This window comes from Fundulus heteroclitus, chromosome 6, assembly GCF_011125445.2.
Source record: "Fundulus heteroclitus isolate FHET01 chromosome 6, MU-UCD_Fhet_4.1, whole genome shotgun sequence".
Lineage (NCBI taxonomy): Eukaryota > Metazoa > Chordata > Actinopteri > Cyprinodontiformes > Fundulidae > Fundulus > Fundulus heteroclitus.
This window is the reverse complement of record NC_046366.1, coordinates 25500714-25603526: the sequence shown is the minus strand read 5'-3', so window position 1 is coordinate 25603526 and position 102813 is coordinate 25500714. Positions and strand designations below refer to the sequence as shown.

General features: G+C 41.4%; 3 protein-coding genes across 6 annotated transcripts; 1 reads left to right on the top strand and 2 right to left on the bottom strand.

Annotated features, from left to right (window-relative positions):
• Positions 1-1058: 1058 nt before the first annotated feature.
• Positions 1059-10867, bottom strand: LOC105931035 (ras-related protein Rab-8A). The gene is made up of 8 exons (XM_012869523.3): positions 10686-10867; positions 10129-10189; positions 8052-8112; positions 7891-7968; positions 7712-7801; positions 7521-7586; positions 5257-5307; positions 1059-3449 (listed from the first exon to the last, which is right to left on the bottom strand). The coding sequence occupies exons 1-8, from the start codon at positions 10807-10809 to the stop codon at positions 3360-3362; spliced, it is 621 nt and encodes a 206-aa protein (XP_012724977.2). The 5' UTR covers positions 10810-10867; the 3' UTR covers positions 1059-3359.
• A 4093-nt stretch (positions 10868-14960) lies between these two features.
• LOC105931019 (tropomyosin alpha-3 chain) lies at positions 14961-39430 on the bottom strand. Of its 4 annotated transcripts, none has more exons than XM_012869498.3 (9): positions 39123-39425; positions 35956-36081; positions 20308-20441; positions 18425-18542; positions 18251-18321; positions 17949-18024; positions 16239-16301; positions 16082-16151; positions 14961-15568 (listed from the first exon to the last, which is right to left on the bottom strand). In XM_012869498.3, exons 1-9 carry the CDS (start codon positions 39234-39236, stop codon positions 15486-15488), a joined length of 855 nt encoding a protein of 284 aa, XP_012724952.1. In that variant the 5' UTR covers positions 39237-39425; the 3' UTR covers positions 14961-15485. The 4 variants fall into 4 exon arrangements, with proteins under 4 accessions (XP_012724952.1, XP_012724954.1, XP_012724953.1 ...); XM_012869499.3 differs by lacking the exon at positions 14961-15568 and adding an exon at positions 15685-15899 and having other exon boundaries at positions 39123-39430; XM_012869500.3 differs by lacking the exons at positions 35956-36081; positions 39123-39425 and adding an exon at positions 25844-26180.
• An 8504-nt stretch (positions 39431-47934) lies between these two features.
• Positions 47935-68486, top strand: ap1m1 (adaptor related protein complex 1 subunit mu 1). The gene is made up of 12 exons (XM_012869518.3): positions 47935-48146; positions 50589-50745; positions 50894-50961; positions 51070-51200; positions 53637-53784; positions 53981-54107; positions 54767-54909; positions 57378-57449; positions 57729-57887; positions 58155-58280; positions 67186-67261; positions 67666-68486. Exons 1-12 carry the CDS (start codon positions 48105-48107, stop codon positions 67686-67688), a joined length of 1272 nt encoding a protein of 423 aa, XP_012724972.1. The 5' UTR covers positions 47935-48104; the 3' UTR covers positions 67689-68486.
• Positions 68487-102813: the final 34327 nt, after the last annotated feature.

Below are 102813 nucleotides of genomic sequence, written 5' to 3'. Positions count from 1 at the left end.
CCAAATCTCTCTTTCTTTGATCCGAAAAGAAACCGCTAAGATGCCTTTCTAAACACCGAGGATGCGGGAACAGAGTTTCCAGAGAAGAAACTAACATAGGAATGCAAACATGAGGTAAGAAAGAAAAAGGCTTAGACTCGAGTGTATATATTAAAAGTAACAGATTTTAATTAACTCAGACCCACTTCCCCCTTTGATTTAACTAAATACTGACTCAAATTTGTGTTTCGGTGGTTTAGCTAAGAGGCGTACTGTTCCTATAACGCCAGCTAGCCATCGAACGTGAGGGCCACGACGAAACAACATGGAAAATCCCCGAAATGAGCTTAACTGGAGCCTGCTTTGACGTGAGCAGAGCGCAAACATTATGAATTTATAGACGATACTGGCAGGCGTTAGCTTAAAACTCCTCTATTCTACACCTGCATACTGGGTTTACATCCGTTTACATAGGTTACAAGAAAGCAAACGCTTGAGAGTGAAAGATTACAGTACGGGGACGGTGGATCACTTGGTGCTGTAAAACTCTGGTACTACACGGCCTTTATAATACAAGGACTGGACAGATCAACACTGTGTTGTTATATAGCGAAGCTATCACTTGGCACGCACTACACGGACAACACGATTTAATGGTGAAGTGTTGGGAGAGCTCTACGGGGAAATGGGGTGACCTTAACGTGAACCTACCATCTAATAACCGTAACTGTCGTCGTTTTGATTGCTATCTAGAGACAACCCAGAGAAAGATGTGTAAGATAGTGGAATAGTTTCACTGAACAGCCCAGAGATATCCAACCATTAACGTCAGCACGTTTATAGAGCGGCTGAGGGGATCGGCATGTTTTGGTCTCCACACAAACCCATCTTCAGGCCAATGCAAATGTTTCCCCCCCTCCTCCGACTGTCCGTCGTTATCCAGACCTGGAAAAAATACTACAAGGAATTTAAATGAAAAACTTTTCCCTGTGTGGAACAAAAGAAAATGTTGAAAAGCACCTCTTGCCCACTGTTAAGCGTGTGGGAACGTTCCTCTTCCACAGACTTCGGGAACCTCATTTTTTTTTTTTTTTTTGGAAAACTAAGGCGTGAATGTTTGACACCTCTCTCGAATTACGTCTCCAGATATTTGCCTTTGCAGATTATAATCCAAGTTTTGATATCTGAAGACGAACACAAAAGATGTGCTTGCTGCACTGTTAGCAGAAAACAATACAGAACTTGGTAATAAAAATAAAATTAAAAAAATAAACCGCCAGCAACGCAGTCCCTAACAATTTGTTCACAGGAAGCAACAGAAAGCAAAAACGTCTGTCCAAACAGGAAGGGAATAAAGCACTGGAATTTTCACCACCTAAAAAAAAAACTACATAATGAATAAATATTCTATGTATTTTATAAAATAAAGTTTTTTTCTACAAATTTATATTTCTAATTTTTAATGTGTTTATGCTCAGTGACTCACAGTAATCTGTCCACTGAAGGAAAAACATCAAGCTCATCTTCAACCAGCTGCTCTTGTATGCCCCAAACCAACAGGGAGAAGCATTTAAAGGAGCTTTGAGTAAGATATTTACTGTAAAATCAACCTAAAGTCATTCTCATTTATCACCTGGGATGGAAGTAACATTCCCCATAAATAATCTGTCCTCTCCATCAATGATGTCTTAGTCACGTTTTTTCTCCTGGAGGTACGGTAAGAAACTACTTCGGGTTCAGAGTGTAGCCTGGGTTTACTTCCTGGTTCCTCAGCCAATCGTATGAGACATCCCAGGGTTTCCAAACCAGAGCGCAGCATTTGGTATTTTATCTTGACAGAAGCAGCCTGCCAACATGGAAGCCAGGAAGAGAAGCGGACCAGAAATAGAGCCGAACATCATAAACCTGTCCTGTGGAAGTAAACATTCAGCCGAACATTTCACCGCCGGAGGACCGTTGGGCAAATGACGGGTCTCAGTGAAAGGCATTGTGTGTGTGTGTGTGTTGTTCCGATTGTAACCACTAGGTGTCACTACTACTTATTGCTCCTTTAATACAAGCAGATTTAACCTAGGGAGGTGAAAAGTTTTTTTTTTTTACCTGTATTCTCTTCAACATCAGAAGAAGTCTGTTCTGTTAGATTATAATAGATCAATCTTAATGATTTAACTCAGGTATTAAAGCAGGAATATATAACAGTTTATTACTTTAAGTAAATAACATCCATATAGGCCCCATCCTGTTATCCCAACTGTTTTTTTTTTTTTTACTTGAAGTGTCTCTGGCAGGAAAGGAGACTTAAATGGTTAACAACACAATTTCTACACAATGCACCCTACCCCCATGGCTATTGATTAACTGAATTAAACAAACAACACCCAACGTTTTCATACAATATTCAAAGAGCATGTGCTTTGGTCCAATTGTTTGGAGCTTAAAAATCAGACTCAGCATGGAGGTGTGCGCCTTGATGCGTAAATGGGGACGATCTTGTAATTTCCTTCATTTTTTGTTGGACTCAAAACCGCAACCTCTATCAAGGAGCCTGCGTCAAGGAATATTTTTTTGTCTTTTAGACATCATAGTTGCCATCATGTTGCCAGGAAAAGCCCGGTTGGTGCATCTCCACTACAGAAACGTCTCACCGCTGAACTTTGGGCAGCAGGGCTGAGAAAACACGGACCGCATTTTGCCTGCACTTCGACGAGAGTGCAAACGTTAGCTGGGAGGCAGTGATGAGGGCATGAGGAAAACCCACGTTTTAGTCACATCAGATGATTGTCGAGACCAACAGACAAATTAAAGAGATAAAATGAGAAAGCTTCCAACTGATTTTAAAAGCACTTTATACCTCCCCCGATATGACTTCAGCTGCTGATATGTAGAAAGTGCAACTCCTGTTTCACGGAAGCTCAGGACCATCGGCCGCTGCTCGGCGACATGTAACACCAAAACACAAATCAAAGCGTCACTTTTGCAATCCGATGTAAAAATATTGTTGGGATGTAAGCGTCTTCTGTCACTGGTTTTGCTACAGACTGAAAATTACAAGGAGCCCGGGGTTTCGTAACAAAGAAGATGCGGATCGTGTTCGGGGTTGAGTCCTTTTGTCGGTTTAAAAACTCTGCAAAGTGACGACAAGTTATCCTCTAGAAATAGAAGCGACGCACCTCTGGAAGCCGTCAGAAAAGGAAGAGAGGAGGGGAAGTCATCCACTTACTGACAATAGTGGATTTTTGCAGACCGGGAGACCCGGGAGAGGCCATGGTTGGGAAGAACACGGAGAAAAAAATAAAATAAAAAAGAGGAGGAAGTGCTGAGAGCAAGCACAGTCAAGTTGTGTCCGGCCGGCCTGTAGCCAGCATGGAAGGCTTGGGTCCTCAGAGCAAGCTGCAGCGGAAGAAACTGGACTTTTTCTGTGGCTCTGAGATCTTGACTCCGTGACTGCCGCCCTGAGGGGTGTTGCCTTCCTGCAGCAAATCACAAAACGGTCCGTTAAAAAAAAACAACAACACAAAGCGCTTCCATGCATGTAACAAGAAACCCAGAAATACATCCTAAAATACATAAGAGTTGCTGTTGCACTTATAGTTTCACATCCGTGCAGAGAGAAGTATTCACACCCGGACCTTTTTCACATTTCAGAACTTCACAGATGTTTATGTATTTTAGTGGGCTTTTCTAAATAAAATCCAACACCACTAATTTGCTTCAGAGCTCTTCCGACTACCAAACAGGAGTCAACGTGTGTGTCAGTATAAATCCACCTGTTCTGAGAAAGCCATTGTTAAGAAAAGCCATGCAGAGCACTGCAAAAAAGGGAACCAAAAGTCAAATTTCCTTGAAATCAGTATATTTTTCCTTGATTTGAACAGCTAAATAAGACTATTTACCAATGGGATTAGTATATTTACACCCCTAAAATAAGATAATTAGCTATTCTGCACTTGAAATAAGATGATGGAGATGAATTGTTCTTATTTTAAGTGCAAAAATCTTATTTCATTGGCAAATAGTCTTATTTACCTGCTCAAATCAAGTAAAAAGGTACATTTCAAGAAAATTGTACTTACTTTTAGTTCCCTTTTTGCAGTGAGGACATGTGGAAGAAGCTGCTCTGGTCAGCTAAGACCAAACCGGCACTTTTTTTTTTTTTGGTCCCGATGAAAAAAATGCTATGTTTGGAGGAAAGCTAACACTGCAAATCACAGTGAAGACACCATCTAGGGCTGGGCGATATGGATTAAAAAATAAATCTCAGATTTTATCATATCAAATCCGATTAATCGATTTTTTCCTCCTTTTTGTTTCATAAAAAGAAATTAAAGAAATTATTTGAAAAACCTTGCTTTTATGTCAAGCATTTCGTCAGGAACTTGAATTCAAAGAGCAACTAATAACAAGCTGTGAAACATGCTTGTAAAACAAGATGGCAGCCGTGCCATTATAAACAATGAAAATATAACAAAACATTTGCTGCTCGTGGTATTACACATTGAGCTAAGAACAGGCTTCACTGCACTTGTGAACTTCAAACTAAGTTAAAAAAAAGTAAATAAGTAAATAAAGTACTTTGTATTATGGTAAAAAAAGTTTCCACTTAACAATATTTTGACAATATATTTGCCTAAACATATATTCAGCATCACATGCTGTTCTCTTCATGGAAACCCAATGAGTGTATCGGCAAAATAAAATCCAGATTTTCCAAAAATGAAATCTTAAAGAATTATAAATTAGAATTAATCGATTAAATCGATTTATCGCCCAGCCCTAACACCATCCACACGCTAACACATGTTGCTGGGTGGATGGTCTTCTTGAGGAGGCGCAGGGTGGCTGGTGAGCTGGTGGAAAGGTGGACAGAGCTAAATCCAGGTCAATCAAAGACCAGACCTAAACGTAATTGAGAATCTCAGGTAAGAATGGAAAACTAGCGTTAACAAATGCCCTCCATCAAATTTGACTGAGCGTGAAGAATGTTTGGTAGATGAACTCCAAAAGACTCGCAGCTGTAATCACAGCTAAAGGTGATTCCACAAAATGTAGACTGAAGAGAACGAAGCACAAATGCACACCACATTTTCCAGATTAAATTTTTTTTTTTTTCATAAATTGAAACCGTTCATACTTTTACGTCACAATTATTTGTGTAAGAAATACAATGTTTAGGCCAATCACATTAAACATCAATAAAACGCGGCCGTAATTTGACAAAAATGTGAAAAGCCTTCAGAGGTATAAAGGCCTGTGTTAATAAAATGGTTTCCCCCTTACCATTTTCGAGTCCATCTTTGATTTGATGTCTCTGGCAAGAGTCAAAAACGCCTGTGGATCCAAACAAATGCAAATGTGAATGAATGGTGCCTTTGTATACATCAATCTAAAGCATTTTGCTAGAGAGTGGGGGAGTAAAGAAGCCCAGACATTACCCATCACAATTGTATAAAATGAGTTCAAGCAGACAGTCGCCATGAGGAGACTACTAGACAATATTTAAAATAAAGAGGGGGGAAATTATTAAAACCGCATAAAACAATAAAAAATATTGAAATGGCTATTTACGGCTTTCTTTGCAGTGCTGTAAGACTCCGACTTTCTTGTCAGTGTCAATATTTCTCCAGTTTTACTAGATGTTCTGGATATTTGCTGCTGTCTTTGTAATTCTCTTTCTTCTAATGATTATTTTCTAGAGCAGGGGTCGGTGACCTTTACAACCCGCAGAGCCATTTTTACCCTCGGTCCGGCTATAAAAATGTTGTTTAGAGCCACAAAAGTTACACCTCTCTTTGAAACAAGAGCTTGTTTTTATAGTACACTGTAGGAAGTTGGTTTACATTTTTTTTTTAAATTAAAGATCAACAGTCTTTATTATTTAAACCAACAGTATTTTTATGTGTAGGTTTAATGCATTTTCTTCAATTGGAATGTTTTTAGCAAATGGCATCAAAATTATGAAAAAGCAAATAGCTCGTGACATATTGACAAAACAATACTTCATTTATCTATATCTATATTCTACACACCATTAGTTTCTTTCTTTCTGGAAATTTTATGCATTTTTGCAGAACCAAATGCATCCTAAAGCCAATCATTTTAAATTGCCTTTACATTTATAGAAACATTGACCAATCGCCCCCACCCCCCCCTCCTGCATTTTTGGTCCAAATTTTTAAGAGCCGAAGCTGAAGGTGTAAAGGAGCCACAGGTTGCAGACCCCTGTTCTAGACAAACTAAAGATCGAACCTCTCGCTGTCGTTGAGTGAACAGTAACGATAGGGCCTCTGATTTCTGATTTCTCACTTTTGAAGCTGTGGCTGTTATCTACTGTGAGAATATTTAGGAACAGCAAACAAAGGCTGAAAACGAACACTGAGTGTTGTGTACGTAATGCGTGTGAAGAAGAACGACGAGGTCAGACTCAGAATAGCCACGCTTGCACGCCTCAGTCTGATCGGCGTGGAATCAGGAGGAAGCTGCGGCCTCAGTGTTAAAGGCGTCTCCAGAATTAGCGTATAAAGAGAAACACCGGTCACGAGCCCAACTTATGATCCCCACATTTTGACTGCCTTATATTTGCAGTTAATTTTAGCTGATTTAGATTTCTGTTTAAAAGCCATAAGATACGAAAACATGTTTAAATCCTCCAAGCCAGAAGCGGTTGCTATTTATCCTCGAGGGAGACGGCGATGAATGTGAGAGGAAGCGGTCAGTGTGAAACGCCGCTTTATGGATAATTTAAACCAGGGGTGTCTAAACTTTTCGCTCCGTGGGCCAAAATTATGAAATGCACACGAGGGCCAAAAAACAACAACAAAGAAACAAAACAATTAGAAGTAGTTGGACAGATTTAGTCCCATTTAATATGAAATTAAATGTAAAATGTGGGGTTATTAAAAGACAAATGTTTTATGTTCTACCTAATTTTCAATTGTAAGATTTTAACTTGTCTGGGATAATTTTGCCCTAATTAAAAAGTTTCTATGTGCTGGTCGGCCCCTGGGCCGCACTTTGGACACGTGCGGATAGAGAAAAAAGACAACGGTGACATTTAAAACTGTCTTTAGCATCTTCAATGTGGGTGTAGACTCTTAGTCATCCAGGACACGACAGTCTTACCACTTACTGGGTTGGGGGTTATTTTCCACCAATGTTCAGAACTGAAGATTTTGGATAAGAGGTGAAACGTCTTCAAGAAACAAAAGAACAAGTCCAGTTGCCTTCTGTTTTAGCACTTAGGTTTAGCGTCTTAAATTAGTGATTAGAGTGTAAATGATAATGTAGTGTACCCAATAGCATTTCCTAGGCGCAGACGGCCTTCATGTTTTAGTTATTTCCCTGGTTCAAAACACAAGTTTCTGGTCATCGCCGATCAAACCGAAAAATTGATTCTCCGACCAATTTCCTGCAATATCTCACAATTAACGTGTTTCTGACATATTCAGATTTTACAGCAGGGTAACCGTACAGGCAGGAAGCCAGACTGCTATGAAATTAGATGCGAACCAGTTTATATGTGAAAAAGTTTTTAGATAATTTACGTTTTCCACATTGATGTTGGCCTTTGCACTGGTCTCCATGAACTTGATCCCATACTCTAGTGCAAGCTGAAAGAAAAAAAAAAAAAAAAGAACAATCCCAGATATTATTTCAGTGAACCTGCACACACACATGTTGCTCTCGTTCTAGAGCCAACAACAGCCTTGTCTTATGTTCAACTGAGATTCCTCACCTTCTCTCCCCTATCTTTGGACACCTGCCTCTTGTCGTTGATGTCGCATTTATTGCCGAGGACCATCTTCTCAACATCAGACGACGCGTGCTACATTAAAACAAGAGAAAAATAAATCCTCCGTTCGGCTTTTTAGAAACGCAAGCAGCACGCGTTTGGTATTTTGGAGTTGCACGTACCTCCTCTATGTTCCTTATCCAGTTCTTGATATTATCAAAAGATTTCTCGTTTGTGATGTCATAGACAAGCATGATGCCCTGCAAAGACACGTTGCAATAAATACAACTGAAAGAGCCGTCGAACCCTCACAGAGAAACGAATAGCACGTGAAGCTACCCACCATTGCTCCTCTGTAGTAGGCTGTTGTGATCGTTCTGAAACGTTCCTGACCAGCTGTATCCCTGTAAGAGTCAAACGTGTTAAATAAAGAGACAGATTCCATCCTGGGGATAATCTGATTCAAAAAAAAAAACTTTTACGTTTTCCTCGTATATATAGAAGTAGAGACTAGGGCTGAACAATTAATCGCATTTTCAATATAATCGTGATTTAAAAAAACCCAATTTCCAAATCGCAGAGGTCTGCAATTTTTAGCTATGTAACAATTAGGGAATTAGACATGTCCATTAGGTGTTGGTAAAATGTTTAAAGTGGGTTTGCCTCCACATGGAAGGGAAGACAGTTGCAGCAGTGAGATAATCTAACTTTATTACTTGTTTTAGAGTTTGTATAATCATACAAAGCATTAAGTACTGGTCAATCAGTTTAATACATAGACTTGCTTGTTGGTTGGACTTTGCACTTTATGTTCAACGAGGATTGATGTCTAATTAAATTAAAAGCTGTTCTCTTGAATAATATTCTGATCAATATAAACATTAAAAGTTTATATTTAAAATAGTCCTTGTTTACAAACATCTTTATTTAGAGGCCATTTTTGTTGCTTGTGGTTAATGCGGAGAAAAGTCAAAATTGCAATTTTGATTAAAATATATCGTAGGCAGAACACAATCATTTCTGCTCCGAGTTTAGATACTGTGGGTCTTTTACCAACTAATCTGCACGGCGAGCAAACAAACTGATTTGTTGTTTGTATATATTTTGAAACACATGATAAATTAAACTGGAGGAAAAAAAAAAAATCGCATTAAATCACAATGTTAAGAAAAAAAATCCCAATTAGATTATTTTACAAAATCGTTCAGCCCTAGTAGAGACTATCTAGAAGAACTGGAAAGTGGAGCATAAGATGCCACTTCCATGTAATCCCAAAAATCTATTCTGTGTGGCTGGCTCCGTGCATGGCTGAACACACATTACCCATGATGCTTCCTGGTTTCCCACGGATGTAATTATTAACACCCAACATTGTGTTTAATAATCCACAAATGCTGACCTTATATATTATTTTTTATGTGTTTTCTTTCTGTATCTCAATGGTGATTTTTGTTTATTTACTAATGTTGTGATTTAGTTTGCAGAAGTCGTAGCTAAAGTACAACATAGAACAAATGCTTTGTGAGGCGAAGCCGTGACTTTAACGAGTAGAGGGTTTGTCAACATGACCTCTGCCATAAGCTTCCATGTATTATTAGGACAGCAGCATGTACATAGCACTGCATGCGTGTTAACCGGAGCGCGGCGGTGCCTTCCCACCATTGGTGGATGCAGGCTGGTGAATGATAGGAGGATGACGCTGCACCCTTCATCCCAGCCAGCCACAGGTCCCATTGTCATTTGTAAATAATCTAAGGGGTTTGTAGGGCTGGTCTGCCCTTGTTTTTGCCTTTGTTTATTAGTTAAGGAGGTACGATTTTGTGTTTTAGTTAAGTTTACTTAGAACTACCCTTGTGCTGTGGATCTCTGCAGCTCACCCAGAGTTATCATCAGCTATTTTTTGGTTGCCTTTTCAGATTAATGCTCTTATTACCTCGATTACATGTACCTGGTTTTCATAGTTTGTTGTTTTATTTTAACCATGCCACTTTTGTGTATCTGTTTGTTGCTGCCCCTTAACCAGGACACCCTTGAAAAAGAGTTTTTCTTTTATTATCTCTGTGGGACTATGTCCTGGTTTCTACACACTCTATTTAGCAATTAGCTGACATTTAAGTGCAATCGGTTGCAGTGGATTTTATTTTGGAGCGCCAGAGTTGAACAGAAAAGTACAAAACATTTTTAAGATTTCTTTTTTTCTTTTTTTATAATTTTTCAAAACTATTTATCATTATCGTTCAACTTTATTTATCCACTACCTTGTGTTTTTCTAGCAATCAAAATCCCAACAAAATACACTGAAGTTGTGGTTGCAAATGTGAAAAAAAAAGAAAAAAGAAAACCTCACATCTTTCTGCAAGGCACTGTATTAAGAAAAAATGTCAACCATTTTTCTTTTTTTTGAAAAAAAGTACTCTTACCATATCTGTAACTTTATCTTCTTGCCGTCAAGCTCTATTGTCCTAATCTTGAAATCAATACCTGTAGGAAAGCAAACGGAAACTAACGTTGCCATCATAACGTTAACTTTTAAGATGCAATGACCCCCAACAAACACATTTAAGCAAACGAATATACAACATAAAAACCGTGGGGCCCATTAAAAGCTAAAAACATTCTATATTTAAAGTATTTAACATGTAACACATCAGGTTTTCCGGTGTCTTTCCAGAACATAGACGGGTCTAACGGCTGACATTAGGGCTTATATACCGGTATGAGTGTAGAAATAGTGTCAAATTAGTTAGAAATAACGCATAAATATATTATCAACAGCTTTTCCATATCCAGCTAAATTAAAGCGGTCACTTCCCCCAAACCTGCACAGGAAATAACATTTGCTGACGAAGAAAACCAGTTATTTCGCCTCCTACATGCATAGCATAACCAGCATTCCAGCAAATAGACGCCTCCGCAGAGCCAGTCCCTCTGCGTAGTGTGAACACACAATCCACCAAAATAGCCCCGAAAAACGCACCTATTGTTGAAATAAACGTTGAGTTGAAGGCGTCTTCTGAAAACCTGAAGAGGACGCATGTCTTCCCGACACCGGAGTCCCCGATTAGGAGTAATTTAAACAAATAGTCGTATGTTTTCGCCATACTTGATATTATTGCGGAAATCCCGCCCGGCGAAGATGGGAGGCATCATCATGCGCACAGAAACGACACGACGCCCCCTGCTGGCCCGGAATCAACTCACAGGTGTCAGGGCGCGAGTGGACGAGTAGTTTTAGCAATGTATATTTGCATGTATTTAACCACGTCTTATTTGTTTTAAAAATAATTAAAAGTTTATTTTTTTCCCGTATACAGTTCTTCCTTCTAACACATATGCATTGCATGTATATAATGATGCACGTAAATCAACTCTTAACAGATAATTCAGGAGTAAAATTCCATATTCCTTGATCTTTTTCATATTTTATCTTAGGGGACAAAAATACAGAATATACAAAAATATGATCACAGACAGGTCAAACAAAATGAAAGCATCCACAGTTTGGATTCGGCAGTTTCAGTATTCAGTGATAGGTCAGCTCAAGGTTATTGTTTTCATCTTTCAAGGCATGGTCAGATCTACGAGGTTTGACATAACCTAGTCAAACCATAAATAAAATTCTTCCACTTTATTAATAACAAAACCTGCTTTCTGTTTCATTTTACAAATGTTAAATGTTAAATCAATCTATGTATCCAGGGTTGGTTTGTCCTGATAACCAGTATTTGGTAATGTTCTTTTTGCTTTCTGTCAGTAAAATATTCATTAGATATTTATTTTAGAAAAAAAACAATATTTGAGTATACTGCCCAAACACATAGTTTTGATCTCTAAAGAGATTTTTGTCATGTAAATATCTTGTAGAGCTTACCCTTTTCCAGTTCTCTTGAACATTCCAAAAATATGTGATAAAAATTGGCGTTCTGATTTAATTATTTACTACACGTCTTTGATATCTCCACCATATCCGTTCCACCATAGTAATGATTATTCCACCTTTTCCTACATTTTTCTTTATAATGAAGGTTTGCATAGCTTTGAAGACTACACAGACTATTTTCTGTTTTATTTTCCTATATTTTAATCATGTAAAGCACTTTGCATTGTCTCTGTACTGAATTGTGCTATACAAATACATTTGCCTTGCCTTGCCTTTTATGTATGTGTAACAAGACTTTGTCCTTATTTTCTGAATTATATGCTTATTCAGTTATTTCAGTCAAGTGTTTTTTTTTTTGGTCAGACACTGATTTAATTTGTTGATTATATATTTTTTTTATTTTCAAGTATTATTGAAACCCTGAAGTTTTTCCCTTTTGAATGTCAAACGAAGTCCTTTCTTTTACTGTTGTGCAAAAGGCTAGTCTCTTGACTACTATTGGGATTAACTGTTGTACGTTTTCTGCTAACTTTACACATTACTGTTTTGCTTCTCTTTACGCCATCTTTTCAATTATCAAACTATTAACTGAATTTTTTATGCTGTTGTATGTCCCAGAGGAATGCTCCTTTTTTTTTGCATGCTACATGTGATAAGATGAAACAACAACATATAGATTTATATTTGCTAAAACTGATGCAACTTGTTTAGTTTAAGATAGCAATTATGTCTTGATGTCTTAAACTAGTCTTTATTGTTTCCAATTTTCACAGATTTCTCTTTATCACAATGGTTAATAAAAAAGTCTGTAAATGAAACTCAGCAATTCTTAGTAATTCAGGTAATTTGTTTGTACGAAAAATATAATACAATAGAAATACCTTTATTCCCCCACAACGGGGAAATGTGGGTATACCAGTGGCATGAACACATAGACAGAGTTACACACTACATGAATATAAAGCTAACTTAATAAAAAGTAATAAAATATACTTGTACCTTGTCAATTTACTTATGTTTTTAACATATCTTTATCTATCTATCTATCTATCTATCTATCTATCTATCTATCTATCTATCTATCTATCTATCTATCTATCTATGTATATGTATATATATATATATATATATATATATATATATATATACATATATATATATTCATTTAAGATATCTTTAAGATATCTTAATATTCATTTAGGATATATTGATATTTCCTTTTCATATATGTATGCCAAAAATGTGTTTATTGAAAGCAAAGTGGAACCAAAGTCAAATTCCTTGTTTGTGTACAAAAGTTCGACGATTAAAGCTGATAGCGAACAAGTGAAAGACAATTGTGTGGTGCTCTAAATTAGATGTTTCTAACATTTAGTGCTTGCAATGTACCAGAGCCAATAATTTGAATCTGGGTATCACCGTAATCTTCAGCAAGAAGGATGAAGCTTCAGTTCTGACACCAGGAAGTCAGGACATTTCCCACCTGTATATGCTGTGCCGATTTCGTTTTTGCAGCACTTTTCGTGGCCAAATCACACGTGGAGGCTTGTCTTTTGAAAATATTCCCTCACTTTACCGGAATTTTATGACTGCACACACTTAAGACATTTAAGACACTAAATCAGTATTTAAAAAGTCCTTGGGTACCTTCCCCTCCACGATGTTAAATAAGTTTGATGGTGGTGTAATCGGATTACTTTGTTCACTGCCAATGACACGGTGTTCACCCCCATGATAAGATCAGAGTTTGATGCTTCTACAGATATGGATAATTATGGGAGGACAAATTCACTGCTTTCATGGAGCAAGAAGAAAACACAGCACGTTTGCACACGTAAGCTCTCTGCTGGCTCTTTTTCAATACACCTCATGAGTGTGTGGAAATTGCCTCCAGGTCACAGAACAGCAGCACACTCTCCAAGGGGATACCAACACTTAGAGCAATCTCCACGGCCAAGCTGCTAATTTTGTTGTATGACCCCCTTTTGCAAACAACTGCTAATAATCGTTTCCTTTAGCATTTCTCAAGGTCGGAGCAGGCAGAGAGAAGGATCTTTGATCCTTCACCTGTTGTACGTTCTCTGCAGATCATCCAGAGTCCCGTGTTCTCTACTCTCCTATCTTCATCGTATGATTTAGCCTTTATATCTGTTGAACAATTTTTGCATTGATTTGGCCAAACAATTTGTATAGTTATCCCCCGTTGATCCAATGACGAGTCATTTTCAGTTTTTTGGTAGAAACCAACAGATTCTTATTCAAAGCAGAGGAAAAAAAAACATGGTTCCCATTGCCTTGGGAGGAGAACCCTACAAATGCATAGCAAGGATTCCTGGATCAATGTGTGCTTCTGTGCTTTTTTGTGTCTCTGCTCTGTCTTCTCTAACCCCCAGTCGGTCGAGGCAGATGACCGTTCACACTGAACCTGGTTCTGCTGGACGTTTTTCCTCTCCACTGTAGCTTCATGCTTGCTCTTTATGAGGGATTGCTGCAAAGCCATGGACAACGCAGACGACTGTCCCTGTGGCTCTACCCTCTTTCATGAAAACTGAATGCTGCTTGTCAAGATTTGATGCAATCTGCTGGGTTTCCTTGGATAGGAAACTTGGATAGAAATCTGTATGATTTGATTGATTTTGACTTTGTTAAGTGCCTTGAGATGACATGTGTTGTAAATTGGCACAATAGAAATAAAATTGAATTGTAAATCCCACACTCCTTGCCGTCCTGAAACATTTAGTTTTGCTGGTAGAAAACGGGGTGCTTTGTCCTGGCATTCCTCCTAAAACAACCAGTTGCCATGTAGATAGCTAGCTAGATCTAGATAATGATTGCTATGGAGACTTGGTGAGCTGCTGGTATCTAACACTGAGCTTTTGAGACTGTTTACATCCTTTACCATTCTCCTTACCCTGCACCACTCTTCTGACTTTAGACATAAGCTAGTTTAGGTGAGAACTTACCTGTTTGTGCTGAAGAGATGCCCCCCCCCCCCCCCACAGCATCATGCCGCCACCTGCATGTTTTACTACAATAGGGATGGTGTCATCAGGATGAAACACCTAAATGACCTGACCCTGTTTCAAAGTTCTCCACAACTCTCCCTGGGAGTTGACGCTGTTCCTTCACTAATACTCTCTTTACTAGTATTACAAATTTATTTATTTTTTACTTTAGAAATGGGCAATTTTAGGCCAGTAGCTGTTTTATAGAAAATCAAAAAAACAACAACTGTCTTTTCCATTTTCAAGAGTGGCAAACAGGACTCCTCGTCGTGTCTTATTTATACCCCAGGGAAAAAGAAAGCCGCAGGTTGCTAATTAAAAGTTACCAGATGCTGATCAACTTGAAAAAGTGAATTGTAAGTCAAACATGTTTCCAGTTGTATTTATTTAATAGGGATTGTTATGGCTGCCAATAAAAGAGGAAATGGGGGATTTTTTTCCCCCACAGTGAAGAAATGTAAAATTTAAATGTTCCTTTTTTTTTCAGTTTTACAGAGTGAGATTAATCAGCAGCAATAGAAAATTGGATATATTCGAAGAATTTTTTACACATCTTTACCAGACGGGCCAAAAAGAGCAGCGGGCACGGTATCATCGGGAGCTGCATTAGACGGACATCATCACAAGCTTTATTTGTTCTCAGAGTTTGGTCCAGACGAATTTCTAGCACCAATACTGACATTGCGTGGACCCAAAACCATTCGTTTTAAAAAAGTAAAAGAAACAAAAAGGAACCATAAATACATAAGTGGGCTACATGTGTTAAAAAGTCACAGATTAGGACACGTGAAATGACAAAGAAGGGATGGCATATAGAAAATATTCCTTTACAAAAAAGGCGTGTTTTTTTTTTTTTTTCCATTGTGCTTTGTTCTTCTTGCTTTTTATTTTTTTACAAGCTATTCAGCTCCTGCAGTGTTTGGTCCAGAACCTGTTGCATTCCTAGGTTTTCCTCTTTTGCCTGCGACAGGCTCTCTGCAACAGAAATAGTAGCAGCAATGAATGGCATGATCACAGAGGCTCCGTCCAGGCCTCTGAGGAACATAATTATGTCATGTGGAAAACATGAGTGAGAAAGGAAGAAGGCAGAGGAAGAGGAAAAAACGTCTTTATTGTGTTTCAGTTCGGTGCGAACTGTGAAAGCAGCGGAGTGGGTAGAGGGAGAGGAGAGAAAGTGCTTCTAAGAAGGCCGAAAGAGAAAGAGGAAACGCCAAGTGGGAGCTTCACAAGGTGTTCATATCATTGAGGGCATGGTCCAGCTCCTCGCTGATAGCCTTGTATTTCAGCTTCTGAGTGTACAACTCGTCTGCAGGTGGGAAACGGCAGAGCAGAAAGCAGGGTGAGGCGGTTCAGAGCCCAACGCAGGTCAGGGGCGGAGAAGAAGGAGAGAAACGGAAGACACCAGCTTAAACATTAACCCGACTAAAGATTTACAAGAGCGTTTAGTAAAGAGGAAAAAGGAAAGATCAGAATGGGGACATAATGTACCTTCTAGGTCGTCTATGGTCTTTTCGAGCTTCGACACCGTCCTTTCGGCAAATTCTGCTCGGGTTTCCGCCTTTTTGGAACAAAACGAACAAAATATTAACCATCCTGATACAGCCAACAAATAAACGGACAGCTCGAAGAAAGAAGGGAAACATACCTCCTTGAGTCTGTCGTTCAGGACTTTAATCTCCTCTTCGTATTTGTCTTCTTTCTCAGAGTACTGCGCAGAAGAGGAGAAGCTTAATCAGTTTACTGTTAAAAAAGGTAGCTGTGGTAGTTTATTTCACCCTCAGCCTTTACAAGGCCTTGTAAAAAGTTTTCATACTCATTGGACTTCTCCCGTCGTCATGTTACAACAAACTTCAGTGTGCTTTATTGGGCTATATTTTGTAGCCTCTATCTGGTTTTATTACGAGATTGTCTCGTATTCAGCTCATCAGTAAGTAACTTAAAGCTTTGGGCACCAGCAATGGATCACTGACCCTGAGCACTGATTTGTGAGCAGAGCTGAAAAGATGTGTACGCGATTTATGTGTACGCTTAGGGTCCTTGTCCGTCCATCTTCCCATCAACTTTGGCCAGCTGCCCTGTCCCGTGTGAAGAACATCGACATTTATTTCACCCTGGGGATGGTGTGTTCTGGGAATTACTTTTCCTCCATTTTACATGAGGGCCAAAACGTTTAATGTTGGTCTCCACTGAGCTGAGCACCTTTCTTCCCACAAGTTGGCTGTGACCCCAACAGGGTTTGTGGTGAGCAGCAAGTGAGACTTCCTGCTTTCTTTCAGCAACGGCTTTCTTTGTGTCACTCTTCCATAAAGGCAACATCTTTCCTATCAGCTTCTCTGTTCATTAATAAATAAATAAATAAACAGCCCAACAGCATGTTGCTCCCACTGCCATGTTTCAAAGAAGGGGCGAAGTGTGTCCAGGGTGATGTACAATGTTCGCTTTCCAGCACAGAGATGTGCCTTTATTATCTAATCCTGCTGTAAACCTTGACTATCGTCATAAACTATCTGCTTCGCACCTTGGTCTCCTTGATGCCGTCACAGAAGAGCTGAATTACACACAGGGGGGTCTGTTTACTAGCCTCGTGAGACCATCCTGATCTCGCGAGCTTTCAAGGTTTCACTCGCAGATCAGTCTGGCTACTCTCCGTTAAAGAAAATTTGGAGCCGTTCACCAAACGAACGTCCAATCAGCGTTGGCTTTGAGGCGGGTTGAGGTGTGACGCAACCGGAAGCGCGGCAGTTCAGTCTAAAGAACATGGCGGCTTCAGCCGATGAAACTAGCGTTAGCGTGGCTATCGAGCAAGTTTTATCGGAATTACAGAGTATTTCTTTGCTGATCTAACGAGCCTTTACCTGCAGCAGCAAGAGTAGCTTGGCTTGTGGTTGTGTTTTCGTCGTCGCTCATAACAGAGCGACGACAAAGCATGTTGACGAGTACGTCATATGCTTCGTTGATCTGATTGGTTTATTTGGCCCGTCTATCACCAACATAGGCCAATCAGCTAACCAGTATTTTCGCCCCTTCCCAAAATTACTTCAACGGAAGGTTTCCAGATGGATATGCGGAGCAAATCTATCTGGCGGCGTCAGGTTATCTGTTTACTAAGCATGCCCCCTTTCTGACGGCAAACGGTTGCACTGCATTTTATTTAGAAGTGTCAGTATCAGAGTAAATGTTTGTGTTGGTCTACCAAATAAATTCCCGACGGCATCGAAGTTGAAGTTTGCGTTTATAAAGTGGAAAAAAAAACGTAGGAAAAGTTCAAGTCGGTGAGAATACTTTTGCGAGGCCATGTAAGCTTCTTTTAAAACAAGTAGAAATGAGTAGGCGTATGTGTAGTCTGGACTGTTACCTTATCAGACTGCGCCTCTAGAGACTTAAGGTTGTTGGTGACGTTTTTAAGCTCTTCCTCCAACTCGCTGCACTTTCTGTAGAGGTAAAACATTTAGGTTATTTATTCATTTTTATGCAAAACCTCATTAGCTTTAACAAACAGGCCCAAAACAAAAGACAACCGGACTTTCGCTCAGTTTTTTTCTGAAAACATTTCGACACCTATCCAGGCGTCTTTGTCAACTCTGGTGGCTGTCCATTGAGCATCCACACTCATTAGCACACTAATCTGACCATTTTATACGTTCTACTCGCGCTTACAGTTCAGCGATTTCTGCCCTCTCTTCTGCTCTCTCCAGGTCACCCTCTAGGATCACCAGTTTGCGAGCAACCTGGGGTTACAAAGAAGAAAGAGGAGACAGAAAAATCAGCGCAAAGCAAGAATCTGATCTGCTAGTAAAAACTGGGGCGAAGCGCTCAGGTTCGAACACGCACCTCCTCATATTTGCGGTCAGCCTCCTCCGCGATGTGTTTGGCCTCTTTGAGCTGCAGCTCCTGGATCTCCATCTTCTCCTCGTCTTTCATGGCTCTGTTCTCAATCACCTTCATGCCTCTGTAGGTGAGAAAGAAGCAAAGCGTTAACACAGACAGAGAGACAGACAGATCTCACTAAAGTGATGATTTTAAATGAACCAAACACTGATTCATATCCTGTAAAGAAAACAATCATGCAAGCCTTGCAGCTAAGCCCAAAACTATCCATACCAAAGCAGATTTAAATGCAAAAGGATTTTAACTCAACCATTGAGTTTGTTTCTGAAAGAAAAAGAAAACCTTATGTTGAAGATTATTTATTCCCTTTCCAATAATTAATGGAAAAACCTTTATTGGCTTAACAGCAATCAGACTCTTCTAATAATATCTGAGCTGCTTTCTGCAGGTTTCAGCTGTTATTTTTGACGATTCATCTTTTTTGCAATGAGCTCCATATCCGGAACCGCTCATTGCCATCACCCTAATCTTTAGCTCCCTCCACAGATCTAAGTCAGGACTCTGGCTGGGCCTGTCATGATTTGCGCCCGTCTGTCTTCTGCCACGCCCGCCCGCTCCTCTGCAATCAGCTTCATGCATTGCACCTGGCCCCTGCGCCACACAGTCAGGGCCAGATTGTTTAAAGCTATTGCTAGTAGATGAGCTCCATGGTTACGACTTTGTTTCTGTTTGCTTGGATTTCCCTGCCTCTCCTCGCTTTTGTCTGATATCTACTGAGCATCTGTGCCTTGACCTACGAGCCTGCGTAACGTTTGGTTTCCCTGACAGGCCCACTCCGAAACGTTAATATTACTTCCAGCCAGAAGAAACATCTCAGCTAAATTAAAAGATTACTTTAAATCCAAAATCTGCCATGGGTTTTAAAAATGCTTAGGCTTACATGAAAGTAAAACTTATTAGGTTTTAATAAAGAAAAAAAAAACATTTATTACCATTACTCAGTTGTGGCAGTTGTGTTCATATGTAGCTTTAAAAGTTTTTTTTTTTTAATCCCACATTTCAAGGAAGTGCAAGAACACGTCCAACTCATGAGAGGTAATACTGATGGTGTTAGTGACTCAGAGGAAATGAACTCAGATGAGGCAGAGACAAACACAATTGTGACCTATTTAACTGTGCCAAAAGAGTCTCCTTTGTAGAGCCGGAAATAGACGATAAGAAAGATGTTATTTCCTCCCTGAGTAGCTCAAGATCAAATTAGAATAAGAAAAGATACAGATTTCTGCCGTAAATGTAACCTTTACTACTAGAAAACCCGTCCCTCTCCATTAGTTTTCATCGGTTCTTCGTTCCTGACTTTCTCACATTATAAAAAAGGACAAAGCAGGCAAAATAAATAGCAGGGATACCTATCAGCCAATAACCTTAGCCAGTACTTTATCCAAGGTCTTAGAAACATCGTGTTGAACAGAATGGGACGTTTTGTCTCAACGTCTGACAACCAGTTTGGTTTTAAATCTAAACATGGTGCAGATATGTGTATTTTTGCCTTTACAATGAGATTTTAGATTTGTATAACATATATAACTCCTCAATTTGTATTTTTTATCCATACCTCTAAAGCTTTTGATCGTGTTCGATCAGGTTTTATAACACAAGCATTCCTGAATCTTAGCCTCACGAGTCTATACGCATAAAATAGGGTAACAGTGTCTGGATCTTTTCCTGTTCGTAACTGGGTTAGATGAGAAAGATTTTTTTCCCCCCCTTCTCTTTTGTTTTGACCAATCAAAGCTGTTACATGATTGGGGTAGTTTTAGTTTTCTGAAACCTGCTTCCTGCTAACACAGACTTCTCAATAGTTCAGCAACGCGTCGGGCCGTCACCTTTCGCTCTCGTCCGCAGCCTTCTCGGCCTCCTCCAGCTTCTGCAGGGCCGTGGCCAGTCTCTCCTGAGCTCGGTCCAGCTCCTCCTCCACCAGCTGGATGCGTCGGTTCAGAGAGGCCACTTCGCCCTCGGCCTGCAGCCACACACACACACACACACACACACACACACACACACACACACACACACACACAGATTGGCAGAGAAATGTTAGCGGTTTGAAGGTCTGACAGGAAACACGATGCTGACAAAATGGTAGGAAGTGTGGGATCAACAATCCTGCGCAGGATATTTGTGATGCAGCTGCACAGAAATGTTGTATTTTTATCGATTATTAGGCTCTGTGCCTGGAAATCCTCCACGTTTCTTGCTTCACTGGGGCACCTTGTCACGTTAAGGCCTTATATTAAGTTTAATGAACAAAACAAGGTATGTCAAATATAGCACAAAACTATGAATTTACTTTTACTTTTAGCCTTTTCATTGCAATATTCTGTTTTAGAAATTCATCAAGGCTTTAAGACTTTGACTTTCATTCAATACCACATTTTGACATTTTGCCAAGCACCCAAGGCTGTTTTGACGTAAATACTCAAATTTCACATACCAGAGTTCAGACCTGAAGACATCCACATGTTTAACTTGATTCATTCCCGCAGTGTCAAATACTTGGGAGCAGGAGGTTTGACATAAACGACAAACCATGTAGACGTAAAATACTCAGGCTGGGTTTTCAAAATATGTATCTAAATACTATGAGTAACACGAGTTTCACCTCGTAATTCGCATTATGTGGCGGAAAAGTGAAACTCGTCTTGATTTGTGCAACATCTGATAAGATTCCAACCATGAAGACATTTCCATTCCAGCAAATCCAAGCCTGGCTGCCTTCTGCCCCGACTTGCATGGAGGTGTGAGAGGCCCGAACTCCTCAGCGTTAAGATTACATCACATGCATTCAGCAGAAATCCAAAATGAGGAACAAACTGGGACATGATTGGGCTAGCCACCAGTTTGGAAGCATTACCACGGTTTTAAAGGTTACAGTTTCAAAACTTCAAAACAGTTCCAACCAATCGTTCCTGCAAGGGACGGTCTTTGAAAACGGGCGGCGTCTGACCAAGGACCGAGGACCTGAGTTATTGTTGTTGTTTTTTTCCTGATAGCTTATATAATGAAAGTATTTTTTTCAGAGCAGTGTTCTCATTGTGGAACGGGTTCCTTGATTTTTAAGTACTTTTAATGAGAGGCCAGAGAACACGCCTCAGTAACTTCATTTTTTTTTTTTTTTTTGGCCTGTATGCTGAGCAATGCAGCAATGCCCCTTCCCCAGCTGTGCACTGCTGGTAAGCTGGCTGCTCTACTTCTTTCCTTCTCTTACAGGAGAGATACCAACTTGGTCAATCATTGTGTGGTAACTAAAAGGAGAGGCCCCTAAATAAATCTTAATTGGGTAGTGCTGTTTTAAACTAGGAGTACTACAAAATGTTAATCTTTTAGCTTATGTTGTTTTACGTTACCTTAAATGGTCATGTTATGTATGTTTCTTTAACTATTGTGTTAAATCAATGACGTAATGTATTTTTTTGACAAAAGCTTCTACCTTGACAGCCTTCCAGATCAGCCACCCCAGTGTTTCAATATGAATGATCTGTGTTCTGCTCTTTGTGACAAGCGGCGGACTTTGCAGCCTGAGCAGGCACTTTAAACAAAAAGTGCTGACGTCGGGAAAAACAGAACAGCTTAACCCTAACAAATCTGAAATGCCTCAGCTGGGCTGCTTCTTCGCAGCCTGTTTCCTGTCCTCCTGATATCTCAGATAACCGTGTCTGTTCCCTTCTTCCTGTGTAAAAGGCAGAGGAGGAGGAGAAAGGATTACAAGCTCCTCATTTTCAGAGAGGCTTTGTGTCAAATGGTATTTAGTCCAAAAAAAAAAAAAAGAAAAAAGTCAAAGGAAGAGAAGGGAACAAAGGCTTGTAGGATGTTGGACAAAGCGGGAGTAAAACTGTTTCCTGATGTCTTAAACCACTGGTCCATGCACCGCCATGCTGTGAAGACATGTTGAAACGGTACTAACACAGGGAAGGAGCCTTTTCCAGCTGATGAGCTTTGTCTTAGAAGACAACACAGATCAAGCATTCTTTTTCCATTACTGTAAAGACCCAACATCAAAATCCAACATGGCTGCTGCGTCTTTAAAGTGTGGTAACAGCTGTAGTAAACAAACAAACAACCCTCCTGGCAGCCTGTATCTGATTAAATCTTTCACACACATACCTGCACATGCCACCACTATCTGCAGTGTTTGAAAGTGTTAAATCGCATTGCTAAAAGCTGCAACGGTCAACTTTTATGTGTTTATGTGGCTGTGTGTCATGAAGTCAGATTTTCCACTTCTGTAAAACAACTGGAGCCGGGTTCTGAATGAGAAAGTCGGAAGTCTTATTAACAAAACCAGTGACTTTGCTCCAAAGGACTTTACAACAGTAAGATGGGAAAGAGACGAGAGATTAAAAACAAGACATAAAACCGATATTAGAGCAGAGAGTTAAAAACAGCATGTCAGCTCACACCGGACCAAATGCTATTTATAAAAGATAATTAAAAACAGGAAGTGATGATGCCCGTCTAAAAATTAAAAGCATGGAGTAGCATCATACATGGCAGCCATTTTCAAACATATGTACAGTTCTATGTATAACTTATTTGCACGTCTACCAGTTTTTATCTAAAACCTTTAACAGACATAAGTAAGTATTTGAACACATTAAAAGGAGATACATACATTATAGAGCTTGTATTACTAATAGCAGTGAAGGCCTGTTTTCTTAATACTCAGAAGTCAGGTTTTCAGAGTTTATAGCAATGTTTTTGGCACAAGAAGTCTGTGGCACACACGACACTGTACAATCTCTATTCCTATAAAAAATGTGTTCCCAAATTGTTTCGATAGAAGGAATTTAGAGATATATATACTATCGATTTGCAAACATTACTTATCACTGCAATGATTTGGAATTCCAGCTGGTTTTCCAACTTGCAGCTGGAATGTGCTTGACTCGGCTACGAATCAAACACATCATTAGTACGGTCACTCGGTACAAAAATAGGCAAGTCCTGCTGGTTTTCACACTTGTAACAAGAACATGGTTAAATCAATGCTACTGCCACGACCAGCTACTTTAGAAGTAAAATGTAACGCAGCATAAACAGTCTGTGGCACTTATTGGTTCCCTGTGGACTGTTTCAGTTCCAACTAGGGGCTTAGCCAACTTTAGGGGTGGAATGAGATCTTCTGACCTTAAAATGCCAACCCATGTGACTTTGTCTGGAGAAATGAGCCTAAGCTGTTTTTATGAACCCAGGTTACAGAGGCGAGTGCTTTAAGCTTGACACCCTGTATCTATGTTTGAGACTTGGCTATAAAGGGATGTAGTTCTTAAGCTTGTTCTTGTGTTATTCTCTGTTCCCATTTACTCTGGTTCAGATCCCCATTTGGGACCAGTTGATTCATGTGAAATATGACAGATTATGACTCCTGATCGCACCAAATTAACTCTGAGACACCACCTGCAAGTAGTAATGATTTATCTTAAAACCCAATGTCCATATAATGGACTTATGGAAGGTTAATCACATTTATCGGTTATTAAAACAACACCAATGGACACAGGGTAGGTACACACAATAGACCTGTGGACCTGTTAAAAAAAAAAAGAACACTGCACATGCAGGAAATGGCAAGAGTGCACAGTGACCAGCACCTCCCCACTGGTTGGAAATTGTTTGTGTGAAGATATATTCAGTAAAAAAAACAAAAAACCTGACAGAGTTTGTGAGACTTACTGCAACTGGCTAACCTTTAGCTGCTAACCAGGTTAGCATCTGCTTCTCTGCTGTCTGTTGCTGGTAAGCTGCAGGGACTTTTACTGAGTCTCGACTGCACTTGATCATCTCTAAAAATAAATATAAAAATATTTCCACACACCTTTTCTACCTCAGTTAAAACAAAATAACGGAGACTTTTAGCATTCCTGAAAATACAGCTAAAAATGTTGCTTCGCTCTCCTGATTGAATATTAGGTGTGACTTTAACTGAGGGGTCTGCAGCCATTAAAATCCGAAGAGATATTGTTGCCCTCAGTCCAGCTAAATAAAACTAATTTAGAGCCACAGATGTTACATGGCCTTTTGAAAACTAAACAAAAAAATACCTTTTTGATAAATATCTACTATAGGAATCCCTTTGTAGGTTTTAAAAGTAATGAAAAACAACAAGCTTCAGTAAAAATTAGTTTTGGATACATTTCCTTAAGGAATTCCTTACGAAAATGTAAGAAAAGCACACTTTCCAACCTAATAAAAATAGATCTAATAGATGAGATATTAATACCTTTAGAGTCAATCTGTTGTGGAAATTCAATGCAATTATTACACGAAGTAACTGCTAAAACCTGCATTTACTATTTTATCAATATTACGAAAAACATTAGTTGGTTCATTATAATTTTTTAGCCAGAAATATTTGAGAGCCATTGTGGAAGGTCCAAAGAGCCACAGGTTGCAAACCCCTGGCGTAGCCTAACCCACAGACTGGATGTCTGTAGCTACGCCCCTATTAGCTATGCAATTATAGCTAATTTGCTTCATGTTAACCCTGTAAACAGCTCATAACCATAATTTTCTCTTTGTACCAGAGGCAACTAACTGGAGTACTTCTACCCCTCTTTGAGAACTGTAGTATTAAAGTGTGGCTGGGATGTAAATCACAGCAGAATAGAGGTGCACCAATCAATCGGCCTAAGATCTGAAATGGCCATTTTCCCCTTGATCTGATAGGATCCGGACTGCCAGGGCAAATACAGGAAAAGCAGATTTTTTATTTCTTAAATTAATCTCTAGAAACGCATCATCCAACAGCAAGTACTTTGACGCACTATCCTGGGTTTATTAACAAATCCGATCTTTAGAAGGAGCATGTGCTTTGATGCACAAATTGCGTTCTTATTGTAATTTCTTCATTTACAGTCTGAAAACCACTCCCTCTATAGAGAACCCTCTTCTCTGTTATAGTCCTTAAAAATAAAGTTGGCCAGACCTCAAGGAGAACTGAAAATCGGCATCGGTTGGAAAAGCCCGATCAGTGCATCTCCAGTTAATAACCATGTAAGAAAAAAAAAAGAAAAAAAAAATCTGCCTCACTGGGGAAGGCATTCAGCGTGTTTCGGTGGATATGGGGCGGGTGGGAAGTTAGGTAACAAAGCCTTACAGAAGTTTGCAAAGAAAGCCTTCAAACAACGACTCATCTGAATTCAAACAACACAAAGCAGAGAGGAAAATGAAAGAAATTTATATTTGGACACGTTTTACTACTTTTGTGCGCTTTGTGTGCCTATCTTTGTCGCTATTTCTTGTCTGACAGAGTACACACGTTCTTTACCTCTCCGGAAAGACAAGAAGAGTTTTACAGAAGCAGAAGTTTAAGGAACAAGACAGCGCGTCTTAAATCCGTTGTAAATTATTGGAAGATCTTACATTTTCGCGCAGTTCCCGTTCTGTTTCCAACTCCCTTTGTACCGTCAGTGCGCGATCTTCTGCCTCATCAACTTGCTGCTGGAGCGTTTGGATTTTCTTCTTTACCATTTCCATGATTGCGATTATTCACTGTTATCTCAAACGCGACCAAAAAAAAAAAAACGACTTTAAAAAAGAAAGACTAAAAGAGAGAGATGGCAAGCCGAAGTTTCCAGCTTTTTTTTCTCCTTGGGCAGGAAATCAGGGACGATGGGATGGGAGTTTTCAGGAAATTTATGACGAGATCCTCCAATCCCAGTGTAGAAATCTGGCTGGGATGACATCAGAGCTTTCAGGAGGGGAAGGGACGGAGCTTTTTCCTCCTCCTCCCTAGAAAAAGAGGAGTGGAAGTTTGGCTTTTCTATTATGGACTTATATGGCAAACAAGGTGTATTTTCCTGCTCTGATCACTGGGAGCGTGAGATAAGGATAAGACCTCGTGTAAGGCGTGGTTAAAAGTGGTTGCCTCATAAAGAAGCTGACTGGTGTAAAAAAAAAAAAAAAGTGAGAAGAATAACTGTGGACTTTAGTGCAAACAAAGATTTTACTGAGGGATGAAGGAGGGGGGTCGGCAGTGGGGTGGGTTGGCTGGGTGGGGCCGCGATGATCCCATTCAACTGGGGTTGTTGACCTGTGCTTTGGAATGTAAATTGATTTGTTTGCAGACATGACCCGCAGCCATGTTGGGGGCCAAGACATTCCTTCAACACCCTTCCGCCTATGGAAGCCTATGGAAGCCTTGGAATGCCCGAAAGTAAAAAAAAAAAAAAGAAAAAAAAAAAAGTCCCAAGACAAATATAGAAATACAATTATATAGAGTTGTGATATGAAAAATGTGTCTTACAATTAGATTTCTGTAATGACATTTCCTTAAAAAATAAAATCAAATCATGACCATCTTTATTTACAGCACTGTGGATAAAGAAAAAAAATATTTATCAACCCGTCAGGTATTTTTCTCTGTTTTGGCTCTTTTGTAACCTAAATGTTGCAGATCAACAACAAAGAGCCAGTAAAAGACAAAACAAACAAACAAACAAAAAAATACAAAACAATTATTATTGCAATGATTGTTTTTCATAGTATTTTTCGGAGAGTCCCGCACGGAAAAACATGGCGGACGAGCAAGCGCTCCATCTGGCGGAGGTTCGTAAATATAGATATCTTTATGATTTGGCCCAAAAAGATATCATTAGTTCTTATAATTAATCATATTTATGAATTACTATCACTTCTGACACTATGACACGGGGTTCCTACAGCATTAGGCAAGTTAAATTAAAGACTTTTTAAGGCTTTTTAATGCCACTTTAACTAAAAAGTTAAGACCAACTTCACGATAAACAAGATAAACCTGGTTGCGACATAAACATAAACCATTACTTTCTGGCCCAGTAAACATTCCATATAGGAAGAAAGCTAAAAACACACAAATTACAGATATATTTTTAACAACTACTGAACTGAATTCACAAACTTTGTTTTGTTCCTTACTAAAATAAACTATAAATCAGTTTTAAAAACTACAACATAACCAGTGCCAACTCTTTTACGCAGCTATGGTCCGGCCGCAACAGTTTTTATTGGTTCCGCTATCGGGACGGAACCAATAATGGTTACATTGAGTCATTTGGTAAATTAAAAAAAAATTATAATTGTGTCAATTATTTTACTGTTTGGTAAGGATTACAAAAATAAAATCCTATTTATGACCTGGTAACAATTTTAAGACATAAGAAAGATTGATTTAAGACATTTTAATGCCAATTAAGGCCTTAGTTTTATATTACAGAATTCAATGCCTTTTAAGACTTTTTAAGGATCCGCGGGAACCCTGATGACAATTGATCATGTCAAAAACAATCAGGGACTGTTTTAACTGTGGTATTGTTAGAGAGCAGGGTGCTTGCATCCTAGAGAGGCTGCAAGGTTCTGGGTTTGAAACCTACAGACGGGCGGCTCTGTGTTCCTGAGCAAGACCCTTAGCCCCAGAATGCTCTCCAGGGCAGCCCACTACTCCCTAAGGAATGGGTTAAATGTATATAAATGTATGTTAGGATGACAAATAAAAATAAATCTTAAAAACAGAAAAGTTTTCAAATGGTAATTTTATTTATTAAGGAAAATCAACCTGGCCCATGTTCAGTGATAAATTAGATGTGATTACAAACATTTTTGGATAATTTTACAAATTCCAGAAACGATAGAAACAAAGTCAGCGATGTCTCCCAGTCTGGAAAGCCATTTCTAAGGCTTTGGGACTGTGACAAATCACGTCGAGAGCCGTTAGCCACAAATGAAAAAAAAAAATGGAACAGTGGTGAACCTTCACAGGAGTGGTCAACCTACTGAGATCCCTCCAAGAGGGCATTGAAAAAAAACATAGAACAACATAAAGCACTGCAGGCCTCACTTGCCTCAGTCAAGTTCATGATTTAACAATACAAACGAGACTGAGTAAAACTGGCGTCTGTCAGGATGCAGCTTATTGGCTGCATGCTGAGCCTCTCTCCCTCTCTCTTGTTCCTGTGCAGCCTGATCAGTTTCACCTGGCAGGCTGCAATTAACCCACAACTGCTTCCACCTGTTCCCACCGCTTTATCAGACTCACCTCTTTCTGTTCCCGTCGCCGGTCCATAGCGTTCACTCCCGCTCAGTCCCTGCCAGTTTTTCTTGTCAGCTCCGTTCGTACCCGTCAGCCTGAAGACTCCGTTCACCTGGTCATGTTACAGTCAGCCCATAGACTTTCCGACAGTTTTGTTTCCTCCAGTATTCAGCTCAGACGTTCAGACCTCCACCGCTCGGCTCGGACGTTCAGCCCTCCACTGCACGGCTCAGACGTTCAGACCTCCACCGCTCGGCTCAGACGTTCAGACCTCCACCGCTCGGCTCGGACGTTCAGCCCTCCACTGCACGGCTCGGACGTCCTGTGCTCCACTACTCGGCTCTGAGGTTCTGCTCGCCTCTGCTCAGCTCTGATGCTCTGCTCGCCACTGCTCGGCTCTGACGTTCTGCTCGCCTCTACTCGGCTCTGATGATCTGCTCGGCTCTGCTCGGCTCTGATGCTCTGCTCGGCTCCGATGCTCTGCTCGCCTCTGCTCGGTTCTGATGATCTGCTCGCCACTGCTCGACTCTGACGTTCTGCTCGCCTCTGCTCGGCTCTGATGCTCGGCTCCGATGCTCTGCTCGGCTCTGACGTTCTGCTCGCCACTGCTCTGCTCGGCTCTGATGCTCTGCGCTCCACGGCTCTGCTCAAATGTCCTGCTCTCCAGTGCTCGGCTCCAGAGTTCCTCCCGGTCAGTCTCTCCACACTCCTCGTGCCAGCCAGCTTCTACACCCTTCACCTCCGTCCGTTGTAAGACTCTGGTCTCATCCTCCATCTTCCAAACTATTCAATAAAACTCACTCATAAGAACTGACTCTGTGTGTGCGTGCTGTGTCCGGGTTCATCCCAGAAAAATATATCATAACATTATGGACCGGCCACGGGATGAACCCGAGCACGCACAGAGCCTGGTGTAGAAGCTGGTAGGATCTGCCTCGCCTCCGGTTCGTCTCGCCTGGGTCGCAAAGTTGCGACGCCACGCTTCCGTCTCGCCTCGCCTGGGTCGCCGTGCGGCGACGCCTTGCCTCTGTTTCGCCATGGTCGCTGGATTGCGACGTTACGCTTCTGGTTCGTCTGCCGAGGTCGCATCCGCGACGCCCCGCTTCTGACTCTGTTTCCTGGTTCGTCTTTTGCAAGTTCCGCCTCCTACGCTGCGCAGCCGTTAAAGACGGCGCTCCTCGTCGTCGCTGCCCAGCGTTAACTTTTGCTGCTGCCCAGCAGATTCAGACTTTGCTGCCCAGCGCCTTCTGGTTTTTGTTTGGAGTTATTTTTTGGTGTTGTGTTCTAGATCTGCTTTAGTTTCTAGTCTTTTTGTATATTTTTTATTGTTTTAGAAGATTTATTTCCGCCTTCTGTTCTTTGTTTTGGCTCAACCTTAGTTTTTGCTTTACTTAGGATTTTTTGAGATTTATGTTGCTTTTGAGTATTGTGTTTTATTTTGTTGGTTTTGTCCGGGTTTTTGTGTCCCAGGTTTACTCTAGTCGTTCGGGTTTTTTTTTAGTAGTCTAGTTTTTGGTTTTCTTAGTCAGCTAGTTCGGGTTTTGTTCTCCGTCTTCTTGTTTTAGCCATAGCCCTGATTTAGTGTTCTAGGTTCGCCTTAGTCTTCTGAGTTTTGTTTTTGAGTTCCAGTTTTTTATTTTAGACTTCTTGCTTGCTTCTGTACAGATTTCTAGCTTTAGTTATCTAGTTTTTCATTAATTTAGTCGTACTTGCCCTCATCTCCCTGTTCTGTTTCGTTTCATAGTTTTGCTTTAGCTTTTGGTTCATTTCCTAGTTTACCAGTCTTGTTTTGATTTTTCAGTTTCAGCCCTGTAGTTTCGTTAGCTCTGTAGTCCCTGTCTTGACCCTGTAGTCCCTGTCTAGCCCCCGTAGTTTCAGTCTAGCCCCTGTAATTCCAGTCTAGCCTCTGTAGTTTCTGTCCTAGCCCTGTAGTTCTAGTCTTGTTCTGTATTTGTTTTTTTTTTTTTTCTTATTTTTAGTTTTGTTTTGTCCTTATTTTTCCCCCCTTTAGTATTTAGGTGTCAGGGTTCCTGCGCCATCTGGGTTCCTGCGCTGTATGGGTTCCTGCGTTGGATGGAGTCCAGCGCTCTTAAAGGTCCCTGCGTTCTCTAGGTCCCTGCGCTTTCTAGGTCCCTACACCCTTCTCCTGTTTTCGTTGTATGTTTTGCCCTGTTTAGGTTAGTTTAGTTCCCTTCCGTAGTTGTTTTGTTCTGTCTTGCCCTAGTGTATCTGTGTTGTTCCCCTGTTTAGGCGCGTGCAGGTCGCTGCCAGAGCCCTCCGGCGCACCCATGTCGCCGGCTGAGCCCTCTGGTGCGCCAGCCTGTCGCTACCCAGTGCACGCAGGTCGCCGCCAGAGCCCTCCGGTGCTTAAGTCGCTGTCTGTGCCCTCTGGCGCGCCTGGCCTGTTACTGCCTAGCTCACCCTCTTGTTGTTGTTCCCTTGTTTAGGCGCTGCCAGAGCCCTCCGGCGCCCCTATGTCGCCGGCTGAGCCCTCTGGTGCGCCAACCTGTCGCTGCCCAGCGCACGCAGGTCGCTGCCAGAGCCCTCCGGTGCTTAAGTCGCTGTCTGTGCCCTCTGGCGCGCTTGGCCTGTTGCTGCCTAGCTCACCCTCTAGTTCCCTGGTGTTTAGGTCCTGTTTTCCTGGCGTTTAGATTTAGTGTTCCCCGGCGTGTTAGGACGCCTTCTGATTCTCGGTTCCCCAGCGTGCTAGGACGTCCTCTGATTCTCGGTTTCCCGGCGTGTTAGGACGCCCTCTAATTCGTGGTTCCCCGGCGTGTTAGGACGCCCTCTTTTCTCGGTTCCTCGGCGTGTTAGTACGCCCTCCGTTCTTGTTCCCTGGTGTTTTAGATATTCCTGTTTCCCTTGTGCCCCGGCGTTCCCTTTGCGCCCCGGCATTCTTCTTCCTCGCGCCCCGGCGTTCTCCCCACGCCCCGGCGTTCTCTTCCCCAAGCCCCGGTGTTTCCCTCACGCCCCGGCGGGTTTTCCCCTGGCGTTTCTGTACACCAGTCGTGTTCCAGCAGGAGTTGTTGAGCCTTGGTGTTTTCGTACGCCTGTTCTTCCCTCTGGCGTTGTCGTACGCTTGCTCTTCCCTCTGGCGTTGTCGTACGCTTGCTCTTCCCTCTGGCGTTGTCGTACGCTTGTTCTTCCCTCTGGCGTTGTCGTACGCTTGTTCTTCCCTCTGGCGTTGTCGTACGCTTGCTCTTCCCTCTGGCGTTGTCGTACGCCTGTTCTTCCCTCTGGCGTTGTCGTACGCCTGTTCTTCCCTCTGGCGTTTTCGTACGCCTGTTCTTCCCTCTGGCGTTGTCGTACGCCTGTTCTTCCCTCTGGCGTTGTCGTACGCCTGTTCTTCCCTCTGGCGATGTCGTACGCTTGTTCTTCCCTCTGGCGTTGTCGTACGCTTATTCTTCCCTCTGGCGTTGTCGTACGCCTATCCTTCCCTTTGGCGTTAAGTACGCCTGTTCCTTCCCTTTGGCGTTAAGTACGCCCGTTCCTTCCCTTTGGCGTTAAGTACGCCCGTTCCTTCCCTTTGGCGTTAAGTACGCCCGTTCCTTCCCTTTGGCGTTAAGTACGCCCGTTCCTTCCCTTTGGCGTTAAGTACGCCCGTTCCTTCCCTTTGGCGTTAAGTACGCCCGTTCCTTCCCTTTGGCGTTAAGTACGCCCGTTCCTTCCCCTTGGCGTTAAGTACGCCCGTACCTTCCCTTTGGCGTTAAGTACGCCCGTACCTTCCCTTTGGCGTTAAGTACGCCCGTTCCTTCCCTTTGGCGTTAAGTACGCCCGTTCCTTCCCTTTGGCGTTAAGTACGCCCGTTCCTTCCCTTTGGCGTTAAGTACGCCCGTTCTTTCCCCTTGGCGTTTTGTACGCCCGTTCTTTTCCTTTGGCGTTAAGTACGTCCGTTCTTCCCTCTTGGCGTTTTCGTACGCCTATATTTTCCCCTTGACGCTGTCATGCGTCCGTTTCGCCTCGGCGTTTCCCTCACGCCCCGGCGATCTCGCTCCTTGGGCCCCAGCGCTCCTCTCACGCTTCGGCGTTGTTTCTCCTTGGCGTTTCCACACGCCCGTTCCTTGCCCTTGGCGTTTCCATACGCCCGTTCCTTCCCCTTGGCGTTTCCATACGCCCGTTCCTTCCCTTTTGGCGTTTCCATACGCCCGATCCTTCCCTTTTTGGTGTTTCCATACGCCCGATCCTTCCCTTTTTGGCGTTTCCTTACGCCCGATCCTTTCCTTTTGGCGTTGTGTACGCCCGTTCTTTCCCTTTTGGCGCTGTGTTGCGCCCGTTCCTTCCCTTTGGCGCTGTGTTGCGCCCGTTCCTTCCCTTTGGCGCTGTGTTGCGCTCGCTCTTTCCCCAGCGCTGCCAAGCACTCGCTTTTTCCCCCGGCGCAGTCAAGCGTTCGTGCCTTTCCCTGATGTGCCGCCCCCTGATTGTGCTTTGGCACATCAGTGTTCTCTGGCCCCTTTGGTTCCCCGTATTCTCTGGCCCCTTTTGTGTTTGCAGGCTCTTTGGTCCCTCAGAGTTCGGTTTCGACTCTTGCCCGCCTTCCTGGGCCCCCTCCACCCGCCCGGCGTGGGGATTCTGGGCCGTCCGGTGTCCGGCCTTGGGGGGGGGGTACTGTCAGGATGCAGCTTATTGGCTGCATGCTGAGCCTCTCTCCCTCTCTCTTGTTCCTGTGCAGCCTGATCAGTTTCACCTGGCAGGCTGCAATTAACCCACAACTGCTTCCACCTGTTCCCACCGCTTTATCAGACTCACCTCTTTCTGTTCCCGTCGCCGGTCCATAGCGTTCACTCCCGCTCAGTCCCTGCCAGTTTTTCTTGTCAGCTCCGTTCGTACCCGTCAGCCTGAAGACTCCGTTCACCTGGTCATGTTACAGTCAGCCCATAGACTTTCCGACAGTTTTGTTTCCTCCAGTATTCAGCTCAGAAGTTCAGACCTCCACCGCTCGGCTCAGACGTTCAGACCTCCACCGCTCGGCTCAGACGTTCAGACCTCCACCGCTCGGCTCGGACGTTCAGACCTCCACCGCTCGGCTCGGACGTTCAGACCTCCACCGCTCGGCTCGGACGTTCAGCCCTCCACTACTCGGCTCTGAGGTTCTGCTCGCCTCTGCTCAGCTCTGATGCTCTGCTCGCCACTGCTCGGCTCTGACGTTCTGCTCGCCTCTACTCGGCTCTGATGATCTGCTCGGCTCTGCTCGGCTCTGATGCTCTGCTCGGCTCCGATGCTCTGCTCGCCTCTGCTCGGCTCTGATGATCTGCTCGCCACTGCTCGACTCTGACGTTCTGCTCGCCTCTGCTCGGCTCTGATGCTCGGCTCCGATGCTCTGCTCGGCTCTGACGTTCTGCTCGCCACTGCTCTGCTCGGCTCTGATGCTCTGCGCTCCACGGCTCTGCTCAAATGTCCTGCTCTCCAGTGCTCGGCTCCAGAGTTCCTCCCGGTCAGTCTCTCCACACTCCTCGTGTCAGCCAGCTTCTACACCCTTCACCTCCGTCCGTTGTAAGACTCTGGTCTCATCCTCCATCTTCCAAACTATTCAATAAAACTCACTCATAAGAACTGACTCTGTGTGTGCGTGCTGTGTCCGGGTTCATCCCAGAAAAATATATCATAACAGCGTCCAAAGTGAAAAACTATGTTGACATTAAAGAACAGAAAAGTCTGTCTCATATTTACAAAAAAAATAAAATAAAAAGCATCTTGAGGATCCCCAAGACTTTTGGGAAGATATTCTGTGGACTGATGAGACAAAAGTGGACCTTTCTGGAATGTGTGTAGAAGCAACGTGGCATTTCACAGGCAGAGCATCATACTGGCAGTCAAACATGATGGCGGTGATGTGATGGTGTTTAGCTACTGATAGTCCGTGGGCCAAAATCTATAGGACGTCTCCTTAAGAACTTTCGTATGATCTGTCAGGGGGCAACTTTCTTCCACCGGGATAAGTTGCTACACATAGCAGTGGTCTCAAAACACCAATGTTCCCACGTTTTCACTTGCACAATAATAAGTTATAGCTGATAAAAAATCTAAACTGTGGCGTTCCGGTCCAAGAGGTCATGTGATTCGATTTTTGCTGCTCAGCCAATCAGATCGCTGTATTGTCAGCCGAGCGAGTTCAACCACTTCATCGTGGCTGCGCCCGTAAAAGGTTGTATGCATTTTTTTTCCAGACGAAGAAAGCCCAATATATATATATATATATATATATATATATATATATATATATATATATCGTTTTTTGTGTGTGTTGCATTTAGAATTTCACTGGCTTGTCTGAAATAATTTCATTCATTCATTCATTCATTCATTCTTTCAGAAGATTGTGGCTTCCCCATGCCAAGTGTTGGTGACCCCCTGGGCAAGGCATTAAAGCCCATATTTCCTATTGATCTGTGCACTGTTGAATGTGTGCGTGTTAGTGAGTGCAATTGGGTGAATGTGGCTTTTCAGTGTAAAGTGCTTTAAGTGGTCAGTGGGGGGGGGGACGCATTATATAAATTACACCCATTTACAGATACTTTCAGATTCCAGGTTGATTTAATTTTGTTAATTACGGCTGTTCTCTCATTTTTTTTCTATATATCTAATGTTATATCAGTATTTTCTCTTTTATTAGGCATAGTAAAGCAGGTTTGCTTCTCATTTTTTTTTGTAACGCTTCTGTTTTTGTTTAAAGATTTCCCTTAATTGTTTCTCATCTTCTTATCCAGCCTGAGATGCTACACGACAACACATGGAAGAGAAAAACACTGTTGCCCTTTTAAAATCCAGCTGCCGTTAACTGCTGTGCATTGTTAAGGCTGGACCCAGCATCAAATCCCCACCCCTAAAAAGGCCAAAGCATTGATTTCATTAGACTCTGCAGCATGAGGTTGTCTGTTTGCTTAAGCTGCATTCCTGAGATTCCTGCTCGGCTACAGGCCGGCCAAGTTTTGTCTGTGCTTGAGGAACAGCTCAGTTAGCGGCCTCGGCGAGCCGGCAGTCACTTCTCAGAAATGTAATGGCTAGACGATAGCTGTTTGCCATTTAATGATTAAGTTGGGGAGTTTTTTGCTCACCACATGAGTTCAAAGTGGCTCAAAATAAGGAGTTTTAGATTCTTGTGGCAAGTCATTTGAAAAGAAGTCGCCATAATTGTTCTTATTTTTCTTTTTTGATCTCCTTACTTGTACTTTTGTAACAAAATGTCATTGCTTTAATCATGTTTTACTTTTGTTTATGTCACTTTAACCTATTACACATTATCTTTTTGGGTTGGGTAGGCAAAAAAAGCAACGCTCCAAACAGGAAACGTCAAGAATTTCAGCCTCTCCTCTTTTTTTTTGTAGCAATCAAGGACTGCTGTTTGGTTAAGTCCATCTGTGAGAGTGGATATTGATACTGTACAGGGAGGAAACCCAGAGTTTGTGGTGGTAGTGTTATGTGATTAATGCGTTTCAGATGGCGAGCGGTGGAGCGCTGTGGTTAAACTCACATCTGCGGCCTTCTTCTCAGACAGTTCCAGCTTCTCCTGAGCATCCTTCAGGGCCTCGGAGAACTTGTCCAGCTCATCCTCCGTACCTTTCAGTTTCTTCTGCAGAGCGAGCAGCTCGTCCTCCAGCTGAGACACAACAAAGATTTCATGAAGTTACAGAGAAAACACGTGTTTTGCTCCGTTGATGCAATAAAATAACGTAGCAAAACCACTGTTGGAGGGTTATTGATTACTTCTTTGTGTATTACAGAGGTGATGGTCATGTATTACAACCAGACACCGTTATTTATTTGGTTGATTTGTTACATTATTGGACAGAGTAGTAGCACGTAACTGAAAATGGAAGGAAAGCAATCGTTTTGTACACTTAAAATCTTAAATGTGTGGCATGCATTTGTTTTCCAGCACTTTCACTCTGTTGACCGAACCAAATCCAGTGCAACCAATTGGAAAGTTCAGTAAACATATCAAACAATTGGAAGAAGATGTTCTGGTCAGATAAAACCAGACTGTAACTCCCTGGGCTAGTTGCAAAAACACAATGTTAGGCAGAAAACTAACACTGCACACAACCCCAAAGACATGCATCGCTGAAATATGGTGGTGGCAGCATGATGCTTTGGGGATGCACGGACAGGGAAGCTGGACAGACTTGAATGGAAGATGGGTAAAGTTAAGCACAAGGAAATCCTTGAAGAAAACTTGGCTTGAAGACTTTCATCTGGGTTGGAAATGTACTTTCCCACAGAGCAATGACACAGAAAACATACCCAGATCTCAAATGGGATGGATAGGATTAGAGCATATTAATGAGTTAGAATGGTCTAGTCAAAATTCAGACCTAAATCTAACTAAGAATGTTTGGCAAATTTTGAAAATTTTCTTTTTATGATGCGCTCTACTTCACAAAGAAGAAAAACTTTGCAGTTGTTGCACTTTTGTTTAGGAGCATCCGTGTATAGTGAGGTGAGTACAAATGTATGCCACACTTTTCAGAATGTTATTCACAAAATGTATACAACTTTTATTTTAATTCCTTTCTTTTATTTCAATTCACAAACGTGAAACGCTTTAATTCCTCCCGTTAAATTCCAGTAAAATACTTTGAAATGGTTGTAACATGACAAAATGTTAAACAGGTCCAAGAGGAATGAACACTTTAGCAAGTCACTCCACTTAAGTATGATCCTTTGTCGTAATTTTTTATAAATAACCAAAACTTTTATTCTGGATCCTTACAGCAGAATAAAATCTGAATAAATCTCTTGTTGGATCAGAATGGAAAACGCCAGTATATTATTACGGTGCATCCTCTAAAAACCAAAACAAAGAGAGTTCACTGCAAAAAGAGAACTAAAAATAAGTAGAATTTTCTTGAAATGAATGTATTTGCCCTTGATTTGAGCAGGTAAATAAGATTATCTGCCAATGGAGTGAATGTTTTTACCCCTAAAATAAGATAATTAGATATACACCACTTGAAATAAGATGATGGAGATGAATTGTCCCTATTTTAAGTGCAAAAATCATATTCCATTGGCAAATAATCTTATTTACATGCTCAAATCAAGGAAAAATAGTCTCATTTCAAGAAGATTTTTGTTATTTTTAGTTCTATTTTTGCAGTGTGTAGTTTAAACAGTGCATTGCATGGGTGGGAATCAAAGCTACACCTAGTGCTGCTGCTGCAGATTTACTCTGCTGTCAACGGGTTTTTCACCAATGCTCTGAATTATAAGCAGGAACTGGGGCATTTCTAATGAAGAGTCTCAGAGCCCCTGAAATATTCCGAATTCCTCTGTAATTTGGGCGACCCGCTCCTCTAATTACCGCTGGAGCCCGCTCCTCTGTGTGGTGGATGTTGACAGTGCATGTTAGTCTCTGTATATTTTCAGTTGCTTTCCGTCAGCCAGACTGCACCCTGGCGTTCATCTCGCCCTGCCAAGAATAGCAAAGAAAGTGTCTCTATGCACCGCTCGCATCCCGGCTATGCTAAACAAACCAAAGAGCTCCGCCTGATCTTCTTGGATTTCATGCAGACCGTTCACTGGTGTTTAAGACATGTCGAGGGCCCATATGTGCGGTGCCAGTGATAACTGTCACCGCTCTTTGAGGTTACGATGAGGGGCAGTAGCCTCCAGAGGGATGGAGGGATTCTTTCCACTTGCTTTAATGCAGATCCTTTAGCTTCGTGAACCTCTTCCCTGCGGCATTCCTCCCGTTGGACCGCAGAGACAACGCCATCTCCGACTGTGTAATAATTGGCTCCATTTAGAATCCCCTAAATGCTCTATTACATGTCCAGATTCTGCTCTGTTTATATCAAGGGGGATAAGTGCGCCGTCATTAGGTTTAGAGGCTAGGAGACATCGAGCTCTCCGAGGCTCGGGTGATGCAGGACCAAATAAGGACATCTGGGATCTGCGATGTTTTCTCTTCAGAGCTTGGTTCAGATGGGGATGCTGAGCAAGTCGGATGAAAAAGGAGAACGCATTTTCTGCTGGCGAGGATTGCTTCCAGCAGCACAAGCTCTCATTTAGCTGCTTGTAATCCTGTGGGTTCAAGGTGGATCCCAGTTAGATCTGCTGCTTCATTTGTGCTCGCCTGAAGACTTCTTCCACCATCTACTCCACGCAGCGTGCCAAACGGGGCTCAGTATCAGCTGGTCTCTAAAGGAAAGCTCTTTGGTTTTTCTGTTATTTACTTTCAGAGCTTTATATTATTCCACTCAAGCTTGGTAGTTTCATGAAACAATTAAGTTAAATAAATCAAAGAGTACTCACAATTAAAATACTTAAATTAGGATTTAAGTTGTCAAGAAAAAATTTAGAATTTAAATAGAGTTTTAAGCTAATTAACTTATTACTCTTTATATGTCTTATACATGTCTTAAATTTACCCCTTAAAATAAAATTATCTGAATATGAATCTGAATAAAAAATACACCTCCCTGATTTCATGATATTGCTCCAGTAAAGCTGAACAGGTTCTAAATGCCGTAAATACATAAAAACACAAGTGTCTGCAAAGCTGTCAACCTTTTCCAGTTTTGCAGTCTAAAAATTATTTAAATCCTTTTTTACAAAATCCATTATTCACTTTATAGAAAGTTAACACGAAAAATAATCTCAGTGTTTTGGTTCATAAAAGGGAATCCTTCCCCTCACCTGCTTGGATTTATCTTCTGCCTCCTTCTTGTCGGACTCGGCCTGCTCCGCCCTGTCGATGGCGTTCTCCTTGTCCAGCTTAAGCATCTGCATCTTCTTCTTGATGGCCTCCATGGTGGCTGTCGGCTGCTGGTGTCCTGCAGGGCTCAGAAAAGGGGGAAAGGTGTTACTTTTTCTCCTTCGGAGGACAGCGTCTCACAGGAGCTCCAGCGAGGTCGATGGCGGAGAGCGGTTTGCCGATGGAGAGCGGAGAAACGGGGGGGAGATGCAAAGCGAGAGTCAGAGGAGCTCTGTGTGATTTAAACCTGGCTGGAGGTCTGGAGGCAGGCCCAGTCCCCAGTGACGGCCCTTTCCCACCCGTTCACCCCTTCTGCCACTCCCCGACTTGACTCCTGCAGAATTTACTGTGCACCCCTCCACCCCCCTCTCCTTCCCTAATCTAAACTTCACCTCACAAGTAATCTTTGCAGTAAAAAAGAGAAGCAAATGTGCAGGCAATGTCCTTATTTGGAGAAAACTAGCAGACAAGAAATGGGGGGAAAATCTTGTGCTAATCCACATAAAGGTTATTCCTATTTGTATTGAATTGTTTTTTTTTCTTTCTGCCCCAGCCACTTTAGACCATCTATACGCCTGTGCTCTAACTTAGGAATGCTCAAATTGATGTTAATACCAGAGTTGGTTAGAATACGACATAGTTTTCATTCTGCTGCTGAATAAAAAAGAGCTGGATGGAAACTGATCCAGCCAAAACAAATCTGGGGGCGAATAGCAGTCTGAACGCGACCGACGGCAGACAGGCGGCGTGTTACAGTCGTGCTGCAGAGACACAAAACCCAGATTCACTGCCATTAGGATCCTGCTAATTACCAGCTGTGGGACAGGCTTTTGTTTAGATTTATGGTCTGTGATTTCTGATGCAAAAAAGCATGGAAAGTATTGCAAGCCTCTGAGGAAGATTCTTGGAAGTAGAATTTTTATACTTTTTTTTTTAAAGCTGAACTTGTGGTCTCTAATGACAGTTTATTGTGCCAGACCAGAGGAGAAATGGAAGGAAAAGCAAAGAATTAAAAGGGGAAACTACAGCGCCTTGGAAAAGTATTCACACCTCTTTAAATTTTTTCTAATATTATTGTCCTGTCACAAACACAAACTTCATTTAATTGTGGATTTTATGTGAGACGACAACATAAAGTGGTCAATTCTTGTGTCAATGATAATTGGGTAAAAGTGGCCCTATAGTGAGTCAACACTTAATAGATTGCGGGTCTTTTTCAGTCTGTCTCTATTGGAAACAGACATTTTGCTCTTTTCTCTTTGCAAAACAGCTCAAGTTAAGTCAGACTGCAAACATTCATTTTCTATTTTGTTTTGTATTTATGGTTGGACTTTGAATGGGCCATTCTAACACATCAGTATGCTTTGATCTAAACCGACCCATTGTTCATCCAGATAAATTTATGTTGTTTGTTTATCTTCCCATCAACTCTGACCAGTTCTCTTTCAAAAAATAATCCCCACAGCATGATACTGCCACCACCATGTTTTACAGTGGGATGGTCTCTTCAGGGTTATGCGTAGTGTTACATTTCCACCATATGTAGCATCTTGCGTAGCCTCATCTGACCAGAGCGTGTGGTTCCCCATGTTTGCTGGGACCGCTACATGCCTTGTGATAAACTGATAACAGGGCCGTTTCTTGCTTTCTTTCAGCAATGTTTTTTTCTGTCTTGTTTTTAAAGCTTTTTAATTTGTGGCAAGCATGTTAATTATTTCCCCTTTCGACTGGTTCTCCTCACCTAAGCGGTGGATCTCTGCAGCTCCTCCAGAGTTAACCGCTGGGCTCTTGGCTAGCTCTCTGACTAACGCTCTGACTGGCAACTTTTGTTTCAGCTAGACTGGTTTGCAGTTCTACCATACGTCCTCCATTTTCCCGTCAGTAATTGAACACTGCTCTGTGAGATGCTCAAAGCTTGGGTTATTGTGATATTTTTTATTTAACCCTATTTTGAAATTTTCCACAATGTTATTCTTGAGCTGTTTAGGTTTGCATGAAACAGTTTGTTTATTCCTTTTCTTTAACAAGCTCACACATTTGGTTGTACTGTTGGTTGTATTTTGGGGTGTCCAAGTGAAGTGAGCTAAAGGCAAACATGCGCCACATTTTTCATATTCTTTAAAAAATTAGAGCCATGTGTCCTTTTTTTCTCAGTTCACAGTTAAGCACTAATTTATTTATCTCATTCTATTACATAAAATCCAAATAAAACACATTGCAGTTTGTGGTTGCGTGATGAAAACTTTCACCATACACAATAAATGTTTTTGCTGATTTTCTTTACAGCCAGTATGAGTTTGATTCTGTCTTATTCAGTCTTATTTCAAAATCAACAGTTTGTTGTGTGCAGGGATGACACCAGTCTCCATAAACTTGCCATCAGCTCTCCTGTGCCAGCTGCCATGGCTAAATATAAAGATGACCAGGAAAAGAGAACAGCCAAGGAGTCATCCAGTAGTCATTCCAAGTTATATTTGAAGAAAATCTACGACAGATTGATCTCTCATTAGCCATATGGCACTGTTATTCTTCGAGGGGCATTGGTGCAGAAGACGCTTTGCAAAAATAAGCTTCTTCTTGTTGTCGGCCGATGGAAAACAGTAAAAGTTAGAGCCATTAAGTTGAATTTAAAGCACATCAAAAAACAAGAAAAAAAACAAAGAAGAAGCATTCATGGTCAGAAACATTTACTCTTTTCAAAGCAAAGAGCGTTGTTTGACATTTTCATATAATTAAAAGCAAGGCTTGTTGCCTTCTTGGTTTGGTCTTACTTATAGCTGCAAAAAATCCGATGGAAAACATTTGTTCAGATTAATTAGGGCCTCTTTCACCTCCCTTCCCAAATATTAAAAGGCGGAGCCTTTTATTATTTGGGAAGGGAGGTGGTTATTATGAGCTTTGTCACACGAACCCTCTGAAAAATGCTTTGTGTTTTGAGTTTTGTTTCCAAGAAACCTAAAGTTAAAGCTGAAGAAGAATGTCAATGTGCAAACTTTTCTTTCCTCTAAAACAGCCTGCTTTATGGAGTGCCAAAAGCGCCACTAACAATGAATAAGTAAACCTTTAAATTGTTCTTATCTGTGTGATTGGTAAACATTTAAGGGATATTAATGTATTTAAATTGTTTTAATGTTGCACAAGTAACAGTAAGATTGACATTAACTTGCATCCTGAATGGGTTTTCTGTTGCTTTTATGCATGTGCAGTTAACGGCAATGGGTCACTGGTGCTGCTGTGGACTGAGGAAGGGTGGTCATATTGCTGTTAGGGAGATCCGAGTGTGGAAATTATTATTTGGCATCGCCTAGAGTGCCTTGCTGCTACCTTTAGACAGGTATGACCAAGAAATTTGAGAAACTGTGTTTTCACAAACTAAGGCCATTTGTGTGGATGAATCATGAAAGCAGCCACAAAGGTTGAGAAAAAAGGTAGTAGGTGTCATAGCCAGAAGAAGCAGGGGCTTGCCCAGGAAGCTTTTTGTGCAAAAACCAGCTAGTCTAGTTTCGACCCATTGTAATGGGTCTAGATGATTAAAATAGTTTATTTATTCATGTCTTTGCACACGAAACATGATTACTAAAATCTACAAATGCTTTTTAGAAATTAGATATGTTTATATTATTATCATTTTAACTCTCAAATTAAAACATTACTTAAATAATCCTTTGATTATTTATTTTGTTATTGAATTGTGACACTTTTAGAGCTCTATAGTCATTCCATAAAAGTTGAATATAACAGTTCTCATTGACAGAGAGAAACAATTTTCACTTTTTCTGAAAGGACATTACGAGAGTGCTAGCAGCTTGATGACCTTAATATTGCACTCTTAAAGCACACATTTTCGGAGAGTTTTACACCAATGAGTAAATGGGCTGGGAGTATAAACAGGGGAAGAGAACACAGGGCAAGTATGAGAAACAAATAGAGACAGAGTGAATCAGAAGCGGGGTGAGAGACATCAGAACCCTCCCACAGGAAATCATTGCTAAACCCCTCGTCTCCTTCTATGGTAAAAACTCCCCCAAACGCCACAGTATCGCCTTGGGAGTAGACTCACAGTCCTGCTAAGTATAAATCACAACGCGTCGGGGAAGGTGGACCGGAGCAGAGTTCCTCCGTGAAGAGAACAACATCCAGAGACCCAGTTTTGCTCACGCGAACGGTAGAACTCAGTCCTTGTCAGGAGACAATCATACTTGTCTAATTTTCACAGCATACCGTGGCAATCCCCACATGTGTGACTAACCCAGTGTAACACCTGTGTGATATCACAAGACTTGCATATTTGTCAATCAGAGTTGGCATGCCGACTTTTTCCTCAGCCTTAAGGTTACTGCACAAACACGTCCATGAAGAATCTACAAGACAAATGATGTCTAACTTTAGCGATGAAGCACTTCCCATTATGGCATGCTTCACCACCACAGTAGTCACTAAAGTAGCTTGGAGAGTTATAATACTCCAACCTGTTAATTGCTGTTATATTTTGAGAAACATTTGGCAAAAATAAATAAATAAAAAAAATCTGCTTGAGTTTCGGAAGTCATTTTCAACCTGCTTCTCATGACATCAGTTTTTGCTGTGGAGCTGCCAGTTCGGTTTTTAGGAGTGACAGCTGGACGATAAACTTGTTTGGCTTCAACAGATGGTTAAGCAAATCAGAGTTTATGGGCAAACAAAACTGCAGGTTTAAAACATTTGCATGCAAAGTTCAGCTTTAAACGGGCTCATGTGAGTGCTTGCCATAGAGCGCGTTCATAGAGCGCCCGGCAAAAGCATTCTCGCCCTTTGAACCGCTCCACATTTTTATCACATGACAAACATCAAAGTCTTATAGGGGTTTTATGAGATCGAGTAAAGTAGCATATATACAGTTTTCAGCATTTCCTATAAACAAAAAACTGGAGTGTAGCATACATTTGAATGTCAGCCTCTTTAATCTGATACCATTAAAGTAAACCCACCACATATCTATTAAACCCAAGGGATTAATTAGTAAACAGGATCCAGCTCGGTGGAAATTAATCTCAGTTCAACTGCAGCTGTCCTGTGAAGGTCCTGCATGTTTGTTAGAGAACATTAGCAAACAAACAAGCTCAACGGGGAAGCAGGGTTAGCCCAATAAAACTCTATACTATGTACGATCTTCCTTCCACTCACGATGTACCACTTTGTTGGTGTGTGCAGATCACATATTTACGATACCTTCAGGCTTGTGTCTGTAAAATAAGAAATGTGAAAAATATCTGGGAGTATGAACACTTCTGAGATGCAATGTAATTGTGTAATCGTGATCCAGCACGGCAGATTTGTCAGAAAGGAATTTCATCTAGTCAAATGGCGCTATTTCATGGTAATCATTATGTGATTGGAACAGCAATTGAAATATTATTCTACTGTAACTCAGAGCTTGCATGACTCCATGACAAGGATCCGCAAAATGAAAGCTACAATTACCAAAAGCCAAAACTTAATATTGCTTTCTTAAATTCTCTCAAGATTAAGAAGACATTATGTTGTTTTTCCTGCATTGAACAAAATAAAAAGATCCCTTTGCTACATGAGTATTCTTGGACTGTGTGTATGCTGAGTCTAAATACACACTGACACGCACGCGGTTACATTCACAACCTGGAGCTGAAGCTCCACTCCACCCTCCACCACCTTCCTATCCTGATGAACAGATTGCGCAATATTGATGATGCAATAGTCATGGTCGCTACCTGAACAGTGGTTACTTACACTGTAACTTATCGCATGTAGCATTTGTTATGTGTGTTAGTGTTTGTGTTGCTTCAGCCTGCTTTGTTTTTATATTTTTGCATTATTTTTATACTGTTACTATAGTTATTTGCCATCAAAATATAATTCTATCAATGGAATGACACATAAACATGCTTATGCTCATTTTGTCATTATCATGTGTAGGTTTTGTTTGATACTGTAGATCCAAATTTATTACTTCCAAACTTAGGGAGGAGGTGAGATTAAATGTAGGGTTCCCCAAAGTTCACTACTAGGACCTAAACATTTTAATGTATTAAAAACATTTATGAGATATCTACAAAACAATTTATTTCATTTGCTAATGCATCACAAATTATATATTTCGGAAATTAAAAATAAGTTGCCATAAGAAATATGGGTTAGAGACAGAATCAAAGTTAGGAAGTGTTTTAATGATTACAGTTACTGTTAAACAGGAGTAGACAAAACTGGTACCAGAAAAAGCGGCAATAATAGATGTAATTTCATTAGAAACTGTATTTGAAGTTAAGTTTTTAAGCATAAGTTTTGATCATAAACGTATTTAAAAAAATTCCTAGTTTTCAAAATATGTATAAAGCTATACAATTTTGAATCCATCCATCCATCCATTTTCTAATACGTTTATCCCTCATGGGGTTGCGAGGGTCGCTGGTGCCTATCTCCACGGCACGGCACGGCACGGCACGGCAAATTTATTTATATAGCACAATTCAGTACAAAGACAATGCAAAGTGCTTCAGTGTTCCAGTGTTCAATGGGCGAGAGGCGGGGTACACCCTGGACAGGTCGCCAGTCTGTCGCAGGGCACAACTTTGAATAATTATTTTAATTAATTCTTTTGCATTACTTTTTGACCATTCACCTATTCTTCCATTTTTAAGTTATTATATAGATGCTGGGGTATTATGTGCATTACACCACCTATGTGTATTACACGAGATCACTAGATCACCAACACGGTGTCCCCCAGGACTTCATGTGGTGCCCTCAAGCTTGTTCAAAGAAATAGCACAACCCTCCAGTGAGCTGCAATTAAAATGCTATTTTATTCAGTTACTCTTCCTTTTTAATCACACTTGCATTTATATAGCTTTAAAAATGACAAAAGTATTAAAAACATATTTATGTTACATAATGTCAAGGTTTGCTTGGACTAATTCAAAGGTCAGTACTGGCAGCCCTTCATATGACACAGTATCGATGAAGTAGCTCTCAGTTTCAAAAAGGTTTGTGATCCCTGCTCTATACGTTTGTTTATTTGACAAAAATAAATTTTAGGAACATACAGTCTGTTTATGAAGTCGCAGAGTTTGAAATATCAAAGATTTATTTTTATTTTTATTTATTTATTATTATTTCATTAGTCATGTAATGATCTCTAATGATTAATAAGGATGTAGCAGTTCTGAACAAACACTGTGCAATACACAAAAAAACAACAACACATGACCCGCATCTGCTTTGCACATGTATGTATGTCTACATGTCAAATACGTGCACTTTTGTTCATGTCAAAAATTGCACAATCCTTCTGCCCCCTTCACATTAGCTACTGCTGTTGGCTCCCCTCAGGTCTGCGTCCTGAGCCCCCTGCTGTTCACCCTGATGACACGACTGCGTCCCCAGGTTCACCACCAATCACATCGTGAAGTTTGCAGACGACACAACGGTGGTGGGCCTGATCAGAGACGACAACGACCAGGACTACAGAGGGGAGGTGGAGCAGCTGGTGGGCTGGTGCAGAGACAACAGCCTGATCCTGAACGTGGAGAAGACGAAGGAGATCATCGTCGACTTCAGGAAAAACCGGCCTCACCATGCTCCACTGCTCATCAACAACTCAGCTGTGGAGGTGGTCAGCAGCACCAAGTTCCTGGGGGTGCACATCACGGACAACCTCACCTGGACTGTGAACACCATGTCACTGGTGAAGAGGGCACAGAAGCGACTGTACTTTCTGCGGAGGATGAGGAGAGCCCGCCTGCCCCCGCCCATCCTCACGACCTTCTACAGAAGCACCATAGAGAGTATTCTGACCAGCTGTCTCTCTGTGTGGTGTGGAGGCTGCAGTGCCTCCGACTGGAAGAACGTGAGGAGAGTGGTGAGGACAGCAGAAGGGATCATCGGGGCTCCTCTTCCCTCCATTAAAGACATTTCATCGCAGCGCTGTGTGTCTCGAGCCCGTAACATCATCAGGGACCCCTCACACCCCCACCATAGACTATTCTCCCTGCTGCCCTCTGGAAAGAGGTTCCGCAGCATCCGCTGCAGGTCCACTAGGTTCTGCAAAAGCTTTTTCCCTGCTGCCATCAGACTGTTGAACCGCTGAAGTACAAAAGTGTACCACACTAGATTCGCTGATTTGCACATTTGCACATTTGCACATTGTATTGTATCCTGCAAAATTGATGCTGCACCTTAACCGGAAACGTACTGCAAAACTGTGTACAATGCAACTGTCTACTTTTAAATCACTGCTGCACCCTACTGCATATTTGTCTACATTTGGTTTACATTGTTTACATTTCAACTGCCTACTGTTCACTGCTGCACTTTATCCGGAAGTAAATTGAAATTTATCCTGTAAGTGACTGCGATTGATCACTGCACCTTATCCTGTACTGTAATTCACTGCAAGGTATCCTGTAGAGTTACTGCAATATTTCTGAGCTGTGTGAAAACGAAATTTCGTTCTGTATGCACTCTGTGTATACAAAATGACAATAAAGAAAGTCTAAGTCTAAGTCTAAGTCTAAGTTACACTGTTACACGGTTAAAAAAAAACCCACAAAAACAATTGCACAGCATGTTATTGCTAAAACTACTCCAGATGTTTTAAATTAGCTAAATAACTGTTAAATTGCGAAGCTGATTGAACAAATGTCGTTTTATTGTAACTGTATGCTCTCTCAACGCAGTGATTGTGTTCAAGGCATGTATCTTTGGTCATTGCGCTTCTTGCGCTATAGGGGGCGCTCGCTAGCAAAGATGTAATGCGGATGTGCGAAGAAGGGGAAGGAACGTCTTCTTCTGAGTATTATGAATGAAAAGACTGATTTTTTAATGTTTCTTATAAAAGAGTAATATATCACTTTTTGATCATTGAGGATCATACAGCGAGCTAATCTGGGCTCGTGTAAAACCGGTTCAGGATGTCGGCCAGTGCGGTGTATGTGTTGGACCTGAAGGGGAAGGTAAGCCCTGTTGTAGCCGAGCTCCTGTTGCTAAGCTAGCTGTAGCCTAGCTAGCAGGCTACATTTCCGTTGACGGATCACAATGTGGCTCAGAACAGGTCGGACAAAAATGTCTGCCTGTGGCCATAATAAAGAGTTGTGTTTTACACCAGAATAAAATGCCCAAAGGTAAAAAGGTGATACAATAAATAAATAACGATTTGGAGGCAGTTTAGTTATGACGAAAAGCCGATTAAATTCTCGTTGACAACAAATCAGGTGACCAGCTGTTAGCCGCGGTGGAAAATAAATCACACAGCTGGTTCTATCTCTGCTTCCTGATGCTCAGGTGAAGGTTTGTCGTTTGGATGCAAATGATTTATGCCCTTATTTAAAGTCAGGTTTGCCATCTAATAGAGAACAACGGCTCAAGCCGTAAAAAAACGTTTACTCGCAGAAGGGCTTCAAGTACTAACATTACAAGTTATTCTTTTATCCATATGTAATTACCTTGACACAAGAGGGATATGCTCTATGGTAGGCTATGTGTAATACACGAAGACACGTTTAAATGTCAAGATTTAGCGTTTACAAGTTCGCGATAAAGCCTTTCGACAGAACCTAATCAACTTAGTGTTAATATTTATCTTCTCAATCCTTTTATTATTATGAAACCTATTTACAACAGTCACGATTGACAGATAAGTAAATAAAACACATATACATATAACTTAGTCATGTTATTATAGCATGTGACATAAGATATTAACAACGAAACTACTCACCTGTACACTGTGACTTCGGCATTGTCTACATTTAAATTGTTTACTTTTAAATCACTGCTGCACCTTATACTGTAATTTAATTTTTTACTGCAATTTACAAGCTGTATGCAACGAAATTTTGTTCTGTACGCACCCTGTGCATACAAAGTGACAAATAAAGTTGTCTAAGTCTAACTGAAGTTAATAGTGCAGCGGAACAGATATGTATGTATAATAAGGGCAAAAAATGGCATTTATCATCTCTTGTGTGATTTTGAGAGATTGTTCCTGTATCAGCATGATTTTTATCCACAAAACTGTTTTTCCCCCGTCCTCTTAGTTCAGACCAATCTCTATTAACTTTAAAGATGTTTTTGGCTCAGTAGCTTTTGAAAGAGCTCAGCTGGTCATGGCCGGCATGGAGTCATTGCATCAACTCTCTTCTCCATTCTGGTGCTTTGAGCTGTTATACGGTAAAATGGTGAATAACTCGAAACATATCCTGAGGTCGAGAAAGGACTCTGCTGTCTTCGTAGGGCACCATGAAGGGGTGATCACAGGACAGAGACAGCTGGTCTCTGCCCTGTGATTTGTTTTCCTGCTTTGCTAATTAAGCGGTGTTTCAAAATCTGCAGCATCTTGCACATAAGCAGGTCTGAGATCTCTGTGTTGTAGACGGCTTCAGCGATGGTGCTGCGTTCCAGCCGTAGCCTATACTCAGGTACCTGTAACTCCCAACAACCTTCAGCATCCTCTCCCATGTTACTATTGGCCTGGACTATTTAACACAAAGCAACAAGGTCCTGCATAAATTAGGTTACATGCAATCCATCTCAGTCGGACTGATTCAGTTAATTTTCAAATCGAAAAGTCTATTTCAACATTCGCCAACATATTCAATGCTTTATAAAGTATTGGTTTCCTTCCCGTTAAAGGGGAGTTTTTCTTTCCACTGTCGCTTCATGCTTGCCTCAGTATGAGGGATTGCTGCAAAGCCATGGACAATGCAGACGACTCTCCCTGTAGCTCTACACTTCTTGAGGAGGAGTGTATGCTGCTTGTGATGATGCAATCTGATGGGTTTCCAATCTGTATTATCTGATTAAATTTGACTTTGTAAAGTGCCTTGAGATGACATGTTTCATGAATTGGCGCTATATGAATAAAATTGAATTGAAATGAATGAAACTCTCTATAAGAAAGCCTGCCCATTGCTGGATAGTACACTTTCATCCCCCCATCCTGAAGATGGGCCAGTAGGTAGTTGACAGAGTTTAGCAACAAATTTTTAATGTTTTTAAAAACATATTAATAAAACGTTGACGATTAATTACGCAAGCACAATTTCAGTCCGCCGAGGGTAAAAATTGACCAATTTAACTTTTATCCACCGATGAAGCACCGAAGTAATTTGAACTGGGCAAAATCAAAGTTGGCAGGTCAGACCTCAAAGAAAACAAGGAATCAATAACACTCCGGGAAAGCTTGATTAATTAATGCAGTACTGTGTCGTTTGTTTGGTTGAAGAGAACAGCCAACAGCACGTCGTGTTGAGCTGCCCAGGTTAAAGACAGATAAAAAACATACAAAGAAAAAGCTTAACATGTCAATAACTTCATTTAATTCCTTGTTAGTGGGGTAGTCAGAGTGTTGCTTATGTCGTGTAAGACCGGATGCTTCAGCTGATCCTTCCTTTCAGGTCCTGGTGTGTCGAAATTACCGAGGAGATGTGGACATGTCTGAGATCGAGCACTTCATGACCCTGCTGATGGACAAAGAGGAGGAGGGGACGCTCTCTCCCATCCTGGCTCACGGAGGCGTCCGTTTCATGTGGATCAAACACAACAATCTCTACCGTATCCTAACTCTTCACACTCCTATATCTGGGTTCAAACATGTATGATGTAATTTCTTTTTAGATTGACGTACTTACACACAAGCGACACGTGATTTTACACAGTTCGTGTTGCATGGGTTTTACGTCCTTAACTCGCTTGTCATCAGTGGTAGCGACGTCCAAGAAAAATGCCAGCGTGTCTCTGGTTTTCTCCTTCCTGTACAAAATTGTCCAGGTATGAACGAAGCCCTGCTGGGTTTGGTGTAAAGTAGCACCTAGATCCACATTACAGTATAAACATGAACGTTACGCGGCTTTGTAAAGCTCCATTTCTGCTTTTCAGGTGTTTTCAGAGTACTTCAAAGAGTTGGAGGAGGAGAGCATTAGAGATAACTTTGTCATCATATATGAGCTGATGGACGAGCTGATGGACTTTGGTTATCCCCAGACCACTGACAGCAAGATTCTGCAGGAGTAAGTGTCCTCTGTGGGTCCTTGTAAAGTATGCCTCTAGTCGGGTTGTCAGAATAATCGATACCCCGATATAGGGCTGAACAATTAATCGCATTTTCAATATAATCGCGATTATATTCTGATTAATAGAAACATTAAAAGTTCTTGTTTTAAATAGTCCTTGTTTACAAACATCTTTATCTAGAGGCCATTTTTGTTGCTTGTGGTTAATGCAGAGAAAAGTCAAAATTGCAATTTTGGTTGAAATATTTCGTAGGCAGAACACAATCATTACTGCTCTGAGTTTAGATGCTGCAAGTCTTTTAGCAACTAATCTGCACAGCAAGGAAACAGGTTGATTTGTTGTTTGTATATGTTTAAAAAGACATGATAAATTAAACTGGGGAAAAAATCACATTAAATCGCAATATTAAGAAAAAAATCGCAATTAGATTATTTTCCAAAATCGTTCAGCCCTACCCCGATATAATCGATACTGAAAAAAATGTAAATATTTAAAGGTACTGATTTGCGTCGTATCAGATCCCGAACTGACCCGTTAACTTCTCTTTAAGTCGTGGCACTTCTTCCAGCCGCAGCTGCGACAGCAGAGGCTGCCGCCGGAAGTTTTAAACTCTTAACATGTCGAGTTCTGCCAGAAAAAACACTCGAGACCCTCTACAGCGACAAGACAACACAAAGGTGTTGTTCTGTGGAGCTTTCCTTAAAGAGGGCAGGGGGTCAGGAAAAAAACAACAATACGCTTAACGGTGCTACATGCTAAGCTAACAATGCGAAATGGATGTTTGAGAGCAGCATAAAATGGTCAGTGAGCTCCTGTCTCTGCAGCAGGGAATAAACCTCCTGAACAACAAGCTAATGCTAGCTGATATTAGCTTGACTGACAGTCCAGAGGCAACGCAACGCTCCTGCTGCGGTATAAGGCAGTGCAGTAAAATATCAACCAGCTGACGACTAAGTTGGCTGATAAACAGTCAAGTAACGTAACAAACTAGCGCACCTCCCTCCATTACTCCTCCGTTCAGCTGTAAAGACATTGGAGGCGAAGGTGGCTGATTACACTAGTTACTGCTGAGCCAGACTGAAACTGATCATCAGAGCAGAAAAAGTAGATATTTGCCAATACTGAGCTCTCAGTCTGATGCTACATTCATCTGACCACTGTCGATCCAAACGCTGCGTTTTTTTTGCTGGTGAAGATTCTCAGTCATCCAGGTCATGGTCATTCCAAAAAAGTTAAAAAACAAAACAACTGGACTTTTTTCCGATGTTTGAAGACATTTTGCTTCCTATCCAGAAAGTTTTCTCAATTCGGCTGCAGTTTTTTTACACCAGCACCACCAATTCTTGGAAGTTGTCTGCATTTTCCTGCTTGTGGATAAATCACCAGGTTGCAAATTAAATTGAACTGAAATGGTTAAAAAGTGGGCAAATTATTAAAAGCTCCATTTAACTCAAATCATGTTATTTATCAGGTGATCAAAAGTTTAGGACATCAAACTTTATAAAATCAGAATCTAGCCTTTATGTCTTTTTTTTGGTTTTATGCACAAATTTTAATATTTTTATTCCTCATGATTTTTAACCAAATGACATTTTATTTATTCAGTCCTTCACAAAGATATGTAAAGCAAGCAAAAATATACACAAAAACTAAAAACATGAAGGATTGACATTGATTTATAACGATAAAACCTTAAATAAGGAAAGTTACTGATTCATTTATACAGATAATATAACACTTTATAAAATTGTGACATACTAAAAAAAATAAAAAAAATAATTAAAAATATGATTACATCATTAAAACAAATAAACTAGAAGTTAAACGTCTTTTATTGATTAGAAAACTCTCAAACAGTAATACTGTTTTTACAACATGGTGAAAATAGCCAAGATGTCTCTTTAAAAAAAAAACTCATCATACATTTAAAATCATGTTAAATCCTCTTTTTGTGAATCAGTACCACATATAACACAAAATTAGTTTCTTTTAAACGTGTCTTATTATTTTTCCGTATTCAGAAATATAGTATTATACCCATAGTTACATGTTTAATACGTTTCTGCAACAGTAAATACAGCTGGGTGGGCAGTTCACTGCAACCATGCAGATTTGCCACTAGATGTCACTAAAACCACACTAATCTTCAAAGTTAGCCACTTTTCCCTCTTGCTGCTTTCCTGTAATTTTCCTTGTTTCATTATTAGGAGATGTGGATTTTTAAACCTTACAGGGTTTATGAATGCAGTATATATGTAGCACCCCCCCCTCTATTTAGCCTGAGTAATAAGTAATAAGTCACACAATCCTTCTTTGTAGCCAGGGGAGTCTCTGTTATCCTTTGATGATTTCTGGGAACTCTCCACTACAGACTATTAATTTCCTCTTTTTTTTTTTTGCCCTGGTGCTTAAACTCTTTACTTGCCTCTCAGATACATAACCCAGGAGGGACACAAGCTAGACACCGGCGCACCGCGACCCCCCGCCACCGTCACCAACGCCGTCTCCTGGAGGTCAGAGGGCATCAAGTACAGGAAGAACGAAGTCTTCCTGGACGTCATTGAGTCAGTCAACCTCCTGGTAGGAGCTCCTCGTCTGAAAGGCCTGGGTTGCTGAATCAGTAACCCTGATTGTGTATTTTCTCCCTGTGTGTGTGTCGTAACGCTGAGTGTCAGGCTAGCTGGCTCTGCGTCTGTATATGAATTCTTTAAGTGGGTAGCACTTTCTATAATCATTTCTTTCTCTCTCTGGCTTCTTGAATCTCCACGTTCTTCAGGTTAGCGCCAATGGGAACGTGTTGCGCAGTGAGATCGTCGGTTCCATTAAGATGCGCGTTTTCCTGTCCGGGATGCCCGAGTTGCGGCTCGGTCTGAACGACAAGGTTCTGTTTGAAAACACCGGACGTAAGTTCTTTACTGCAGGGTCTCCTTCTACTGAGGCATCTCCACAAAAGTAAAACCTCATCAAAAAGTACATTTATTTCACTAATTCAGGTTTAAATGCATGTATATTATAGTGCACTGCAAAAACGGAACTAGAAATAAGTAAAATATTCTTTAAAATGAATGTATTTGTCCTGGATTTGAGCAGGTAAATAAGATGATTTGCCAGTGGAATAAGATGTTTGTACTTAAAATAGGAACAATTCATCTTCATCATGTTATTCCAAGTGCAGGATGTCTGAATATCTTATTTTAGGGGTCAAAATACTCATTCCATTGGCAGATAATATTATTTACCTGCTCAAATCAAGGATAAATACACTAATTGTAAGAACATTTTACTTATTTTTAGATCCGTTTTTGCAGTGTGATACAGAATTATATGTTTCAGCTGGTTTGTTTCTTTTGATTTTGATGATTATGGCTTACCGCCAATGAAAATCCAAGGTTCTGTGTCTCAGAACATGACAATCCTGAGTGCTTAAGTAGAAGGCAGCTGGACTTCTTCTCTTGTTTCTTGAGCACTAAATTAGATATGAGGCTTCTGTGAGGTAGCATAAAAGTTTGAAAGTACAGTTAAGCATGACATGATTGTTTTGAATGAACGTTTTTTAATGCAGGAGGGAAGAGTAAATCGGTCGAGCTGGAGGACGTCAAGTTTCACCAGTGTGTCCGTCTTTCTCGCTTCGAGAATGACCGCACCATCTCCTTCATTCCGCCAGACGGAGAGTTTGAGCTCATGTCGTACCGCTTGAACACTCATGTGAGTAAAGTCTCAAAAGCGTTTTTTCACTGGACCTCGTGGAGAACCGTGAAGTTGGAGTAATGATGTTTCAGTAAAATAGTTTAACTACAACAGTCGAAGGTAATCCTAAACAAATGTGTTTTTAATCTTGATTTAAAGGAACTCAGGCTTTCAGCACTTTTACAGTTTTCTGGAAGTTTGTCCCAGAAAAGTGGAGCATAGGAACTAAATGCTGCTTCTCCATGTTTGGTTCTGGTTCTGGAGTCAGAAGACCTTAGTGGAGTGGAGGGTTGATGCACTGATAACAAGTCTGTGATGTATTTAGGTGCTAAGCCATTCAGGGATTTATAGACTAACAGAAGTATTTTAAAGTCTATTCTCTGAGATACAGGGAGCCAGTGTAAGGACTTTAGAACTGGGGTGATGTGCTCTACTTTCTTAGTCTTAGTGAGAACGCGGGCAGCAGAGTTCTGGATCAGCTGCAGCTGTCTGATCCACTTTTTAAGCAGACCTGTGAAAACACCGTTGCAGTAATCAATTAGACTAAAAATAAACACATGGATTAGTTACATGATATTTATAGTCTTTATCTCTGACTTATACATCTAAAGGTTTGCAGGAGGTTATCTCTCTGTACAACAGGTTTTTTTTTTGTCCTCTCTCTGGATCAGAGGTGACAATCTGCCCTGCAGCCCAAAAGAAATCACTGCACAGGAAACTTAGAGATTTCTTGAATGTCGCAATATAAAGGATTTCTCGTAAAAGAAGATGACAAAGACGAATTAAAACTCCCCGTTTGTCCTTTACTGTGACGACATGTGATTCAGACTTTTATGATATAAACAGTGTTGCTTTTGATAAAGAATGGCCACATAAGTGTAAAGCAGAGTGATTCTTCTTTTAACGTGGTGGGTACATAACTAGTTGATCTTTTCACTAATCACATCCTCCTTTTCTCTCATATTGGTTCAACAAACGTTTGTTAAACTGTATAGAACCGGCGTAGCATATCAGACGCATTTTATTGCCGTTAAACCCGGTAGTGGCTGCCGACGTTCAGATATTTGAAGCTGTGATCCAGATGTTGTGCAGCGTGGCTTGAGTCGGGTTTTCAGGTGTTGAACTCAGATCAAATGAACACTAGGAGGACTCATTGCTCTCTGGAAATAGGAGAAATTTAAAAGCGTAATTTTATACGCGCACAATATCGAGCTGAAACCTTGCAGTGCAACACCGAGTATAATTCCTGTGAAGGACTGAACAAGAAGCAAGAAGGACCCTATTAACGTATAAGTTTACCAATACATATTTATTTTGTTTGTTTTCATCCAAAGAAGAAAAACTTTTAGAAATCTTGTCTGTGGCAATTATTTCTCCTGTTCACGTTTGCATTTATTTCTATTAAGGTGTTGGATGTTAAGAGCCACCCTCTCGTTTGGTTGTACAGTTTTAGCTATACGACGAAAAAGAAAATCATTTTGTTTTTCTATTTACTGTTTGTTCAGCACTTTGGGACAGCGAGCAGTTGTCAGATAAATTGAACCTCGACTTTGAAACAATCAACATTTTCATTTTTAGCATTAAACCAAATTTAGAGATTTTTAACCGTATTTCAATAAAAATGTTTAATATCTAGTGAATATTTTACTTTATTATTATTATTATTATTATTATTATTATTATTATTATGCACAACATTTTCTTTGTTTCATCTATCAGCGTTTTGTGAATCCAGCACCAATCGGTCTTTGCTGCGTTTTCAATGCAAACCGAATTGTAAGATGTGTCTGTTTTTTATTTCTTTGTATTTCCTGTGCAGGACTTATTTTACACTCACCTTCTGCTCAGTGCAAACATGAAAATAGTTTTGTTTATCATTACGTCAACATTATTTTAAATTAGAACATTATTGAAAAGTTTTAATTCAGTCCAGAAAGACACATTTTATAAACCAGATAGAGTTGTTAAATACAGAGGGATAATTTAAAGCGTTTCTTGTTAATGTCTGTTGCTCACAGCTACACCCTCAGAAAATTAGAATATTCCTTAAGACTGATGAGGGAAAAAGTAACTTTTAATCTGGAAACGTTCAGGACAGCACAATCACGACTTTACAAAAGCCCTAATCGAATTAGGGCTTTTGAGCTGTAATCTATTAAAAAATATATATATATCAAAATATTCGGTTGAAATGTGATGCACTGGATGCAGTGAACCTATTTTAAAGGAATTTGACCTTGGATTACAGTTGGATTACTGAAATGAATGAACTATCGCAGTTTTTATGTCCTAAAACATGCCTGTAATTCTGAAAACAAGGTTCATTTCTGCCCTTTTCTTCCGCACGCTAGCATTGTGCTCGGTGTAGTAATAGGGGACATCCACTAGGTGGTGACTCTGACTTTCTGTTTAAACCAGCAAACTCCTGAGAGAAGATCTGAAAACATCCCCTCGTTAATATTTAATCCCAACGTGTCGTCCGCCAGGTGAAGCCCCTGATCTGGATCGAGTCGGTAATCGAGAAGCACTCCCACAGTCGGATCGAGTACATGATAAAGGTAGGATGCTCTTCCTGCACCCAGATTATCTGCTGCACCCTGGTCTCATGGATCCTGGACAAACACAAACAGTTGACAACAAAAAGGTTCGGCTGTACAGGCTGGTCTGAAAGTGCGTTCACGTGCATCGCCAGCCATACTGACTCATGAATCTTGTTGTAAAGAATGAAACTCCTGACTACTTAATTCCCATGTAAAGCACCAATTAAGTCCCAGGTAAAGAAGCTGCTAAGGCGGCGCGTCGTTTTAAACCGGCCCTGCCTGTTCTTCCTCTCTCAGGCAAAGAGCCAGTTCAAGAGGCGCTCCACGGCCAACAACGTGGAGATTCACATTCCTGTGCCAACGGACGCAGACTCGCCCAAGTTCAAGACCACAGTGGGCAGCGTGAAGTGGGTGCCCGAGAACAGTGAGATCGTCTGGTCAATCAAGTCTTTCCCAGTGAGCGCCAAACGTGACTCAGTATTTTCACCGTGACTCTTTACGAACAACTAATGGCTCCTTTTGTTCAACATCGCTTCTTTTATGCTCCCAATCCAGCTTTTGTTACGCAATATCTCTGTTTCTTTGCTTTAATTGACAGAAGTTATTTTTTTACTGTTATTTTCTGGCTTCTTTTTTTATTTATTTTACAAGTTTAAAAACAAAACACATGTCATCCCATATCCTTACATTGTATTAAAAAGCTCACGCTGCCTCTTGTCCCAGGGAGGAAAGGAGTACTTGATGCGAGCTCACTTTGGTTTGCCGAGTGTAGAGGCCGAAGACAAAGAGGGGAAGCCACCAATCAGTGTCAAGTTTGAGATCCCGTACTTCACCACCTCAGGGATCCAGGTAGGCTCAACGCACACATGGCTCCTGTCGAGCCGCAATCCCATAAAGACTTTCTCTGTTTAAAGCTGAGCAGAAAGGTTCAAAGCCTTCCCTATGTCTGATCAATCAAGCGTACAGCGTTTATTGTTTATCTGGGGGCAGATCCGAACAAACGGTGCTCACCTGTGCCATGTAAGCGTTATACCGGTTTTCGACCAGAGGGGGCAGCACAGGAACACTTTTTAGCTCTCCTCTGTGCTGAAGTAACCTTGTGCAGAAGGCAAGTGCTCATCAACCTGAACTCGGCCCTCTGTTTTTATCATAATGACAGTGATATAAACCGTCTTTCCTGGTACCAGGTCGGGTAGATTAATAGGATTTTGATTGTAATTTCCATGCAACAGAGAGAAGTTAATGTTTATAGTTCAGGTTTCCCCTCATACTGACCACAGACTGACACACGGGTTACATTTACTGTATGATTACAGTTGTCCTGTGATTATATGTGTAGCACAACAACACAAAATTATCCTTTCCCATGTCCTGGTCAGGGGAGGAAGCGACGCTCGGTTTCATTTGAGAATATTGTGCCGTAGGTGTTACTTTACCAGTTTTATGTTTGTATGTTGTTGTTTTTTAACATGGAAAGCCTCTTTTCTTTCCCCCCAATTTTTTAGATATTAAAATTGTATGTTATAAACTGCTTGGATTTTTATTTTTCCAAGTCTAATAAAGCACACAAGTTCATTCAAGACACAAAAATCCTCAGGGAATGTTAAAAAAAAAAAAGAAAATAAAAATCTCTTTAAATAAATAGCAATATTTTACCACCTAGCCAACATCTTGCTTATTTATCGGCTCTGCTGGTGCAACTGTGCTAAAAATTATGAAATGAGAAGAGCTGAAAATTTGAAAAATGATCGACCTTTCAACTGAGCACACCAATTCTGTGTGTGTGTGTGTGTGTGTGTGTGTGTGTGTGTGTGTGTGTGTGTGTGTGTGTGTGTGTGTGTTGGTGGGCGGGATCATATTTTAAGAAATCATTGTTCTTTATTTGTACCAGTGCTACACCTGTTGGTACCCGTTATACTTCATGTTTATGTATATTTAAAGCGGCAATAAGTAATTTTCAAGTGCCCCCCCCACTGGACCTTGTGAGAATAGCACTGTGGTAAACACTGGCTGTCCTCCGTGTGCCCCACACCCCACAGCTACAGCGCACTGTGTCTCTCACAGCAGCTGGAAGACGCGTATCACGATGAAATTTGTCTAGAGGTGTGTAGTGTTGTACATTATCTGATATATATCATGTAAAAATGTGTAAAAATGCTCTACAACCACCTGCGAGTAGCGCAGCGAGGGGCTCATGTTGCCCAGGGTGACCAGATGTCACTCACAGTCCTCCTTTTTGGACAACCTGTCCTCGGAAATGTCCCTGACTGCAGCTTTTTATGACTGTGACCCGGTCCTGCTTCTGTCAAGATGTAGTAGAAGAGCTGAGCGCAGTTAGATTACCGTCACAGGCACTCAGAAGGCGATAGAAATGTTACTTAGAGCTGCTTTAAATGAAAATAAATGTATATGTTTCTTTCTTTAAGATGATTAGCATGTTATTAAGGAACGTTTACTTAGTAATCGATGGCTTCCTGTTTCCCTACACTGCAAAAACAGAACTAGAAATAAGTAAAATGTTCTTAAAATTTGTGTATTTGTCCTTGATTTGAGCTGGTGAATAAGATGATTTGCCAATGGAATAAGATTTTTGCACTTAAAATAGGAACAATTCATCTCAATCGTCTTATTTCAAGTACAGGATGTCTAATTATCATATTTTAGGGGTCAAAATACAGATAATTTTATTTACCTGCTCAAATCAAGGATAAATACATTGACTTTAAGAACATTTTACTTATTTTTAGACCCGTTTTTGCAGTGTAAATTTTTGGTATGATTTGTGAAAGGGGCTCATTTCTTATAGCCACTCTTCAAAATGGGAAAGACAAGAGTTCATGCCATTAAAGGCAGATTTGTGTGGGGTTTTCTAAGTTGCGGTAATCTGCCCACATCTGCAGTCAGAGCAGTAATCAATAATAATTAAAAAGACATTGGAGCTGTGACGCGTAAGGTAGGACAGGGAGCCAGATTTCTCTCGCCTAGCCACACGGCAGCAGGGGTAGCGAGTTCTTGGAGAGCTGCAGCAACACGAGACGCATCGGTGTTAATGCTTTCAACAGGTCTTTACCAGAGGTGGCAGTAATTGTGACAGGTGCTGCACGGCGCCTCTGATATTGTTGTTGACTCGTAACCGCAGCGCACGTCGCTACAGCCGATCCTGTGCTGTAAAATGTTTGATGCTGTCGGGTTCATAGCAGATATTGAAGGAACTGAAAGCGCTCCTCCTCCAGATCAACCGCTTGTATTTCAGTAACCAACCGACCCTGGTTATTTTGGTTTGACGGCTGAGGGCTCCGGTAACAAAGCAAGCGTTCATGTTTAAAAGTAAACATTGCGTTTCTAAACTGGTCTCAATAACAAGCTGCGTATTTTTGGCAATAAGCTCTATAATAGACCTGCAGTTAATACTTCAGAGCGGCTGTAGAGGCTTCGTCTCCCGCTAACAGAGTCGCATTTGTTTCCCAACTCTCGGTGCTGTTTTCTGTATGAATCATTTAAAAAGAGCCAAGAGGTCACATTTTCCAGCTTCCCCACATTTCCCAGCTTCCTCAGTAAAATGTTATTAAGTTGCTCGGTTATTATGCAGCCCACTCGGAAACAACACGCTCAATCCAAAGTTCATTTGGATTGAGTGTGATATGTGTAGTGGTGGCGCTGGAGTCGTGTTTGGGGGGGGGGGGGACTAGATTGTGAATTGTTGTGATTGATTTTAATTTTTTTTCCATCGCGAGCTGAAGGAGTTTCAATTATTTACATTTTCTATCTGTCCTGCAAATGCTTGAAAATTAGCAAGCGCATGAAAACAGTGCAGCCATTAAGGGCGTGTTTGACTAGTTTTGCCCTAATTCTGCTGCAAATGAAGTAAATCCCTTGACGGCTATGAAGTTAAAAACCCTACAGAAAAATGGAGATGTTATTTAAAATTATTATTATTTTTTTTTTTTTAGAAATAAGGCGTTCATAGTTTGATCCAAAAAGCCTAAGAATGCAAAGTCATCCATGGTAATGGCCGGCACCGTCTCTGCGCCGATGAACTTCTGACTTGCTCAGCTCTGCTGTATTGGTGGATCCTCTTTTGTGGTTTTCTACAAACCTTGATGACTTGTATTCAAACACATGAGGGTTTCCTGTTCGCTTCAATCTGGACACACCCTTCGAGTGTTATTGCCGCAGCTTTGAGAAGAAGTCGACCCATAACTGTAAGTTGGTTTGAATTTGCTCAGATCAACAGTTTTTTTTTTTTTTTCTCTTGGCAGTGTTTCCTGCACTAGTTTCTGTCCTGGCCTCAAAGTTACCTGAAGAAACAAACAAATAGCATGCAGAAAAAGCTGTAGAATAATTTTTTCCGTTCACAGCTACAGGTAAATAATCAGATCAGCTTTTAAATTCCTTTTAACAGCTGGAAAATGAAGGCAGCATGCTGCTTCTGCAAACTTTTGAACTTCCTGAAAGGAAGCCACCTGTAAAGGTCGGTTTGTCTTTGCCACACAACACCCAAATGATTTCTTTTTTGTTTCTGTGGGTGGCAAACGTATTTTAACCACTTTGTCCTTAACTTTTAAATTCTTGCTCTGGTTCTGATCACAAACTTTGTTGCATTTAATGCCGTTTAATATGATAAATAAAGATGAATTAGAGCTTAATTGTGAAGTTTGAAAATATAAATGTTTTATTCGTAAACCTTTTGAAACCTGGCCTATATCTTAAGTCCCTCTGATTCTGGATCACCTTCTGTTGCCATTACAACTCTAGTCTTTTGAGGTTAGTCTCTTGCAGCTTTTCACACACAGACTGAATTGTTTGCCCGTTCTTTGCAGTTTTATCTGAAGCTCAGTTTGATCGAGAAGAGTCCACAAACATCCATTTTTAAGGTCTGAACGTTTGACTGCGCCGTTCTAACTCTAAACCTTTGAGGTGTAGCTCGGGCTGCATCTTCGGGGTTATTGTGGTTGCTGCCCCGCCCAAGTCTAAAACCTTTTGCAGCATCTAAAAGGCTTTTTGCCCTCTGTCCATCAGCTCCGACCAGCTTTCTTATCACTGCTAAAAATGCCACCAGCATTGTTTCAGGAGGGGAATGGTATGTTCGGGTTGGTGTGCAGTGTTATTTCTCCATACAATTTAGCATATTTGCATAAAAATATCACATTTTGGAGACATCTGACCCAGAGCTACTTACTTCCACATGTTTGCTGTTTCCCCTACAAGTTAACAGGGTTAACTTATAGCTTTCCTCTTGCTACTTTTCCATTAATGCCAGATTTCTGGCAGAGCAAAGCGTTGTCCCACCTGAGCCGGGGATCTCTGCACCTCCTCCAGAGTTACGATGGGCCTCTTGGCTGCTTCTCAGTTTAATGCTCAGTTTGGACAGAGACCATGTCTTGGCAGTTTCTATTTATGGCTGATGGATAAAAGGAGATGGATTTGCTTCATTTTATTTATCAGTATTATAATAATAAAGGTGGCTGAACACAACGGAACGCTGTATTTTTTAAAAAAGTTCTCCTTACACTTTACTATAATACAATATCACATAAACTACAAAATACGTTGGAGTTTGCAGTTGCAACACAATATGAGTATTTTATCATTGCCAAATGGATGTGAGGCCGATTTTTAGAGTTTTTCCTCTTTTATTCTTTCGAAGGAGTAAATAGTTTGAGATAAGACGTGTAAATAAGTAATCTAAAGCCTTCCATATCAGAATCAGAAATACTTTAATAATCCCAGAGGGAAATTGTTGTTTCACATCCTACTGTGGATGAGATTTTTTTTTTCTTTCTTCCCATGCCCGCATCGATGGTTCAGCATCCATTTTCATAAACGCTGTTCCCATCGGACTCCTGTGTCAGGCGCGCAGCCTTCCCCTTATTACAGGGCAACTGCAGACTGGCTCTCAGACTCTAATGCAGCCAAGTGACACCGCTCTCTACGTGTGAGAAGAGGCTGTGAAGTTTAATTAGACGCATGTAAATATCAAAGCATGAGAAAGTTTCTCTTAACTCCACCACTAAGTGTAGGGGAGTGCACATGTGAAGCATGTATGATGCAAGTAGCTCCACCTTATGAGTTTAACTGGAAAACCATGTAACCCCACACGCCGGCTGGGTGGAAATACGAGCGTCTTCTCAAATGTTGGCTCTGTAGGTGAGAGAACTCAAACAAGTTGGCAGATGGTTTTTTTTTTTCTTCTTCTTCTTCTTCCCCCTTTCTTGGCCGTGCCATCTCCAAGAAGCCTGATAAATCCAGACCACACATGCAGTCTGTACTTACCGAGCGATATACTACAAACATCCTCCTGTTCCCTTCTCATCTTACAAAGCCATAATGATATTTTACGGAGGCTGTCCTTTCATGCCGTTTTGCTGACTGCGTGCCCACGGCCGGGCCGGGATGCACGCTTGGCTGCAGGATGCGAGGGAGAAGTGCTGCGCCGGCAGACTCGGTGATCCCGCGTCTGCGTGTTTTGTTGTCATGTCTTCGGTGACCACAGCGCTCGCTCTGACCTCACAGAGAGCAGGGGAAGGTAATAACAAGGCGGCCGGTGCCGTGGCCTTCCCAGAGCCCCGCCGCCTCCTGGTCCACAAATTCCTCCGCCGTCTGCCCCGGCTTTCAGCTGGGAACGGCCAGGACAGAGACGGTTTTCACTTTGCAAATTGGATGTTTTTTTTCCTTTTCTTCTGCTGAATTATTAGTGTGAGAACATTTCGACTGCAGAAGCTCGACGAAGCATGGAGGATTTCCTGGGTATGGGCGTTGTTGGCCTGCTTTACATAAAAACACACACACACACAAAAAACCAATAAAGCGTTTCATCGCTCCACCATAAGCAAGACTTCAACACAACACGCTGCAGAATCTTTAAATTTCCTTCACTTTTTTATTTCCCCATCTGAAGGGGAAAAAACGTTCTGCAATCCTGTTCGGCAGCGCCGAGGCTGAAGAGTATATTTAGCTTTTCTTCTCGAAATTCAGCTCTGTGGTAACACCAGGCAGCTGAAATATCGGTTGGCTTGTGAAAGTTGCATCTTATTTGTGCTGATGTGCGTTTTTTTTTTTTTTTTTTTTTTCTCCTCACAGGCATCGCAGAAAAGAAAAAAAAAAAACTACAGTTATGTAAATGAACATAGTGTGTCCCTTGAAAGCTGCTTCCTTCTTCTCGTGTGATTCATACTACTGCTTCCTCATGGGCGACACTACTACTACTACAACCTTAAAGGTGCTCTCTGCTCGAAAACGTGTGCTGTGAATGTCAAAGGCACAGCTGATGTGAATTTGACAAGTAGAAATTTTAAACGGACGGTGGAAAAAAAAAGGTGTTCCAATTCCCTTGAACTCTCATAATTTGCCACACTACAACCACAAGATCCAGTGGGTTTCATTGGGCTTTATGTGACCGTCCTTACGCAAAGTAGTGCACGATTGTGAAGTGGGAAGGAGATAATTAAATTAATGTGGATTTCTCAAAATCTGAGAAGTGCTGCGATCCTCCTGAATAAAATCCACTGCAGCCAGTTCCCTCAGAGTCCGCCTGGGCCCTTTATAAATATATAAATACATCTGTTCTGTGAGAACATTGCTGAGCAAACGGCATTAATAATCCAAATTAATAATCCAAGCTTGAGAGTACCGTCAGACCTTTCAAGGGATCAGTAATCAGAGAAGTCTATGGTGAACTGTGGAGGAGCTGCAGACATCCACAGCTCAGGTGTGGGAAAAGTTGACAAGACGACTATTAGTCTGGGACTCAACAAACCTGGTTTGGCTGAAAGGGTGATGGGGAGAAAAAAAGCTATAAGGCGCCATGTTTGCAACAATACAACAAAGCAGATGTGCGGAAGAAGGGGATTAAAGATGGGAGTAAAATGACACTCTATGGCATATATGTAAATTTAATGTGTGGCAGAAAAGTAAGACTGGACATCCGCCTGGGTGTGGGGGGGGGTCCTATGCTTAAACCTGTTAAGCCTGGTTTATGCTTGACACATCCGCCAGGTCCGTCTGGCCATGTTGCGTCATTTTGGCTGCCACGCCCCTCCGCACGGCCAAAAGTTCTCGCTCCGCGCACCTTGGAAAATTTCTAACTCTGCAGACAGTACAACATGGCACAGTTGTCCCGGCACTCCTTCTGGCGGAGGTTCGTAAATATAGACATCTTTATGATTCAACCCCAAAAAGATCACCGTGATCAACATAAACTGTTAACGATTCCTGAACAGAAAATTGCCACCACTTCTGAAAAAAGCAGGAGGCTTAATTGTTGGAAGCAACTGTGTTTTCTACTTCTACGTGTAGCGGGGTGTAGTACACTTGGCGTAGGAGCGCAACGCTGCCCTCTAGTGTCTAGGGCCGTTTCTCAGTGTGCGTACTTGAGCTTTCTCGTGTTCTCGTGACACGTCATCGGCCCCAGCACTGTTCCTGTTGCCAAGAACACCAGACTGAGAACGGACCAAATCCCCGGATGTTGTTCTCGCCCCGCCCTTTATCGACTGTGCATCAGAGCAGACCTGTGCGTTCTTCAGAACTGACCGCTTTCCCAGAATGCACCGCGGCCGCAGCTTGATTCTGGTTTTATAGCCACAAATCTGTCATTTTTTAGATATTTTTTAAGGCTTATTTAGATATTAAAAATATTATTGTTTTAAAACTGTTTTCAACAAAATATGGTGTAGTGTATAAATAGTTTTAGTATGTTGAAAAAAGGCTAAAGAACTTAAATTATAATTTATTCAACACAAAATATTACCTCCCACATACAACAGTGAATACATTACTTATACAATTATTTAATTTTATGATCAATAAAAGTAATAATTTAATATTAATAACAGGAGGTGAAAAGCAGGTCCAGACGAGCTGTGCGTGTGCTGATGTCACGGGTAAACCAGTACGCTCCCGTTCTCCCCAAGTCCGTACTTCCTGGGTTCTTGCCCAGAACGGACTCGATGAGAACTCGAGTCCTTTCTCGCGTTCTTGTGAATTGAGACACGGCCTAAGAGAATAGTGCTGCTTTGGAGGAAAAGCCGCACGGAGCATAAATGCTGCAGCCGTTGTGTCCGCATGGAAAACACATGCATCAAGCATCAATTATAAAGCAGCCTTTAGGGTCCAGAAGACTTGAGTTTGGGGTGGAGGGCCACCTTCTTGCGGGGCAACCCAAACATTAGATCAGAGCCACAGTCGAAAATATTTAATAAAATTAAAACCAATATTCAATGAGAATCTGAGGCAAAACTAGTAACTCACTTTTCGCAGCCTTTCTCTATCCAATCTGACAAGAATGGAGCTCTTTAGCACTGAAGAATTAGCAAAAAAAAGACCTGCAGCTGGAGGCCGGATACACACAGGCAGGGTTTTTTCAAATGTTTGTATTTATAACAATACTTTGAGGTGTAAAAGTTAAATGAGTATAAATACTGTAACAGACACAGTTTTATGAAATGTAATCACGTTCATTAATTTTTATGCCAAATCCCGCAGGCAGCTGTTTTAAAATGTAGTTTTGTTTAATAAAAACATTATCTTTTTTTATATTATATTATATATATATATATATATATATATATATATATATATATATATATATATATATATATATATATATATATAAAAAGATAATGTTTTTACTTATGTACATATAAAATGGAGAAAAAAAGTAGTTCTAGTTAAGTTTTGTGGATCAGTTTTGGTCGCATGTTCCAGTTCCTGAAGCAGGGGATCAGCAGCTTCCTCTTCTGTGTTTGTGCCCCTGCAGGTGCGTTACCTGAAGATCATAGAGAAGAGCGGATACCAGGCCCTGCCGTGGGTGCGCTACATCACCCAAAACGGAGGTAGGTCAAGGGTTTATCTGTGTTAAGTGCCCATGTGTGCAGGTATTAGGCAACAGTTGGGCAACACGGTGCAATGTGGTGGGAACTAACCCTAAAGAGAAGCAGTTCTATAAAAAGGGGATACAAAGCAGAACATTAGGCAACGTGGCAACGCCCTGCCAAATGTGAGAAAGTGAGCTTTATTTTCTCGAGCTTCCCCCTGCTCATCATAGTGAGATTACCGATGTTGCACATGTTGGCCTTGTGGCTAATATTGCCACTAATTGCCAAACATCCTCATCTCATTTCCTTCGTATTTCATCCAATCCGGGGTGGAAAAGCATCAGCTGCCTCCAGCTGATTTCTCTCGGATTCCCTCCTTTTCATTTGCACATTTGATTAAGTCTTGTCAATTTCCTCCGCAGATTACCAGCTCCGGACCCAGTAGGCAGCGCCTCAGCCGGCCCGTGGGCAGGTGGAAGCCACGACGGGGTGGAGTCGAGGCGCTAATGCGCCGGGGACGGCAGGTGGCAGTCAGGAGATAAGAGGACTGTCAGTATTTACTTTAGCTGTATAGCTCTTAATTCGTTAAACCTCTATCCATTCGCGATCAATGCAATTATTAGAAGGCGGCTTGGGTTAGGCGAGTTTCAGAGACATGATTATGTTACGGTTGATTGGTGCCGGAAATGACGGAGACCGAGAAAAGCAGATGATTGTTTACACCCACTAAAAACACCACAGAGTTACACACAATCTGTCACCTGGGGGGGGGGGGGGTCCGATCGTTCAAAAGAGTTTATGTTACAATTCCCACGTGAAGTTACTGTAATCACCTGCACAGCAGCCATTCAGTTACAGTGTGTGCTCTTTGTGTGAAGCTGCTTGGTTCTGCCACAGCTCCTCGTCATTCTGTTCATTATTTGTATATATTTGTTACATGTTAATGAACTCAGTGTTATCAGTTGAATAACTGTACATTTAAAGCAGAAGATTTTTGTAATATGAGTTGCATGTGATGCCATAGATACATGCCAAAAGGTCGCCCTCACGCGTTTTTTTTTTTTTTTTCTCTCGTCTTGTTTTAGTTTCTGTTTCGACTCCACAGATTTCTTTTTCCAGCTTTGCAAAAGATACTAAAAATGGTGAGTTTAGGCTGCACAGGAAGCACTCCCAACACCTGCTTTCCTTCTCCCTGTAACCTCGCCGTTTTCGGTCATTAAATGTGTATTTAGAGAAAACCGTTCCATCGTGTGCTCCCGTCATTTCTCGTGTGACGTCACCGCCGGGGATGCTAAATAGAGAGGAAAATTCTGTTTAGGAAAACACAGGAATGGGGGGGGGGCAATGGTTGGTACTTTCCGTCTCATCCGAGTGGAAAAAAACACCCAACGCTACAACTTTTAATACTCGGGGCACCATAAGATTGTTAGCAGCTAAGTGCGATTCCTCCGTAAACAAGAAAACTGGGGAGGATGTGAGTCAATCTGCGGGCAGCAGTCAGGAGACGTGTCGGAGTGAGAGACGCGGCACGGATGAGCACAGACTGGTTATTGTTCTGCAGCCGTCCTGTGTTGGGTCATAGCGTCAAGTTTCTCCTTATTTTAATAAAAATGAGTCAGTCTGAGCTGCCGGCTGAAGCGTACGTGTCCTCGTCACCGAGGTGCAGCGAAATGAAGCTGTAATAAAGTACCTTAGTCTAACGTTAATTAGCTACATGATCTAAAAGTTAAGTGTTTTCCAAAACTTTGTGTGATCTTAACCACATGAACTAATATATGTGGATTTCTGCATATCACTCAGATGAAGATTTATGTAGTATCAAAGATTGACACTTTGAATATGAGAAGAATCAGAGGGAGGTTAATTATCAAGAAAATCAGGAACTACATTTATTTTTCAACCTGATTTACTAATTTTCACAACAAGAAAGATAGTAATGCAAATTGTACCAAGCTGTGGAGGTATTGGAACATTCAAAATGTCATCGAAACCCGGGTTGGGCAAATATTTCTATTTTATCTGAGCCCGTAGTAAGAAGTAGATTTACAGTTCCTGGGGGGAAAAAATTTAGAAAAAGGAAAAAATATTGCTGTTCAATATCAAAAGGGAAAAGAAAAAAACAACCGGATGATTGTGTCAGGGTCTTTATGTCGGAAACTAAGGGTGTCACCTTCAAAATAAAAGCACACAGTTTAAGACGGAAGCTGCATATTCAACGTTTGTGCAAAGACTAAATACTTTACGCATATTTGATTTACAATTGTCACATTGTTGGAGGACAGATTAAGGCTGGACGTAAACCTCAGGGTGTAAAATGCATCTTAGCATTTGTGGCGCAAACCGGTATGAGAGTCTTACTGTAAGAAAAACAAGAGTAAAAGCACTACAGCATTATTGCTGTTAGCAAAAATCACGTGAAACATCATCTAACTGAAAGACAATTGTTCCAACTGCTGTTAAAGTAACGCAGTTCAGTTTTAATTATATAGCGCCAATCCATAAGAAATGCCACAAGAAGGCATTTTACAAAGTCAAATCAATGAAATCGTCTGGACAGATTGGTTAAAAAGTTTTCCATCTAAAGAAACATGGCAGATTGATGTCAAGTAGCCACAATGGACAGTCGCCTGCGTTGTCGTTGACTTGGCAGCGATCCCTCATACCGAGCATGCATGTAGCGACAGTGGAGAGGAAAACTCCCCTTTAACAGGAAGAAAGCTCCAGCAGAACCAGGCTCAGTGTGAACGGTCATCTGCCATGACTGACACGAGTACTTTCTAATAAAGCGTATTAATAGTTAATCATAGTGTTTATAACATTTAGTGACTGTTTTTAGCAGACATATAGTTTTCATACAACCCAGTTTGCCTTGGATATGAACTATGGAAATGTGGATTAGCCTCCTTTCGGCCAGCTGGGCAGCAGTGATCAGCAGCAGCTGGGGAACGGGCAGCTATGCGTTGCTCTATGCTCAATACAGCTGCAGAAAACTCCAGGCGCTCTGGTACTTTTTCTGGCATTTTAATAAAAGGACTTTAAACCGTAGGAATAGTGTAACGGAAAAGTTCTGAATCCGCTGAGCATTGACCACCTGGGTATGCCGTGATAAACTGAACCGACTCGTATCCGCCCAGGAGTCTTAGAAAAAAATAAAAAAAAGGGTTTTGTTACATTAATCTGTAAGGGGAAAGAAAGAAAAAGAGGATCCTCCGGGACCCGTCAGCTTTTAGGACTTAAGCAACCACTGAAGAGAGACTTGAGAACATCTGAGCAGAAACTGAGCTGCCGTTTCACTCAGAGAACCAACTGGACTGCAAGGCAAGTCTATTTGTAAAGCACATTTCAGTAACTGGACAATTCAGAGTGCTGAACGCGAACAGAACACAAGAAGAGAAAACACGTTGCTGTGGAATAGTAGCAGCAGGTTTAGATATAAGACAAGTTTGACTACGAGCTTCAACAGTAACCTTTAAAGGCAACTCTAAACAAATGGGTTTTATTCTTGATTTAAAGGAACTCGGGGTTCCAGCACTTTTACGGTCTTCTGCTTCCTGCGGCCTCCACAGTCCGGTGTCCTCAGCTCCCGTCGGCACAGCTGCCGCTTCACCCAGCAGTTCACTCTGAGGCTGGAAAGCTGCTAAAATTACTTAGTGACATGGAACACAAGTTCAATCTGTGTAGAGGGAAACCAGAAACTTGCACAGCTTCATACAAAAATAGATGTGATGTATGATGCAAACAAAAACATTTATAGCAACTAGATTTCAAAGGGGGGGGGGGGGTCAATCCTCCCTGGTGGACAACACTTCATGAGTAGTTCTTCAGTTTTTTCTGATGGAGCCCAGACTGAGATGTCCTCTTGGCAGCGTAGATATTATCTTAGACAATAAAAAGCTTTCAAACAAAACTGAGCATGACTTAATCTTAAAATGTTGTTTATATATTCACATTCCATTAGATTTTTTTTTTTAATTGTAATATGTACAATACAAAGAAGTTCCCAAGGCCTTTTGAAAAGCCGCGCAGCATCACAGCTTCTCCACCAGACCTACAAGTTATGGTTATGGTTACAAGTTACAGTTATTCTGTCACCTGTAGTGTTTTCTAGCCAAACAAAAGCCACCTTTAGCCTTTTTTTATCATGCCAGACTGGCAAGATTTGATCTAAGTACATCGTGGACATGATTCTATCAATTCTTATTGTTCTTTTTTATTTTTACTCTTGCATGGCAAGTTTGTCAAGCCTGGAAACAAACTGATTCACTTTCTAAAGCCAGAGCAATTTTCCATCCTACTCTCCTGTTCTAGACCGCCATCAAGATGAAGTTACTGTTTACACCTGCAAACATGTAAGAAATGTAAGGATTGCCGAGGATGTCTTGTGATCTTACACTTTATGTTTCAGTTTTTGTTTTGTTTGTTTCTGTTGGAAATCTTTAGACTTTAAGATAACATTGCAGGCATGGTCCAGCGTGAGATCAAAACGTTAAGCCAACCCGGGAATTGTGTAATAGCTCGAAATGACTGATTTATACATTACATTTTTCATTTTAGTAAAAAAAAAAATCACCTTCCAGTTAAGGGCTGATCGTTTTATTTTACAAATTTGGGTTTGCTTTGAAAAGCAAAGGAGTTGGTGCACTTCTCTACTATTTACTGCCTCGCTACAGTGCATTTTTAATGTAATCTACCCCTCACTAGACTTATTTAAGCATCCCTGAGTGCAGTTTAACCAAAACTATTTGGATTTTTCTGTTTGCAAAATAGTTGTATTTATTTTGAACATACAGGTATTCCCTCTCAGCAGCGTATTTGCTAACCAAAATTAACAAAATATACGGAATATGCAGTGGGTTAATAGTTAAAAGGTAACTTTAGTGGGGCTGAACACATCCTGTCATGGTTTACATACTTTCTGCATCACAATTGTGTCCATAACTTTAAAAGCCTAGGCAGACTTTTTACTTTATTGGAAATTTTAAAAGAATATAAATGGTGATAGAAAACCCAATTTTTACTCCTAGTTAACTGGTGAAGCCATTTACTTTCAACAAAAACAACCTAAATAACTCTGATTAAACATTTTTGCCTGAGAACACACAAGTTGCTACACGTGGGTTTAAACGGCTCCTAGGCAGCTGTGAGCTGATGGCTTCAAAATAGTTTGTCTACTGTAGATTAAAGTTCAGTGAATTTTTTTGGGGTCTTGACCGACCTCTGCATGTCTCATCTGGTTCTGCACATTTCTGGATTCAGAGCCATGAAGAAAGCAGTAAAATTTGGGAGAAGGTAGTTAGAAGGACATGAGAAGTTATCCAAAGAATTAGAAAGTGTTAAATAACAGTGTTCAAACTTTTAATTGAGAAGTGGGAAAGGAGGGATTCTGTTGAAGCCATGCCATGGTAGGGTACACCAACATCAACTGCTGGGAAAATTGTTTGGGATGCGAAAATATAAAAATTCATATCTGCAGACAAACCCACTGATTTGCATGTGGTGTGGCTGGTTCAAGATGCACACAAGTTTCATAGTAAAGAGGCACTCATGTGAAAATGCCACAAATCAGCCTGCTTGCAATATGCTAAACGACACAGATGGATGTTTGGAGAGGAATCAACCGGGACTGGGACTAAACACGGGGGGTGGGTCGCTCATGTTTTTGGGGATGCAGAGCTATAAAGGCTCAGGTAAGATGATCAAAACTGATGGTAAAATCTGTGCAGCGTGTTATTAGTAAAGAAGTAGAAGAAACAAGTGCACTTGCAAGTAGGACATACATGGATGCTCCAAAAAATAAATTAACACCCAGTAATCACTTAACCTAACTCAGCCTGCTGATGTGGAGCTACTGCTGGGAGACCTTAGTTGTGCTTTTCATGCAAGAATTAGCAGGACCTGGACACTATTTTGTCAAGAAGAGCGGACATGTTTACCGTCTGGGAAGGTCCTCCTCCATATTAAAAAATTCACAGTACTAGGAAGGAACTAGGCTTTGTAACTTCTGATCAGATTCGTTATGATTAGAAAAATAACAAACCCAATAGTCTGATACCCAATCAGCCGTGACTGTCAGGTTCTCTGCCTCCATAGGTCACAGATTTAGACAGCAGTTAACAGAAAATATGCAAGGACTAACTTATAAACTTCAAAAGATTGAGATAACTTTTTCATTACTTGGTCCCATTTTCTGACAAAAAGAACTTAAAAGCAAAAAAATGTGGCCATACTTATAATGTGTCCCTTCCTTACTTGCGCTCCCCCTATATTCCTTGAGTCCTTCCCTTATTTCTTGACTTCCTTCTTTCTTGCCTTCCTGCCTGGGGTCTTCATTACTGTCTTGAATCCTTTTAGTCTTGTGTACTTGATCCTTTTTTTTTTTTTTGCTCTTGGTTTCTACCTCCCCCACTTCCTTTTATTTCCTCCTTCCTTGTGTCCTTCCCTCCATCATTGCTCCCTTCTTTCCTCCTATCCTTCCTCCCTTCCTATTTCTTATTTCCGTTGTGAAATTAGCTATAAAAGCATGGTGAAATTTAATATTTCACATTTAAGTGATCACAAAGGACAGGGAATTTTTTTGGAAAGTGGAGTTTAAAAGATACATTTTTACCTCTTACATGTGTGGGGATGCCGTTTTCCTCTTCAGACTGTTGTAATTTTAACAACGTAGAAGAGAGTGGCAACAGCAGCCATGTTGGTCAGTTTTAGATGTGAAATAAACATGCTTATTATAAATATATACACCTTTTTTTTTTACTCTTTACAGAACAACACAATCTAATAAGCTGATAATGGCTGATTTGGTTATTTAGTTAGGCTGTCATGTAAGTTTGCCAAACTGCAGAGTGAAAATATTTAGAAAAAGACAAATACTCCTGTAACTGAGGCAGTGCAGAGCTTACATAGATGTCAATACTTTATTACAGGTAACCGCTCCATACCTTAAAAACGTGAAATACCACCTATCTGGAGCTGGGTGTTTATCCTTCCATTGCCATAGAAAGAGCAAAATATGTTTGGGGCGTGTAAATCATTGGACAGCCTTCACATAACACGGTTTATTTGTGTCTGTTGGAAGGTTTTTTTCATTGTTGTTTTTGGTTCCCAGCCGTAATCTTCACATTAGAGCACGAGTGGGTGTCACGTTTTCTTGTCCTGCGTGAGAATGCTGATGCGATCGACAGGTATGAGGCTGGTGAATAACACCTACACAGACTAGATTAGGTTTATCTTGTCTGCATCAGGCTTTTAGACTGGCCCTGGTTAAGACAGCCCTGGGAAAACTTCGTAGAAAACACTTAGCCGGCGCGGGGAGATGCCAAATTACATAATCATCTCTAGCCGCTGGTCAGCGTGTGCTCGCTGCCACGAACTGAGGAGCGTTTCTGTGATGTTTGGCCGGGGATGTGACTACATGCTATTTGGCACGCGATGAGAAGGGTACATTCATGGAGAAAATTCAACCTCGGTGGAAACCTGACATACCTCATGTTTCGGAATTGCTTACAGACACCTCGGTTGCAGGAAAACACGAGCGTATGCGCAAATATTAAAAAAAAAACCATGTACTTTCTTGAACTTGAACCTCAGTGTTAGGATAACATGTTGCTTAATTATTTCAAAATTTACTCAGCATAAACTATTTGAATCATTGTTTTATGCTGGCTTATCCTCGCAGGGTTGGACTACACAAGTTATCCTCTTTAGGTTAACATTTCACTTCCAGTTAACACATAACGAAGGTATTGTGGAGGTAAAATGAAAACAATTATGTAATGTTTACTATATATATATATATATATATATATATATATATATATATATATATATATATTAAAAAAAATCAGTTTAACCCAGCAAACACCCTTTTTTATATGGTAACTGGAAATAAAAATGTAAAACTGCCATTGATTCACTTTTTTGAGTGATGTTTTAACCGACATGGATATAAAACAAATGAGAAAAACCTGAAATTATTTTCGGTGTCTCTTTTGTAAGCACAGTGTGCCTTCTAGTAGTCCGTCACATGGCTAAGGCGTTGCACAAAAGAGAAAATTTGCTTTTTAAGAAAAGTATCAAGATTCCTGAAGTGAAAGTAGCGGCTCAACCATAAGCTATTTTTGCTCCCCACAGGCCAAAGGGGTTGTATAAATGATCAACAGCAGGGAATGAAATAATTGTTATATAAAATGTTATTTATTAATCTGGTATTATTCTCTTAATAAATAAATGCGCTCAAATTAATGAATGGCCTGTGATTTACTTCACTTCATTTCTACCAGTGGTGCTGATGATTTTGGAGGGTTTCTGCTGCATACAGAAAACTAACTTTTCAGGTATGAGCTGTGGCGAAAGATCTTAAATGAACCTTGTCCCGCTTACAGTGTAACGTCAGAGGTCGGGCAAATGCCGTTAAACACGCGCTGTCATTCGGTTGTCACGCTTAAACAGCCCTATTGACACACATTTTATGGCAAATTCCTCACAGCAATGGAAAATAACTATGGTTACTCCACGGGGCGGTGGAACAACAGGTTCGAGGCCCGACAGCGTGGCATTGTCGACTTCAAACGGCAGGTGTGCCACGGCCGGAGGAAGCCCCGGCTTGTTTATCAACAACCGGAACCCCGTCTCCTGGCAACCGGAGGGAATCCTCAGCCAGTCACATCGGGACTCTGATCTCTGCGTGACGTCAAAAGCCAGGTCGTTCCCTCGCTCTCTGGCATGCCAAGTAATCCAATTGCGTGAAACGTCTATCCCCTCGCTTGTGAAATACAAAGACGAGCCGGTGAGTCACTTGGAGATTGGATCTTTTTAGAAAAGGTATTTCGTAGAAGGTGTTGCGTGATGAGGGGGGGAAGCTTCCGCCCACGTGAAAACCTGAAATAGTGGCTACACTGGTTGAAAAAGCCTCAGCCGCTCGGTGTGTGGTCCCCACGCTCGCTTTGCGGCTGGGGGAGAAAACTTCCACGGTCCTGTGTAGACTTTAGAACAATATTAGTTCAAAGCGCGTATATAGCTGAGTGTTCAGCCGTGCTTGGCCTTGAGACGCACGCGGCTGTGATCTCTGAATGCCTCCGCGCTGCCCAGTGCGCCACGTGACACGCGCTCCTGATCGTTGCTCTCACATTAGGTCAGTCACTCGCGCCCCGTCACGGTGTCAGAGTGCACGTCAGGGTAAACATTTTGGCACCACGGCTGTATTTACTTCCTTCTCCAGATCCTATTTAACAAGTGTTTTTGGTGCGCCCTTTTTCGCCTTGGAAACTGACTCATCATCAGCCCTGGAGTCCAAAGTCTGAAAGATCAGCAAACTGCAGCCGAGCACGTAGCAGCCCTTCTCATTTTACTGTCCCACACCGTGTTATTACGGAGGAGTAATGATTACCGAGCTGCGACTGTGACCCCCCAAGAGCTTCCATCATATATCAGAAGGGGTCAGCGGGGGAAAATTAAAGGGATATAAAAGAAAAAGCTTTCACGTGTCTTTTATTTTACCTTCTTGAAAGCACTACTTTTTTTTCCTGTCCTCGGTCATCTAGAAAGGCTAAGCAACAAACCACTCTGTCATATCAAATCCAGATAAAATGCTTCTACTGGCACCCCCTGGTAAACACGTGTGAAGAGAAAAATAAAATATAATACAAAAATCTAAATGAATGAATCTTTTTACTGCAGCAAAATCTCACGTCGAAAGTCTCAGAAAAATACAGCCTTTCGTTTAAATACTCTCCCTCAGGGTAATAAAATGTCACAAGGAGAAATATTTTCCTTACAAATTGTGGCACCCGAATAACTTTTATTTATAGTAATCCCTCGCTTCCTGACTCCTTCAGGTATATTTCCAGCATATGGCACAAAGGTCAAATTTCTCTTAACCACACACCAGTCTGAAATTAGACTTTTTCTTCTTTTTTTTTTTGCACACAAATGCACAGATTTCATTCGTCCGTCCAGGGCTGAGTAAAGTAGTGAGAGTGGCAGGGCCAGAAAACGGTCCATTCATTCAATCCATTTAAGGAAGAAGACATTTCATTTGTCCGGCCATCACAAACGTGAACAAGCTGAGTTTGTTAAACTCTGCCGTCACCGTGTGCTTTTCTGGAGCTTTCGATCAAACAATAAGTCCAGACGGGTTTGGCTTGAAAAGGAAGGACGAATAAGTCAAGTTTGACAAGTATCTCTTGCTCAGCTTTAAGTACAGCGTGGGCCTGTTTCTCACCTGGGAACCTTCCTAAAGGTTCCCAGGTGAGAAACGAGGCACCCTGAGCTCCTTAAAATACCAGGATACATTATATAAAAAAAAAATAAATAAAAAAAGGCTCTTAATTGGGTTCTTGACGAGGAAAATGATCCACAAATGGCCAAATCAACACTGAAACGATTGACCAGATGCAAAATCACCTCCACATTGACATAAACCAGTCTCCTGACCGACCCCCAATAAAACAACCTGATGAGCTGAGGTCCAGGAATAATAGATTCCTTTCTCTGCATGCTGTATAACATTCATCCTGGGTTACTGTAACTGCAGCATCAGCCTGAGAGCGTCTACGGATGATTTCCTGACCGTCATCTCGCTGGTTGACTGAGGGCCGGGTACAACCAGCGGTGCTCTACAACCACTCCGCTTGGCTCGGCTTAAATTCCTCATTACTCATGTCAGCGCCGAGGCCGTGGCTCGTGAGGAGTTGTAACAGTAAGACCTTGCTTCATCTTACGCGGCATGTAGAGAGAAAGGTTGAGTCCTGCTGTCACACTCATATTTCATCCTGTCGCCCCTTTGTTGCTCTTATTAACCACAGCTCCGGCCATTTCGCGTATCCATCGCGTGTTTGTTTGGAAAACTGAAACTTTAGAGCTCCCTAGCACGCAGCTGGTCCTCAACATGGACATTAAATGAAAGTCTGACTTTATTCTGCACTGTCTTTTTTTTTTTTTTTTTGTACCGCCCCAGTCTTCCTAGGAAACTACTTTGAAACTACTGAGGCAGTCAAGGGAATACCAGCACTAACAACTTACTGTCAGCTCAGCTCTGTTTGTTTAGTCAGTTGCTAAATGCGTCCTCCTTTTACTCCCTATCCAAACTTACCAGTGAAGACACGCGGTTTCCAAATGGATTTAAACTCTATAGTCATATATTTATCTTTCTGGAGGCTTCAGTGCCATGACTTGCCCCACACACAGCTGAGGGATTATGAGAAAATAACACATCTATAATAATGGCACATCCAACCTTACTGGGGTATGAATAACGTTCTCACAACTGTCTTGTTATAGCGCCGGAAACCTTGAAAAGTAAACAAAACCCTTGCTAAACAAATATAGACGTGTCCGGTTTGCATTAAAAGGAAGCAGCGTTTTAAAAAAAAAAAAAGTTGTAAAAGTAGAGTTGTCCTATGTATAAATAGCACAGAGCGTAATTTATGTTTTATTACAGCGGCGAAAAGGCTTTCATTCTTTTCTGTCGCTGAATGGGACCATCAAAATAAATGTGGCTTGAGGCAGCGCGGTAATGGAGAGGTCTTTTCTCGCGGCACAATAGGGGTTGTAGGCTTTTATCTGCTGCGTCTGAGAAATGCAGGACACCTGGCTTTCCGATAGACGTTTAAAAGACATGCGAGGTCTGTCTGTCGCAACAAATAAACGGATAATACTGAAGCATTTCTTTACTCTCAATCTTTTTAAGTTGATCTTTTAATTAGTAATTCATAACTTCCTGCTTCCCTGGAGTCAAAAATATGATTATCAATTTGTTTATGCGCATTTTTGAAGTATTTCATTAGAAAAGGTTGATGGAAATGGCAAATTTCTACATAACTTCTTTAATAAAAAAAAAGAAAGTTTTTACGCTCGCTTAAAGCATTTTTTGGGCTTTTCCGAAAAATAGTTAACGCGCAAAACAGGAAATCGTTACATTCTGATGTAGCGGACGTTTACCCCACATGTCTGATCGGCTGCTTCCGCTGTCGCCGTCTTCCCGGATATTCCCATAACGCGCACAGAATTTAATTTTTTTTGTTGCGTCTCCGGACTGCATGTAACATCGCCAATACTAGTTGACATGACAGAACAATTACAACTTGCCCGATAGCAACACATTCCTGAAAACCTCTCTCCTTTTTCTCAGATGTGAGGTCCATGCTAGTTTGCGACCTCTACTTCCTGTTTATTGCAGCTATGCGTAACGTCAACTTCTGACCAAATTACGCTTTGCGTAGCCTGGTTAATTTGCTCCAGACCAGATGGAAACATACCTAATTAGCGTTTTTTCCCTTTTTTGCGACATTTTAAAAGTTCTCATGGATGGAACCATATTGCCACTGAGGGTAATTTCTCTTAAGCCACTCTTAAAATGGGAATGCCAATTGAACATGGCTGACAATTTAAGCAGATGTGGGGACACCTGCGGCTCTTTTATGGTGATTCACATGATTGTAAGAATTTTTCGTAACAAATTCAGGCTTTCCACACTTTTACAGTTTTCTGGAAGTTTGTTCCAGATAAACGGGGCATAGGAACTAAATGCTGCTTCTCCATGTTTAGTTCTGGTTCTAGGTATGTGGAGTAGGCTGGAGCCAGAAGACCTTAGTGGTCTGGAGGGTTGATACACTGCTAACAAGTCTGTGATGTATTTAGGTGCTAAGCCATTTAAGGATTTATAGACTAACAGAAGTATTTTAAAGTCTATTCTCTGAGATACAGGGAGCCAGTGTAAGGACTTTAGAACTGGGGTTATGTGCTCTACTTTCTTAGTCTTAGTGAGGACGCGGGCAGCAGCGTTCTGGATCAGCTGCAGCTGTCTGACCCACTTTTTAGGAAGTCCTGTGAAAACACCGTTGCAGTAATCAATTCTACTAAATATAAACGCATGGATTAGTTTTTCCAGATCCTGCTGAGACATCAGTTCTTTAATCCTAGAAATGTTCTTCAGGTGATAGAAAGCTGACCTTGTAATTGATAGTGAGATTGATAATGAGAGTCAGAGGCCCATTTCTCCTTGACACTCTTCAAAATGGGAAAGTTAAGAGAACATGGAAGGGTAGAGCCGTCCAAGTAAGGCAGATCTATATACTGTAGATCCCTACAAGTCAGGAAACGACTATATGGACAAACTTGCTTAGATAATTGAATAATTAAAAAGTTAAAATTAAGCGGGACCATGATGAACAGTTTTAACAATGGACAATGTAAAACAAACAATGAATGTGTGAAAAATCCCCTCATTCCCACACTGTTAAGTACAGTGGATGTTCTGTGGTACTCTGGGCCTGTTTTGACTCCATGGTTCTTCAGAGCCTTGTTGGAGTTTATGTTAATTGGTCTGGAAATATCCACAAGAAAATGAGTGCTCACGTAAAGTCAGAGCAATAAGTAAAAATCCTCATTCAGTTTCACTGAGCCATCGTGACAAATGTGGCCGAAGGCTTCATGCTAATCAAAAAGTATTTTCCTGTGGCGCATTGCATGCTCTTTATTTCACATGTGAGAAATTACAGGACGTCTGGCTGTTAGATGGGGGTTCGCAGGCTACAAACCAAACCAGTAACCAATTCCTCTAAAATACGTATAATATGATGCATTTCTGATGTTTTACTTTTTTTTCCATTGGACTGTTTTTCTCCAACACTCCTTGATGATCTTGTCAGAGCTGATCTTCATGTGTCTGGAGATGTCCACAAGAATGCATCTTTTATCTACAATAAGAACAACAAAAGAGAAAGTATATTTTAGTAATGAAACCTTAATAAATGTGGCTTGAGGAAGCGAAGCAATCGGGAAATCTCTTCTGTTGCATCTGAGAAAGCCCAGGACACCTGGCTGTTAAATTGAAAGTTCAAAGCCCTTTAAACTCTTTCAGTTACTTTCGGTTCCTGTGTGATATTTGGATATAGAAAGACAAGTGCACAGCTGGAGCTAAGACACCTTGCACTCTGATGATAACTGCAGATTTTGGCCTGCACCACAGTGGACAAACCTCCTCTCGCTGTCCTTCAAACTGCTATTCTAACACGTCTGCCAGACCCACATCTGGATATTATCTAGACACTAACAGCTGTAATGAACCCTGACACGCTCATCAGAAAGCCCCTTATTCACTCTGAGTGTCCACCAGAATGCCTCTTGGTTTCCCTCCTTGCTACTGAAAATATTTGTGTAACGCCTCCTCAGGACATTCGATAGGACTTGGACGCCGTCCGACATACTTTCTGCTGTCTTAATGGCGGCCCTTTGCACCAAATGGTATTTTAGCACAAGTGCATGGCAACAGCAAAACAAAGAGGCCCAAGATGAATTCCTCGGCCGACCACTTTTTGAATTACTGATCATGTAAAAACCCGCTGTGGCTCCCAGATTGCAAACATCAGTCCTTGGAGCCTGCATGCAAACCAGCCCTCTAAATAGGGTTGTCTATTTCTGTTCGGCTGCGGGGGAAAACATGTGTTTGACATCAGTGTCACTCGCAAGTCGTTTTGCAGCGGGGCTGCGTCCCCGTCCCCCCCACCCTACTACACTCAGATTAGCGGTCGACAATAGCCGTATTCAATGAACGCCGCTAATTATCATCCAATCAATGAACTCATGTTTGATGACAGGCCTGCCTGCTGAGGTTAAAGGGTTTTTGGATCCAAGTTTTTGTCTCTTTCTGAATGCGTCTGGGCTTCTGTTTATACTAGCCCTTCGCAAATGGGCTCTGGATAGACAGAAGCAAAGTAAACATGCAGACAAAGCATCCCGCGCCACAACAAACTCATCGGCACAATCAAGAAATGAACATCAAAGGACACAACTGAAAGCAAAATTTACATCACTGTCACCCTGAAACCTGATGCATGGTGACGAGTTGGCAGTGGGAGTGTGGAGGGGGGCAACAAGGCAGCTTCATCATTTTAAAACAGAAAACTCTGTGTTTTAAATTGATCAGTGATCCCCCTACAGCTATGATCAGTGAGTAGCTCATAGGTGTAGGGTTTGAATATCTCTTATAGTGGACCACACTCTAAAAAGAGAATGCGGCTCCAACTTAAATTAATTTTTTCGATTGGTAACCTTTACATGAAGGAAGTTGATGCATCTTAATTTATTTAGTGTATAAGTTGTCAATTTATATAATTGTAAATCAATGAGGTTGGGTAGATGTAATTTCATGGCTTGTTACCAACTGAAGCAATCAATTTAAAGGAGTAATATGCGAAATTTCATTATTTTAGATAGAAAGTACTAAAAAATACATTTGTGAAGAAATAAAGGTATCTTTTTAGATGGAATATGGTATGACGTCACGCACCTTCTCTCCCAGTATCTTGTTTACATACCCAGACCGACCGCACATCAACGTGAACGGCTGCCACTCAGGGGTTAGCTCCTCTTTCCCCATAAAATGCCATCGCCACGTTCACCTGAAGATGATCAGGACCTATTATTAGCACATAAAAAAAAGGTCTTTGGCAATGAAGTTGTCAGATAAAGAAAAAGACAAGACGAGGATTAACATTGGCCTTACGTTTCCAAGGCGGAGAGCATTTGGAGAGCAGAAGCAGCTCCAGTTTGACTTGGAGCTAGCTATCTCCTCCGGACAGGTGAGCGACAGCATGGAGTCAAATTATTATTATTTTTTTGTTGGACTTGTGTTGCTAAATTGGTCCGATTCAATGTAATGCTACAATTGTGGCATGTGGGTTAATTGTTGGAGCCTGCCCAGCAGTGAGCCAAACGTTACTGTTATCTGAGGCGAGTAGCTGTCAGTGACCTAGCTAACATCATTAGCATTGTTTAATGCAGCCCGGTGGGCTTGTGAGCTGCCCACTGTAATCCTCGCTTACATTCAGGGCATTCTCTTTTTGACAAAAAAAAATGTAACATTGAAATGGATAATTGGTCTGGTGCTTAGATTTTAAAGGTAGAGAGAGGCGTGGCTTGTCACACATCTTGTTTTGGTCTATAGATAGTGCTCGACAGCGCTCCTAATGGTGAAATCTTGCTTCCTGCTCCTTTAAGCTGGAGCTGCGTTATCTTTTTAGAGTGCATATTAAGTCCAACAAAACACTATAACATTCAGATTCAGTCCATGTAAGAAAGATTAGATTAGATTTTTCTGTAAAATCAACCCAGTTTCCATATGCTCATCAGCCACTTCACGTCCAGTTAATTTTTCAGAGCACTTTTGAACAATAGTTGGCCTAGCATACATTTACCAGTGATTTTAACATCCATCCATTGTCCATGCCTGCATATTCTTGCAAGGTCATGAGGTGAGGGGCTAGTCCCTTTCTCTGGCAGGTCATTGGACAAGAGGCGGGATTCACCCTGAACAAGTCCATCAAAGGGCAACACAGAGATACACAACCATGGACTCATACCTGAGGACGAGTTTATTGTAATCAGTAGTCGTGTTTTTTGGACTGTGGGAGGAAGCTGGAGGACCCAGAGAGGACCCACGCATGGGCAACATGCAACAGCAATGCAGAAAGACCCCAAACCTTCGTATTGCAAGGCCACTGTGCCATAACTGAAGGAGTTCAATATAAAGTAGAATAAACACAACTAGATAAAATAAGTCTAAACTACGGAAATTAGCACCAGGAAGCTAATATTCTGCCATTGGCTGCTTTCGTCCATATTGCCCTGGGTGCATTTGATGTTTACTGTAATCTAATCATCTTGATTATTCTGCTTCTTGTGGACCCAAAAATACACAAATAAGAGTTAGCGGTTGTTGTTTTTTCTCTCCCTCCACTGAAACTTCATGACCCAGTCGTGTTTTTATTGTCAGTGTACATTTGTTACTGGAAAAAGAAAAACACATCACTTTTTTGGCATTTTTGATGACAGATGTTTCAGGCGGCACCGTCTTCAAATCTGCCCGGCTGTGAATTTTCCTGGAAGTGAAGATTTACCCCGTGAGCAAACTGTCACTGTAAAGACAGCATTGCCTTCTGGGTAAGCGACGTGTATGAAGAGGTTGCAAAGGGCCCAGGCTTAATCAAATTAACTAAGCAAAGCTTGACTTTGAATGTTTTAGACTATATTTGGACAAGACTTTATGGGCAACAAAACAGCCCCACTTTCAAAGTATTTGTTTGTTTTTTATTATGGAGAAGAATCTGCCATTAAAAACACCTCCATGGATGTCCAGCGGTTGGAAGGTTGATACATTTATCAAACTAAATTCACTTCCTTTTTTTTTAACGTACCCTTCAAAATGGGAAGCTGTAAAATGTGTGATAATCTGTAAATTTAACTAACTCGGCATTAAGAAGAAAAACACAAAACATGCTGATTGAGATCAGTGGTGCTGCTCGACATAATCCTCATGTGATAAACAAAGAAATATTCAGATTATTAAACAAATCAGTTCACAAATAAATGCCATTTCTAAAGTCCTTTCTCCTTATCTTCTTTTGACTTTGGGTAAATTATGACCAATTTCCTGTCCAATGTATTCAGGAGAATATATTCATTTGTTTTCTCAGTCCCTTAGTTGGACTGATGATCATCCAGATAAGGCTTTTAAAACCAGTTTTGAACTTGTCTATGTGTCCAGCAGTAAAGTTTGTTCCTTTATTGTTCTGCAAATCTTACAAATACGAAACAATACCATATATTTTCCCAGAAATTTAGCTACATTTATCTTTCGTCAACTCTTAACAGCTTTGCGGTATCGGGTGAAGAAAGCATCATGCTGTTGCCACCATGTTTCAGGGTGGGGATGTTGTGTTCAGCGATTTGTTTCCCACGACACAGAGCTTTTTGACAAACGTTCAATTTTGGTCTCGTCTGAGAAGCGCGTCTTCATCCACATTTGCTGTGTCCCACACACGGCTTGTAGCAAACCTCTGAGAACAGCTAACTTAAAATTAAATTACACACGGATGGACTTTATTCACAAATTACGTGAGTTCAGTTGGTGGCATTGCATATTTTTTCAGGATGTTAGCGTAAAGGTTGTGAACACAACACGCCTTCTTGGCCCGTCACATAAAATCTCGATCAAATACATATTTGTGGTTGTAACATGACAAAATTGAGAAAGGTTCAAGAGGTATGAATACCACCCAATAGACTAGTTTAGAGTTTTGAAAGGCAGTATACAGTAAAATCAAGCTACTAATTGCATGTTATTTGGCAATTTATGTTTTATATGAGTCTGGGGCAGCATCACAAAGGAGGGATGCACAAAGACACATTACTTACTTACTGCACAAAGACAGTAATTTGTCCCAATCAATACATTTTTATTGCTTTTTTTTCTCTCTATGTGTGTAGGCAACATGGAGATGGAGTCTCCATGTATTTAGTGGGGATTTCCTGCTTGCTACTGGGAACAGGAAGACTAGCATTGGGGGGTTTGTAACAGAGCTCACCCTTTTCATGCAGAAGCCTCCACTCTCTGTCATAGTATATTAAATGGAAGTTGGCAGAAATAGGGCATAAATTAGCATATAAGCTGTTTGTATTGGAACCATTTAAATTAGCTCTTTAAAGAAACACTTGAAAATGATGCCCAAAAGAGCTTCAAGTACCTTAATACTAAATGTGCCAAGTAAAACCTTCCATGCATCAGTTTACCTTAACCCCCAACTTTTTTGGGGTTTAAATAAACTAGTTAGTCTTAATTGTTTGTGGTTTATATATTTAATATTTAATGTAGGCAGCAGAATTGTCAGAAACATTGTATTTCCCTCTGAAATATAGTTATCCAGGGATTAAAATAAAAAAACGATCAATGTTCAGGCAAAGCACATTAAGCATTTGCTTGGACGTACTCTGTTATTCAGCCTCTTTTAAAAAATCATAGTACTGCTTAAAAAACGCTGCACGGAAGCCATCTTGAACGAATGCCTTTTAAAATAAACAATATCCAGCTGTGAGGGCAGGTGAAGCATGCGACCAGTATCCTCATGAACCAAACCAGCGACTGTTTCCCAGTTTCGGAGAGACGTTGTGTATTTACCCAATCAGCAATGAGAGGCCTGTGTGACACCAGCACTCTCCCTCTGTAATTTCCGTCCCCATTTTCCACCAAGACCACTCAATCCCCACAGCCATATGGTTTGCTGCCATAACCATTCGCAGCTGAGCAAAAATAAACCGTAAGGACGCGTCCGGGGGGGGACCGGGGGGTTTGAAGACGCATTCGCCACCACGCGTCCTCAACTTTGAGCTGGTTACGATAACCTACCGTGACTCATCCTATCTGCAGATGATTTTTTTCCTCGTGTAATTTGCAAGGGGGAATATGGTCAGGGTATACAATATCATTCAGTTCAAATTCAAGGGTGAGGCAAAAATAGCACATCAACCACATGAAGAAGCTGGTCCCAGAAATAGCTTGTTTGATGGGTATATGTTTCAGTGGCGCAATGATGGGGTCTCTCCACAGAGCTTTAAAAGAAACCCCCCCACCCCCTGTCTCGTATATGATTTTGGGTCGGGCGGTTGCACACGTGGTTAGTCCACTGTGTGCCTCTGCATACGACACAGATGCTTAAAAAAAAAAAAAAATCAAAAAGCCCACAGCCTTAAAACGCCAACATCTTGAAACGTGAATCACACATATCTGCATTCCCCAAAGTAAACACACATGTCAAGAATGGCACTTATTGGTAATCTTAGACATAATTAATGAGATTAACTGAGGCTCTGTCTTCAGTCTTTCTGCAAACACGGATTGCCTGATGTAGTAAGCGTTGTATATTAGAAGGTGGGGCCGACGTCTCCTGCCTCCCACGTTTCAAATGTGCAGACAGCCAGACACAACCTTCACCCACCTAAGAGCAATTAGAGATTACTGTCTATAATTATTGTGACTTATTTATGGTCTAAAACGTATTGTACCAGCCGCTATTTCTCAACAGAGGGGGGGGAAAAAAAGTCACCACAAACACCTTCGTCGATGTGTCAAACGATCTTCACTCTTCATTTGTTTTTAGCTTTATTGTTTCTATATTCTACCTTGCCTTGTAAAACCAGCCATTTGATATAAATTGAAGGCTTTTTAATCACAGGTTTTTGGGTACACTATCAACATCCACTGATTAGGGCTGAAATTTCGGTTTGATTGAGCAAGTTCTGGCTTCTACCAAGACGATAATACTGTTTCCCAATGATGAAATGTGTTTTAATTGGTGGCTTTAAGGGGGTATAACAGGAAATATTCTGAAACTCTGCTGAAATGTGCCTTTGGGATTCATTACTCAGTCAGACTTACTGATCTGGTTGTTCTCAGACTCATTAAATAAGACAATTAACAATTGAAAAGCCTCTACTTGTCTGCCGCTGGTCCTCCAGCGAACAGCCCCGACAAGTTTATCTGAAACTAACAAAAGGCCAGTGAGGTCGAACTGCAAGGCAAAACCAGAAGTTCGATAAAAAGGTGATGCACAGCTGGCTGCGAAGGCCCGAACCCGTTTCAGAATAACACAGCCATCCATTGCAAGACAAATTAACTCAAAACGGCTTTATTTTCAGTAAACACATTTAGTGCCTGCTTAATTTCGTTAAATTATACTGAATTATTGTAATCATTGATACACTTGCTTTACTACTACTGACTAAGTGAACTAATCAATGTGTTAACTCCACTGACACTAAGTAGCTGCTTTTCTGCACATTTTCAATCCAGCCTGAAGCGCATTCGGTGCTCACTGGTATCCATCATGAAGGTACAGAGACGAAAGCGAAAGGTCGGAGCGAATCCGCAGCCGACGGGTCTCAGTGCTGGAAATGGAGGTCTTTATAAGAAATTCTTCTTATTCATGGAAGGTTAGGTTTTAAATAATTTCCATTTTATAAAGGAGTCTGTCTTTAACAGGAAGTGAGATGAGCGTCTCTTAGGAGATCACAAAACATTTTAAACAAAATGTAGGTTTCATTTGCCTTTTATAGAGATATAGCAGGTAGAAACATTACAGACGTCTCAATTATGGATGTTAAAAAAATCTTTATTAGCATTCCAGGAGTCAAGGCAGTTTTTATGATGATTAATCTTTAGTCTGGCTTCCATGCCATCACCCTAATCTTCAGTCCCCTCCACAGAGTCTCCGTCTGATTCCAACCAAACCCAAATCTGCCAGCGGTATGAATACCTCTTGGCTTAACTCAAGACAGAGGCATTGTTTATGTGACGCCGAACTCCTGTTCACACCAACAAGACCGTAACAATAAAACCAGGTAACATCTTCTGCGACCTGATAATGATTTAAGCAGGATGTGTCGCTAACTGAAGCCCTGAGGCAACGCCCCAGTCATACATACATCAGTTCATTATTTTCCAATTAGGCATTAAGGATGCAGACATGCAAATGCATGTGTTGTTTGTGAAACTGGCTAAAAGTGTTATTAGCTGGACATTTGGTCGATACCCCAGGTGGCTGATTACCTTAATGTGCCAATTATATTTAAATGTTCAAACGGATAAAAAAAAAAAAAAAAAAAAAGGGACCTGGATTGAGGATAATGGCGTATGGCGAAAGGAGCACTTTGCGTCTAAGATCTCCAGGCATCACGTCCGACTCTGAGGAACCAGAAGTGCTGGTTCTCATCACTGAGGAGGTGGTGAAGGGAGCCTGAAGGCTCCCCAGTGGCAGGGCACCAGGAGAGGGGTTAGATTTGCCCTGAGATGCTGAACGCTGTGGATGTTGTGACGTGCCAAACAAAGCTGGTGGTCCCAGTAAGGAGACTGGAAAGTGTGTTTGAACTGTGAAGGAATTAAAACGTTAAAACGTCTTTGCCTCCCTGGGAGAGCGTACTCCAGGGTGTCGGAAAGGAGGCTCTGATTGATGGTCAACCACAGATTCAGGAGGAGGAATGTGTTTTTTTTTTATCCTGGTTGTAGAACAGTGGACGAGTTCTTTAGCCTTGCAGCATCGCTGAGGCGTATTCCCTTGCAGAACGAGGCGCTGGTTTAATATTTAATGCTGTTCTTACGGTTTCGACTGTCTTTGCTCCTGAATATAAAGGAGGCGGTCATCTTGAACAGTGCTAGAGGATTTCTCGGCGATCTGGAGGAAGACAGAGCTGTCTGTAAATGATTTGCTAAATTACATTTTTTGAAATCCGCCGATTATGTAAGTGCATGTGTGCGGTTTGTTGCTGCAATGCGTCCTGTCCTAACTTGTACTGCCGTCTGTCTTACCCAGGACACTCTCCTAAAAGAGATTATTGATCTCAACGAGTTATTTTTCTGGTTAAATAAAGGTAAAACTCGTAGTTTGCGTATTTTACAGTTAAAATGGGTTTCTTTCGTATGTGAACTGGGTAAAAGTAAAACATTAAAGAGAACCCAAATGTGCTGTCGAAGTGACCTTTCCAGCGAGGTTAATTGACTTCTGACACGTGCCTAAAAGGACTTCACACCAAAGCTGAGGTTGTAGCCCTGTGATCGCTATCTCATTATCTACGTTAGAGGGGCAATTTACTCTCATGCCCACAGGAGATCATAAGGCACCCATGCAATAAATTACACGTCTGCATCTCAGACTGCAGCTCCCTGTGTGTTAACAGGAAACATTTGCAAAATAATGTTTCCCTGTTTGGATTTCGTGTCGCGGGGAAATTTCTTTCGCTGCTCTCCGTGTTGTGTGTGCCACTGTCACAATAGGATGCGCTTCCTTGTAACACCATGTCTTTGTCATAAGTGAAAAGGCATGATGAATCTTTCACCGGTTGCGGCGCTGGCAAGAATAATGTTATTGAAACATTAAAAATACAAGAAGCTACTGCTCAACCATCCAAAACACACAGTTGAGTCACAGCCCAGGACAGCAACTCTTCCGTCAACTTGCACAAAATCTTACTTAGTTTCATCACGCTACGCGCCTCCTGTACAAGCCCTAACTTATTAAACCCAGAAATGAAGTTTTAGTCCATTTACCTGCACATGAGATGAGTTGTGAGACCACTTTTAAATAAATAAATAAAAAAATCTTTATTATTAGTTTCCCCTTCCTGTTGGGAGATGGAACAAGCTGACGTGCTAAAAGCAAGAGAATCCTCTTACAGCTAATTCTTTGCATATGAGGAAACAGTAGAAATGATCTGGTCTTCACCAGCCTCTGAAATGATTTAAATCCAACCGCAAGTGTCAAAAGATACAACGTGATTTATTAGCTAGTAGACACACGTTTGGCAGCCGTACCGCTTAGCAATCATCTGTCTGATTGTATCAGTCTGTCGCATCATTGCAGGGGAGGTTTAATTTACCTCATTTTTCGCTACAACAACGCTTCAGTCCATCGGAGTGGATCCGACTGAAGCCGGAGATTTATCTGGGACATTGCAACATCTAAATTATTAGATGTTGCAGGTTTGCTGCTACGTTTGAGGTCACTGGCCTGTAGACGACCCATTTTAGCCAATCATCAGCTGTTAGGAGCTTATGGCTGCAAAACAGACTCACGTCATTAACCCTCCACTATTGTGCCTCACAGTTGCTGATATCATTTTTGGTTTTCCCCCCAAATGTGTGCATTATGCCTAAACAGCTCTGCTTTAGCCTCAGATAATTGGTCTGAGATAAAAAAAAAGTATTTCAGTCTGATGCACCTTTGCACTGCCTTACTGTGTTTAGATAAAGAGGTTTTATCTATACAACCTTTCCAATCAAGGCATAATTGTTAAATTTAATTCTAACCTTTCTGTTATGCCAAGTTTAAGATACAGCTCTTGTTTTTGTTTTTTTGTTTTTTAATTTCTCAGAGTCTTCCCCATCCTGACCTCATGGTGAAGTTTCTCGAATGTTCACTCCCGGGAAGATGTTTTCCACTTCTACTTCTTGTGAACAATCTGTCTGAAGGAGGAATGGGTTTCTTGAAATTGTTTACAAGTTTCTGATTTGATAGCCAGCAACAACTGGGCTTCGAAGGTCATTGCTGATGTCTTCCCATCTCGGCATTGTATAAACACATCTGTAAAACCGCCTGAACTCCTCTCCTCTCCCTTACTTTACTTAATCTTACTCCATTTTGGTTTCAACTTTACAGGATGACAGTGTGGAATTTGTTGTGTGTGTTTTTTTTGTGTGTATGTAAGATCAGATTTAAGTTATTTTAGAACCTGGTAAAGAACCAAATCCCCTCTATCCTGCACCTGTGTTGCATGAACACAAACTGATAGTATAATTAAAGTAGTATTTGCTCTTTACAGGTTATAATGTCTTTTTTTTGGGGGGGGGGGGGGGTTATTTTTGTCTTTTATCCTTTGGAAAATTGGTTGTAAGGACAAAAGTAAAATTCATCCATAGAGTAAACGGAAGATTCTTTAATTAGTCCAGACTTTCTATGGTGTATCATATACAGATATGGATTTCACATGTATATGTTTGTAGATGTTATATGTTTTACAGGTTTTTTTTGGACAGGATGCATTGTGGGGGTGCAGCGGCAACAAAGAATGTAAAAAGTTTACTTCTTGATTACAGGAATGCAATTATACATAGATGAGGCTATGAATCAGAAACCCAGCTTAATGGGGTTCTTACCTTTATCACAAAGGGCTTTCAGATCTGCCTGTAACAGCCTAACCATGAAACAGGAGCCATTAATGAGGGAAAAGTGAGTCACAGACAAGGACTTGGAAATGCTATCGGAGGCTGAGTTTAGCTTACAAAATTATTCAGAAATAATTCGGAACATGAACGCTGCGCCTCCCCACTGTGAAACAAGGTGGTGGCTGTATCATGCTGTGACAGGGAAGCTGATCAGAAGATGGAGCTACATATTTAACAATCCTTGATGAAAACCTGTTGGAAGCTGCAAAAGACTTGAGACTGAGGCTACGTTCACACTGCAGCCTGATGTGACCCAATTCCGATTTTTTTGCCCATATGTGACCTGTATCTGATCTTTTTATGACAGTCTGAACAACACAGATCGGATTTTTTCAAATGCGACCCAGGTCGCTTGGATATATGGTCCTGAATCCAATACGTTTCTGTTCTTTTTAAATGCGACCTGTGTCTGTACGGCCGGGTCACATTTATCCGACCTGTACGTCACCGATACTCGACAAACGTCACTAACGGTGGACCTGGCTATGCCAAAGAGGCTGGCAAAAAAAAAAAGAAAAGAGGTTCAGCCCCACGGCAACGCGTTTACTCGCTGCTATGGCCGCCAAAGATGTGTGAGAGCGCTAAAGAGACCCGCTCAGACGCACATAAAGGTTGCCTTTGTCATTCGAAAATTATGAATGAAGTCCGTATCAGTAAAGCCGCTCACATCACTAAAATTTGGCTCTCTTCCTTTTGGATCTTCTGAAAAAGATTGCGTTGTAATGTGCTGCTCCGGTTGGAGAATAACGTAAAGAACGCAAGATATGCTGTAGCATTACGATCCATGTTTACTTCCGCAAACAATGAACACACTTGCTACTTATAACATCATCGCGTCCTCTACTGCACATACGGGACACTTAGGTGACACTTAGATTACTTGTATGTAATCTCGTGAGTGTCACGTAGGGGACACACACGAGATTACATACAAGTCGCATATATTTGAAAATGTGAACGGACACGCAAAAAAATCAGATTTCACAAAAAAATCAGAATTGAGCATCAAGGCCTGCATTGTGATCGTAGACTGAGACTCTCCTCCAACCTCAAACAGAGCTACTATGGAAGGGGTTAGATCAAAGTTGACCAACTCCAGTCCTCGGGAACCGGCGTCCTGCGTGTTTTAGATGTCGTCCTGCTTCAACAAAGCTGAATTAGTGGCTGAATTGCCTCCTCAGTAACGTCCTCGAGTTCTGCAGAGGCCTCATAACAAGACGTTCATCTGAGTCAGGCGTGTAGAACCAGAAGAACACCTGAAAACATGCAGGAAACTTGAGTTGGCCAGTCAGTCAGAGTCCAGGCCTGAATGCAACCAAGAAAATAGCTGTTCGCACACGACCTCCATCCAATCTGACTGTGTTCCAGTTGTTTTGCTAAGAACTGACAGACATGTCAAGAGATTTAATAGAAATGTTCATGCAGAGGGTTTTGATCTTCATGCTTCTTAGATTTGAATGATTTTCTGCTTTCTTTCCTTCTTCGCCCGACCGCAAAATACCTGAAATATCTCGTTCTCGCCGTTTTTTTTCCTCCAGCTCTCGCTACACACCCAACAGGACAGTTGAGTTGAGGTGAGCAACAACAAGAGGCAGCATCCCTCGGGGCTAAGGCTCCGCAGCTTTGATCCTCCGCTGCAGATATAATCATTGATGGTGCCTCAATAGCTCCCCCCTCACCCCCCTTAAAAAGGCCTTTAAAGCCACCTCCATGAATTCAAGCTGCCGTAATCTGGGTCATCTTTATCTCCACACTTCAAAAGGAAACGGGGGGAAAAAAAAGGACCAAATGGCCTAAAAAGATTTGTTTGCCCCTCAGAGTTCAACAAAATCTCTTGACCTGAACCCTAATGAGGAGTTTCACTACATGGGGGATGAAACAGCCCAGCTCTGCGCTCTCTCTCTCTCTCTCTGTTTGTACATGTTTTAAGCTGTGCCTTCATCTGGAAGAGGAGGGTGAGCCAGAGTTTCCCCGTTTGTGCCGAGCTCGTAGCTTTTAAACAGATGCTGGATCCGCTTGTTGCGGGCCAAACCAGCGTCACTTTTGGTGTTGACCCATGCGGTCGTTCTTTTTAGCTCCACGCAGACCCCATTAAATTTACCCGACTGACTCAGACCAAATATATCAAGTAATTTAAGTTTATATGGACTTGACTCTAGTGAGTCACTTTTATTTTTGTGTTCAGCAGTGAGCACAGGTTGGTTGGTCGGACGGGAATCCTGCAGGAGATGTATTTTTTTGAGGATGATTTAAAACTCAGGAGAATTTAACTTGCTCTGCTCCCTCTGGAGATGCGTTTAAGTCTTTGGGTTTTATTGTTAGACGCCTGTGTGGGAAACGCTCTTTCTGCTGCCTTTTTCGCTCTGCCGCACGGCTCGCAACGCAGCAGAAACCGAGCAAAGCAGAGAATTAGTGGTAGGCGGGTAGAAGAGGAAGAAATTACGCTAATGTGTTGATTGTGCTTTGTCTAATTTGGCAAAACATCCCCATAAAGTCATCTCCCTTCCCTCCTAATAATCTATCTCCCTCCTACATGAACAACAACAGCAACAGCAAGAAAAAAGCCCATTTCCTTCTGCGGATGGCTGAAACTGCGATGGTTTTTGTGATTGCTTACATGTTGAAACGTCCTCTTCAATTTTATAGGAAGAAGGAAAAATAATAACAGCAACATTCCTGAGGGGCTGTAATTTTCTTCCGGCGGGTAAAAGTTGTCCATTATGGTCAGGGTCAAGGAACACATGCAACCCCGTCATCAAGGCCGCGCGGTCGGCCACATCAGAACCGCCCGTCACGACCAGTGGAAAGGCCCTGTCTCTTAGCACAATGCAGCAGCCAGAGGCCCCCGGCTTCTCAGTGGCGTTGGCCCCCCCTGACCGCGCCGCGCTCTAAATAAAGCGCACACGTCCCACAGAAATTACAGCGCTCATGCAGACCCTTCCTTGCAATTTGCATGATTTGCAAGCTGATGCCGATAAACGCAGAGGATGATTCAGAGCGCGCAGAGAAAGTTTTCTCCTCCTTTGTTCCTGAACAGGTTTGGAGGGCTTAATCGGTGTCCGACACGCGTTCCTGGGTAGTTCTCAGGAAAACAAGAGCGTGGGGCGGCTCAACAATACTGGGATCGTTTTGTTTTTTTGTTATTGTGTTTTTTTTTTTTTTCAAATTCTCTTTTTAGGTTACGTTCATTCTGAGATAAGATCTGATGATGCTTTGTGTTGACGCTGTGACGCTTCACTGAACGGTAACAGCCACTCTTCCGCATAATTCATCTGCTCACCTTAGCTGCAGGCGAGGATTGTATGCAAACTAGTTTTCTGAATGTCTAAAAAAAAATTGTACTGAATAAACAAAATCTATTGAGATTTTCAATACATGTAAATGTGATACAGCTTTACTTTTGTTGTACAAAAGTCTGATTTCCAAAAACCTTTTATGTCTCTTAGATTTATTTCGCATTTTGTCAAGTGAGAACCCCAGACAGCCCCACTTTTCTCTAGTACCACTGAATAAAATACAGTTTAATGAATTGCTATGCATCGTTACTGTCAGGTTTGGGTGGGTGAACCCGAAATTAGCCAACACAGAGTAGGTTAAAAAGGGCTTATTGCAAAATGGAGAATAGTGGCAGATGAGGCATCAGACCAGAAGATGCAGGTGGGTTTGCAGGCAGAACCAGACTTGATGAGATGCAGGCTGAGCACACATGAACTGAAAAACATCACGGCAGCAGAGAACAAGTGAGGTGACGAGAAGATGTGAGTGAGGAGGCAGGTATATAAAGGCTGGAGAACAGGTGAGCAGAGTAGGAGCTGATTAGTGGCAGCAGGTGGAGCTGGTCTGGGCTGATGACTGGTGACTGAGGAGTGGACTGAGCTGATTGGAGGGTTTCTGTGGCTGAGAGGTGACAGAGCTGAACCTGGAAAGGTCCAACACAAACAAACAAAAACCTAAATTATGAGAGTTACCAGATTGGTGAATGAAATTTCTGTGACGAACAGCATGACGGAGACCTCCAGAAACAACCCTTTTCATGTGTTTGAACGGCCCAGTCAAAGTCCAGACCTAAATCCTGCTGCCATTGTGTGATGAGAGGTTGGTGTTCACAGACCCTCTCTGTCCAATCTGACTGAGCCGGAGCAAAGATGTTAGGGCAATATTAAGAAACAAGCAGCAACAGTGGTTTCTACAAAGTGTTAAACATTTATCAGAATTTTCTTTGTGAAATTCATAACAGCGTTCTGCTTTGTGTTGCTCTTTAAACATAAAAAACAACAACTAATACAGCACATTAAAGTCTGAGGTGGTAACATGCTAAAAAAGGGCTATGAACACATTTGCACGGTATTATAATGAAAATGGTTTGTGGCCAAACAAACTGTGAACCCGAAAGCTTCAGGTTAGGTCTACACACGAGCATAAAGCGTTTTCTATACCTGTAAACGGATGTCGCTAGTTTGATGAAGTCTATTTTGAATCAGCCGACCTTCTTCTGCACTCCTAGCGCAGAGGAAACAACAACATAAGTCTGTCTCTCCAGAAACAACCCAAATAACTGAGCTAAAAGCGTCTGAATGCCCTTCTTGCATGAATACAAAAAGACAATTGCAGCTAACAGAGAAGAAATGACAGTGATCATCCTGAGTGATAAGAACGCCGTCCTGGCAGTGGAGATGAATAACTTCGGAGCTAACGCTGTGTTTCATCCATTTAAACTACGTCTGTGTTATTATACACTGAGGGTACAGGCAGATGTTAAATAAAACAACACCACTGTTCACAATATTTGCTTCGTGACTCCTTTCTTTATCTTTTTCTTCCAAAGACTCAGACTTGGCTGCATCGTCAGGACTCTTGTCTTGCAGCAGGAGGGTCCTGGATTCATTTCCACACCCACCTTCCAGTTTGCTTGTTCTTTCTTGCTTTTCTCACGCAGTCCAAAAAACACACGTCAAAGCAAGTTGTCTCTCTAAATCGATCTTAGGCCTGAGTGTACTATGTATTATCAGGATATGGAAAACAGCTGGATGGACTCAGATTTTGTTGTGCTGGCAAAACAGCTATCATCAAAAAGTTACATTAAAAGTGTGATTAAATACTCACAGAGTGGTACATTTGAGTAGTTTATTTCTTACAGATAATGAAAACCCAAAATTCAGCGCCTCGGAAAATCTACATATCACATAAGACCAAGAAAAATGAACTGTAGTAAAAATGTTTCCTATAGAAAACTATGTCCATGTCCACAGTATGTGAACTCAGTACTTTCAGCCTGTGGTTCTGCTGAGGTGTAACAGAAGCTCAGCTTTTATAGCAGCCTTCAGGTCATCTGCATTGCTGGGTTTGGTGTCTCCCATCTTCCTCCTGATAAGTTTCTCTACGGGGTTCAGGCCAGGTCAGTTTGCGTGTGGAACAAGCGCAGTACCTGGTCGTTAAAGCAGGCTTTGTTACCTTTGGTAGTGTGTGCAGGTACCAACTCCTGCTGCATCTCCATGAAGGTTGTCAGCAGGACAAGGCTTAAAGTGTTCAGACTTTTGACTTTATAAAACCCAGTTGACCAACACCAGCAGATGAGATGGCACCCCAAATCACCACTGACTGTGGAAACGTCACTGTGGACCTCAAGCCACCTGGATTCTATTCCTCTCTACTGTTCCTCGCTTTATTTCCCCAACAGGATACAGACATTATCTCTGGTTCAGAAGTGTATATGTAACAGGGGTAGCCCAAGTCCCAGATGTGTTTGTGTTGTGGCTCTTAAAGGCCTCCAGCCTACAGTTTATGTCTAGGAAATCTGTATTGACTTTTTCTTCATCCACTTTTTTACAACAGTTTTTCCTTCCACTTAATTTTCCCCTAATAAGCTTGGGTAAAGCCCCCCATGAACAGCCGGCTTCTTTAGCACTGGCCTTTTGTGGCTCACCCTCCTTGTTCCTGTCTGCTGGACATTTATCATGTCAGCACTATTCACTTTGACTGTTTAGGCCATAAGTTAACGTCCCTGTATAAAAAAACATTGAATTGATCTTATGTAATATTCTCATTTTTCATTGGCCAAGAGTAGCTAGTCGTTTAAAGGAATAATCACAATTAACAGAACAAAATGCTTAAAAGATATCCCTCTGTGTGCAATCAATCAAAATGACACGTGAATTTTATCTGTTTTGAATTTAAATACTGAAAAAAAAAACACATTCCAGGGGATTTGTCTTTTCTAATTCATTAATTCATCATGTCTACACCTGTCTACAAACTGAAACCCAATCCTTGTTATTGAGCACAACCAATTTAACTTACTTAGTTTGAACGTTAACTTAAACTAATCCAGCTAATTTCAAACAATTATAAGAATTGTCCAAGTTAAAGAGCCTGAGTTCAGAAATATTTCATTCATCCAGTGAAAGATCAAAGTTTCTGTAAACACAACACACCCAGGCTGCTTTTGCCTGTGGAACAAACTGTCAGTCAGACGGGGGAAAGGATTTCACTCATTGTGTTTTTTTATTTTTTTTATTTTAGCCACGCACGAGTACACCTCTCTCATCTGAAGTATGGCTGTGTGTTGGCCTTTGTCAAAGCGTCGTTTGGCTGCAGGACCTCTCCGGTCTGAGGTGGAATTTTACAGGTGTGGGAACGAGTGTTTCCTCGCTGCAAAATAACCCGTCTTCATACCTACAGTGTCAAACCTTCAAAGTTGTTGTTGGACTCCGAGTTGTTCTTCATAACAGCCCCCGAGGTGTTGAAAGGGCTGCACCATCAGACTCTCTGAAGGGCTGTGGTGCAATGAGAGACAGTATAGACAAGCAAATACACACACCTCTCCTGGGAATGCTGTGAAAAACAGACACCGCTGTGCTGTGCTGTGCGTCCTGGGACCAATGCTTCACAAGCCTGAAACCTGCAGACCTAAAAGAGTTTGGGTATCTTCATATCTCAATTATCACATTATCAAATCTGATTTGGTTGTATTTCAGTTTTCTTCTGTGTGATCAGACATGGTGTCCTTTTTTTAAACTTTGATGCAATAAAGACGTCAGCTCGTTAAAGTTGTTTTGCTCGTTAAAGAGCTTACGTCTCCATGGACACCTAATCTGTTGTCTGAAATTGAACTTCGGCGCTGACATTTCCTTGAAAAATGATCTGGGAATGCCTGTAAGTTACAATTTCAGTGTCAGAACTAATGAGACGGGGAAGGGGAAGGACAGGAGCCCCCAGGCGGTAAGAAATCCCAGTTTTAGGAGGAGAGAAAATCATTATAACTGCATAATTCAAAGCATCTAGAAAGGCTTGAAACATTAAACATTTTATTTGGATTCTTCAGGATCATATTCCAGTCGTGTGCAATCAGCTAGCATAAGTACAGCAGGGCCTGCACACATAAAACAACTTTTTAAAATGCATCCTTAGCATTCACTTCAGCTCTGCTGATTGCTCTGTTAATTAGCTAAACACTTGAATCAGCTGTGTTAAAGCAGGGAATATTTAAAAGTTGCAGGAAGTCTGTCGAGGACTTGAGCTCGAGACCCCATTCCCTCTCGAGTACATTTGGCTATGTGAACGTAAGCTTTTGACTTTCAACGGCCTGTTCTCTCCTCTTAGAAAGCAACAAATCTGGTGTTTTGTCTGTGACAATGAGCAAAAACATGTCAGTCAGCTTTGACTCTGGGGTGGAGAGAGCATATGCCGAATATGCCGAACACACAGCCTCCTCTGTCTATGCTGTCACAATACCATGCAAGGCATGACAACAGTCGGGATTAAGAGTCCGAGGATTGTGTGAGAAAATGTCCGTGAGATTCTGGTGCATTGAAACTTGTCTCTCAGAGATAAAGTCAAGATGTTGTCTGTGAATCATAGTTTCAATCTCAGAAGACTCAGTTGTAAAAAATGCAGTGGCCCATCTGTATTCTGGCAACGAGATACGGTTATTGACCATCAGAACTAGGTTCTGGACACATGCAGGTGGAATGAGCTTCTTCTCATAGAGGGAGTGAGGAGAGTTTTACTTCAGGTGATTTGAGAATCTAATCAAGATACTTCCTCTGCATCTTCCCTTTGAAGTACATAACATTTAGGAGACTATGGAGCAGACCCGGATTCCCCTTAATGAACATAGTCTCCTAAATGTTAGGTACGTCAAAGGGAAGATGCAGAGGTGGCATCTTGATTAGATTCTCAAATCACCTCAACTAATTGATATGACGCCGCCTGTCAATCAATCCTGGAGGCTCGCCGGTTACTGACCAATCAGCGATCACAATTTTTATCCCAAAGTGAAACCGCCCTTACCTGCAGGAGCTGCAAACCTTTTACCTCCAATAATACAAACGCATTATGAATGCAGCTTGGTCAGAGGGATTTCGTTAAAAAGCACTACTGTCATTTACAGGCTGAAATACAGTTTATTCCCTTCCCAAAACCTAAAAGAAGTCTTGAAAATGTAAAAGATGGATAATGCGCATGAGCAGCTGAACACAAGAGCAATCAATGGGGAACTACCGCATGTTTGTCTGTACAAAGATAACTCCATTTTTGTTCATAATTACATTGTGTGCTTAACGGTTGAATTAAGGGGTAATGCTGCGCTAGTTGCACTGTGTTTTCTGTGTTTTTTACATGTTTATGTTGCCTAAGCTGAATCTTTGACAGCTATGATCAGTTAACAGGACTGTAAATTTTGCACTCCCAATGCAGAATGTAGAATCCTAATGCAGAATTTCACTGTAAATTCTTTCCATGGATAGCTCGATGGCAGCATAGAATAAAACACCTGCTTTGAAAAATTAACACAATCTCACGCTTAAACTTCCACAGAAGTTCACTATGTACAATTACTCTGAAGAAACTTGGATAATCCATTTTGGGATTTAAAAAATACTTTTTAAATGAACTGAAAAATGATAGGTTACATTTTTTCTGGTATTTCATTACACCCCGTAGAGCTACTGCAGCTAGCACTAGCTTGCGCTACCTATTTAGCAAGTAGAGGCTAATGTTTTCTTTAGCGAAGAAACTGGTTCTCTAGTGTGAGGTGAAGTCTTTAATTGAACCAACAGACATTAACATTATTATGCACCGTTTTTTTCCTGTTTCAGATAATGTGGAGGAAGTTCAGTGAATTCTGAGTGATCAGTGTAATGACTGGTGTGGTGAAGAATCCGGAATTCAGCCAAACACAGTAGCAAATGCTTTTAACTGTGTTTTATTTGAGGGAACGTGAGGAGAGGGAATCAAGCAGGCAAACAGAACAGGATCCAAAGGGTAAGGCAGACATACAGGTGACACTTGACAGGTAAACAGAACTGGGCAGAAAAAGACAAAACCGGTTACAAAAACAGGATCAAGGTTTGGGACGGATGGATAGGTGACAAGTAACGAACCGATGTGGAGCAGAGAACTAAAGCAGGTTTAAATAAGTGAACAGACAGGTAATAGGAGGGAAACTAATTAATCAAAGACAGGTGGGGGTGATTAAGGGAGCTGACAGGACACTAGATAATAAACCTAAGATACAAAACCTAAGATAAAACAGAATAAACAAAGCACAGAACTAAAATCAGAACTAATACAGGGACCAGATAACTAACACAGTAAAAAGGCTAAACTGGAATCCAAAACAAAAATAAACCCAGAGGCAGGAAAGAGCTACTTAACCAAATAATAAACATAAACCAGAACAGAACATTACAGATCAGGACTGAATTAAAAATGGTGCTTTTTGATAGTCCGGGTCACAATGTTTGAGCCAGGGCAACTTCTGTCCCAACAGCATGACACCATGTTTTAGGCTGTTTTTAAAGTGATAGTTTACGCATTTCAAACAAATTAAAAGAGTTGGTTTGTTTATCACAGGTAAAATAAACAGCCTTGCTACATAGGAGGATAACACAGCTAAATGACCCGCTAACATCAGCTTGTCAGACTGCCTGATGAAAAACGACACGTCCTGGCTGAATGTCCCGCACACACGTACGTCACATTTACAGTTCAAGGCCGACTTTGTTCAGCACTGATGTGGTTCTGTCATTTGCTCAGGTGTGTTGACGACGTCACAATGGTTACGCTATCGCACAGTAAGCGCTTTTGAATAGGAATTTGTTCATTGTCACATAAGATGGAGAGCGGGGGGGGTGCTGGCATTTGAAAAGGCCATATTTGTGGGCCTCCTCTCAGCGAGTGTTTACCTTCAAGGACAAATGAAGCCATTGAGTCCCTGCGAGCTGTGAATGAGCTCCTTCTGCACACACAGGCTTTTTGAATGCACATCAAAACAACCTCAGCAAACCCAGGGACGCATTCCTCAGGCGTTTAATGTGAGGGCAAATAGGCAACCACTTCAATAAAATGCTTCTTGGATGGAATTGCATAAGTCAGAAAAGCAGGCTCTGGGCCGACTGGGGTGAAACCCAGGGAATGGGACCAGTTGGGGGGGTTTACCTGAAGTTTTAAGGGTCTTTTTGTGCGACCTGGATTTATCGTGTTGACAGTTTTACAGCGGACACACATGCGCCTTACTATGTACAGGTACAGGAATCTGATTGAAAATACACCAAAGGTCATTTCACAAGACGTTGACGATCGCCGCCTCAAAGCCGAATCCATCCCCTCAAGTGGGTTTGAAAACATATGGAGGGAGAAAAAGAAAACATGTCTATTTTTACAGTTGAGGTTCGGAAGACAATAACATGTTGAGCTCTGCAAAGGCCATCCTATTTTAATTACATTGTACCGAAGCTCCCCCGCCCCATCTGCCTGCCGTTTCCGCAAACCCCTTCCCTCCACAAACACACACACACACACACAACAGGCATCGCATTACATGCTAACATCTCCACTCCCAGTGCCGTGTAATTATACAATCTGCAGAAAACGTTTTATTTTTAGGGTCAGTAAATGTTTGACTTCGGATCGTGCGTATGAGGGTGAGGGAACAGGCAGGGGTATTTCACTATAAATTTTTAACAACTTCAGATTCATTGTCCAGTTTGGTTTTTTTTTTTTATGAGCTGTAGGCGTTTTTCGT

Excerpts from the sequence above, each read along its gene's own strand:
- LOC105931035 (XM_012869523.3), bottom strand. The coding sequence starts at position 10,809 with ATGGCGAAAACATACGACTATTTGTTTAAATTACTCCTAATCGGGGAC. Across the intron at positions 10,190-10,685 it reads AACGTTTATTTCAACAATAG|GTATTGATTTCAAGATTAGG; the intron begins GTGCGTTTTTCG and ends GCTTTCCTACAG. Across the intron at positions 8,113-10,128 it reads AAGATAAAGTTACAGATATG|GGATACAGCTGGTCAGGAAC; the intron begins GTAAGAGTACTT and ends TGACTCTTACAG.
- LOC105931019 (XM_012869499.3), bottom strand. The coding sequence starts at position 39,236 with ATGGAGGCCATCAAGAAGAAGATGCAGATGCTTAAGCTGGACAAGGAG. Across the intron at positions 36,082-39,122 it reads CAGAAGATAAATCCAAGCAG|CTGGAGGACGAGCTGCTCGC; the intron begins GTGAGGGGAAGG and ends GTTGTGTCTCAG. Across the intron at positions 18,543-20,307 it reads GCTGCGGACGAGAGCGAAAG|AGGCATGAAGGTGATTGAGA; the intron begins GTGACGGCCCGA and ends TCTCACCTACAG.
- ap1m1 (XM_012869518.3), top strand. The coding sequence starts at position 48,105 with ATGTCGGCCAGTGCGGTGTATGTGTTGGACCTGAAGGGGAAG. Across the intron at positions 50,746-50,893 it reads CAAACACAACAATCTCTACC|TGGTAGCGACGTCCAAGAAA; the intron begins GTATCCTAACTC and ends GCTTGTCATCAG. Across the intron at positions 54,910-57,377 it reads CGTACCGCTTGAACACTCAT|GTGAAGCCCCTGATCTGGAT; the intron begins GTGAGTAAAGTC and ends GTCGTCCGCCAG.